This window comes from Oncorhynchus keta, chromosome 34, assembly GCF_023373465.1.
Source record: "Oncorhynchus keta strain PuntledgeMale-10-30-2019 chromosome 34, Oket_V2, whole genome shotgun sequence".
In the NCBI taxonomy this organism is placed as follows: Eukaryota; Metazoa; Chordata; class Actinopteri; order Salmoniformes; family Salmonidae; genus Oncorhynchus; species Oncorhynchus keta.
In genome coordinates this window covers 35,335,179-35,467,457 of record NC_068454.1, presented here as the reverse complement: position 1 = coordinate 35,467,457, position 132,279 = coordinate 35,335,179, and the positions used below count along the sequence as shown (strand labels likewise).

At 41.6% G+C, this 132,279-nt stretch overlaps 1 protein-coding gene across 1 annotated transcript; it reads right to left on the bottom strand.

Annotated features, from left to right (window-relative positions):
• Positions 1–16,647: 16,647 nt before the first annotated feature.
• On the bottom strand, positions 16,648–131,810 carry LOC118367004 (contactin-associated protein-like 5). Its single transcript, XM_035749919.2, has 24 exons — positions 131,369–131,810; positions 105,796–105,906; positions 102,228–102,421; positions 94,872–95,019; positions 88,308–88,511; positions 61,463–61,647; positions 61,093–61,236; positions 59,759–60,026; positions 53,191–53,334; positions 45,520–45,694; positions 42,842–42,948; positions 39,720–39,839; positions 38,930–39,130; positions 32,670–32,826; positions 32,301–32,428; positions 31,924–32,094; positions 30,969–31,187; positions 29,791–30,030; positions 25,991–26,215; positions 22,430–22,563; positions 22,136–22,223; positions 19,061–19,264; positions 18,594–18,668; positions 16,648–18,428 (listed from the first exon to the last, which is right to left on the bottom strand). Exons 1-24 carry the CDS (start codon positions 131,439–131,441, stop codon positions 18,175–18,177), a joined length of 3,969 nt encoding a protein of 1,322 aa, XP_035605812.1. The 5' UTR covers positions 131,442–131,810; the 3' UTR covers positions 16,648–18,174.
• Positions 131,811–132,279: the final 469 nt, after the last annotated feature.

The following is a 132,279-nucleotide window of genomic DNA, read 5'->3' as shown; positions in this document are numbered from 1 at the left end:
ATGGTTTGGGATCAGTTGGTGTGCAGAGTGAAGGAAAAACTCCTTTAAGGCTGTTGGAAAAGCATTCCAGGTGAAGCTGGTTGAGAGAATGCCAAGAGTGTGCAAAGCTGTTATCAAGGCAAAGGGTGGCTACTTTGAAGAATCTCAAATATAACATATATTTAAATGTTTTGGTTACTACGGGATTCCATATGTGTTATTTCATAGTTTTGATGTCTTCACTATTATTCTACAATGTAGAAAATAGTAAAAATAAAGAAAAACTTGATTGAGTAGGTGTGTCCAAACTGTTGACTGGTACTGTATAATTAAACAATTGATGTAAAAAAAAGAAGAAAATCTGTGTTGAAATATACATCTACCCCCTATAAATGTCTATGTGTTATAATCTACATACACTATACATTCAAAAGTATGTGCTGAAGTGCTGAAGCGCGAAGCACGTAAAAATGATCTGTCCTCGGTTGCAACACTCACTACAGAGTTCCAAACTGCCTCTGGAAGCAACGTCAGCACAAGAACTGTTCGGAGCTTCATGAAATGGGTTTGCACGACTGAGCAACCGCACACAAGCCTGAGATTACCATGCGCAATGCCGAGGGTCTGCTGGAGTGGTGTACATCTCATCGCCTTTGGACTCTTGAGCAGTGGAAACGCTTTCTCTGGAGTGATTAATCACCTTTCACCATCTGGCAGTTCGTCAGATGAATCTGGGTTTTGCGGATGCCAGTACCTGCCCCAATACATAGTGCCAACTGTAAAGTTTGGTGGAGGAGGAATAATGGTCTGGTGCTGTTTTTAATGATTCGGGCTAGGCCCCTTAGTTCCAGTGAAGGGAAATCTTAATTATACAGCATACAATGACATTCTAGGCGATTCTGTGCTTCCAACTTTGTGGCAACATTTTGGGGAAGGCCCTTTCCTGTTTCAGCATGACAATGCCCCCGTGCCCAAAGAGAGGTCCATACAGAAATGGTTTGTTGAGATCGGTGTGGAAGAACGTGACTGGCCTGCACAGAACCCTGACCTCAACCCCATCGAACACCTTTGGGATGAATTGAAATGCTGACTGCGAGCCAGGCCTAATTGCCTAACATCAGTGCCCGACATCACTAATACTCTTGTGTCCCCGCAGAAATGTTCCACCATCTAGTGGAATGCCTTCCAAGAAGAGAGGAGGCTGTTAAAGCAGCAAAGGAGGGACCAACTCCATTTTAATGCCCATGATTTTGGAATGAGATGTTCAACGAGCAGGTGTCCACATACTTTTGGTCATATAGCATAATAATTAACATGAGACACGCTGTAGCCTCCACATAGCCTACATAAAGTACAATGTAGTTAGGGTGTGCATTGTATACAAACACTGCCTCTAGCTTCCCCCTAGATTCTAAATATTTATCCAGAAATTCTAATTTTCCTGCTGCAGGAAAGATATTATTTAATATAAAATTACGCTATGTGTACTATTGTACGTCCAAACATATGGTATTCTTTTTTAAATCCAGCTCATTAACTGATGTCAAACTCAACCTTAATGTGATTCGAGTACAGATCCAGACAAACCCCATTTTAACCTTTTTCAAAATATCAATTGCTTTCTCCCAGAACAGAGGTTGGCCAAACCTCATATTGACAGCGGTACAAATCAAAAGAGCAAAGCAATCACATCATAAGTCATTTTTATTATAGTAATTTTGTTGGTGTCAAGTATGTCTATGATGAGCTTACAAGCAACAATCCAGAGTGAACTAAAAAAGGTAAAGAATGATCTGAACAATGCTGATGGTAGCAACCCTCATGTGGCTCTGATGTTGGGGCTGGAGAAAGAGCTGCTGCTTCCCTCCTTCCTCTTTGTGTGCCTGTGCAGGTAGACAAGTGTGGCTCCCAATGACCCTGCCGTCTTCACAATTAAACTTAGCAAATGTGCATAATGGATGTTTCGAAATGCTCCATGGATGGGAGTGCACATGTTCATATCTCTACTGAGAGTGTCATTGTCACCAGAGCACTAATGGTTGAAATGAACCTCAGTCACAGGGTGTCTGGATGTCCCTATCATGTAAGTATCAAATGCAAAACAAAGATCCAATCGGCTGTGAAGGCACAGTAGATAACGACGTTGGTGTTCCTTCTCAACCAGATGAAGAGTGGTCTCTGGTTTGGGACAATCTTGGTGTAATAGAACATGCCGAGCCATAAACATGAAGACATGCTCAACAATGTTGGGTACATTAAAGTGCAAGTGAGGGCATTATTGATTGTTGTGTTTGGTGGCAAAAAGCTGAAGCCTGAAGAACACACTTGATGCAGAAATGATAATAATGTCAATAAATTACTGGTAGCTCAAATCAAATCAAATCTTATTTGTCACATACACATGGTTAGCAGATGTTAATGCGAGTGTAGCGAAATGCTTGTGCTTCTAGTTCCGACAATGCAGTAATAACCAACGAGTAATCTAACCTATCAATTTCACAACAACTACCTTATACACACAAGTGTAAAGGAATGAAGAATATGTACATATTGATGCAGTAGAAGGTATAGAGTACAGTATATACATATGAGATGTGTAATGTAGGTTATGTAAACATTATATGAAGTGGCATTCTTTAAAGTGGTTAGTGATTTTTCCATATATTTTTCCATTGTTAAAGTGTCTGAAGTTGAGTCAGTATGTTGGCAGCAGCCAACATACCAGAACATGTTAAAAAATATACCAACAAATGAAACCAACCCCATTATTATTGTATGTACTATACTCATCGCAGATCTCTCTTGGAAGGCTCTGAAGTTGAGTAGAGAATATTTCCACTCATTTCTCCCCTGTTGCAGTTTCAATATAGTTGGCCCATGAAGCTTGTTTTTTTTATGCTGATGATGCTAACAGGCTATAGGGAAGGAAGACTCAACAACATGAAGACCAAAATAAACAGTGACCTATAGGGATATTTAGTTATTGGATTCAAGCAAACCGCAATGCACCGACAGGGTACAGGCACAGAGTCAATGTGCGGGTCACCGGTTAGTGGAGGTAATTGAGATAATATGTACATGTAGGTAGAGTTATTAAAGTGACTATGCATAGATAATAACAGAGAGTAGCAGCAGAGTAAAAGAGGGGGTGGGGGTCAGTGCAAATAGTCTGGGTAGCCATTTGGTTAGATGTTCAGGAGTCTTGTGGCTTGGGGGTAGAAGCTGTTTAGAAGCATCTTGGACCTAGACTTGGTGCTCCAGTACCGCTTGCCATGCGGTAGCAGAGAGAACAGTTTATGACAAGGGTGGCTGGAGTCTTTGACAATGTCTTATGTGGGCAAAAGACCTGCCCATCTAGATGTGTGAAGGTTAGTGTCTTTTCTGTAGGGAAGCTAATGATCCATCATGTATGACATTCCTGGGAGTGAGTAAACTTACATTCTTTGTTACCATAGCATTTTTATATGTTCTCTATAGTTTATGTACTTGAACATGTATAAATGGACCAATTCGGCACATTTGGGCTAACTCCTAGCAAACATGAAACCAAATGTTGTGTAGTGTTGTAATTCTTCACTGGATCAGTCTGAAACGTTGCACACACACAGCTGTAATTTTGTGGACAACATCGAAATTACACCTAAATTCCTTTCTGAATGTATGGCCTTTCTCTTGCATTTCAAAGTTGATGGGAAAAAAACTATAGAAATTGCATGTTATTTTGGTTTGTATTATCTTTTACCAGATCTAATATGTTATATTCTCCTACATTAATTTTACATTTCCCCAAACTTCAACGTATTTCCTTTCAAATCGTATCAAGCATATGCATATCCTTGCTTCAGGTCCCGAGTGACAGGCAGTTAGTTAGATTTGGGTAAGTCATTTTAGGCAAAAATTGAAAAAAGGGTCTGATCCTTACTTCACTTAAAAAATGTAACATTGACCTAATAAAAACAGTTCTGTAGGATTAAGGTTTTTCCGTAAGACTATTACATTATCACAGCATATTGGTTATATGCCTGCCAATATTGCTCTTCTCAGACCATATCATATTTCAAAACTCAATCTTTGATTACAAAATAGATCAGTTGGTGTAGTACTTGCAAGGCACAGCTGATCATAAATTGAAATAATTAGCTCTTTTCTTTGTCTTACTGGACTGATGGTACCTGCATCTGATGATCATGGTGGTTTCAGGACAATTGTGAACTCAGCAAAAAAACAAGGTAATCATGACATCAGTGATCTTCAGGTCAGAAAGTTGGAACTCATAAAACATACCGGAGTTTCCGACTTTGAATTCCGAGATGGATGACCGCTCAAAACAGTCGGATCTCATTTTTTTCAGTTCCCAGTTGTCTTGAACGCGCTGAAGACAGAAGTCTGAGATTTCCAAGTTTCCAGTTGTTTTGAACACGACATTACTCTCAGCGGAGGGAGGGAGAGAGCAGCATATCGTCCGCCTCTCACAGCCCCTGCTCATAAAAACAGCAGCTCTTTGCTGTATTCTTTGACAGTCACTCTCTGGTCATGGTTTTATAAAAGTCATGAAATCTTATGTAGGCTAGTTTCAAACTCTGGTGGAAGCTATAGGCAAGGTGATTGGAGTTATTGGCCAGCACAGTAGACACACTCGATATAGCCACAGAGCTCCCAGTCCGCCAGATACATGGAGTTAGTTTTTTCAGACAAATGAATGGTTCAATATGGGAACACTTTGTCTACCTGGTGCACAGGTCCTCTGAATCAATTCGGCCTACCGCCAACAGCGCAACACAAATAAAATGAGGGAGCGCAAGCCTTCATCGTTGGCTTTTCTACAGAAATGTTTGGTGATCGACTAGGAATGCCTTGATGACCCCGATTGACCTGTTGGTGACCACTGCCTTACATGATACATCATACATTATAACCAAACCATACTAAAGACCTTATATTATACATGACCAAAACAAACTGAAGACTTTAAACATTATACACTCAACCCCTTATTTAAAATTTGGAAATGTTGCTCTCAACTCCAACATTTTTGATTTGAGATCAAATGTTTCATTTGAGGCGACAGTACTGAATGTCACCTTTTATTTGAGTGTATTGTCATACATACAGTGTCTGTTTAACTGTTTGGAAATGAAAGCACTTAATGTGTAAACAAAGGCCTTCATTGTAAAATAAGAATTTGTTCTTAATTGACTTGTCTAGTTAAATAAAGGTAAAACATTTTTTCATAAAGATTTGGACAAATTCACTTATAGTGTATTAAAGTAGTCAAAAGTGTAGTATTTGGTTCTATATTCCTAGCACACGATGACTACATCAAGCTTCTAGTCTACATTGTTTACTACATTGTATGCAATCTATTGACTTAGCCATCAACAACTGTTATGCATATCTTTTGCAAAAGGATCACAGTGTGTTGCTTCTAAACTGATAAAAGGCTGCAAAATAACATATCTAACAAACTTTTTTTCAGAATGAAAATGAATTAATCCAATTAACAAACTACAAATACCAGTATATGTAAATACAACCATTGTGTAAAATGTACAAATACAAGAACAATCCATTCTGATTTACTTAGATGTAGAAACCCAAGTGCCAGTGATGATTTCTCAAGGAGAGCAGTAAACCTTTCCCTGAATACATACTGAGAGAACCCCAGACACATATAGTTACAGAAGCTAATGACAGGGGCAACTGTGTAAAGTACTAACCCATCTTTATTTAGTTGTTAGTTGAAGTCCAATTGAAATATGGAGGTGAATGTTACTGTCCATATGCAGCCTAGTAGGTATAGTGCAGCCTGTACTGTGGATGTTACTGTGACCCTCAACTGGCTCTGTAGCTGGGGCTGGGAGAAAGGGCTGCTGCTATCCGACATCCTCTTCATGTTCTTTCGTACTGTAAGTGCTGCCGGAGGAAAACATGATTGAAACAGTGGCGAACCGACATTTAGGGCTGGTGGGTCTAGAAAAAATATATACAGTACCAGTCAAAAGTTTGGACACACATACTCATTCAAGGATATTTCTTTATATTTACATTGTAGAAAAATAGTGAAGACATCAAAACTATGAAATAACACATATGAAATCATGTATTAACCAAAAATGTGTACTATTTTAGATTCTTCAAAGTAGCCACCGTTTGCCTTGATGACAGCTTTGCACACTCTTGGCCTTCTCTCAACCACCTTATTAATGAGGAATGCTTTTCCAACAGTCTTGAAAGAGTTCCCACATATGCTGAGCACTTGTTGGCTGCTTTTCCTTCACTTTGCGGTCCAACACATCCCAAACCATCTCAATTGGGTTGAGGTTGGGTGATTGTGGAGACCAGGTCATCTGTTGCAGCACTCCATCACTCTCCTTCTTGATCAAACGGCCCTTACACAGCCTGGAGGTGTTTTGGGTCATTGTCCTGTTGAAAATCAAATGATAGTCCCACTAAGCACAAACCAGACGGGATGGCGTTTAAGTGCAGAATGCTGTGGTAGCCATGCTGGTTGAGTGTGCCTTAAATTCTAAATAAAACACTGACAGTGTCACCAGCAAAGCACCCCCACACCATTACACCTTCTCCTTTAGGCTTCATGGTGGGATCCACACATGGGGAGATCATCCATTCACTTACTCTGCGTCTCATAAAGACACAGCAGTTGGAACAAAAAATCTCAAATTTGGACTCATCAGACCAAAGGACAGATTTCCACCGGTCTAATGTCCATTGCTCGTGTTTCTGGACCCAAGCAAGTCTCTTCTTATTATTTGGTGTCCTTTAGTAGTGGTTTATTTGCAGCAATTTGACAATGAAGGCCTGATTCACGCAATCTCCTCTGACCAGTTGATGTTGAGATGTTTCTGTTACTTGAACTCTGTGAAGCATTTATTTGGGCTGCAATCTGATGTGCAGTTAACTCTAATGAACTTATCCTCTGCAGCAGAGGTAAGTCTGGGTCTTCCTTTCCTGTGGTCGTCCTCATGAGATCCAGTTTCATCATAGCGCTAGAAGGTTATTGCGACTACGCTTGAAGAAATGTTTAAAGTTCTGGAAATTTTCACAACACAACGGATTGGCTCAAATGCATTCAGAAGGAAATACATTCCACAAATGAACTTTTAACAAGGTACACCTGTTAATTGAAATGCATTCCAGGTGACTACCTCATGTGACTACCTCACGCTGGTTGAGAGAATGTCAAGAGTGTGCAAAGCTTTCATCAAGGCAAAGGGTGGCTACTCTGAAGAATCTCAAATATGAAATCTATTTTGATTTGTTAAACACATTTTTTGGTTACTACATGATTCCATATGTGTTATTTCATAGTGTTGATGTCTTCACTATTATTCTACAATATAGAAAATAGTACAAAAAAAACCTTGAATGAGAAGGTGTGTCCAAACTTTTGACTGGTACTGTAGCTTTCATTAAATATGGAATTAATCACAAAAACAGAGCTGTATTAGGATTCCCATTTTCGACAGTTTCCCTTTAACAATAGAAAAGCCGGGCCTCGATATACCCCTAGGCTACCTAAGCCAATGACAAATCTTCTTGACGTTAACATTCTAACAGTCTAATAATTAATGTATTAATACAGGCCTTTGCCTATCGCAAAAATAATCATTTGGTTGTGTTGATGAAGATCTTAGGAGAAGAAAATGTATTTAGTTTTGACGTCTTCACTATTATTCTACAATGTAGAAAATAGTCAAATAAAGAAAAACCCTTGAATGAGTAGGTATGTCCAAACTTTTGACTGGTACTGTATATATATTTATAGTTTTGTTTTTTGTGTTTGTTGCCTGTTTTGCATGTGGTGGTGGGGCAGACAGCAGAAAATACAGAGCGTAGGGATTGGTCATGTTCTCTAGTAGCACTGTGATTGGCTCAGTGTTCTGTCACTCATGGGGACACCACGTCACTGCAAGAACTACAGGGAGAGCTTGAAAATTCAAACCCCTTGGGTGCTGCCATTGATTTATATTAGAAGTGCATATTCAGGAAGGCTCAAGGTCATAGGACACAGAGAAAATTACATAAAATCAGGCTATATCTACCATAGCTTTGATTGGAATGATCATGTCAACATTATATTTCCAAAATCTTAGCTAGTAAGCAGTCATCATAATGACGAGTGGTTTCGGCGCGCTGAGGAGATCTGGAACACTGGGTATACTCGTCTCCAGCAGGCCGTACGTCGGTACAAGGAACAGGCCGACCGCCACGGCAGTGAGGCGCCTGTTTTCTCTCCGGGCGACCAGGTCTGGCTCTCCACCCAGAACCTGCCCCTCCGCGTGCCCTGCTGGAAGCTGAGCTAGTGGTTTGTGGGGCCGTTTAAAGTCCTGAGAAGGGTTAATGAAGTAACGTACTGTTTGCAGCTCCCTGTTGATTACAACATTAACCCGACTTTTCATGAGTCTCTCCTCAGGCCAGTGGTGCCTGGGCCCCTCACTGAGGCTGGACCCAGTGATGCCCCTCCACCTCCTCTGGACATCGAGGGAGGTCCGGCCTCCTCGGTGCGTGAAGTCCTGGATTCGAGGCGTCGGGCGTGGGTCTCCAGTGACTGTTTTGGGCTTTGTCCCCGTCATGTTCATGACATAATCTTTTTTGGGTAGAGAAATAAAACCCTCTATTTCATATTCCTGTGCCTGTCTCCTATCATTATACAATTTGACAACAACAATGACTTGTGATAGCCAATGTCATTCCAAACTGGATTTTGCGACGAGGGAAGGCCCATACCATACCCAGTGAGCGTGGACCATACCCAGTGTGCATATATCATGCAAACCATAGAGTGAGTCAGCAGGAACTCTGCACATTAGAAAACAATAACATTGTTCCATTGCTGCGAAGATTTGGTTGTAGAAAATGTAGACATTGTACATATTTACTATTTCAATGACAGTACAAATTATATTTTGTTCACAATAATGTCATTGTATTTGTAATCAGATTTGTCTATGGGGACTTATGTCAAAATTAAGTGATTCGCAAAAAAATATATACAATAAACATTCATAAAAGTACAGTCTCAGAGCTTTAAAATGGTATATCATACTATAGGAAACATGCTGCTTTGAACGTTGATAAACTTGTTATCCCAATATGAGACAACTCGAAGAAAATGGTCTTTGTAAGATTGTTATGAGATTTTCACACGTGCTAGTGAGCTCTTCTTTGTTTAACCAGGTAGGCCAGTTGAAAACAAGTTCTCATTTACAACTGCGACCTGGCCAAGATAAAGCAAAGCAGTGCGACACAAACAACAACACAGAGTTACACATGGAATAAACAAACGTACAGTCAATAACACATGGCTTGCCAGGAAGGATCCTGTCTTTCTACAGTGCCGAGCAAATGTCTCCACACCCCTTTTCTTATTTTGCTGCCTTAAAATTAAATCGAAAAAGGGATAAAATTGGATTTGTTTCTTACTTATATCCACTACTTGCTCCACATTTTCAAAGTGAAAGAAACACGTGAAAGAAAAAACTAAGATGTCTTGATTATGTAAGTCTTCACACCCCAGAAGTAATACTTGGTGGAAAGAATTTTGGCAGCAATTACAGCTGTGAATAATTTTGAATAGGATTCTACCAACTCTGTACAACTCTTAAGGCAACATATATGGACGGTTCCACCAATTCGGTGCCTTTTGAGATGTGTCAATTGGTGAAAAAAAAACATTTGGCAGTCATGAAAAAAATGTTTTATTTTACCAGGCAAGTTAAGAGTCAGTCAATGACAGCCTAGGAACAGTGGGTTGGTTATCTGCCTGTTCAGGGTCAGAATAACAGATTAGTACCTTGTCAGCTCAGGGATTTGAACTTGCAACATTTCAGTTATTAGTCCAACACTCTAACCACTAGGCTATCCTGCCGCCCTGGAAGGGGCAAACGACCAGGTAATTTGTTTGATTAGTTTGATATTTACAGACGTGACCCAGTTGTTCGCCCTTAATGTTACGTTGCCATGCTCATTTGTAACGATCTTTTCCCTTGCTTGCTGCTATCTAGCCAACTAGCTACAGCTAAACAGTCACAACCTTTGCAGCCAGAATAACAGCAACATCTATTGCTTTTACATCTGTTTAAGCTTTTTGTCCCGCTTATACAACAGTTGCAAAAGAAAACAATACTAAGCACACATTTACCAGTAGAAATAAAAAACTAATCTTGATATTTTCATTTATTTGAGCAAATACATACTAGCTCATCTTTGGTTGATAGAGATGCAACCCAGTCATTCGTTCAATTAGTTTGAAATCTATGGACTTGACCCAGTCGTTCGTTTTTTATGTTCTGTTGCCATGCTCACTGGCAATGTTCTTATCCCTTGCTAGCTACAGTAGCTACAGCTAACACAGTCACGACATAACACAGTCACAAAGTATCTGTTTTCTATTGACATTATTTTGGATAAATCCATAACAATGAACTGATAATGCCCAATTTTGTCTGGCATAGCTAGAAATGTTTGCCTTCTCGTCAGGACACTCGTTAACACTGTTGCTAGCAAACCTTCCAATTTGACAACCGAATTAAAAAATATAAATGGCTGAAAACCGCTGGTCAAACTAGCAACATGTGGGAGGATTTGATAGCTTTAGCGGCGGAGGGGACCGGAGAAATTCATGTTCACTTAACACATTAGGTCATCAGATGCTCCCCAAAAAATATGTCTCTGCAAAAACAAATCAATGCTACCTAGCGAGCTAAGTATCCAATTTCAGTTTGTGTAGTTGTTGGTTTAGCTTTCTGTAACTTTGTAGCAAGTACGGTCTGCATGTGTAGGCGCATATTGCGTCATGATTGCAAGGTGTCCTGATATCTTTTCCAACTGTCCCGTTATCTGGTTTTAATGTTCATTCTAGAATGCCCTTCTAGACAATCAGAAATGAGAATTCAACAATGCTGTGGTATAAGGCTGATTTCAAATTAAATCGTCAACCTTGTTATGGTCAACCTTGTTACTTTATTTGGCACTTAATAGGCACATACTATAGTTATTTTAGTATTTAACCTCTTCAAAAAGGAACATGTTTTTTTATTAAGTTGAACATGTGCTCTTCGGACTGGGGACCCTAGCAACGGGTCCCGAATGGACGAGAGATTCCGGCAGCACTGGACAGGCGGGGGGGACTCGGCAGCTCCGGAGTGACGGGCGGCACTCTGGCAGCTCAGGACAGACTGGCGACTCTGGCAGCTCAGGACAGACGGGCGACTCTGGCAGCTCAGGACAGACGGGAGACTCTGGCAGCTCAGGACAGACGGGAGACTCTGGCAGCTCAGGGCAGAGGGGAGACTCTGGCATCTCAGGACAGACGGGAGACTCTGGCAGCTCAGGACAGGCGGGAGCACCTGCAGGAAGGAGACGGAGAGACAGCCTGGTGCGGGGGGCTGCCACCGGAGGCCTGGTGCGTGGACGAGGCACCGGATAGACCGTGGAGGCGCACTGGAGGTCTCGAGCACTGAGCTTGCACAACCCTACCTGGCTGGATACTCCCCGTAGCCAGGCCAGTGCGGCGAGGTGGAATAGGCCGCACTGGGCTGTGCTGCCGAACCGGGGACACCATGCGTAGGGCTGGTGCCATGTACCCCGGCCCGAGGAGACGCACTGGAGACCAGATGCGCTGAGCCGGCTTCATGGCACCTGGCTCAATGACCACTCTAGACCGGCCGATACGAGGCGCTGCGATGTAACGCACCGCGCTATGCCTGCGCACCGGGGACACCGTGCGCCTCACGGCATAACACGGTGCCTGCACGGGGAGTTGGCTCAGGTCTCCTACCTGACTTAGCCACACTCCCCGTGTGCCCCCAATACATTTTTGGGGCTGCCTCCTCGTGCTGCCTCCTCATACCACCGCCGCTCAGCTTTCGATATTCCCCAGCCTGTGTCCAGGGTCCCTCTCCGTTCAAAATCTCCTCCCATGTCCAGGAGTCTTGAGATTTCTGCCGCTGCCCGTTACATCCCTGCTGGTCCTTGGTTGGTGGGTGATTCTGTAACGTTCATCGTAGGTGGAAGAAGAGGAGGACCAATGCGCAGCGTGGTAAGTGTCCATATTCTTTAATCAAGTAATTGAACACTGAAACAAAACAATAAAACGACAAACGAACAGTCCTGAATGGTGCTGAAAAAACACTGAACAGAAAGTATGGTACCTAAGTATGATTCTCAATCAGAGACAACTAACGACACCTGCCTCTGATTGAGAACCATACCAGGCCAAACACAGAAATGCCACATAGAAAAAGGAACATAGACTACTCACCCAATTCACGCCCTGACCATACTAAAACAAAGACATAACAAAAGATCTAAGGTCATAACGTGACAAATGTCAATACCATTGTAAAGCACAATTTCTCCCCTTTCCAACAAAATCAATGACATGAGCCCCACTCTGCCCGTTTCTGCATAATTTAACAAGTCAATGAGCTCCTTCAGGTCTTTTTAAAAATGGCGGGTGGGGAAGCGAAACCAATGCGTGATAGTAAGAAAGACAGATGTCGTGTGGTAAAACGTATATTTTTCACTCGATCTGTCCAACTTATCACCTTATCGCCTCTAAAATCTAAATAAAACACTATAAAGAGTTTATGAAATGTGTCATTACATACCCATTTGAAGGTTTGTGTCGAATTTGAATCGGGCTTTTAGGGCGGTGCTAAAGTGATCTTCAGAAGTAAACAACGGCTTTGAGAGTGATGCTCGCTTGCAGTGATGACGCAAAAAATTACTAGGTATCCCCCCTTACCCCTGTCACTGTCCATTTCTGGTTTTTAAACGATGAGAGAAGTGCTACACCTGGTGGAGAGAGATTGTAAGACAGAAATAGTTGCTTTATGCGTGCTGTACGTTACAGCATGACACGTCACGATGTAACGGAGGGTCAGTTTTTCAACTTTTCTCCAATACTATAGAGCCATTACCATGTCGGTCAATGCTTGAATAGAAACGTAGTTCACACCCCAGATTTTGAAGTCAGCACTGTCGCTACAGTCCCATTAGTTTTCTTAGCAGCCTCGTTTGAAAGTCGCAATTGCGCACATTTGTACGGAATGGGGTGAGGTTACGTTAAATGTGTTGTTTCACACTATGCTTTACACTATGATTTGACTAGATGTTCAGTTCACAAAACATGGTTGACCTTTTAAACTTAAAATGAATCATTCAATAATTAATAATATTCAGAAATGAGTTTGTCAAAGCAGCTAAATACTGTAACTAGGGTTCTACAATGATGGTGAAAACTTGGAGACATGTTGGGGTTTAGTGGGTTAAAATGTTCCTTGAAGTCACAAAGGGTGACCAGAGGGAAATGTCAAAATGCAGAATGTTGGCACTTTAGCAAGTCTTTATTCATATACAAAATAGTATTTAATGAATTATCCATGTGCTCTATATTAAAGGTCACTTCATTGAATATAACATCTTTTTAAAATTCAATATTGGTGCACAATGTCTAAATAACAATTCCTCATTTTGTGGCACTCCCCATACTGCCACCACAATACAGTTTATTTTTCAAACGACCATACTGTGAAGTAGGAACTAGCTTTAAACGCCCTCGATCCTGTAACCAGTCACATTTGTTTGCCTAACATTAAAGAATGCTTTGTGTACACCAGTGGCGGTCAGTGCAGTTTAAGATGAGGGGGTACTTTTTTTTCATGAGCATGGCCTTATTTCTATTACAGCATATTGGATGACTCTCATTCAAATTCCATTCGCCCAGTTCAATGTGACAGCAATAGGTTCAGGCTACTACATGATGCTCAAATTTGCCCTATACCCATCATGAGGCTGCTAGAACCGAGCCTATGAATGAAAGTTTACAATGTAGGTGCACACAGTTTGAGAGACACATTTGAGGTGACAGACAGTGACACATGGACAGACAGTGACATTCAACACCGCCTTGCACAATCGTGCCTGCATCTAGCTGATATAGAGTGTAATAATTAGTCCTACTGTCGCAAACTATAATTTCTATTGGACAAATTCTGGTTTGTTTATCCCTGTTTTGTTACGTTTGCTTCTGTTTAAGAAATGTTTTTCAACAAAATCGGTGGAATGAGTACACCCCTGATCATGAGTAAAAACAGTTCACTTTCTTAGGAGCCACGTTGTATTCCTTCTATGCGCTCTCCTCTCACGTTGTCCCTTTGCTTGTGGCCTTCAATACAACACATCAGCTGCATGTGACCAGGTGAAAAACTATTTCCAAGCCAAACCACTACACACAGCCTACATCATTGTCACCATATTAGCTAAAGTAAAGTCATAGTCAGCTTAACTAATAGAACTAATGCGTTAGTAAACCCGCTACAATCATGCAGTAATGTTAGTTTAGTCAGTAAGCAGTTACACCGGGGACCCGGTGGCAATAAATTAGTAATACCAACAGCTTACCTTGACTTGGAAGAGTTCCAGTGTTGTGTTGGATAGTCAGAGCCACCTAGCTAACTTAGCATCCCTCTGTTTGAGCAGGGTTTTTCAGTAGGCTAAACTAGCTAGCTGCATTTGCTAGCTAAGGAAGTGAAACCCAAAAGTGAAAAAAAGATAACATCTCTCTCCATATTTCTCTCTTGCTTCTCCTTCATTTTGGAAAAAATAATTTGTTCAAAACTGTTCAACTATTGTCTTTCTCTCTCTTTGAGTCAACTACTCACCTCATTTTACACACTGCAGTGATAGCTACTGTAGCTGGTGCTTATGCTTTCAGTACTATAGTCATTCTCTGATCCTTTGATTGGGTGGACAACATGTCATTTCATGCTGCAAGAGCTCTGATAGATTGGAGGACGTCCTCCGGAAGATGTCATAATTACTGTGTAAGTCTATGGAAGGGGGTCAGAACCATGAGCTTCCTAGGTTTGTATTGAAGTTAATATACCCAGAGGAGGATGGAAGCTAGCTGTCCTCTGGCTACACCATGGTACTAACCTACAGAGTACTATTGAGGCTACTGTAGACCTTCTTTGCAAAATTGTTTTAAACAATTGTTTGGTGACGTGATTATAGTCAGTATAGTTGTATCTAAAAAGGATAACTTTTCAAATGTTTTAGAATTGACATTTTTAGGAAATTCACTGAGGATGGTTCTCCCCTTCCTCCTCTGAGGAGCCTCCACTGGTGTACACAGTATACTAACACAAAGTAGCTCCATGCTGGCTGTAAACAGAATGAGAGAAGCTGAAGCACAGGGAGATACAGAGGGAGAACTGGTCCTGCATGGCTCACTTGGTAGCGCATGGCACTTGTACCACCAGGGTTGGCGAGTCATCCATACTTAAAATGTATGCCCGCATAACTGTATTTCGGTTTGGATAAAAGTGTCTGCTGAATGGCATATATTATTATTAACTGATAAATCACAGTGTGTGTCCACAGGGATCCATGTATTTTATATAGATGCATATTACAGTGATCTACAGTGTCTTCATCATGTATGTCACAGTAACCCTCATCTGGCTCTACAGTGCTTGGGTCTGGGAGAAAGGCCTGCTGCATTCTTCCATCTTCTTCATGTGCCTTCACAGGTACACAAAGGTCCTTCCCCAGGACAATATCATGATGTCGAAACCCAGGAATAGATATACCAAGTGAATTGGTGCTACAGTACACCGTGTTCTGGATATGAGGGGGAATCTCAAATAAACACAACAATTATGTTAAACACAGTGGTGGTAAAAATAAATGTCTCCCCAAAGACCAGTAAACACAGCATTATCCATCTTTGAAAATACTCCCTTTCACTGGACACATATTTTACAACCATACCTTGAGCAACCGTAATAGATCTGGAGCAATCCAGTTTGCATGAACGCAAAAGGGCTTTTCTCAAGTGGCTTTCCACTCATTTACGCTTTGAGAAGAAAACACACCGAGCAATATGCAAAGTATTTTAGCTGAAATGAAACTTCCTTGGCCTTGCCCATTGCCACACTACTAAAGCCACTCATGGAGACACCATGTGATCTTATGATTGACAGATCCTTGGGTTAGACCAGGGTATAATAGAAAAAGGGGAATATAAATGGTTACTCCACGGTAATACATTTATGATGCAATTAATTAAATAAAATAGCAGGAATTCATTTTTTAATTGGACACTTAATTGGATGAATAAGAATATATCCCGGTGTTGTAATATTTGACTAGACTCGTCAGGATAAAATACTGCAGAAAGCACAATTAATTTAGAGACAACACAATTTCCCACCCATTAAAGTAATTAAATACTGTGGCTTTGTGATTGAATTAGGTCAGATTCCATTTTGCACATTTACCATAACAACATTTGTAGGAAGGAGGATGTAGTTTCACAGCACATAATGAATGTTTCTACTATATCAGAATACAAAGGACCACCTCTTGGCATTTGCCATCCTTGGTCTATGTATGCTTCTACACGCATGTAAAAAACAACACAATCACTCATATAAAGACAATAAGAAAGTTAAAGATTGAGATACAGGTTATGTAGCATAAAACTTCTTCATTATTTTTCAAAAAGAATGTTTGGTTTTATTAAACATATATTCATAATATACCTGTACAATTATAGCCATACAAAATGGGCCCTCAAAATAACCACAATATCAACATGAGTACAAAAAGGATTTCAGAGTCTCAGAGGTTAACCATAACTTGCTGTCAAGGACACTTTAATATGAAAGAAAAAAATATTTTCAGGCAATACTTCCGCCAATTTCATTATTTTGGTGATGGTGTGTTTCTGAACTGTTGCTCATCAAAGATGTTTGCGTATACGATTTTCATTCTCATTCTCTGTTTTAGTATTGATAAACTGTCAAACTGTGTTATTTTGCACTTAGTGCCGATTATCCTTTCCCACTTCATTTTCAGAGAAAAATTACACTAAACTAAGCATCAATATCCAGCATTAAATACCAGTATATACTAATCACTTTATACTGTAGATCTAACACAGGGATACTGTTGACGTCAAGCAGTAGCAATGAATTAAAAACTTTTAATAAAAAATACAATATAAAATGGTAGCAAATGCGTGAACAGATCAAACGTGTGACAGAACAAAATGTTTACTGAAGGAAACAAACAAAACAAAACAAAAATACCACAAAATAAATCTAAAAAGCTTGGGTGAACAACTTAAGCTATGTATATGGCAGCTCTTTGAAGACTCCTCTAACCCTTGGCCGGCAGCCATTTCTGTGGTATATGATGGTTAGGTTTTCTTGCTAGGGGACCGCTAGCAGATGTTCCAGTTAGCTGGGTTATTTTTACATTCCTTTTCTTGCAGCAATTACAATCCAGCCCAGAATGTGTCTTAGAAACCTCAAGAACATTGTGGAGAAAGAAGAATTTTAAATCAAACTTTCAAATAATTATAATGTAGGAAACCGGTCCGGGGCACCTCATTTTTAATGGCTCTATTTAAGGATATATTGAGATGGAGATTTAATTTTAATATCAGTTCTTTGTGGAATTCACTTAATCTTAATTAATCACTGCATTATCAAGATCAGTAAAACAATACTTATCTTACTCTGTGTTTTTCAATAGTATATTTTCTAAGATGGCCTTTGCGTTTAGTCTTTTCAAACATTCCATTCTGTTAAACCTTTAACCATTTTCTTAGGAATTTGAAATAGATTCATTGCATGTGTGCGTAGATTCTCTGAGTCAGAACATGAGATTTCTGCCCCACATGACAGTGGGAGAGTTTAATCTTCGCAATCTACATACATTGAGCCACCAAAACAGTGCCACTGTCCATGTTTTCCTCTATGTGGCTTTATACCATAACATTGCCTACACTTCCTATTACATTGCCTGCCTATTCTAACCCTTCCAGGCTCTTTGTATTCCTATCATTGGATAAATCTGTTGCACCATACCCAAATGCTTCAATCTCTTATGGCACCATTTTCCTGTCCCATCACAAGCATTCGTAAGCCGACCGGTCAACATCTTTGCAGCTACAAGTCCTGTCCTACGAAATATCTAGACAGAAATGGGAAGACGTTCCCCACCAGGATATTCCCACAGTTCCCTAAAGGAGAATGAATTCTTCATTTCTACCGCAGAGGAGCAAGGAAAAAGTCTGGATGTCTCCTCCCGTGCAGACAGCTGGACAAAACAGAATAAAGGTAAGCAGCGATGGCTAAAAGGCTTGGCTGGATGCTGTGGTCAGATGTAGTACTCCCTGTTGTCCCTGAGGGTGGCGCTGTCGTGGAGGTGGAGCTCTGTCCGGTAGGCTGATTCGGCCCGGTAGACCGGTTCGGCCTGGTAGGCTGCTTCTCTCCGGTAGGCTGTTTCCAGGTTGTGTCGGTGCTCCTTCTCCTTGATGCTGGCATCTCTCTGGGCTTGCCGGTGTTGGTAAAGGAAACGGGTCATCACCACCACCACACACAGAGTGATGAAGACCACTGCTGTCACCACTCCTGTAGACGAGCAAGGGTTAGTTATGACATCACAGGTTAGGTTATCAAGGAGACAACCACAACAATTAGTGTAACGTAAGAAAGCGAGAGAAAGGAAGAAAGAAAAATAGGCTAATTTCATATTAAGACAGGACCGATACATTAAGACAAAATAGAGAAACAAACCTCCAATTACTGCTGAATCATGCCGGGTGTCATTGCCTTGCTGCTCCTTATCTTTGTTTGCTTTCGCAGCTTGATCTGGCAGAGAAGAAAAGAGAAGCCGGCTAATTAATTAACTTTCAGTAATGAGTGAATGAGCTGTGCAGCCAACGGATGTTCCTCAACCGGGTGTATGTGGCAGAAGATAACGTATTTTTGTAACTGTGTAAACAATGATAACAAAACTTCCATTAGGCTGTCAGGCATCCGCTCATTGTGGTGTCGATTCGTTCCTGATTTATCCCTAAAATGTAATAATGTTGCTTTAAGCCAGAGACAAAACTGGACATCCACAGTTGATTCCACACACCTTCAAATGGTTTCCAGAATGAAAGCTGAACAGCTGTGGCATAGTAAACAAACAAATATATTTGTTCGACCTGAGTTTTATCCAGTTAGCTAAGTGGAGACTGTGTTTTACAATAGCTTACCTGAGAGTGGGTGTGAGGTTGTTGAGTCAGCCAGCACCCCACAGTTAGACTCCACCAGGTGACCCCGTACGCTGACCAATGAGCTGCCACGGTTTAGTAGAGCTGCCTTGAGTGGAGCCACGTGATTGAACTGGACTGATGAGAGGCAGCCAATGAAGCCCTTAGATCCTGCCTGCATCACCTCCTCATCAAAATTTTCTCCTCCTGTAATTCAGTATTAACATTGAGCTGTTAAAGCAGTATAGTCTCTCACGGGAAATAAAGTTATCCCACAAGGGAACAAGTTTCTTGTGAGCTAAAACAAACTAAACATATATCAAATCAAATCCAATTTTTATTTGTCACATGCGCTGAAAACAACAGGTGTTGCTTACTTACAAGCCCTTAACCAACAATGCTTTAAGAAGTTTAAAAAAGTGTTAAGTAAAAAATAGATAATAAAAAAATAACAAATAATAACATTTAATTAAACAGCAGCAGTACAATAACAAGCGAGGCTATGTACAGGGGGTACCGGTACAGAGTCAATTGTGCGGGGGCACCGGTTAGTTGAGGTAATTGAGGTAATATGTAGGTAGAGTTAAAGTGATTGCATAGATTATAAACCGAGAGTAGCAGCAGCGTAAAAGAGGGGTCTGGGTAGCCCTTTGATTAGCTGTTCAGGAGTCTTATGGCTTGGGCGTAGAAGCTGTTAAGAAGCCTTTTGGAACTAGACTTGGCGCTCTGGTACCACTTGCCGTGCGGTAGCATAGAGAACAGTCTATGACTAGGGTGACTGGAGTCTTTGACAATTTTTAGGGACTTCCTCTGACACCGCCTGATATAGATGTCCTGGATGGCAGGAAGCTTATCCCCAGTGATGTACTGGGCCGGACGCACTACCCCCATAGTTCTTGCGGTCGGAGGCCGAGCAGTTGCCATACCAGGCAGTGATGCAACCAGGTCTCTGACCTCCTCCCTATAGGCTGTCTCATCGTTGTTGGTGATCAGGCCTACCACTGTTGTGTCGTGGGCAAAACTTGATGATGGTGTTGGAGTCGTGCTATGTTATGCAGTCATGAGTGAACAGGGAGTACAGGAGGGGACTGAGCACGCACCCCTGAGGGGCCCCCGTGTTGAGGATCAGCGTGGGGGATGTGTTGTTCCCTACCCTTACCACCTGGGGACGGCCCGTCAGGAAGTCCAGGATCCAGTTGCAGAGGGAGATGTTTAGTTCCAGGGTCCTTAGCTTAGTGATGAGCTTTGTGGGCACTATGGTGTTGAACGCTGAGCTGTAGTCAATGGATAGCATTCTCACATAGTTGTTCCTTTTGTCCAGGTGGGAAAGGGCAGTGTTGAGTGCAATAGAGATTGCATCATCTGTGGAGCTGTTGGGGTGGTATACAAATTGGAGTGGGTCTAGGGTTTCTGGGATAATGGTGATGATGTGAGCCATGACCAGCCTTTCAATGCTCTTCATGGCTACAGACGTGAGTGCTATGGGTCGGTAGTCATTTAGAAAGGTTACCTTAGTGTTGTTGGGCACAGGGACTATGGTGGTCTGCTTGAAACATGTTGGTATTACAGACTCAGTCAAGGACTGGTTGAAAATGTCAGTGAAGACACTTGCCAGTTGGTCAGCGCATGCTCGCAGTACACGTCCTGGAAATACATCTGACCCTGCGGCCATGTGAATGTTGACCTGTTTAAAGGTCTTACTCACATGGGCTATGGAGATCGTGATCACACAGTCATCCGGGAAACAGCTGGTGCTCTCATGCATGTTTCAGTGTTACTTGCCTCGAAGCGAGCAAAGAAGTAATTTAGCTTGTCTGGTAGGTTCTTGTCACTGGGCAGCTCGTGGCTGTGCTTCCCTTTGTAGTCTGTAATAGTTTGCAAGCCCTGGCACATCCGACGAGCGTTGGTGCCAGTGTAGTACGATTCAATCTTAGTCCTCTATTGACGCGTTGCCTGTTTGATGGTTCGTCGGAGGGCATAGCGAAATATCTTATAGGCTTCTGGGTTAGAGTCCCACTCCTTGAAAGCGGCAGCTCAACCCTTTAGCTCAGTACAGATGTTGCCTGTAATCCATGGCTTCTGGTTGGGATATGTACGTACGGTCACTGCTACTATGGCCTATTAATTGCCTTACCTCCTCACGCCATTTGCACACTTTCTTTTTTTTGTTTTTCTATTGTGTTATTGACTGTACGCTTGTTTATTCCATGTGTAACTGTGTTGTTGTTTGTGTCGCACTGCTTTGCTTTATCTTGGCCAGGTCACAGTTGTAAATGAGAACTTGTTCTCAACCAGCTTACCTGGTTAAATAAAGGTTAATTTTTTTGTTTGTTGATGAAGCCAGTGACTAATGTGGTGTACTCCTCAATGCCATCAGAATAATCCCAGAACATATTCCAGTCTGTGCTAGCAATTTGTGCTTTTATGATGTACAAATTAGTCATCGTGGAAGATATGTATGTAGAGCATATTTAGTAGATCTTCATTTGTATGCTTTTAATTAGAGGAGTGAGTGAGTAGGAGAGAGAGAGAGAGAGAGAGAGAGAGAGAGAGAGAGAGAGAGAGAGAGAGAGAGAGAGAGAGAGAGAGAGAGAGAGAGAGAGAGAGAGAGAGAGAGAGAGAGAGAGAGAGAGAGAGAGAGAGAGAGAGAGAGAGAGATTTGGCTTTCTGCTTAGGTTATCGTATTCAACTTTTATTTGCTCTCTGTCAGAACCCTTTTAGTCCCCATCAATGAATCTTTATTCAGCCTATATTAGATTCAGCCTCCCCATCAATTAATCTTTATACAGCCTTTATTAGATTCAGCCTCCTTTGCCTCCTGAATTGAAGATAAGGTTTCTATGGCAACAGCAGTGAGGGATAAACAAATAATTATGCTACAGCATTGATGGTAAAATCTTTAAATCTGCATGTCCGGTTTTACAAAAGCTATTCTGAGAACGGGATTGAAAATGTGGAGAAATAGGTATGAACAGCCTCACATAAAGTAATGAAACAACACACGTGTGCGCGTGGTCCTCATTTCATTATTCAAAATAGCACCATGCAATGGCAGTATCATTTCATAGGCGGGCTTACCGATGACTTTGCCCAAAGTCAATGATCTGATTAAGATCAACTCCGCATCAGATGACAGGGTGTACTTTCTGTGGATGTCCTGATCGATCTGGGGGAATGTGGAAAGCAATCAAGTAATAAAAACGAGGATTACAGGAAATACTGATTCATCTAAATGGCTGCAAATTGCTGAAGTCCAGCTAAATTGATTGGGAACAAAAGCACTTTCTTAACAGTATACAATATTGCCCAGATGCTGCGAAGGAATTACACTGCACAGTATCTACACCTCTTGTACATGTATCCATTGCTCACCTGTAGGTAGACATCTTTCCCCTGACGGTGGATTCTGATACGGTGGAGGCGTCCGTCTGCCAGGCTGCTGGGGCTGGGGCTGAACACATCTGGCTTCCTGTACACATGGAGACGATACCAGATCTGGAGACTCCCTGCAGAACACAGCACAAACTGGGTGAAAACCATGCATTGAAAGATCTAAAACTCACAGTGCCTTCGGAAAGTATTCAGACTACTTGACTTTTTACACATTTTGTTCCGTTGCAGCCTTATTCTAAAATCGATTAAATTACATTTAAAAAAATCTGCAATCTACACAAAATATGCCCATAATGAGAAAGCGAAAACAGTTTTTTATTTTTTATTTGCAAATGTGTTATTTAGACCCTTTGCTATGAGACTCAAATTTAAACTCAGGTGCATCCTGTTTCCGTTGATCATCCATGAAGTGTTTCTACAACTTGATTGGAGTCCACCTGTGGTAAATTCAGATGATTGGACATGATTTGGAAAGGCACACTGTCTATATAAGGTCCCACAGTTGACAGTGCATGTCAGAGCAAAAACCAAGCCATGAGGTCGAAGGAATTGTCCCTTTGAGCTCCGAGACAGGATTGTGTTGAGGCACAGATCTGGGGAAGGGTGGCCTCCATCATTCTTTAATGGAAGAAGTTTGGAACCATCAAGGCTCTTGCTAGACCAGGCTGCCCGGCCAAACTGAGCAATCGGGGGAGAAGGGCCTTGGTCAGGGACCAAGAACTTGATGGTCACTCTGACAGAGCTCCAGAGTTCCTCTCTGGAGATGGGAGAAACTTCCAGAAGGTCAACAATCTATGCAGCACTCCACCAATCAGGCCTTTATGGTAGAGTGGCCAGATGGAAGTCACTCCTCAGTAAAAGGCACATGACAGCCTGCTTGGAGTTTTCCAAACGGCATCTAAAGACTCTCAGACCACAAGAAACAAGATTCTCTGGTCTGACGAAACCGAGATTGAACTCTTTGGGCTGAATGCCAAGCGTCACGTCTGAAGGAAACTTGGTACCATCCCTACGGTGAAGTATTGTGGTGGCAGCATCGTGCTGTGTGGATGTTTTACAGCGGCAGGGACTGGGAGACTAGTCAGGATTGAGGCAAAGCTGAACGGAGCAATGTACAGAGAGATCCTTGATGAAAACCTGCTCTAGAGCACTCAGGACCTCAGACTGGGGCAAGGTGCACCTTCCTACAGTACAACAACCGTAAGCACACAGCCAAGACAACACATGAGTGGCTTTGGGACAAGCCTCTGAATAGTGGCCCGAACAAGAACCCGATCGAACATATCTGGAGAGACCTGAAAATAGCTGTGCAGCAAAGCTCCCCATCCAACCTGACAGAGCTTGAGAGGATCTGCAGAGAAGTATGGGAGAAACTCCTCAAATACAGGTGTGTTAAGTGTGTAGCATCATACCCAAGAAGACTCAATGCTGTAATCACCGCCAAAGGGTCTGAATACTTATGCAAATGTGATATTTCATCTTTTATATGTAATACATTCACAAACATTTATATAAACCTATTTTGCTCTGTCATGGGGTATTGTATGTAGAATGATGATAATTATTATTTTTGTTTTAATACATTTTAGAATTAGGCTGTGATGTAACAAAATGTGGAAATTCAAGGGGTCTGAATACTTTCTGAAGGCACTGTACCTTGATGCGTGGGACTATTGGACTTGTTTAAATCATGCATCGAAGTCAATGTGGAGACTATGCAAATATCTCTAATTTTCATTCGGGCTAAAGTATGCACGAAAATGAAAACGAATTTTGAAATATCCATTAAATGCCCTTTTGGTGCTTTGGTAATGTTATTGCCTTTGTTTCTTTGAATTTGGCAATTTTCCATGAGCTGTGCCGACGAGATTGTCCCGAGAGTTGTTTATTCATTAAAACGCCAGAGGCTTGACAATAACCTTTAATTTAAATAGATAAACTTATCTCATGAGGATCACCTCATCTTAACCTATTCAATGCCCCACGCACATCTATCAATCTAAATTAGTTTGGAATGCCAACAACCATATAAATGAAAATAGCATTCTGACTGAATGAAAGAGAGGAGACCGGTTAAAGAAGGATTTTAAGCCTTGAGACAATTGAGACATGGATTGTGTATGTGTGCCATTCAGAGGGTGAATGGGTAAGACAAAATATTTAAGTGCCTTTGAACGGGGTATGGTAGTAGATGCCAGTCGCACCGCTTTGAGTGTGTCAAGAACTGCAACGCTGCTGGGATTTTCACGCTCAACAGTTTCCCGTGTGTATCTAGAATGGTCCACCACCCAAAGGACATCCGACCAACTTGACACAACTGTGGGAAGCATTGGAGTCAACTTGGGCCAGCATCCCTATGGAATACTTTCAAAACCTTATAGAGTCCATGCACTGACAAATTGAGGCTGTTCTGAGGGCAAAAGGAGATGAACTCAATATTAGGAAGGTGTTCCTAATGTTTTATACACTCCAGTGTGCTTCTCTATTGATGCCCCTCAACAAAAGAGTGATGAAATTAAGATCCTACATCTGTAGATGTACAAATAGTTATCCTCAAACAGCCTCAATGTTCCTCCCACACACACACACGACACTAGATCTGAGAGGCAGAGAGCTTTGCATTATCAAGTGAAGATGGGTCAATACTACAATTCCAGCTCAGTTCGGCGAATGGTTTTATGATATGTTTGAGAAACCCCGGACAGTGCCCGGGTGCGCGGAGATTACCGTGGATGAAATGTCCTCCTGATCCTCCAATATTTACTCTTCCACATGCACCGATGAACACAAACGAGCATAAAGGAGCGACGACTTAAAGATAAACGGTGTAACTCAACACGATGCTGGTGGGCTTTCTGTTCTACTTGGAAGGATGTCAGATTAGAGGTCTGAAGTGCGTGATCTGGAGTGTTTATGGCGTCGTTATGGATGAGGCTGAATAGGCTGAGACGCATTGCTAAACCTGGATCTGTCAAAGATAATTTTTATATTTTTTATTCCTGTCCGTTATGTAATGGATGGAAATATTCTCAACATGACATATTACTTCTTCCATATTTGTGAAGGGACTATAATACCATCATTCTATAAAAAAAAACAGATTGCATTTTTTGTGTTGAAAGTTGTGCAAGGCAACTTGGTTCTTTCAGCCTTTTGCTGTGAGGTACAATGGGAGAAAACACTCCATATAATGACATTAAATTCGGAATTTAGAGTTGCACTCTGCTAGCTAATTGAGCCATTACAACCCCCTTTGCTAAAGCCTTGGTGGAGCGCCAACTTTTTCCAGAAATCTGGAAATATGTTCAAAGCATAGACAGGACACATTAGAAATGATTCAATTATTGTACGTACTGCAGACCAGTGGAGGCTCCTGAGGGAAGGACGGCTTATAATAATGGCTGGACTGGAGTAAATGGAATGGTATCAAACACGTGTTTCATACCATTCCCTTCACTCCATTCCAGCCATTATTATAAGCCATCATCCCCTCAGCAGCCTCCACTGTTACAAACAAATGAATGGTAGAGGTGTCCCTACCATTGAGTGCCAGGATGACTGCTATGTACTGCTGGCTGAAGGTGCTGACAGTGAGCAGCATGGCAGGGCTTTGTGTGGTCATGAAGCTGAAAGCTATGTTCTCTCTGGCCCTAGTGCTCTCTCTGTAGACTCTGGACGCCTGGGAGCTCCTGTTCTGCATCACAGAGAAAGGCTCCTGGAAGGTGTAGGTCACCGATGACTCACTGTCAAATGACACAGACACCTCTGCATGGACACAGAGAGAGAGGATGGATCATTAGGGGAGTCATGCTATTATACACTGAATTCATTACATCAATTGTTGATTACATTTTATAAGTTGTAGCTGCACTTAATCTGAACTTAAGCTGAACCTAATCACCAGTCAGAGTTTTAAAAATCACCAACTCTCCTGACAAATACACGTTCCGTCAATGTCATCGGATGAACGACATGTACCTCCTATAAGAAACAGAACACCCTTTGTTAAAGAAGTGTCTACTCCATGATAATGGAGGCCTAGATTAGTGTGAATGTGAGAGCCAGATCCTCTCAGACAGACCAGAGACAGCAGAGCAGCAAGGATCTGTCATCTCATCTTCTCCCTCTTTGATGTCTTTTTCAGATGGACTCCAATCTGCACTCTGAATGCCACTGATCTCAACACCTCCACTTTAAGAGCAAAGTGAACACCTCTCAAAACATTCCGTTCTTTTCTCTTCCCCCGTTCTCTTCAAAATTATTCATGGACAAAGGAAGATATTGCATAATTATAGCTTTGTCTAAGCACATTCTCAGCGAGTTTTATGTTTTCATAACTAAGTTTCATAACAAGTCATGACTTTGTGGAAAGAGAATGAAAAGCGCTCCACCCACACAAGAGCAGACAGTGGAAATAAAGAAGAATCTACAAAGACAGAACAGGGTTATGATAAGTCAATATTGCTTTCTTTCTTAAACATGATTGAAGGCAAGGATTGCTTAACTGGAAAGAGGCTCAGGAACAAGTATATCCAGTGCTTCAGAGAAAAACAAAGCTATCTCAAAATATGCAAGAATCCCGGCGGTCGCTACATCCTGCTTTTTGCTTAAAACTGCTCTTTCTAGCCTCGTTTATACCTGTGGCTAACATGTCTGTGTTTACACAGGCAGCCGGATTCAGGTCTTTTTTTTCACTAATTAGTATTTTGACCAATCACATCAGATGTTTTCTCATAATTTTTCAGAGATGATCTGATTGCCAAAAGACCAATGAGTGAAAAACAATGCAGAATTGGGCTGCCTGTGTAAACGCATCCAATGTGTCCTTTGTCCTGATCTTATTTACTTTCTGATTGTGCCCACATTGTAACTGTTGCATCAACACATGGTAGCAAAAGGTGTCTCTTATCCATCCACTGTCTCTGCATTGTGATCAGATATCCTGGTCCCTGCCTCTATGCTAATTACTTGACAGATATTCTTTCAAAATAATATTTATTCATTTTAAGACACACATTGATGCCATAAGTCAATGGCATCAATATGTGTCAATGATTTTATAGGGCGGGATGACGATTTAAATGGTTTCACTGTGGAGATCCGTGTACAATTGTAAGACAGACACAATGCATCTGACTACCTCGGTAGGTGTTGAGGAAGATCAGATCACAGTCAGATCTTTAATCATTTACACTTGTCAAAAAAAATGTGGGCATAATCAGAATGTGGAAAAGATCAGGACAAAGGACGCATGTTAGAACCAAGTATTAACAGGGCTTCTGTTGTAAAGTTCAAAACCTGGCAAGGTAAAAAAGAGTTTCCACAGGGGGGTGGAGAAGTGTACATATGAGTGTAATGGTTCACCAAACCCATGGTTCGTTACCTATTGTGGTTTTGGGGTTCAGTTTGGTACATCGGGAAAATGAAATGCCATTCACAATGTTCCTGTCTGTTGTGACAGGGTTGTTATGTTGGGCATCTCAAGTCTCCACTCTGATGCTACGTATGTAACCATGTGGCAGGTGGAGTGCCAGGTAGACTAGTGGTTAGAGTGTTGGGCCAGTAACTGATAGATTGCTGGATCAATTCCCTGAGCTGACAAGGTAAAAAAAAAAGATATAATAATTATGCTGTTCTACCCCTGAACAAGGCTGATAACGCACTGTTCCTAGGCAGTCATTGTAAATAAGAATTTCTTCATGACTAACTTGCCTAGTTTAGCAAATAAAAAAAGGTGGACGTGTATCAGTTGTGATGTTGTAAATATCAGTTAGATATGTTTTAATGTGATTTGTACTTTGAACTGCATAGAGTACAGCTATCATGCTTACAAGTAAATAATAAGAGATTGCTTTTTATAAATAATGTTTTGATGTTGCATTTGACTGCAGGAAATGCTGTTCTATAGTCTGTTTCCTTAGTAGGTGACGTCAGAGGTCACCGTGTGGGAGAAGTGGGAGCTCAGGATGATAGATGAGTTTCCCACTAGTAATTACCAGTTGGAGGGCCGTTCAAGTGGATTTCTCCCAGTCGTATGTGGTAAATTCCCACTTAGTTAGGAACGCACCATCATACGGACTCCTTGAGTGCCAGATGCGCAGTTGTGACTCTCATAAAGGGGGCATGTCTGTAGCACCGTACCTTTCCCACGCTGGGGTAATGTGATGGGCTGTCACTGTTAAGTAAGCGCAACACAGGGTGAATTGGCCAATTCATTGAACATTTTGGCTTTGGCTTGTTTATATAGCTGGGTTAGCTGACAACGTCACTAACACAATGGGGCAGAAGTCCGTGAGTTGTTGTGACTCTGGGTGGCCAGATGGCGAGCAACAATGACAAGACTGCCATGTGGGGAATCGTGAGTGTCTAGTTTCAGCTAATTTAATTTGGTTCTTGATACCATGTCTAGTTTGAGGTGTTTTGACTGATTTCATGTCAATGCTAATATGGTTAGATGGCTAACCAACAAGTGTAACAATGTATTTAACAGACAACAAGTGCTCATAGTGCACATTTATTTATGTTTTCAATAAACACTGAAGACTAAATATTGTTTACATGTTGTCAAGAATCTAAGCCAACCCCGTATGTTTTGCCCCATATTTGCGCATGTCTTGGTATTTGTTGCAAAACAACAAACTCGTCTATAGAGCGGGTATTAACTGTTTGCTGAAATGGGAAGGTCATAACGTGGCTCGAGCACTTTCACGAGGTGCTGAAACCCCCCATTCTCAACCACAATGAATGTCGCATATCCGTGTCTATAAAGCAAACACTACAAAATATAAACACAGCCTACCAATCGCTCTCTTTTTTTTTGGCCCGGTCAGAATCAGCTTGCAAGGGCTGCTTGAATGCAGAGGGGAGAAGATGTTGTGTTGTTTTTTCTTTGCGTTTCCGTCTTGCTCCGGCTGCATAGGCTATTCTCATTGAGTGTGGCGACATACTGTTAACGTTTCATCCACAACTCCCTGTCCATCATCGTTGTAATCTACTGGGAAGCTAAAATATTCCCAAATTGTAGATTTAAACGATGACGCAGGATCGGCCATCGAACCGTTCGGCATGAATATGTGTACTGTTACACCCCTAGCTGTACAGTACCAGTTGCATATGGATGTCATCACTCTATTGTATAATACATGCAGTGTGATGAGGACCTGGAGAATGTTCCAAGTACCAACTGTATTAGATAAATTATTAATAATTTCAAAGTGTAAGCCTACTCTTATGTCTTAATCATTGTGTTTTAAGTGTTTTTCCATTTAATAATTCATCATAGACAATCTCATGAGTGATCCCATTTACATCTAGTTTTTTGGGGGCATATCCTGACAGACCTTCCTTGCAGGAGGGTCCCCCGTAAGCAGACTGGGAGCAGTCACAGACATAGCCGCTGTTCTTTTCGATGCACCTCCCTCTGTTGTGGCAGAGACTGCTGGAGCCGCTGCAGTGGCCGGGGCAGCCTGCACTTACGCCCGGGGTCATCTTAGCCCGCTCCTCCAGGTTAAAGGTCATGCCGTTTATATTCAGAGTTCTGATGCAGCCCATGAAGCCCCTCTGCCTGGCCGCTGTTCCCCCTGTAGGAGGGACCACAGGTTATAATGACTTCATATGGCTTTTACAGTGTTATAACACATTTATAATTAGTATATCATGCATATTATTCCACAGAGTACTATCTGCTGTTCCTCCTAGAGGTGAGACTGCAGGTTATAACTAGTTAATAATGCCTAATAGAATGCTATAACAGATGTATAACTACTCTATATACACAATACAGTCCAGGAAACCCATCTGCCTGGCTGCTGTTCTCCCTAGAGGAGGAGATGACACGTTATATACATTATAAAACATTTCTAACTAGTCTTTATACCTATGAAAGCACCCCACTGATTTACTGCAACCCTTGATTTAATTCCAGTAAGCATCTAAGACATCTCTGGAACTATTCATGTGTGAGAGGCCTCATTAAGACTAACTATATGCAAATATGGAAGAATATCTATAACGATGAAGTGTTGGGCTGACCTTTCAAGCCATTATGAGCAGAAGAAACAGTATAGCCCCCGAATGACAAATCAAGATTTATGGCCAAATAAAGGTTTAATCTCAGGAAAAGCTCATTGGGAATTTCTTATAGGGAACCCATTCATGTGTGTAATGCCTTGGCATAACCAGAAAGTTACAGTGAAATAATGATAATGAATATGAAGAAGAATATCTAATAGCATTATAATTCATACCTTGACCTACTGTCAAATTTGAGGACACTGTAAATCCTGAGATAGAAACTGTACCGAGACAATACAGTATATCTCTGGTGGAACTTGAGGGGGAAAGGCCACAATTAAAGGCTGTCTAATGAAATCAAATATATTATAATTACTGAGGCCAAGGCCAGCCCTACCAACACACAACTGGTTGTTGAGACTGAGACTGAGAGCAGAACAGCCCCATCCACAAACAGCTGGCAGTTGAGACTGAGACTAAGGCTATGAGGACAAGCCAGTCCTACCCACAAACAGTTGGCTGTTGAGCCGGAGGCGGAGGTGTCCATCAGATGGAGCTTCCAGGAAGCGTAAGGGCAGCTGGTCCACCTGCAGAGAGGCCTCCTTCACATTGCGCTCTGCCCTCACATAGTGCCACTGCCTGTCATTCAGGGGCACATGGGACTTGACGGCAAGGACCACCCCCCCGTTTCCCACGTCAAAGGAGAACGTCACCACGGATGGAGCTGAGGGAGCAGAACAGGATGAGAATAGCTGACAGTCAGGTCACAGAGAACTCATCCTTCACATTTTGTACTTCCATTTTCCTGTCAACGGTTTCTCACATTTTCCCTTCAATAGAAGTACATCCGCACAATGAGTTCTGAGAATTTCCTTCCCCACTGCCTGCCACCCCTCCAACCCTCTTTTATGCTCTTTCTGTCTCCAAGCACATGGGTCATTTTCTGCATCTATTCAAAGCTAAGTTGACAGCTTGATGTTAGAGTTGTAATTGTGCTCTATAATACATCTTATAATTTGGATTACATTATGAAGTTTATTATCTGGATGGACAGCTTGGACAGCTTTTTGAGGCACATGTCATCCTATATAACTACTGCTGTACACACCTTTTATACTAATATATTGTCCATAATGTCTATACACACCATTATATACGTAAAGTATATTTATATTACAGACTCAGATATTGCTCAACCAGATATTTCTTAATTCCTTTATTATTTTGGGGGGGATTTGTGTGTATTGTTTTGTATTCTTAGGTATTACTGCACTGTTGGAGCTAGAAACATAAGCATTTCGCTGCACCTGCGATAACATCTGCAAAATATGTGTATGCGACCAATAAAATGAGATTAGATTTGTGATTTTATGTCACATGTAGTGCTCTCATGAAATGAAGTGCAGATTATTTATGCGCGTGTGTGTGTTTGTGTGTGCGTGTGTGGCCCACAAACTCACAGCTAAGCTCCACTCTGATGAAGTGCTTGAGGCCCAGGTTCTCCAGAAAGACTCCTGATGGGACGCTGGTCTTGAAGTAGAAGGAGATGTCAGCACTGAGCTCTGCCTGGAGGGTCGGGAAGTGCAGGTAGGATGACTCCTGGTAGAAGGACGCCGCATTCCACACAGACTCTAGAAAACAGGAAACAGTCATTTCTTTTTAGAGGAAAGTCCTGCCTCACATAAGAAAGATACAGAGATGAGGATGAATATCATGGGACTGAGTGGAGCGTTTGAACATACTCAATATTTCATCAGCATTTGGCCTGGAATAACAAGGATGTTTAAAGGGACCATCTGTAAGATAAAAATGTAACAAAACAGAAGAGTTCACCTACTGTCACCATAACAACGCAGTGGGCCGATTCTGTAGAGTGCCTCAGAGCCTGTTCTGTTGGTGTCTCCAATCACGATCTCACTCACTGGTAAGTGCTCTTTGTAGGAGAGGACTCCTGTGTCATTAGCCCTACAATACAGAGAGGAGAGCATGGTCTCTGTGGAAGGAATCAAACAATGATGGAACCCTCGCCTACCCTGTCGTGACCCACTTAATCTCAATATTTGACAAAAGGTAATATACTGAATAGTGTACAAATGTGGAAATGTAAGATGAGACAAGAAATAGAAGATATGCACACAGATTCATAGCTAAATCATATTGATGGGCAGGGCAGTAGATACATAGAGAGCCATATTTGCATTGTTACCATGAGTCTGTGTCGGCATCACAGTTGCAGAAGTAGTTCATGTCCATGCAGTTTTCCTCCAGGCTGCAGGAGCACTGCTGAACCCCCGGCAGAAAGCCTCCCCAGTAAGTCCGTCTCTCTCCACCCTGGTCCACCCACCAGGACAGGGGGCTGCCATCTGCACCAACCACAGTATTACAATTAGGTCCACATATAGAGTAGCATAATCTGTACAGCATATGTTGGCATCCCATGGCATTGTGTCAATGAACCCTCAGTGATGCCAGTCAAACAGGCAGGGCTCATTTCCTGGAGCATCTGTAAGTGGCCGTGCTACAGCCATCCGTCAGACAATATGACTCTGCATTAGAGACACTCCAGGCCTCTAGGGAGCAGCCCCTTAGCTCTCAGACTCTACTCTTAAGACAGGGAGAGTGGTGGGAGAGTGGGGACCGTATAATAGGAACATTACATTGAGAGTAATTTGATAAGTGTGGGCATGGGGGGTTTGTAACAGCGGTACTGGTCAAGACACACTGACTGACATTGACAGTGTATGTTGTGGGATAACGGATTACAGTGTACCAAAGTGTGTAATCCAATATTCTTCTGCCTTTGGTCATCATGTCAAATTGACATTGTTACTCAATTGAAACAAAGCAGAATAGACCACCGAATACAGAAATGGTTTAGGAATAACAAATTACATGGAAATAAGATGAGTATATACATTTGAAGTCAGAACATACACCTTAGCCAAATACATTTAAACTCAGTTTTTCACAATTCCTGACATTTAATCCTGGTAAAATTCCCTGTTTTAGGTCAGTTAGGATCACCAATTTATTTTAAGAATTTGAAATGTCAGAATAATAGTAGAGAGAATTATGTATTTCAGCTTTTATTTCTTTCATCACATTCCCAGTGGGTCAGAAGTTTACATACACTCAATTAGTATTTGGTAGCTTTGCCTTTAAATTGTTTAACGTGGGTCAAACGTTTCGGGTAGCCTTCCACAAGCTTCCCACAATAAGTTGGGTGAATTTTGTCCCATTCCTCCTGACAGAGCTGGTGTAACTGAGTCAGGTTTGTAGGCCTCCTTGCTCGCATACGCTTTTTCAGTTCTGCCCACAAATCTTCTATGGGATTGAGGTCAGGGCTTTATGATGGCCACTCCAATACCTTGACATTGTTGTCCTGAAGCCATTTTGCCACAACTTTGTAAGTATGCTTGGGGTTATTGTCCATTTGGAAGACCCATTTGCGGCCACGCTTTAACTTCCTGACTCATGTCTTGAGATGTTGTTTCAAAATATCCACATAATTTTCTTCCCTCATGATGCCATCTATTTTATGAAGTGCACCAGTCCCTCCTGCAGCAAAGCACCCCCACAACAGGATGCTGCCACCCCCGTGCTTCACAGTTGGCATGGTGTTCTTCGACTTGCAAGCCTCCCCCTTTTTACCTCCAAACATAACAATGGTCATTATGGCCAAATAGTTCTATATTTGTTTCATCAGACCAAAGGGCATTTCTCCAAAAAGTACGATCTTTGTCCCCATGTGCAGTTGCACACCATAGTCTGGCTTTTATGGTGGTTTTGGAGCAGTGGCTTCTTTCAGGTTATGTCGATATAGGACTCATTTTAATGGGGATACAGATACTTTTGTACTTGTTTCCTCTAGCATCTTCACAAGGTCCTTTGCTGTTGTTCTGGGATTGATTTGCGCTTTTCGCACAAAAGTACGTTCATCTCTAGACAGAACGCTTCTCCTTCCTGAACGGTATGACGGCTGCATGGTCCCATGGTGTTTATACTTGCGTACTACTGTACAGATGAATGTGGTAACTTCAGGCGTTTAGAAATTGTTCCCAAGGATGAACCAGATTTGTGGAGGTCTACAATAGTTTTTCTGTGGTCTTGGTTGATTTATTTTGATATTCCCATGATGTCAAGCCAAGAGGCACTGAGTTTGAAGGTAAAGCCATGAAATACATCCACAAGTACACCTCCAATTGACTCAAATGATATACATTTGCCTATTAGAAGCTTCTAAAGCCATGACATAATTTCTGGAATTTTCCAAGCTGTTTAAAAAGCACAGTCAACTTAGAGTATGTAAACTTCTGACCCACTGGAATTGTGATACAGTGAATTATAAGTGAAATAATCTGTCTGTAAACAATTTTTGGAAAAATTACTTGTGTCATGCACAAAGTACATGTACTAACCAACTTGCCAAAACTATACTTTGTTAACAAGAAATTTGTGGAGTGGTTGAAAAACGATTTTTAATGACTCCAACCTAAATATATGTAAACTTCCGACATCAACTGTACTAGAATTTCTGAGTTAGGAGTGGTGGTAATTCTACACCAGAGGATTTCCCCATATTCATGCATTGATGCTAAAATAATGTTTGATATAGGAGGTAGCAGGTAGCCTAGTGGTTAGAGGGTTGGGCCAGTAACCGGAAGGTTGCTGGATCGAATCCCTGAGCTAACAAGGTAAAAGTCTGTCGTTCTCACTCTGAACAAGGCAGTTAACCCACTGTCCCCTGGTAGGCTGTCATTGTAAATAAGAATTTGTTCTGCAATGCCTAGTAAAAGTTTTTTTTTTAAGTATATACAGTGGGGCAAAAAAGTTTTTAGTCAGCCACCAATTGTGCTTCTTCCTGGCTTCCTTGCAAGTTCTCCCACTTAAAAAGATGAGAGAGGCCTGTAATCTTCATCATAGGTACACTTCAACTATGACAGACAAAATTAGAAAAAAAAATCCAGAAAATAACATTATGGTGGAAAATAAGTATTGGATCACCTACAAACAGGCAAGATTTCTGGCTCTCACAGACCTGTAACTTCTTCTTTAAGAGGTTCCTCTGTCCTCCACTCGTTACCTGTATTAATGGCACCTGTTTGAACTTGTTATCAGTATAAAAGACACCTGTACACAACCTCAAACAGTCACAATCCAAACTCCACTATGGCCAAGACCAAAGAGCTGTCAAAGGACACCAGAAACAAAATTGTAGACCTGCACCAGGCTGAGAAGACTGAATCTGCAATAGGTAAGCAGCTTGGTTTGAAGAAATCAACTGTGGGAGCAATTATTAGGAAATGGAAGACATACAAGACCACTGATAATCTCCCTCGATCTGGGGTTCCACGCAAGATCTCACCCCGTGGGGTCAAAATGATCACAAGAACGGTGAGCGAAAATCCCAGAACCACACGGGGGGACCTAGTGAATGACCTGCAGAGAGCTGGGACCAAAGTAACAAAGCCTACCGTCAGTAGCACACTAAGTAACACACTACGCCGCCAGGGACTCAAATCCTGCAGTGCCAGACGTGTCCCCCTGCTTAAGCCAGTACATGTCCAGGCCCTTCTGAAGTTTGATAGAGAGCATTTGGATGATCCAGAAGAAGATTGGTAGAATATCATATGGTCAGATGAAACCAAAATATAACTTTTTGGGAAAAACTCAACTCGTTGTGTTTGGAGGATAAATGATGCTGAGTTGCATCCAAAGAACACCATACCTACTGTGAAGCAGGGGGGTGGAAACATCATGCTTTGGGGCTGTTTTTCTGCAAAGGGACCAGGACGACTGATCCGTGTAAAGGAAAGAATGAATGGGGCCATGTATCGTGAGATTTTGAGTGAAAACCTCCTTCCATCAGCAAGGGCATTGCATATGAAACGTGGCTGGGTCTTTCAGCATGACAGTGATCCCAAACACACCACCCTGGCAACGATTGAGTGGCTTCGTAAGAAACATTTCAAGGTCCTGGAGTGGCCTAGCCAGTCTCCAGATCTCAACCCATAGAAAATCTTTGGAGGGAGTTGAAAGTCTGTGTTGCCCAGCAACAGCCGCAAAACATCACTGCTCTTGAGGATTTTCTTATTTTCCACCATGATTTGCAAATAAATTCATTAAAAATCCTACAATGTGATTTTCTGGATTTTTTTTCTCATTTTGTCTGTCATAGTTGAAGTGTACCTATGATGAAAATTACAGGCCTCTCTCATCTTTTTACGTGGGAGAACTTGCACAATTGGTGGCTGACTAAATACTTTTTTGCCCCACTGTATAGCCTGATTTTAATATTTGCATAAAGATTCTTTCAAAAACGTTCAACGATCATGATGAATCGCAATAAATCAGTTGTTTGCTTTACATTAGCGTCAGATATAGTTTGAGGATATAATTATGGTTTTGGGGAGTCTGGGATAAGAGCAAGGTTAATAATTCAACAGAATGCAGGGCATACACTTCCATAGATCAGCTTAACGGAAGTGCTGTCCGTGTATTGTTTTCCAGTTAAATCAAAGTAATCACGAGGAAATTGGTTTCCAAACGTGCTCAAACAAAGGGGAAGATCTGATTAAATCTATATTTCCGTATAGGGATATGAGCTACCGTCTCAAGGAGTTAGGAATAACTTATTTATCAAGACCCTTCCAGAGAATAAATTACTTGGAATTTTCAATGACAGGAGAGACAAGGTGATGCTTCCATCTAGATAAATGGTGAGAGTAAATGTTTCCTGTTACTCAAATATGATGTTATGTAAGATCTTCCTGTCATTATCGTGAAAAGGTGAGCAATATAAAGTTTCCCTTTTTCATGCAGATGAAACATGTACATATGAAGTAGAAGTTATCATGTTATGATAATCCGTTTTTTACACATCCCTTCTTGTTTGCTTCAGTTCAACCTCTTTTAGTTTTGCACATTATGCAGATTTTATTTAGCATATGGATCTATTTCTGTCTCTGGCAAATGAAGTGTAGGCCTGGCCATAATGATAACCTTTCTGTAAAGCTTCTTATGATGTAGCATGAAAAAAGCCATCTTTTATACAGCAGGATAGAAAGTGCATCATTAGCTAGGTTTCCATTCAATTGGCGACAGAGTTTCATGCAAATATTCAGGAATCTGCATAAACAAAATATTAACATTTCCCACCAGTGCTATGTTTCCACTAAACTGACTTTTTGAGGATAAAAACCAGTGATGACGTAGTCAAGACCAAATGTAAATTTTCGCATAAGTGTTCATGTACTGAATAAAACCAACAGTTCAATGCGTTTCCATTGCATTTTCAACTTTACCGACAGTTTTGTCACAAAAACTGATGCGTTAAATAGCAAATGTGCCTCCTCTGGTCTTGGCACCTGCGCTCCAGCCAACAGCTCACAGATACAGTGCGGGTAGGCTGTGAGGGTAGGCTCGTCTATATGATGAGATTATTATGGATAAGAGCGGGAATGTTTTTATTTGTCAAACGGTAGTCAAGCATCGATCATGATGTCACCAGAATAAGACCTGCAATATTTATTGGAAATCAGCATCAAGCTCATCACCGTGCACTTTCACCACCCTGTGAAGTTTACCACAACTTATTTTATCTGTAGCCTAATAAACTGAATGGTTTCCCGAGTCGTAGTGGGAGGACCACCATATCATCGCGTGACTCCTGATTTACTTCGATATGATGGTTATTATATCAATATTTGTGCATTAAAGGCGTTTCCACCACCATTTCCTGCATTATACATTTTACCGACACAAAAAGATCCCAACATGTTGAATGAACAAATTATCTGTCTGCATTTATACAATTACACCGAATCTTCCTCTTTCCATTACAGCTGACATTTTGTTTTTGTACTTTATGACTTTACTTGCATAAAAAACTGGATGGAAACATGGTTACAGTGGTAATATAAGGAGCCTCTTTTGTTTGCAAGTCCAATTACAGTGAGCTGTGTTTTTAAATCTCTTCTTTTTGAGACAACAACGGTTTCTCAAGCATTCAAGCAAACAATGAAAGCAATTATGTCTTGTTTCATATCTACTGGGCCTGAAAATAAAAGTATTTTCTTCCTTTAATGATCTTGTTGTTTGGGCATAATAAAGTTGTTTATTGTCTGCGGTGACATTGTATTCACCTCATAGAGATCTGACTACATACATTTTTCATGAATGATTAACCTATAGTTGGGTTCTCCCCAAGCGATGAGAAAACTGAGGGAATAAAGGGGTCTCACTGGCTAGATGAATTCTTCAACTCCCTATGCGACGGCACACAAGCAATGTTCAATAGAATTTATACAGCTGGGAATAGACAAACTCTACATGGACAAACAATGGGTATTAAATGGTTTGTGCTTCGGTTTCCTGCTAAGTGAAATGTGCAAAATATCTGTAACTGAACTGTTTTGAGGAGATAAAGTTTCAGTCATGTTGCAAGCCAATACGGGAAATGCTCACCCCAAGTGTTAAAGAGGCGGGACTTCCTGCAGCTGTATACTACTTCCTGTTGACACTGCTCTGACCCGGCCACAAGGGCCATCAGTTGTTCAGGTGAGGCGCTGTAGTTGAACTTCATAACGTAGGGCTTTTGGAGAGTAGAACCCTGGACCCTGACTGGATCTGTGCTGTTGTGGGTCACCACTGTCCACACCTTGTCCTCTACACACACACAATATGGAGCAAATAAACAGGTTTTTAGTTTAGTTTATTTTGACACTTTTAAAAACAGATGTAAAAAGGCACATGCATAAATAGAATAATTGAGGATGACAAGTCAGAAAGTCAGAGTCAGAATCTGAGAGCACAGTAGTGATTATATGTTAAGTTTCATTTCGAGGAGTGATTTAAATATGATGTATGATTATTCATGATCCTGTACCAAACTGGGAGGTATTTACATATCTGACAGTCCCCCTAATTAACAGTCAGTCTCTGTCATCCTCGCTAGAGTGCATTCTGATTTTACAGATATGAAACGGTCTAATGTGGCTGCTTCCCAAATAAAGGGATAAAGGGAAAAGAAAAATGCATTTAATCCAGAATGTACCTATCTTAAATAAAGCCCATGAAGATCAATGAAATAGACTGAGATTGATCTGAATTATCATAATATTGTTGGATTATGATCAATGTCAATCCGATCTAAAGTATAATTCTGTCTGAAAATCTAGATTAGTCTGACAACAAGATCATAAAGGCCATCAGTCTAAATGTCTATGTGGGGTTGAGGGCCAGGATGGCAGCTCACCTGTCATGTTGCAGAAGACCTGTGTCGCCCCCAGAGGTCCACTGCCATCTGGATCAATGGAGAAGTAGCCTGAGGAGCTGCCAGTCAGCCTGTAGGCCTCACATGATGCCTCATAGATGGCTACAGAGGAATACACATGGGAGTAGAGAATGAAAATACAATTTGAGTAGGGTAAATGTAATAAAATATTGTCACAGGCTGTTACAAAAAGAAAAACGCTTGCAGAAACAGTTGTATTATAGGGTTGTCTATATTTTTTATTTGTTTCCATTTAAAATGTGATGGTGGCCTAACAATATAACAATAAGTATGCAAAACAATCTATGGCTAAACCTTAAAACAACATATTAGATATGGAAATAGTGAGACTAGATTGTTTATTTACACAGTGAAACAGAATGGGAATAGTGGTCAACCCTGTCGCATATAAACTCAGCAAAAAAAGAAACATCATCTCACTGTCAACTGCATTGATTTTCAGGAACCTTAACATGTGTAAATATTTGTATGAACATAACAAGATTCAACAACTGAGACATAAACTGAACAAGTTCCACAGACATGTGACTAACAGAAATGGAATAATGTGTCCCTGAACAAAGGGGGGGTCAAAATCAAAAGTAACAGTCAGTATCTGGTGTGGCCACCAGCTGCATTAAGTACTGCAGTGAATCTCCTCCTCATGGACTGCACCAGATTTGCCAGTTCTTGCTGTGAGATGTTACCCCACTCTTCCACCAAGGCACCTGCAAGTTCCCGGACATTTCTGGGGGGAATGGCCCTAGTCCTCACCCTCCGATCCAACAGGTCCCAGACGTGCTCAATGGGATTGAGATCCGGGCTCTTCGCTGGCCATGGCGAAACACTGACATTCCTGTCTTGCTGGAAATCATGCACAGAACGAGCAGTATGGCTGGTGGCATTGTCATACTGGAAGGTCATGCCAGGATGAGCCTGCAGGAAGGGTACCACATGAGGGAGAAGGATGTCTTCCATGTAACGCACAGCCTTGAGATCGCCTGCAATGACAACAAGCTCAGTCCGATGATGCTGTGACACACCGCCCCAGACCACGACGGACCCTCCACTTCCAAGTCGATCCCGCTCCAGAGTTCAGGCCTCGGTGTAACGCTCATTCCTTCGACGATAAACGCGATTCCGACCATCACCCAAGGTGAGACAAAACCGCGACTCATCAGTTGAAGAGCACTTTTTGCCAGACCTGTCTGGTCCAGCGACGTTGTTGCCGGTGATGTCTGGTGAGGACCTGCCTTACAACAGGCCTACAAGCCCTCAGTCCAGCCTCTCTCAGCCTATTGTGAACAGTCTGAGTACTGATGGAGGGAGAGGGCGTTCCTGGTGTAACTCGGGCAGTTGTTGTTGCCATCCTGTACCTGTCCCGCAGGTGTGATGTTGGGATGTACCGATCCTGTGCAGGTGTTGCTTCACGTGGTCTGCCACTGCGAGGACAATCAGATGTTTGTCCCATCTCCCTGTAGCGCTGTCTTAGGCGTCTCACAGTACGGACATTGCAATTTATTGTCCTGGCCACATTTGCAGTCCTCATGCCTCCTTGCAGCCTGCCTAAGGCACATTCACGCTGATGAGCAGGGACCCTGGGCATCTTTCTTTTGGTGTTTTTCAGAGTCAGTAGAAAGTCCTCTTAAGTGTCCTAAGTTTTCATAATTGACCTTAATTGCCTAGCGTCTGTAAGCTGTTAGTGTCTTAACGACCGTTCCACAGGTGCATGTTCATTAATTGTTTATGGTTCATTGAACAAGCATGGGAAACAGTGTTTAAACCCTACAATGAAGATCTGTGAAGTTATTTGGATTTTTAGAAATTATCTTTGAAAGACAGGGTCCTGAAAAATGGATGTTTCTTTTTTTGCTGAGTAGTATACACTATATATACAAAAGTATGTGGACAACCCTTCAAATTAGTGGATTCGGCTATTTCAACCTCACTCGTTGCTGATAGGTGTAAAGAAATCGAGCACACAACCATGCAATCTCCATAGACATAGATTGGCAGTAGGATAGCCTTACTGAAGAGCTCAGTGACTTTGATCGGATGCCAGCTTTCCAACAAGTCAGTTCGTAAAATGTCTGCCCTGCTAGAGCTACCCTAGTCAACTGTAAGTGCTGTTATTGTGAAGTGGAAATGTCTAGGAAAACAACGTGAAGTGGTAGACCTCACAAGCTCAAAAACAAGGACCACCGAGTGCTGAAGGGCGTAGCGGGTAAAAATCTTCTGTCCTCAGTTGCAACACTCACTACCCGAGTTCCAAGCTGCCTCTGGAAGCAACGTCAGCACAATAACTGTTCTTTGGGAGATTCATGAAATGAGTTTCCAAGGCCGAGCAGCCGCACACAAGCCTAAGATCCCCATGCTCAATGCCAAGCGTTGGCTGGAGTTGTGTAAAGCTCACGCCATTGGACTCTGGAGCAATTGAAACGCTTTCATTTGAATCATGTTTCACCATCTGGCAGTCCGAGGGACGAATATAGGTTTGGCGGATGCCAGGAGAATGCTACCAACCCCAATGCAGAGTGCCAATTGTAAAGTTTGGTGGAGGAGGATTAATGGTCTGGGGCTGTTTTTCATGGTTCGGGCTAGGCTCCTTAGTTCCATTGAAGGGAAATCTTAAAGCTATAGCATACAATGACATTATAGATTACAATGACATTCTAGATTATTCTGTGCTTCCAACTTTGTGGCAACAGTTTTGGGAAGGCCCTTTCCTGCTTCAGCATGACAATGCCCCCAGTGCACAGAGCACTGACCTCAACTCATCGAACACCTTTGGGATGAATTGGAACACCGACTGCGAGCCAGGCCTAATCACCCAACATCACTAATGCTCTTGTAGATGAATAGAAGCAAGTCCCCGCAGCAATGTTCCAACATCTAGTGGAAAGCCTTCCCAGAAGAGTGGAGGCTGTTATTGCAGCAAAAGGGGGACCAACTCCATATTAATGCCCATGAATTTGGAATGAGATGTTTGACAAGCAGGTGTCTACATACTTTTGGTCATCTAGTGTATTTACACAATAAAACACAATGGGTACAGAGGTCAGCCCAGTCATGTCCCATACAGCCGGAGAGCAGGCAGGACTCACAGTTGTGGCAGGTGGCTCCAGCGTATCCTGTTCCAGAGCAGTCACAGTAGAAGGTGTTCCAGGACTGGGAACACTGCCCTCCATGTTCACAGAAGTTGGGCAGACATCTGGAGAGACAGAGAAGATCAGACAGTGAGAAGGAATCCAAGTAACCTGGTACTAGAGAGGCAAAGTCATGGAGACAGCAAAGCTAAAACAATGTGGTTGTTCCCCATCTGACTGAATTGAACTCGCTGGAGATAATGGTTTTGAGGACATTACAAAATGTGCTTGACTGACGATGGCAGGTGTTTTGACATCTTCTTAGTAACAACAAAACGACTGTAAGACTTAATATTGTAATTATTCCTGACACAGTCTAATTTCACAGGGAGCCGTTTAAAGATGAGCATCTGCATACAAAACTCTCCAGTGACAATAGATTTAGCAAACAGAATATTGAGTTTCGATTTTCATAACAATTTTGTTATTGTTGATTTTTGTGTGGGGCTCAAATTCAAGTAAAGCAGGTGTTTGTGTCGGCAGTTGTTTGTAAACATGCATGGCTATGGCAGGTGCAAGCAACCTAACCCAACCCCACTCTCCTCACCCCTCTCCCTCTCCCTCTCCCTCTCCCTCTCCTCACCCCTCTCCCTCTCTACAATGACATTTTTGCAAATCGTCTGAGGTCTCTGTAAATGTTAACAATATGCAGAAAAAGTACCAGTGAAACTGGCTATGGAAAGACACTCTGATTAATAGTGCCTTCCTCATGCCTCTGTACCTTCTAAAATTACCTGACTTTTAAGCTTGCATATATTATTTAATTCCGCTTCAATTGTGAAACCTGTCCCAGGGGAGCTCTGGTTTAGTGGGGGTTGTACATACAACACAGCTATTACAATACCCATTTACCTATTTAGCACTACAAAAGGAGTCAACTGTTCTCCGCATAATGTTCAGGTGATGGTTTAATTATTGCTGTGCTATTTTTATTCATGCACACAGAAAAAGGCTTTCGTGGACCATAAAATTATGCTGCTCAACTTGCAGAACTGTTCCTCCGCAATAAACCGGACAATAAAGTTTTAGTGGTCGGAGTGAATGGCAAGGAAAGCTCTTCAACAAAAGATACTATAATCTCTTCGAGTTTTTTTGTGTTATGTAATTAGTTCCCTCGCTGACAAAGAAATGAATTGCTTTTCTTTAAAGTATGTCACACGCCAAAGTGCTGAGTTAGGTTGGGCATGTCCCTTAATGGCTTTATTGAACATTCCTAGGAACCCATGGCCCCCACCCCCACGGTGGCATGCGGAGGCCGCGGTCTTCCAGTCAACCTGCGCTGGCTGTTAGGGGACTGCCACCCTGAGCCTGGCAGGGTCCTGGAGGATGACAGCTGCTCATGAATGTTTTAAAGCTGGGGAATTGGTGATGGAGAGAGACAGAGGGAGGCCTAGCTTTGCTATGTTATACTATGAATATACAGGCAGTGTTGAGCAGGGGGAAGAATAAATCAACACTTTCTGAAAAGGTAAGACGATGGAAAGAACAACTCCCAGGGTATGTAGTAATCTTGTTTGATTGCAGTGATTTGCCCGTTACAGTGGAGGTTACGCAATTATAAGTAGGTTGTCATTATATTGAAAAGGTTGAAGATGGCAGCCTTTTTTTATTGTGCTGATTATTGGAACCCCACAAGCATAAACACAGTGCTTAATCCTCACCACAGGAACGAAATACAAAGTCATTCAGAAATGGGTGCGGTTTAAATCACCAGTTCTCCAAAAACACTCCATGTTGCACATCCTGAAATAGTGTATAGTTTAATTACAGTATAGCAATGCATGCAGACATCGGATTATTCATATTGTGCTTTGACTAATGTATTGGGCGCTGGTTCTATACATAGAAATAGCAAAAGAATGCTCAAGATTTTAACACTAAGAAACACGTTGCCTCTTTTGAGCTTTGCCACAATTATTTTTGCTTACTCTTTCTCATGCTAGGTTCCCAATTAAAATATGTTCGGTGAGGTGTCATAACATGAGACATTTTGCTCCCGACACTTTTGGAAACACCAAAGAAAAATAAGCTCCTCTCCTCATCATCACTTCTCAGGGGATCTTGTCTCTTAGGTTAACTGGTTCCTTGGTTTCATCCCAGTAAAAATTGTACAGTAGACTGTCAGTCTGGCAATCAGTCAATCGGCGCTCTGACTCCAGTCACAGTTAATTAGAGACACAGTCGAAAGCAGAGTCCCAATCAGCTGTTTTTTTCCATTGGACAACATAGGAACCTACCACGTTTCTATAATTACTCAACCCTCCTCAGTAATTACTGTAGACCCTGTAAAGGCTGCTGACTTCAAAGGTCCCCTGTCTTAAAACGTGTGTAAATGTTCATTTGCTCACACTTCATCTGTGAGAAAAGGATTTCACAAGCTTCAGGTCCAAAATAAACTACAATGTTTTATAGCAGCGCCATAAAATCAAATGAGACAGCAATTATGTGCTTGCACAATCCAAACAGAGTTGCTGGAACATACTATATCAAACAAGGTCTGACAATAATCAAGTGTTAAGTTTTGTGTTAGTTGCATAAGCAAAAAACAAAAGTCCCATGCATATGCTTTGAGTTGAAGGTTGTCACCTTGGCACATCATTTCAAAATTCTAATATTGTATACAGAAATTGTGATACCTGTCATGGATGCCACATGTGTCAAACTGCAGCTCCTTGTAGTTTCCCAGCCGTCCTTGTTGCACCCGGTTCAGGTCCATTGGCTGGCTGTTGATGGAGATGAGACGCATGCAACCCTGGAATGCCAATGTGGGGTTCTCACAGCCAGGGTCAGCTGGGGACAAGGAGGGACAGCCTAATGGAACACACAGCAGAAGGATGTTTACGTAACAAAACGTCTGCCAAACCAGCTTCTATTGTAATAATGCAAAGTATTCAGGCCGCTTGACTTTTCCCACATTTTGTTACGTTACAGACTTAAAACGGATTAAATAAATGAAATCTACACAAAATACCCTATAAGCTATAAAAACGGTTCTGAGCTTATGCCGTGACCGTTAGTGGTAGATGGTGGCATTCTGTCATCACAAGGGGGAGGTAGAACGCGGAACTATTGGTAGTCTAAACTGTGGCACAAATGTACTATCTTTTCGTAAATTAATGGAAGTGTTTTCAGTCTGAGAGTCTCTCTTCTCTGGCACTGGAGTCCTGCATCAGGCAACAACAAAAACTGTCGGTGATCCTGGAGTTAAGAGAGAACTTGGGTAAATACAATTGGGGAATTTCATTTGACATGTGGACTGACGATTTTCGAAAAATAGGCACGGTGGGTTTTCGGTTGGTCTCCCTCTAAAAACAAGAATACATCGTTCAAAATAACAAACTGGCTTTATTTACAAATTAGTAAGAATGTCTCACCCCATGTTCAAGTTTGGCCTTTCCCCCTTTATTCATTACAACCGCTCTCTTTCAGTTATTTGAAAACGAAATCATCTCCAAAATATTGTTATTTTTTAAACAAGCCATTGAAAGTTGGTTTCAATTTCAGTTTAATCTACCAGAAAAGACAGAACAAATAATACAACAAATTATTGTGGTTAAACTCAAATATACTATTTGATTAAAAAAACATTGTCAATTGGAACCTTTATCAAGTGGAAGGGGGGAAAAGTAGTGCAGGGCCGACAGACATAACACATTAAAGAACAAAATTGGTTAAAGAAAATTGTGATAAATAAAAATATATACCATTTTGCAAAATAGTTGGGAAGAGATTTTAGATGTACCGATTCCATGGCACATGGTTTATAAATTGACACGCAATTTTCCATTAATTACAACCTACTGCAGGCCACCTCTGGGTTTGAATTAATGATTATATTGAAGATAGAAGCTGCCTCTTAATGAGTTCTGAGAGATGATCTGTTATCCACTGATTATTATTACTATTATTATTACTGAATGACAGAGCTGGTCTTGATAAATCAATCCGATTTTTATTTGGAAATGTTAGGATTATTTTGCTCTTCATTATCACAATATTAAAAACTTTCAAATGCATTCATGAATTAAATAGCTTTAGCCGACATGTTGCGGTTCATCTGATGAAGGTGCACATGGGCCTATTTATATAATGAATATGAATTCGGAGGGCAGAAATGATTAAATATTAAAGCATTAGACCTCTCACTAAAGGTGTCAGTCATACAAAACTTATAATTAAAACCGTACTGATTTTCTATCAAATTAGTAAGAATGTCTCACCCCATGTTCAAGAATGGCCTTTGTACCTTTATTCAGATTACAACTGCTCACTTGCGATTATTTGAAAATTAAATAATACAATAAATATTGTAGTTTAACTCAAATATACCAATTGATTTAAAAAACATTATTTTTCAAAAAAAATATTAAAAAAGGTAAAACTTTGTAAATGATATCATAAATAGGACTGGTAGAGTTATGTTACACATGCAGCTAACACGGAAATGTCTGCTCTACCCAAGATTACAACCAACTAATTGCAGCATTACTGCAAAAATGGAAGAGGCAAGCAGAAGGGGGAAAAAGTAAGGAACTTGTCTATCGGCCCTGGAGGTATTTGAAAACGTGTTCTCAAACACTTGTTTTTCACAGGGGCTATTAGTAGGACACTATGTGGTCACAAAAACACGTCTCTGACATAGGGTCCTGCATTACTCTTGATGATGTCATTGAATGTCTCGCCAGCTTTGATCCATGCCTGGGCCTGCAGCACGCAAAGTTCTCTGTTTGTCAGACATATTATTGTGACAAAACTACAGAAGTCAGAAGATTACATACACCTTAGCCAAATACATTTAAACTCAGTTTTTCACAATTCCTGACATTTAATCCTGGAAAAGATTCCCTGTTTTCGGTCAGTTAGGTTCACCATTTTAGTATTTGGTAGCATTACCTTTAAATTGTTTAACGTGGGTCAAACGTTTCGGGTAGGCTTCCCCAAGCTTCCCACAATAAGTTGGGTGAATTTTGGCCCATTCCTCCTGACTGAGCTGGTATAACTGAGTCAGGTTTGTAGGCCTCCTTGCTCGCACACGCTTTTTCAGTTCTGCAAACAAATTGTCTATGGGATTGAGGCCAGGGCTTTGTAATGGCCACTTCAATACCTTGACTTTTTTTCCACAACTTTGGAAGTATGCTTGGGGTCATTGTCCATTTGGAAGACCTGTTTGTGACCAAGCTTTAACTTTCTGACTGATGTCTTCAGATGTTGCTTCAATATATCCAAATAATTTACCTTCCTCATAATGCCATCTATTTTCTGAAGTGCACCAGTCCCTCCTGCAGCAAAACACCCCCCACAACATGATGCTGTCACCCCTGTACTTCACGGTTGGGATGGTGTTCTTCGGTTTGCAAGCCTCCCCCTTTTTCCTCCAAACATAACATAATAGTTATATTTTTGTTTCATCAGGCCAAAGGACATTTCGCCAAAAAGTACGGTCTTTGTCCCCATGTGCAGTTGCAAACCGTAGTCTGGCTTTTTATGGCAGTTTTGGAGCAGTGGCTTCTTCCTTGCTAAGCGGCCTCTCAGGTTATATTGGTATGGGACTTGTTTTACTGTGGATATAGATACTTTTGTACCTGTTTCCTCAGGAATCTTCACAAGGTCTTTTGCTGTTGGTCTGGGATTTATTTGCACTTTTCGCACCAAAGTACGTTCAACTCTAGGAGACAGTATGCGTCTCCTTCCTGAGCAGTATCACGGCTGCGTGGTCCAAGGTGTTTATACTTGCGTACTATTGTTTGTACAGATGAACGTGGTACAGTCAGGCATTTGGAAATTGCTCCCAAGGATGAACCAGGTCAATTTTTGTTTTATGAGGTCTTGGCTGATTTCTTTTGATTTTCCCATGATGTCAAGCAAAGAGGCACTGAGTTTGAAGGTAGGCCTTGAATTACAGCCACAGGTACACCCCCAATTGACTCAAATTATGTCAATTAGCCTATCAGAAGTTTCTAAAGCCATGACATAATTTTCTGGAATTTTCCAAGCTCTTTAAAGGCACAGTCAACTTAGAGTATGTAAACTTCTGGCCCACTGGAATTGTGATACAGTGAGTTATAAGTGAAATAATCTGTCTGTAAACAAATGTTGGATAAATTACTTGTGTCATGCACAAAGTATATGTCCTAACCGACTTGCCAAAACTATAGTTTGTTAACAAGACATTTGTGGAGTGGTTGAAAAACTAGTTTTAATGACTCCAACCTAAGTGAATGTAAACTTCCAACTTCAACTGTATATAAAATGTATAACAGAGCCTTTCCATAAGTCCACTCCAGTTTCTTCAACTGTCTTCTGACTGTGATTAGAGCGATGTTGATGTTGTGCTGTGATGCCAGCAGATTCCAGATTGCCTTTGCCGATCGCTCATCATCTTCAACCATCAGTTAATTGATGGCTTGAATAGTCTTGTTGGAAATGGAATACAATGGTAAAATGTGTAGCATACAGTAAAGACCAGCAGTCAATTTTTTTAAGCATTATTTTCAGCATTATTAGGCCACCTTTACAGCATTGTAGCCTACTGTACCTGTTCCTTTTCCTGGGCTGTCGCGTTCGGCGTAACACAGGCAAATAGCACTGTCCGTGACCATATTCCCCAAGTCTAACAGCATTTTACTGACATGTTTAATTATTCAAGGCTCCTTTCTCTTCTCTGTGCTGGAGTTCTTTTAAGAATACAAAAGAAGTCATCCACCCTTGATGGGCTATCAGCAAGACAATAGACTCTTACCGGGTCCACCAAATGCATTGTTTTCTAACCACATCTGGATGGAACCATAACGAATTACTATGGGAATAAATATCACCCAAAGGCCAAAATGGGCAAACTTGCAATGTATTCGATGCTTAAGTACTCTAAAACCAGATTTGCCCCCCCAAAAATGCATCAACCCCTACAAATATATTCATTTATTATTAACCCTGCATTATAATTGTACAAAATCCCCTTAGATATTCATTTAGAATCCTCTAAAATGAATTAGATCTACTACTGTACAAGGACATTTTATTGATTTGCCAGTATTTTCGTTTAGAGATTCCGGTAAACTCTTTGATGTTTCCTTTTATGTGTCCTACCAATTACTATTGGATTATTCACCATGGCAACCAACAACATGTATTTCTTAGTTAGGATGGCTTGTGTGGAGATCAGACTGTCATTCATTTGATATTTGTGCGTTTTTGACCAAATGTACGTCAGAACAAATACTTATTTCACTTTTATAATATTCCTGTTGCTATTGTTAGATGTAAACACAAGAAATGTGTATGTAGAGGGGTAGCTTTCTTCAAGAGTTCTCTTACCATTTTGTACAATTGTGTGATCAGCCTACCAGTTGGTGTAACTGTAATGTTAATTCTTTTGAGAGGAATTATGCTGTGTTATTTTTGCCTATTCTCATTGTACTGTTGGTTTTGTCAGACTGCACAGTAGCCTAATAAACATATGCATTTTGAAATAGTTGTGTTTGAAATCTAATTCAAACCACAGTAGATGCTGCGTTTTTGGTTGATGCCCAAAATTAAAAAGAGTCAAAAGCATTTTTGAATTCAATCGCTTTATTGTTGAATTATTTAAGGCTCCTTTCTCTTCTCTGTGCTGGAGTTATTTTAAGAATAAAGTAGGCTAATGAAGGCTACAAATTGTTGCTTACTGAAACTCCCAAAGTCATCCAATTGTTATAATAGGATTTGAAGCAATAGCCTACCCGCGTGTGGTAAACTATGCCAGCACAGTTTCACGCTGCTCTGAGAAAAGCATGGGAACTGGTCTTGATAAATCTATTTGACTTTATTTTCACTGAATCTCCATTTGGGTATTGGTTAGCCTACAATTATGGTGTGGAAATGTTAGGATTATTTTGCTCTTCACTTTGTACAGTGCCTGTCACGACTTCCGCCGAAGTCGGCTCCTCTCCTTGTTCGGGCGGCATTCGGTGGTTGACGTCACCGGCTTTCTAGCCATCGCCGCTCCAGTTTTCATTTATCCATTTGTTTTGTCTTGTTCCCTTGACTCGCTATACTGGTATGCGTTTATTTCCGTGTTTATTTCACGAGGTATGTTTATTTGTTTGTACATATTATTGTGACTGTTTGCGAGTTTTCACTTTTGCCAATTGGCTGGAGGTTTCGACGCAGTGGCGTCCGTCTGTTGGTTTCTCCTGCCTAAATAAAGTGTGCGCCTGTTCACAACTCTCTGCTCTCCTGCACCTGACTCCGCTCCCAGTACGCACATCATTGACAGAGCCATATTTTACTAACGAAAACTCGGAGGGTTTAGTTTTTAGTTTTCCTTGGAATTAGAAACACCATAATATTAATCAAATTAATTAAGTTACATTTCTTAAAATCAATCCCATACACTATGATCTTACAAAAAAGGTTTTAAATTCTCTCGTACAGCCAATATTGAAAACAGTCAAATGCTTCTCAATGATGCCCTTTGGTGGTCAAACTAGGACAAACAAGCATTAATGGCAACAATGGCTGACACTTAAATAACATGCCATAGAATCCTGCGGCAGCCCGCAAGCTGTGCTGCAGTATGATGCAACTTCTAAAGGAAGTAAATTACATTTATTGGACATGATTTAGAAAGGCACACACCTGTCTATATAAGGGCCCACAGTTGACAGTGCATGTCAGAGCAAAAACCAAGCCATGAGGTTGAAGGAATTGTCCATGGAGATACGAGACTGGATTGTGTCGAGGCACAGATCTGGGAAAGGGTACCAAAACATTTCTGCAGCATTGCAAGTCCCCAAGAACACAGTGGCCACCATCATTCTTACATGGAAGAAGATTGGAACCACCAAAACTCTTCCTAGAGCTGTCCACCCAGCCAAACGAAGCAATTGGGGGAGAAGGGCCACGGAGGTGACCAAGAATGCGATGGTCCCTCTGACAGAGCTCTACAGTCCTCAGTGGAGATGGGAGAACCTTCCAGAAGGACAACTATCTCTGCAGCATTACACCAATCAGACTTTTATGATAGAGTAGCAAGACGGAAGTCACTACTCAGTAAAAGGCACATGGCAGCCCACTTGGGAATTCTCTGGTCTGATGAAACCAAGATTAAACTATTTGGCCTGAATGCCAAGCTTCATGTCTGGAGGAAACCTGGCACCATCCCTACGGAGAAGCATGGTGATGGCAGCATCTTGCTGTGGGGAAGTTTTTCAGTGAGATTAGTCTGGATCGAGGCAAAGATAATCTGAGCAAATTACAGAGAGACCCTTGATGAAAGCTTGTTCACCTTCCAATCGGACAATGACCCTAAGCACACAGCAGAGATAACACAGAAGTGGCTTTGGGACAAGTCTCTGAATGACCTTGAGTTGCCCAGCCAGAACCTGGACTTGAACCCGATCGAATATCTATGGAAATACCTGAAAATAGCTGTGCTGCAGCGCTCCCCATTCAACCTCACAGAGCTTGAGAGGATCTGCAGAGAAGAATGGGAGAAACTCCCCAAATACAGGTGTGCCAAGCTTGTAGCGTCATACCCAAGAAGACTCCATGCTGTAATCGCTGCCAAAGGTGATTCAAATCAAATTGTATTTGTCACATACACATGGTTAGCAGATGTTAATGCGAGTGTAGCAAAATGCTTGCTTTAACAAAGTACTGAGTAAAGTGTCTGAATACTTATGCAAATGTCACATTTCAGTTTTTTTTTGTTGGTGAATAAAGCAAAATATTCTAAAAACGAGTTTTTGCTTTGTCATTATTGGGTATTGTGTGTAGATTGATGGGAATAAGGCTGTAAAGTAACAAAATGTTGGAAAAAGTCAAGGGGTCTGAATACTTTCCGAAGGCACTGCATGTTAAGTTGCTAAGAGTGCTGACTGACTTACTGACTGGAGACATGCAAGCAGAAAATACAACATTTGTGATTTAGTGACAATCATGTAAAATTGTTAAACCTCTGTTATGGCAGAGAGAGAAGTCGCCCCCAAAAAAGAGAGCAGAGTTAAACCTGCCAAGACATGCCATTATACAAGTTGAAGCCTTTTAAAAGCAGCTTAGTAAAATGCCAGCTATCAGAAGATTTGAGATGTACAGTACATGGCAAGTTTTGGGAAGCTAAAGTTTGTACAGGGATTTATTAAGTTAATCTCTGTTTACAAGCCAATGTAAATTAAGAGCCACTATGGCACTTGAGTGACGATGCCAAAGAGTGAGGCTATTTAGGTATTACACTCCCCAGTTTCATCAAGTCCTTGCGTTTCTACTGTAAATACCAGAACATATATTCATACCTAATGAAGTATTGGTCATATTATCTGTCCTCTTACCTCCAAAGTAGAGGTTGTCTCCTGCGTCCATGTGGTCCGCCAGTTCGATTGTTGAGGACGGCTCGTTGTCCAGAGTCATGGTGACCTGGAGACTTCGGGAGCCGAGACTCACAGTGTGCCACAGTCCATCATTCACCTTGTGACCTGTGGAGACAGCGGGGTGTAGGTTCTGGGTGGTTTGGAGACTTTAAAATACACTATCAATCTCTGCACATCACTGTTATTTTACCATAGCAACTACACTGTTATAAAAACAATTTACAATTTTTTTTTACAGTTTTATATTTATATATACAATCTGTTTGTCTGCAACAAACCTCTGCATTCACTCTGTTGCTCTCGCAGATGTTGACTTTATGGATCTCCCTCCACACTACACACACATTTCATATAGTTTCCCTTACATTACCAAATAAACAAAGGATCACCAACAATCCCCATCTGTTGTGTTTGTAGTTCCATTCTGAGAAGGAACCAATGGTAAACCTCAGTGGTATAATCTTTGGTTTTTGATTTAATTAAGCTCAGGCCTTTACAGTGAAGGGCATCCAAGCTCTGTGTGTGTCTGCTCTGTCTACAATCCCCTCTGTGCTTGCCATCTGCTTGCAGGGTTGCAGGCTAGGAGAATTACAATGGAATGTAATTAAATGTGCTAGATTTCAGGCAGTAAATTGTTTGAAACAAACAAAAAAGCACACCTGGTTCAAACATTGACTCTGAGAAGCCTCCAACATGCAACAGATGGAGGACGACCTTGGATTGTTACTGATAACATCTTGATTATGTTGCAGTGAGTGAGATCAGTCTCAAATGAGCACACAGACACAGAGACGGGTCAAACATAACTCTGTCTGTGTGCTTGGTCTTGCTAATAAGCATGTAAAAATAACTAAATCCAACAACATGGAATCCCACCTCAATGCATATTTCATCTCCCCATTGTTAAAAAATGGACAAAACCAAATGCTTATCTTTTTGTGTGACAGACCTGGGTTCAAATACTATTTCAGGCATTTCAATTACTTTTCAAAACAAGTATTCTTCGTGCCAGTTATGATTTTCATGGAACAGATTCATTTCATGTGTCATGTGGTTATTCAAAATGATAGCTAAATGAAAACGATACAAATATAAAAGTAACTTCTATTGCCATTGCCATTATGTCAAAAATTGCCCTACATAAAGCCATCAAATAAAAACATTGCAGCCTGCAGGTAGAAAATATGCTGATAAAAATGAATATCCTATAAATCACATTGGATATGCATGGCCTGTCTGCAAGGAACTTGAAACATTGTATCAGCTATTAACTTGGTCCAGCCAAAAGCTCCTGCTAGCAAACTTTCAACATTGTATAAAATATTCTGGGCCCTCAGAGTTTCAGGTGGCAGTGAGCTCCCGGACAGACAGACACAGCTGTAGGCTATTTGCCCAAGGGATAAAAAGTAATTAGGTAGGCCTTTTTTATGATGTTTCACCGGATCAGAGCATTACATTTTTTTCTCCATTCATGCTGAATAGTTATTGAAAGGGAGAGAGCTGGAAAGATTTTTCAAATTAGCTCGGTTGAGGAACTATTCTCACTGGATGTAAAAACAGACTTGTTTACTTGCTGTTTGAGGTGAAGAAAAATGGTGAGTTTAGACAATCAGAAATAGTATCAGATCCCCAAATAGGCACATTTATAAGCCTACATTTGCGTGCAGGCCAGGTAGCCTAGGCCTACTTCTATGCGTAAACAGGTGCGTGTTCTTACTCAAGACTGACAGGAATGCTCCAAACAAAAGACAATTAATACTTGTAAATGGAATGAAATAAACCCAAACTTTTTTCTCACAAGTGTAGCCTAGGTTGCGCGCTACGCAAATAATGTGTCCACTCCTACAAACACAATGGTAAGACTGTAATAATAATACATTGAATGCATTAACAGAAATTACCGTAACCAAACAAACATTGTAGATTATGGTAATTAATGTTAAATGTACCACTGGTAATACTGGTGTGCCATCCCCGCGGCCTCCACAATGGATTAGTCCTCTCAGACAGGCCTGAATCCAAGAGTTGTCTCGTGTGCCATATGTATATAATATAATAATAAAATATGCCATTTAGCAGACGCTTTTATCCAAAGCGACTTACAGTCATGTGTGCATACATTCTACGTATGGGTGGTCCCGGGAATAGAACCCACTACGCTGGCGTTACAAGCGCCATGCTCTACCAACTGAGCTACAGACGGACCGTTTTTATATATATTTTTTACTACTTCACTAAAATAATCTTGGTCGACCAACAGCCTATCGACCAAACAATCGAACAATCGACAAAATGGGGTCAGCCCTAGCAGATTCTGTTGAAATTGTTTTCTTAAAACTTCTTAGGGATCAAATCCCGTTAACGGGATCGATTTGACAACATACGGTGAAATGGCAGAGCGCCAAATTCAAATAACTTACCATAAATATTAAACTTTCATGAAATCACACAAACCATACACCAAATTAAAGCTACATTTGTTAATCCAGCCAACGTGTCAGATTTCAAAAAGGCTTTACGGCGAAAGCAAACCATGAGATTATCTGAGGATAGCACCCCACCAAACAAACACATGACATTCATATTTCAACCCGCCGGGCGCGACACAAAACTCAGAAATAACGATGTAATTTATGTCTTACCTTTGAAGATCTTCTTTTGTTGGCACTCCAAAATGTCCCATAAACATCACAAATGGTCCTTTTGATCGATAAATTCCGTCGTTATATATCCAAAATGTCTATTAATTTGGCACGTTTGATCAAGAAAAACCCAGCTTCCAACTCGTGCGACATGACTACAAAATATCTAGTAAGTTACCTGTAAACTTGTTCCAAACATTTCAAACAACTTTCCTGATACAACTTTAGGTATTTTTTAACGTAAATAGTCAATAAAATTTAAGACGGGATAAACTGTGTTCAATACCGGATGAAAACAAAGTGGAGCCTGCTTTCAGGTCACGTGCCTCTAACAAACAGTACACTTCACTTTACCCTCATTCTGAACTGCCCTACTTGTTCATTTCTCAAAGGAAAAACATCAACCAATTTCTAAAGACTGTTGACATCTAGTGGAAACGATAGGAACTGCAAGCAAGTGTCTTAGAAATCCAGATCCTCATAGAAATCCCATTGAAAAGAGATATAATCACAGACATAATTCAAACAGTTTTAGAAACTTCAGAGTATTTTCTATCCAAATCGACTAATAACATGCATATCCTAGCTTCTGGGCCTGAGTAGCAGGCAGTTTACTTTGGGCACGCTTTTCATCCGGACGTGAAAATACCGCCCCCTAGTCTTAAGAAGTTTTAAGTGGAAGAAAAAGGAATGAAACATGGATAAACATATCTGAATTTGTACAATAGAAACTATAATTTCAAACTGTTGGACGAATGATTACACCCTAGATCAGCTAGATGCAGGCGAGAGTGTGCAAGGCGGTATTGAATGTGCCACTGTCTATCACCTTGATTACTCTCATTTGTCTCTCTACCTGTGCACCTATGTTGTAAATCAGGCTAGGTTGTAGCAATTTCATGGTGGATTTAGCGAAAATGTAAGTATCATGTAGTAGCCAATTTTACACTGAGCTGGGTGGAATATGAACGACAGTCATCCAATATGCTGTAATAGAAATAAGGCTGTAGATGTCCTAACCAACTTGCAAAAACTACAGTTTGTTAACAAATCTCTTGTGGAGTGGTTGAAAAACGAGTTTTAATGACTCCAACCTAAGTGTATGTAAACATCCAACTTCAACTGTACATTTGATATATAATTTTACTGCAAGAAAAATATTAATTCTGCAGGAGTTATGGGAGAGGATATAGACCTACAGTCAGTCTCCAATTTTCAGTTTCCATTTAACCCATCTGAACAGTGCAGTTGGCTACAGTTCCATTGACATGCCAGAGGCGTATTCTAAGTCCCTGTCTTGTGAATGTCAAATGTGTATAGCATGCTACACAATCATCACACATAACTGCAACCATATTCTTTTACCACTTCACAAACTCTCCATTTCGCAGCTTTTTTCTTGAATTAAACTGTCCTTTTTGCCTGAGTGGATGGACTAACTTTTTTTACCAGTTCTCAAAAGTATTTGGCGATTGACGTGTAGGCTATTTGGCACGCATATGGTTAGGCACTAAAGCTTAGGCTTACGCAATAATGCCAGATAGACAACAAAATAATTATAGAAAAACCTCAATGTAGCCTACAGATACACCCATCCTTTAGCCATACAATATTTAATTACCCTAACCTCGCTCACCCTTCGGAAATACAGTGCCTTCGGGAAGTATTCAGAGCTCTTGAGTTTTTCCACATTTTGTTAGGTTACAGCATTACTCTAAAACTGATTCAATCGTTTTTATTTCCTCATCAACCTACACACAATTTCCCATAATGATGAAGGAAAAACATGTTTTATAGACATTTTTGCGATTTCTTTTTTTTTTTTTATGAAAAATTACATTTCATAACTATTCAGACCCTTTACTAAGTATTTTGTTGAAGCACCTTTGGCAGCGAGTACAGCCTTGAGGCTTCTTGGGTATGACACTACACGCTTGGCACACCTGTATTTGGGGCGTTTTTCCCATTCTTCTCTGCAGATCCTCTCAAGCTCTGTCATGTTGGTTCGGGAGCGTTGCTACACAAACGGGTTCAAGTCCAGGATCTGACTGGGCCACTCAAAGACATTCAGAGACTTGTCCCAAAGCCACTCCTGTGTTGTCTTTGCTGTGTGCTTAGGGTCGTTGTTCTGTTGGAAGGTGAACCTTCGCCCCAGTCTGGGGTCCTGAGCGCTCTGGAGCAGGTTGTCATCAAGGATCTCTCTGTAATTTGCTCCATTCATCATTCCCTCGATCTTGACTAGTCTCCCAGTCCCTGTCGCTGAAAAACATCCCCACACCATGATGCTGCAACCACCATGCTTCACCGTAGGGATGGTGCCAGGTTTCCTCCAGACATGACGCTTGGCATTCAAGCCAATCTTGGTTACATCAGATGAGATTATCGTGTTTCTCATGGTCTGAGATTCCTTTAGGTGCCTTTTGGCAAACTCCAAGCAGGCTGTCATGTGCCTTTTACTGAGTTGTGGTTTTCATCTGTCCACTACCAGACAGGTCTGATTGGTGGAATGCTGCAGATATGGTTGTCCTTCTGGAAGGTTATCCTATCTCCACAGAGGAACTCTAGAGATCTGCCAGAGTGACCATCAGGTTCTTGGTCACCTCCCTGACCAAGGCCCTTCTCCCCCGATTGCTCAGTTTGGCCGGGCGGCCAGCTCTAGGAAAAGTCTTGGTGGTTCCAAACTTCTTCCATTTAAGAATGATGGAGGCCACCGTGTTCTTGGGGACCTTCAATGCTGCAGAGATGTTTTGGTACCCTTCCCAAGATCTGTGCCTAGACACAATCCTGTCTCTGAACTCAACAGACAATTTCTTCAACCGTATGGATTGGTTTTTGCTCTGACATGCACTGTCAACTGTGGGACCTTTATATAGACAGGTGTGTGCCTTTCCAAATCATGTCCAATCAATTGAATTTACCACAGGTGGATTATAATCCATTTGTAGAAACATCTCACGGATGATCAATGGAAACAGGATGCACCTGAGCTCAATTTTGAGTCTCATAGCAAAGGGTCTGAATACTTATGTAAATAAGGTATTTCTGTTTTGAATTTTTAATCAATTTGCAAACATTTGTAAATTCATGGGGTATAGTGTGTAGATTGATGAGGGATTTATTTTATTTAATACATTTTAGAATAAGGCTGTAACGTAACAAAATTTGGAAAAAGTTAAGGGGCCTGAATACTTCCCGAAGACTCTGTATCTGTGGGGACATCGGGTTATGAGTCAACCTACACATCACTACCCTGTAACACTCACATTTTACCATTGATGGCAATGTATTGAGAAAAACTTCAGCTACTGTGACATTTTACCTTTTGCAAAAAACGTGACAGGATGACATTTTTCTATGATATCATGAATACAAGAAGTTGAATATTGCAATGAATTTGGAAATACTCAAATACACAGACTTAAATACATTACGTTACATTAACTCAGGTATTTGAGAATTGTATTTTAAATAAGTATTTAAAAAAAAAAACATTCAAATACAATTTGGTCGACTACTTGGTACTTGTTTTGGGCTGTGTATTTGAAAATAAGTAAATACACAGAAAAAATCATTAAAAGATGTAATACTCAAAAACACATGTATTTGAACACAGGTCTGATTTGTGAACTCATAAGAGATAAGCACAGGTCCAACTGAATGGATTCTCTCTTCTTATAAGCTTTACTCATAATCTTTACTATCACTATCAGACTATCTCTGTGTAAAACCACAAACATACTCTGCAGTAATAAAATGGGTTTCTCATTGTCTGCCCTCTTCACTAGAATACAATAGCCTTTTATAATCTGAGTCCCCATAGGCAGAACCACTGATTCCAGCCCATAGTGTGGCTCAGCTAGGCTAGAGGCTGTTGGCCTGGCCCTCACCGGTGGAGACCTCTTCTTTCTGCTGGGCTGACGTGTGATGGGTCAAGCGCAGCCGGCTGTTGCTTATCTGCAGCTCCAGTCTCTGGGGCTCCAGGGACAGCTGGGTGGAGAGCAGTAGCCCATCTGGGTTCCATGTTCTGAACTGGAAACGCACCGTGAAGCCTCCTGAAGCAGACGGCGTGGCCGGGAGCGACAGGAAGCTGCTGCTGGAGCTCAGGAATGTGGTGGACACCAGCTGGGGCTGCGAGCACGAGAAGGTCACGTTGCCCTGGTGACACACATGGAACACATAGTCTTACAGTCACCTTGCTCCGATCAAGATCAACTTTCAACATTTAGGGGTTAATTAAAAATCCTTACTGGCCCCCTTCTAGAAAGAGAGAAAGAAAATGGCGGGTATAGTACGAGACCAACAAAAAAAGAGAGAGAGAGAAAGAACAATAGAGAGAACAGTGGAATGAGATAAAATCAACTCTGTAGGGAGCTGGGTTACATGCCACTGCCAACCCCACTATGACTCCTAGGGACAGGAAGAGCCAGTACAGAAGACATGAGTTTCTGTACACAGGAAAAGGTCAGAGCAGTGTGGGGATGAACACATCATCGATCCTGGTAACATGGAGTGGCAGTGACATGGAGCACGTTCACTAAACCCTCCACAGGGACTCTTCCATCAAATCAACCAAACTTGATTTCAGTATCCTCCTATTTCAATAGGCTGACACTAACTCACACCGAATCATTGATAACTTATTTATGCTAATGCTATTTCAGTGTTAGCGGATTTGTTGTTAGAGGTTAGGTGACACCCGTTGTGTATCACACCTCGTGTTTGGGGCTGTAAGACCACTGAGACAGAAAGTGTCTCAAGGTTAATATCCATTAAGATGTATCTTTTAGGGGCTGCACAAGGCCCTGACATCTCTGAGAGGACTACCTTAAATAATGCAATTTACCTCGGGCTACAGAAGGTAATAATACCGCTATATTGAATGGATCACTGAATACAGCTCCTGCTCCAACTCATCACTGAGCCCTGATCTCTTTCCAAAATAAGAACAAGAGAAGAAAATAGAAGAATATTCTCTCAGCTCTAAGTGGTTCTTGCCATGCACCCTGTATTCACATGGATACCTATCCGCAGTCTGTAATTTGTTATGCAACAACTGTTACGGTTCACTAGTTCTCTAAGGTTAGGTGTTGTTAACCTCCACTTCTAACACAATGGAGCATTATCACTTACATAAGTTAATATATTGGTAATTCAGCGCAAAATAAATGTGGCCTTGGACTACAGTTTATGCATTACAAATGAGTAGCTGAAAAGCTTTTACCACACTGTAGATCTGAGGTTTGCGTCGCTTGGCTAGGTCAATGATGTTGATCCCGTTGTAGTAGAGGTTCTCGATGCAGCCATGGAAGTTCTTCCTCAGGAAGGTGCCAGGCTTACCTGGTAGTGGGATGCCCCCGAAGCTGAGCTTTGATGAGGAAAGAAGGTGAAATATATAAATAAATAGAAGAAAAGTCCCACGAAAGTATAGTGTCAGGTTGAAACGAGATGTCAGGTTCTAACGAGATAGACCAAGTATTATTCTTAATCTCACCCTGGTATTGGGGTGATGTGTTTTTCCTGACTGGATGATAGTGGTGTAATCTACTCAGAGATACTGTAAGGAAATATTATGGATGTTTGGATAGACACACCTCATAGTCCACCTCCAGAGAGTCTCCTTCCCCCTTGGTCCTGAAGTGCAGTGTGTGGGTGTCCACGGTGAGGTTGACTTGCTTGTTGAAGCGCTCGATGAGGACAGAGTGCCAGTGCTGGTCATCCAGAAGACTGCCTAGAGTGACCGCAACACGACCACTGCTGAACCGCAACCGGGTGTCATCTGAAGACAAAAAAAAACAAATTGAAAATATAAGCATGGCCTTTTTAGGATTTAGGACTGGTCGGACACCACAGAGTGTGTTAACAGAGGCAGCTGTTGTCTGTGTGTGTTGTGCTTTTTCTCCAAGTTGTAAAAGCAAGCAGATCAGAAACTGGCTACTCGTTATTTGAGTGATGTTGCTGGCAAGATAACTGCTGTTTGACTCAACATAAATAAATATATATTTATTCCCCCAGTGCTGAGTTAGTAGTGTAACTGACATGTAATGTTAGCCAATGCATTACATGTTTCATCCCCTCTCGATGGAAGTGCTGTCTGAAGTGAATGAACTAGCTAGCTAGCTATTAGCTACCAAAGCCAGTTCAGCTCTCGGGTCTAGCTACAGTATCTGTCAGGTAGCAGTGTTTAACCGTTCTTGTGTGTATGGGAATGTTTTGTAGCCTTTGTTTCAATCTTGAGTTGATGGGTAGGCTACAGTCTGGGATCTGGGAATAATGGTAATTTCAATTATTGAACCATTGACTCTATTATTGGATAATATAATGTATAAATGTACAGCAAGGTACTTCTTTGTCATGCCTCATCTGAGCAGGATCAGATGGCGACAGTGGTCTCAGCAGGATCAGGCAACCAGGGAAGAGCAGTCTGTGATGGCGTGGAGGTGAACTTTTGCAGATGCAATACTTTGTCAGACAGTCTGACAAACCTCTAAAGATGAGTTCCAAATTGTATTAAGGGCTGATATAGAGACCACATAAATTTCTGTAGTTTAATACCATCCATAGAATGCACTATATACCAGTGAACATGAATATAATCGACACAGAAATGTAATTCCACTGCTAGAGGTGTAAAACACAAAAGGGGGCATATCTGAACAAGAAACTGTTTAACCTAGCGTTTATAGCGACTATGAAATGCATTGCCATTAATTAGAAGGTTGATTATCATTCCACAAAGTCACAATGGATGGCAGAAATGTCAAGTTATATATCACTCAATTTGATTTATTACATGATTAAAGGAATTTTGTGCAACTATCATAAGGTCTGGATGCCTTATATGGAATAATGTATGAGAAAAGGAACCTTTGTTAAAAACATGCCCACGTCAGGGGAGATAATTATTTAAGAAATCCCTAGCTGCTGGGTTGCTCAGTCCTGGCCCTGGGGGTCTGCCATACTGTTGGTTGTCACTCTGGCCTTAGACAAACACACCTGAAACCAATAGTGAATGTTTCACGAAAATGATAAAGCTGAGCGGGGTGTGTTGGATTTGGGCGCTGCAGGGCAGTGGACTCTTAGGGACAGGACGGGGAAACCCAGCTATATAGTGCAAGTAAAAACAGCTCTACAGTAGTATTCGGCCTGTGATATGAATTACAGTGTCCTCCATATTTATTGGCTCCATACTCCAAAATTTTGGATTTGAAATCAAACAATGACTATGAAGTTAAAGTGCAAACGGTCAGCTTTAATTTGAGGGTATTTTCATACATAGAATGTAAAAAATGAGCAAACCCTGCCCACCCGGGGCACTGGGTCAAGCAAAATGAACCCACCCAATGGAACCCACCCTCTTCCCCAGATAAGACGTGTGGCTAGTACTTGCCCTTGCTCAGAAAATAGCTGCTGTAATGAAAATGGGCTTCCATAAAGTTGTTCAACAATCTTGAGCAGATGGCCAGGATATGGATTACATCTGACTACTTTCTACTTGGCCTGTCAACCGTCAAACCAGAGACAGGTGTGTTGTTGGTAAGTGGCTCAATTTGGTTTATAGCTATGTCCTTACTTGACAGGCTATTATGCTGTGATGTAACTAGCTAAATTAATAGCCTCTACCTGACGTGTAATGTAAGAGGAAGATTTGCATAGCTAACGTTGCACCTGAAGACAGGTCTGAAGAATGGCGCTGAAAAGTATAGTGGCCGTTTTATGGGCTCCTGACCAATTCTGCTATTATATGTGTTTTTTTTGTACATAATGTTTCCTCCGTTTCCTATGACGAAAAGAGCGTCTGGACCTCAGAACAGCAATCACTACTCTCAATTTGAATGAAGATCTCTACTTCAAAGGGTTGGCGGCGCAGGACATACTGATCACTCCGGACCAGGCCCTAATACCGGACAATCGGAAGAGGAAGAGACGGCAATGTAGAGTCCGAAATGCGGGCACCCTGATGAAACTACCCTCTCTTCTATTGGCAAATGTACAATCACTGGAGAACAAACTGGACGGGTTCCGTTCGAGACTACCCTATCAATGGGACCTGAACAACTGTATTATCCTATGTTTCTCAGAAATTTGTCTGAACAAGGATATTGTTAATATACAACTAGCTGGTTTTTCTATGTATCGGCAGGACAGAATGGCAGTGTAAACTCAAGGGGGGTGGCGTGTGTCTCTTTGTTAACAGCAGCTGGTGCGCAATCTTTAATAGTAAGGAAGTCTCTTGGTTCTGATCGCCTGATATAATATCTCATGACAAGCTGTAAACCATACTATTTAACAAGAGTTTTCATCTATATTATTCGTAGCTTTCTATTACCAGTCTATCTATCACCACAAACCGATGATGGCACTAAGAACCATAAAACAGACAAAGCGACAATACAGAACTATGATCGAATCCCACTACACCGGGCCTGACACTGGATGTGGCAGGGCTTACAAACTATCATGGATTATGAAAAGAAAAGTGAAAGTAAAGTATGATGTGGAGAAAGGAGAGAATGGATGAGTTGATGAGTGAGGGGAAGCAAATGATAATTATGTAATCACCAATTGTGAATGAAGACCAGGTTGGGCTATTCTATTGTATTGATCTATTACTTTATTTAGAACCTTAAAATGGTCAGTGGCATGTATTCATGGATGCCAAGGTATGATATGATCCTTAACTAGCCTCTCAAAGCACTTCATGATGACATAAGTGAGTGCTATGGGGCAATAGTCATTTAGTTCAGTTACATTCACTTTGTTGGGTACATGAACAATGGTGGGCATCTTGAAGCAAGTGGCAACAGCAGACTGGGATAGGTAGAGATTGAATTTGTACTTAAACACTGCAGCCAGCTGGTCTGCGCATGCTCTGAGGACGCGGCCAGGGATTCCGTCTGGGCAAGCGGGTTAACACACTTAAATGTCTTACTCACGTCGGCCACGAAGAACGAGAGCTCACAGTACTCGGGAGAGGCCCACGTCGGCGGCACTGTTATCCTCAAAGTGGGCGAAGAAGGTGTTTAGCTTGTCCGGGAGCAAGACGTCTGTGTTCGCGACATGGCTGATTTTCCCTTTAAAATATGGGATTGTCTGGAGTCTCATATCTGAGCCATTAAATTGTGATTCCACTTAGTTTCTGTATTAACGTTTTGCCTGTTTGATTGCCTTACGGAGGGAGGGCATAACTAGACTGTTTTTAGTCGACCAGATTTCCAATCACCTTGCTGTGGTTAAATGCGGTGGTTCTGTAACATCTGCTTCCAACTCACACCCTCAAATACGTAGATCCCCTGAACACAGCTCACTTTCCAGCCCACTTTCCAGCTCCCACTCTCAAACACCTAGATCCTATACACCTGTATATCATTATCACACACTATTTAGTTCAGTTCTTTGCACCCCATCACTGTGAGGTATTGTTTGTTTTGTGACACACGTCTTTCGGAGCGCTGTCTTTTCCTTTGATTTACTCCTCCCATGTATGATAGTTTTTGCCTGCCTCACTAACGACTCCTTTTTCCTATACCCTACCTGTATTTAGTCCTATCGGATTTCCTGTTATCTACCTATTGCCTGACATCTCGGACTACGTTACTAGCCTTTTCCCTCCCTGTACTGTTTCCCTTTTTGGACCCCTTGTGTATGACCTTCTGCCTGCCCCTGGACTCAGCTACCTGTCTCCTCCTGTGGTCCTTTACATTAAACACCTGTTGCGCCCTGCGCTTGAAACCAGCTCTCTGTCTCCCATTGTGTTCATCATCGTGTTCAGATTCACACTTTCAGTTTTGCGCAAATGCTGCCATCTATGCAGGTTTTTTGGTTTTAATAGGTTTTAATTGTCACAGTGGGAACAATAGTTCCTGGTGAACTCAGTCACTGTGTCAGTGTTTCAGTCAATGTTATTCTCAGAGGAAACCCGGAACATTTTCCTGCCCGTGTGATCAAAACTGTCTTGAAGCATGGATTCCGATTGGTCAGACCAGCGTTAAACAGACCTCAGCACGGGTACTTCCTGTTTGAGTTTCCGCCTATAGGAAGGGAGGCGCAGAATGGAGTCATGATTTGATTTGCAGATGGGAGGGTTGGGGAGGGCCTTGTAGCCATCGTTTACTTTTAGATGTGTGTATTGTTGTGTATTGTTAGATATTACTGCACTGTTGGAGCTAGGAACACAAGCATTTTGCTATATCCGCAAAATCCTAACTATGTGTATGTGACAAGTACAATTTTATTTTATTTTAAGTGTCTGACTCTCATCGGCGAAATCATCTGAGCGAGGGAAACAGAGCCCCTCTGTCTCAGTATGTGAGGCCCTTGTATCTGATGCTGACTGGACCAAAACAGTATAACATGTTGTCACTGTATTATTTGATTGATTGATGCCAGCAAGCACTTGGTCTCCCTTGTTAGAAAATCAAATAATTGGCCAATCAGCGTTGAGCTAAGCTCAACTGTGGGTTGTCCTGGAGCAGCAAAACGTCCACCAAGGGAGGCCAGTTTGAATTTGGCTTCACACCAATCAAATCATTTTCAGAAAAACGTGTCTCTTTCTGGTCTGCTTATGTTGATGTCCTGCAGTAGCTAGCTTGCTAAATCAGCCCTTTCCCAAGCCATGGATGGAGATGGGGATTTAGACTTGTGGTTTTAACTTAATTCTCTGTACAGGCCAATGATTATGTGGACGATTCTGGTCTAACCATAAATTAATATGTTGTGCCACAGGCCTGAGACAATTAAAGTTCAATATGTGATCGACTGCCTTGATTCAGTCTTCGGGCTCCCAAGTGGTGCAGCTGTCTAAGGCACTGCATCTCAGTGCTAGAGGTGTCACTACAGACCCTGGTTTGATTCCAGGCTGTATCACAACTGGCTGTGATTGGGAGTCCCATAAGGTGGTGCACAATTGGTCCAGTGTTGTTAGGGTTTGATCTGAGCATTCTGTACTAAAAAAAGCAGCCAACAAGTGTTCAGCATATGTTGGAACTCCTTTAAGAATGTTGGAAAAGCATTCCTCTTAAAGCTGGTTAAGAGAAGGCCAAGAGTGGGCAAAGCTGTCATCAAGGCAAAGGGTGGCTACTTTGAAGAATCTAAAATATATTTTGTTAAACACTTTTTTGGTTACTACATGATTCCATATGTGTTATTTCATAGTTTTGATGTCTTCACTATAAATCTACAATGTAGAATATAGTAAACATAAAGAATAATCCTTGAATGAGTAGTTGTGTCCAAATGTTTTACTTTCATTTATTACTCCCCTGTGAGACTGGTGTCTTTTTGTTGTCACGGCCTTACTGTATATCACCGTGGCATATGAACGAATGGGTTACAGAGCAAACAATACAATTAGCACAACAGCGGTTGTAAAATGTACTTTTTACTGGCTTTGCATGGCTTCCTCAGAGATTTTACCCACGCACCGCTACTGAAAATGGAAATAAACCTTTTATCAGTCCCAGTGGCGACCTGTCATTCATTCTGTTTTGAGCCCGACCTGTCTGGCTAGTTTGTTTGGCATGTTATGCCATTAATAAGTGTCACATATCAGTTTGCAAACAATTTATTTAAAAAATTAAAAAATAATCTTTAACTTAATAAAGCCGCACACAAACATGGCCTCTTAGTAAGGCAGCACTAAAATGCAGGTGTTTCAGCCTATCTCAGAGCTTCCTGTGGTGGTGAGGCAGCCAGTGGAAAAAACGGAGCATAGGGATTGGTAATGTTCTCTAGTTTTGCCGTGATTGGCTCAGTGTTCTGTCACTCATGGGGACACTACATCATTGCTACAGAGCTCAAAAATTCAAGCCACTTGGGTGCTACCATAGAGTTACATTATAAGTGCCCATCCTAGAAGGCTCAAGGTCATTGCCCACAGATTAAATGATGACAAACCACGTTATATCTACAGTAACTTTGATTGGACTGATCATGACAACATCATACTTTCAAAATCTTAGCTAGAAAGCTAGCAGTCATCATCATGAATCAAGTAGGCAATCTACTGGCAAATCATGTTAAAATTTTGTCATATGAAGAGAAATTATGAAGAGAAGTTATAGATCAAATGTATTGCTTCTCCTCGGCCATTGGACATAAACATTACACAACAGGTTGGAAATCGCAAATTCAACAATGAGTGGCTTGGAAGGAATCATTGGCTAACTAAAAGCATTGCAAAGCAATCACTAGCCTGCTATTCAGTGGAGTGGATGTGTGGTCCAACTCTGGGTTTATGGGTCTCTTTTCCAAGCTTAAAAGGATAAACATTGGCCATGCTGTCAATCCAGCATGACTTCTGCCACTTTCAAAACTGGAAACTGGGAGATCCATATAAAAGATTTTACTGAGTCACACAAAAGGAAATCAGTCAATTGAAATAAATAAATTATGCCCTAATCTATGGATTTCACATGACTGGGAATACAGATATACATCTGATAGTCACAGATACTGTACCTTACAAAAAAGGTAGGGGCGCGGATCAGAAAACCAGTGGGTATCTGGTGTGACCACCATTTCCCTCATGCAGCGCGACACATTTTCTGTGCATAATCAGGCTGTGTTGATCAGGCTGTTGATTGTGGTCTGTGGAATGTTGTCTCACTCCTCTTCAATGGCTGTGCGAAGTTTCTGGATATTGGCGGGAACTGGAATATGCTGTGGTACACGTCGATCCAGAACATCCCAAACATGCTCAGTGGGTGATATGTCTGGTGATTATGCGGACCATGGAGGAACTGGGAAATTTCCAGCTTCCAGGAATTGTGTACAGATTCCTGCGACATGGGGCCATTATCATGCTGAAACATGAGGTGATGGTGGCAGATAAATGGCCCGACAATGGGCCTCAGGATCTCGTCACAGTACCTCTGTGCATTCAAATTGCCATCAATACAATGCACTTGTGTTTGTTGTCAGTAGCTTATGTCTGCCCATACCATAACGCCACCGCCACCATGGGGCACTCTGTTCACAATGTTGACATCAGCAAACCACTCGCCCACACGATGCCATACACGTGGTCTGTGGTTGTGAGGCCAGACTGCCAAAGAATCTAAAATGACATTGGAGGAGGGGGCTTATGGTAGAGTAATGAACATTCAATTCCATGGCAACATTCCTGCAGTGAGCATGCCAATTGCACGCTTCCTCAAAACTTGAGACATATGTGGCATTGTTATGTTGTGTGACAAAACTGCACATTCTTGAGTGGCCTTTTATTGTCCCTAGCACAAGGTGCACCTGTGTAAACATCATGTTGTTTAATTAGCCTCTTTTTTAATGTTTAATTTACCTTTATTTAACTAGGCCTGTCAGTTAAGAACAAATTCTTATTTTCAATGACGGCCTAGGAACAGTGGGTTAACTGCCCGTTCAGGGACAGAACGACAGATTTGTACCATGTCAGCTCGGGGTTACTAGTCCAATGCTCTAACCACTAGGCTACCCTGCCGCCCCTTTATATGCCACACCTGTCAGGTGGATGGATTATCTAGGCAAAGGAGAAGTGCTCACTAACAGGGATGTAAACAAATTTGCACAAAAACATTGAGAGAAAATTGGCTTTTTGTGCATATGGAACATTTTTGGGATCTTATATTTCAGCTCATGGAACATGCGACCTACACTTTACATGATCATAATATGTGTAACTACATTTTAAGTAAATACCTGCAGTCAACTTGTGCAATACATTAGGAGATTAAGCAGATTGTGTTCTTCATTTCACCTACAGTTTGACATTCGACATTTGAAGATGGAAGTTTACATACACCTTAGCCAAATACATTTAAACGCAGTTTTTCACAATTACTGACATTTAATCCTAGTAAATATTCCCTGTTTTAGGTCAGTTAGGATCACCACTTTATTTTAAGAATGTGAAATGTCAGAATAATGGTAGAGAGAATGATTGGTAGAGAGACTTCTTCCAAGATGGCGTAGCAGTCAGACGTCTTTGTCTTCGTCTTGTCGTGTCCCGTGTATATATCTTTTTATATTTTTTTTCTTTGCATGTATTTTTAAAGTATTTTTCTTAACCTCAACTTCAACATACTCTCCTGCAATCCGCCTCACCCAAAGTGGTATGGATTTGCTATTTTCTTTATTTTTTAACCGGAACCCCCAACAGAAGCCAGCAAGCTAACTAGCTACTAGCTAGTAGTCAACTAGCCACTACTAGCAGTCATCAGCTAACCTTTAGCCCGGACAACTCTTGCCAGTCTGCACAGTGCGATTCAAACCAGAGCATATCGGACGTATTTTTCTCCATATCTCCGGATTCCTACCGCAAATTCTGAACCTTTTTACCTGGATCATCGCAGCTAGCTAGCAAAGTACCCTGAATGCCCATCTGCTAGCCTGCTATCCGCAGCCCGCTAGCTATCTAGAGCATATCGGACTGTTAGCTGAAGAGGCCCATCGCACAATTTATTTGGCCAATATACCTATTTTGCCAATTGGCCTGGACCCTTTTACCACACGGAGCTCTGCTGATCACGACTGGTCTGCCGACGTAACAGCACAAGGGGGCTTCAACAGACTTCTTCCATCGTGGCGTCCCTCTAAGGCCCTTCTGCTGGCTTGCTAGTCGCGGCCCGCTAGCTGTCCGAATCGCCGTGCCTCCAGCCTGCCGAGCTACTCATTGGACACCTATGATCACCCTGCTACGCATGCCTCTCCCTAATGTCAATATGCCTTGTCCATTGCCGTTTTACTTAGTGATTATTGCCTTATCTCACTGTAGAGCCTCTAGCCCTGCACAATATGCCTTAGCTAACCCCTCCCACACATGCGGTGACCTCACCTGGTTTAAATGATGTTTCTACAGACAATGTCTCTCTCATCGTCACACAATGCATAGGTTTACCACCACTCTATTCATATCCTACCATACCTTTGTCTGTACATTATGCCTTGAATCTATTCTACCGTGCCCAGAAACCTGCTCCTTATACTCTCTGTTCCGAATGTAATAGACGACCAGTTCTTATAGCCTTTAGCCATACCCTTCTCCTCCTCTGTTCCTCTGGTGATGTAGAGGTTAATCCAGGCCCTGCAGTGCCTAGCTCCACTCCCATTCCCCAGGCACTCTCAATTGTTGACTTCTGTAACCATAAAAACCTTGGTTTCATGCATGTTAACATGCATGAAGTTTATTTTATTCACTGCTTTAGCACACTCTGCCAAGCCGGATGTCCTAGCTGTGTCTGAATCCTGGCTTAAGAAGACCACCAAAAACCCTGAAATTTCCATCCCTAACTATAACATTTACAACTGCCAAAGGGGGCGGAGTTGCTATCTACTGCAGAGATAGCATGCAAAGTTCTGACTTACTATACAGGTCTGTGCCCAAACAATTTGAGCTTCTACTTTTAAAAATCCACCTTTCCAGAAACAAGTCTCTCACAGTCGACGCTTGCTATAGACCCCCTTCTGCCCCCAGCTGTGCCCTGGACACCATATGTGAATTGATTGCCTCCCATCTATCTTCAGAGCTCATTCTGTTAGGTGACCTAAACTGGGACATGCTTAACACCCCAGCCATCCTACAATCTAAGCTTGATGCCCTCAATCTCATCCAAATTATCAATGAACCTACCAGGTACAACCCCAAATCCGTAAACATGGGCACCCTCATAGATATCATCCTAACCAGCCTGCTCTACAAATACACATCTGTGGTCTTCAACCAGGATCTCATTGATCACTGCCTCATTGCCTGCGTTCGTAATGGGTCTGCGGTCAAACGACCACAACTCAACACTGTCAAATGCTCAGAGAGCAGACCATTCTAAACGACCTGGCCCGGGTGTCCTGGAAGGATATTGACCTTATTAAGTCAGTAAAGGACACCTGGTTATTCTTTAAAAGTGCTTTCCTCACCATCTTGAATAAGTATGCCCCATTCAAAAAATGTAGAACCAGGAAACCAGAACCAGAAATGTGCATCCTGTTGCACAAACTCCCAAAAGTTCTGGGACACTGTAAAGTCCATGGAAAATAAGAGCACCTCCTGCCCCATTGCACTGAGGCTAGGAAACACTGTCACCACCGATAAATCTACGATAATTGAGAATTTCAATAAGCATTTTTCTACGGCTGGCCATGCTTTCCACCTGGCTACCCCTACCCCGGTCAACAGCCCTGTACCCCCCACAGCAACATGCCCAAACCTCCCACATTTCTCCTTCACCCAAATCCAGATAGCTGATGTTCTGAAAGAGCTGAAAATACTATACCCCTACAAATCAGGCGGGCTAGACAATCTGGACCCTCTCTTTCTAAAATTATCCTCCGAAATGGTTTCAACCCCTATTACTATCCTGTTCAACTTCTCTTTCGTATCATCTGAGATCCCCAAAGATTGAAAAGCAGCCGCGGTCATCCCCATCTTCAAAAGGGGAGACACTCTAGACCAGGGGTGTCAAACATACGGCCCGCGGGCCGGAACCGGCCCCCAAGGAGGTTCGATCAGGCCCGCAGGATAATTTGAAAGTGGAAAAAAATATTTTTAATTCGCTGCAATTCATGGATTATCCGCTAAGGGGCGCACTCTTTCCATCAGAGTAGAAGACAAGCCGCATCACTGAGACAGACTGAAAACAGCAGACGGTATCAATGCGCCATCTGCTGCTTGTTACGACGTTGTTAATACCTTGGTCTCTACCTCTCCGCTACACCCTCATTAGCCAAAATGTCGTTATCCAAACGGAGAAAAGTAGATAAGGAATGTAGAATTTTCAAAGAAAAATGGACCACGTCCTATTTATTTACAGAGATGCACGGAAAACCTTTGTGCTTGGTGTCTTTGCAACAAGTTTCGGTATTGAAGGAATATAATATTCGACGCCACTACGAGACTCATCAGAGCGAAAAACTAGACTAACACCTTTAAAATGCTGCCTTAGATACTGTTTGCATTGAAATAATACAGCTCTGTGAAGATGAATCCTTACTGTGGTGATTTAAAAAATGTGCACTTTAATGTTAGTCAGCAGCTTCAAAACAAAAGTTGTGTGATGGAATTCTACTGTTCATACAACTCCATAAATTTTCAGTATGTATTGTATGTGTATGTATGTTTCATGTATGAAGTTTACAGATTTACAGGACAGGCGAACACTTTCTTCATTACACATTTAAAATCACTCTCCTTAGTTTGTAAGGTGTACGCAGGGATTACATTTAGATTTTATATGCGTATGTGTAAGTGGTTTAAAAATTCCTTTCTTTAAAAGTCTCATTTAATCTTAAAGTGCATTACTATATTTTTCAGTACCAATTAAAGTTTTGTGCCTTTGTACAATCAGTGGGATCAGTTGCAATGCATATTTGTGAATGATAAAAGTAAATTGCACATTTGTCTAAGGAAATATGAGGTGTTTCATGAAATGTTTTGTAAAAGGATAGTTCATTAAATTTCAATATTTTCCTAATGTTCTTGTGCTTCTTTACACCAAAACAAAGGAAAGACATGATATTTTGGTTATTTATAGCAGAGTATGGTATAATTTTAATGGTCCGGCCCACTTGACATCTCCCTAGGCCGTATGTGGCCCACGATGCGAAATGAGTTTGACACCCCTGCTCTAGACCCATATCTATCCTACCCTGCCTTTCTAAGGTATTCGAAAGCCAAGTTAACAAACAGATCACCGACCATATAGAACCCCACCGTACCTTCTCCACTATGCAATCTGGTTTCCGAGCTGGTCATGGGTGCACCTCAGCCACGCTCAAGGTCCTCAACGATATCATAACCGCCATCAATACGAGACAATACTGTGCAGCTGTATTCATCGACCTGGCCAAGGCTTTTGACTCTGTCAATCACCACATTCTTATCGGCTGACTCAAAAGCCTTGGTTTCTCAAATGACTGCCATCCTTGACTTCGGCGATGTCATTTACAAAATAGCTTCCAACACTCTACTCAGCAAATTGGATGCAGTCTATCACAGTGCCATCCATTTTGTCACCAAAGCTCCATATACTACCGACCACTGCGAAATGTATGCTCTTGTTGGCTGGCCCTCGCTTCATATTCGTCGCCAAACTCACTGGCTCCAGGTCATCTATAAGTCTTTCCTAGGTAAAGCCCTGGCCTTACCTAAAGCTCACTGGTCACCCACCCATAGCACATGCTCCAGAAGGTATATTTCACTGGTCACCCCCAAAGCCAATTCCTCGTTTGGCCGCCTTTCCTTCCAGTTCTCTGCTGCCAATGACTGGAACGAACTGCAAAAATCACTGAAGCTGGAGACTCATATCTCCCTCACTAGCTTTAAGCACCAGCTGTCAGAGCAGCTCACAGATCACCGCACCTGTACATAGCCCATCGCTAAATAGCCCATCCAATTACATCATCCCCATTCTGGTATTTATTTATTTTGCTCCTTTTTACTCCAGTATCTCTACTTGCACACTCATCTTTAGCACATGTATCACTCCAGTGCTTAATTGCTATATTGGATTCCTTACCTCCCTTATCCACCTCATTTGCACACACTATAAATATTTTTCTATTGTATTATTGACTGTATGTTTGTTTATGCCATGTGTAACTGTGTTGTTGTTTGTGTCGCACTGCTTTGCTTTATCTTGGCCAGGTCGCAGTTGTGAATGAGAACTTGTTCTCAACTAGCCTACCTGGTTCAAGAAAGGTCATATAAAAAATGTAATAACATTTCTTTCAGATTTTATATTTTTCATCACATTCCCAGTGGGTTAGAAGTTTACATACACTCAATTAGTATTTGGTAGCATTGCCATTAAATTGTTTAACTTGGGTCAAACGTTTCAGGTAGCCTTTCACAAGCTTCCCACAATAAGTGGAAAGAGCTGGTGTAACTGAGTCAGATTTGTAGGCCTTCTTGCTCACACACACTTTTTCAGTTCTGCCCACAAATGTTCTATAGGATTGAGGTCAGGGCTTTGTGATGCCCATCCAATACCTTAATTTTGCTATCCTTAAGTAATTTTGGGAGCTTTGGGAGTATGCTTGAGTTCATTGTCCATTTGGAAGACCCATTGCGACCAAGCTTTAACTTTAACTCATGTCTTGAGATGTTACTTTAATATATCCACATAATTTAAAAGATCCACATAATTTTCCTGCCCATTTTCATGCCATCTATTTTCTGACGTGCACCATCGTTGGGATGGTGACCCCGTGCTTCATCGTTGGGATGGTGTTCTTCAGATTGCAAGCCTCCCCCTTTATCCTCCAAATATAACGATGGTCATTATGGCCAAACAGTTCTATTTTTGTTTCGTGAGACCAGAGGACATTTCTCCAAAAAGTACGATATTTGTCCCCATGTACAGTTACAAACATTAGTCTGCCTTTTTATGGCGGTTTTGGAGTAGTGGCATTTTCCTTGCTGAGCAACCTTTCAGGTTATGTCGATATAGGACTTGTTTTACTGTGGATATAGATACATTTGTACCTGTTTCCTCCAGCATCTTCACAAGGTCCATTGCTGTTGTTCTGGGATTGATTTGCACTTTTCGCACCAAAGTACGTACATCTCTAGGAGACAGAATAATCTCCTTCCTGAGCGGTATGATGGCTGCTTGGTCCCATGGTGTTTATACTTGCATTTGGCTGGTAGTCACACAGGTAAATGAGCTTACAAAAATGATGCATAGCCACCATATTTCTCATGTTTATCTTAGAAAGAATGTAGGCAGCTTCAGTCAATTTAGCATTTTACCAGAGAAAAGTAGGCTGGCTACACCAAGAAAAAAAGTAGAAAATTATCTACACATCAGTCAGAGCCAGGTCTGCTGATAGAATGCCTGTTATTGAATTATCATCTGAGTTGAGAAGTGCAACTGAAGCATGAAATGTGTTTGATGCCATGCAGAAATTACAATAAGAAGCTATTTACATCTGTGTTTACAAAATGCAGCAAGTATTTCTTATGTGTTTTATACTTAACCCTACGTGAAAAACGCAGAATTTTATATTAGCCCGACCCCTAAATTTAACTTGCTAGTTAATCTAAGTAAGTTGCTGAATTAATAAGGTGACAGGGAATCATATTGTGTTTGTTTTCTGCCATGTTTGAGAAGTCAAAGCCCTTTGGATTAGTTATTTGTACAGCTGCCAATGCTATCTTGAATTTCTTGCAGATTTTCTCCTCTCTGTTCTTGGCCCATCTTCTCCTCTCCCCTCTTCTCAGAGCAGGGTCCATCTTCAGCTCTCCCCTCTTCTATATGCAGAGAAGGCAGACCTGTCGCCCTAATGACTGAACACAGATTGAGCGTGTAGCCTACACATGCTGCTCCAGAGCCAGTACTGTTCTTTCAGACAAGCAAGCCTCAAAACTTTGTTCAGTTGCAAATTGTCTCTCTCACATTCACTTGTAAATGTACAAACTCACCAACATGACATTGGGTAGCTCCTATCTATGTCTAAATTCATGAGCTGGATTGCCTATATTTGCAATTTGTTTATTTTCATTTGAGCTCCCTAGCATATTTAGCTAGCAGCCTCCATTGAAATTCGCTATTACTTATGCTCATTTTGTTAGCAGATAATAGAAACACAATGGTTTTTGTGTGTTTTATTTGGCGCCCCCTTGTGTACTAAGCCAGTAATACTGTATATGCTGGTATGAGAGAAGGACGATGTGACGATACGAAAGTCTGAATATCGCCCAACCCTAATTCTAATGTTACCCAAGGCCTTCATAAACACAACCAAGTGATTATTTTTGCATTAGCATAAATTAAATATATTAATTACACTGTGAGAATATAATTAGCTTGAAGGGGGGTCCGTCAAGGCCCAGCGGTTCTACTGTGAAACAGGTTAACATTCACAAGGCAGCAGGGCCACAGGGATTACCAGGACGTGTACTCAGAGCATGCGCTGACCAGCTGGCAAGTGACTTCACTGACATTTTTAAACTCTCCCTGACCCAGATTGTTATACCTACATGTTTCAAGCAGACCACCATAGTCCCTGTGCCCAAGAATGCCAAGGTAACCTGTCTAAATGACTATCGCCCCGTAGCACTCACATCTATAGCCATCAAATACTTTGAAAGGCTGGCCATGGCTCACATCAACACCATCATCCCAGACACACTGGATCCACATACCGCCCCAACAGCTCCACAGATGATGCAATCTCTATTGCACTCCACACTGCCCTTTCCCACAAAAGGAACACCAACAGTATAGTGCTTTAGAAAGTATTCATACTCCTTGTCTTACAGTGGCTTGCGAATGTATTCACCCCCATTGGTATTTTTCCTATGTTGTTGCATTACAACCTATAATTGAAATGGATTTTTATTTGGATTTCATGTAATGGACATACACAAAATTGTCCAAATTGGTCATATGAAAAAAATAACTTGTTTAAAAAATAAATACACATTTTTTTTTACGGAGAATTGGTGCGTGCATATGTATTCACCCCGTTTGCTATGAACCCCCTAAATAAGATCTGGTGCAACCAATTACCTTCAGAAGTCACATAATTAGTTAAAGTCCACCTGTGTGCAATCAAAGTGGCACATGATCTGTCACATGATCTCAGTATATCTACACCTGTTCTGAAAGGCCCCAGAGTCTGCAACACCACTAAGCAAGGGGCACCACCAAAGCAAGCGGCACCATGAAGACAAAGGAGCTCTCCAAACAGGTCAGGGAAAAAGTTGTGGAGAACAGATCAGGGTTGGGTTATAACAGAATATCCGAAACTTTGAACATCTCACGGAGCACCATTCAATCCATTTTTAAAAGATTGAAAGAATATGGCACCACAACAAGCCTGCCAAGAGAGGGCCGCCCACCAAAACCCACAGACCAGGCAAGGAGGGCATTAATCAGAGAGGCAACAAAGAGACCAAAGATAACCCTGAAGGAGCTGCAAAGCTCCACAGCGGAGATTGGAGTATATCAAATCAAATCAAATCAAATGTATTTATATAGCCCTTCGTATCAGCTGATATCTCAAAGTGCTGTATAGAAACCTAGCCTAAAACCCCAAACAGCAAGCAATGCAGATGTAGAAGCACGGTGGCTAGGAAAAACTCCCTAGAAAGGCCAAAACCTAGGAAGAAACCTAGAGAGGAACCAGGCTATGTGGGGTGGCCAGTCCTCTTCTGGCTGTGCCGGGTGGAGATTATAACAGAACATGGCCAAGATGTTCAAATGTTCATAAATTACCAGCATGGTCCAATAATAATAAGTATAAGTCCATAGGTATATGTCCATAGGACCACTTTAGGCCGTTAACTCCACAGAGTTGGGCTTTACGGAAGAGTGGTCATAAAAAATGGGGGCGCTATGTCATTATTGTATAAAAAAACGTGCCCGTTTTAAGCGCAATATTTTGTCACGAAAAGATGCTCGACTATGTATATAAGTGGCAGCTTTGGAAAGAAAACACTCTGACGTTTTCAAAACTGCAAATATATTATCTGTGAGTGCCACGGAACTCATGCTACAGGCGAAACCAAGAGGAAACTCAAACAGGAAATGAGCAGAATTTTTGAAGCTCTGTTTTTCTATCGTCTCCTTATATGGCTGTGAATGTGCCGTGAACGAGCTTATGCTCTCTGCCGTTCGTCCAAGATGTCTGCAGCATTGTGACATATTTGTAGGCATATCATTGGGAGATTGACCATAAGAGACTACATTTACCAGGGGTCTGCCCGGTGTCCTGTGTCGAAATTATTGCGTAATCTCTAGGTCCATGTGCGTTCCATTTCTTCAGAAGAGAAAGTCAACTGCCATGATGGATTTATCGTCGATAGATATGTGAAAAACACCTTGAGGATTGATTCTAAACATCGGTTTGCCATGTTTCTGTCGATATTATGGAGTTAATTTGGGAAAAAGTTCGCGTTTTAATGACTTAATTTTCGTTTTTTTTCTTACCCAAACGTAATGGAGAAAATTGAGCGATTTGTCAACACAAATAATCTTTTTGTAAAAACTGAACATTTGCAATCTAACTGAGAGTCTCCTCATTGAAAACATCTTCAAAGTTCTTCAAAGGTAAATGATTTTATTTGAATGTTTTTCTGTTTTTTGTGAAAATGTTGCTTGCTGAATGTCAGGCATAATACTATGCTAGGCTATCAATAGTGTTACACAAATGCTTGTTTTGCAATGGTTGAGAAGCATATTTTTGAAAATCTGAGATGACAGTGTTGTTAACAAAAGGCTAAGCTTGAGAGCAAATAGATTTATTTCATTTCATTTGCGATTTTCATGAATGTTAACGTTGCGTTATGCTAATGAGCTTGCAGATAGATTTACACAATCCTGGATACAGGTTTCTTTCGTAGCTAAACGTGACGCAGAAAACAGAGCGATTTGTCCTAAACAAATAATCTTTTTGTAAAAACGGAACATTTGCTATCTAACTGAGAGTCTCATTGAAAACATCGGAAGTTCTTCAACGGTAAATTATTTTATTTGAATGTTTTTCTGGTTTTTGTGAAAATGTTGCTTGCTGAATGTCAGGCATAATACTATGCTAGGCTATCAATAGTGTTACACAAATGCTTGTTTTGCAATGGTTGAGAAGCATATTTTTGAAAATCTGAGATGACAGTGTTGTTAACAAAAGGCTAAGCTTGAGAGCAAATAGATTTATTTCATTTCATTTGCGATTTTCATGAATGTTAACGTTGCGTTATGCTAATGAGCTTGCAGATAGATTTACACAATCCTGGATACAGGATTCTTTCGTTACCAAAAAGTGACGCAGAAAACGGAGCGATTTGTCCTGAACAAATAATATTTTAGTAAAAACTGAACATTTGCTATCTAACTGAGAGTCTCCTCATTGAAAACATTTGTTCTTCAAAGGTAAATTTTTTTTAGTTTAATGTTTTTCTGTTTTTTGTGAAAATGTTGCCTGCTGAATGCTAACGCTAAATTCTACGCTAAATGCTACGCTAGCTATCAATAGTGTTACACAAATGCTTGTTTTGCAATGGTTGAGAAGCATATTTTGAAAATCTGAGATGACAGTGTTGTTAACAAAAATCTAAGTTTGAGAGCTAGCATATTGATTTCATTTCATTTGCGATTTTCATGAATAGTTAACATTGCGTTATGGTAATGAGCTTGAGGCTGTATTCACGATCCCGGATCCGGGATGGCTCGTCGCAACAGGTTAAAGAAAAGAATAAGCCAACACGTTTGGTGTTCGCCAAAAAGCATGTGGGAGATGAGATGAGACTAAAATGTAGCTTTTTGGCCATTAAGGAAAATGCTATGTCTGGCGCAAACCCAACGCCTCTCATAACCCCGAGTCACCATCCCCACAGTGAAGCATGGTGGTGGCAGCATCATGCTGTGGGGGTGTTTTTCATCGGCAGGGACTGGGAAACTGGTCAGAATTGAAGGAATGTTGAATGGCGATAAATACAGGGAAATTCGTGAGGAAAACCTGTTTCAGTCTTCCAGAGATTTGAGACTGGGATGGAGGTTCACCTTCCAGCAGGACAATGAGCCTAAGCAGACTGCTAAAGCAACACTCAAGTGGTTTAAGGGGAAACATTTAAATGTCTTGGAATGGCCGAGTCAAAGCCCAGACTTCAATCCAATTGAGAATCTGTGGTATGACTTAATACACCAGCGGAACCCATCCAACTTGAAGGAGCTGGAGCAGTTTTGCCTTGAAGAATGGGCAAAATTCCCAATGGCTAGATGTTCCAAGCTTATAAAGACATACCCCAAGAGACATGCAGCTATACTTCCTGCAAAAGGTGGTTCTACAAAGTATTGCCTTTGGGGGGTGAATAGTTATGCACGCTCAAGTGTTCTGTTTTTTTTGTCTTATTTCTTATTTGTTTCACAATAAAAAAAAAATGTCATCTACAAAGTGGTAGCCATGTTGTGTAAATCAAATGGTACAAACCCCCCAAAAATCTATTTTAATTCCAGGTTGTATGGCAACAAAATAGGAAAAATGCCAAGGGGGGTGAATTATTTCACAAGCCACTGTATTCCACATTTTCCTGTGTTATTGCCTGAATTCAAAATGGATTAAATCATTTTTTCCCCCTCACCCATCTACACTGCCGTTCCAAGCAAAAAGGCAGTAACTGCTCATTTGGTCGAAAATGAATGTCATTTTTGCTACCTTAAATGCATCCTTAATCTTGTGGGCAAGTATCCTGCCTCTATTGTATTTTGGAGAAAATGGGGGTCATGTTAGCTGTAACTGCATAAAGTTACTGTGAAACAAAGGTAAATAAAAGCAATTTTTCCACACTATGTGCAAGCTTTTTTTGCTTGTTAGGGCATGTTTTTAGACATTGTGAAGGAAGCCTGTACAGCATAAAAACATTCCAAAATATGTTGTAACACACAATACCCAATAATGACAAAGTGAAAACATGTTTTGGAAATGTTATCATATGAATTTAAATGGAATACAGAAATATCTAATTTACATAAGTATTCACACCCCTGAGTCAATACTTTGTAGATGCACCTTTGGCAACAATTACAGATGTCTTTGTATGTACACAGTCTTTCTGTGTAAGTCTCTAAGAGCTTTCCAGACCTGCATTGTGCAACATTTGCCCATTATTCTTTTTTAAATTCTTCAAGCTCAGTCAAATTGGTTGTTGACCTTTTCTATACAACCTCTTTCAGTAGTTGCCATACCTTTTTAAGGAGATTTATGTCAAAACTGTAAATTGGCCACTTAGGAACATTCACTGTCTTTTTGGTAGCAACTACAGTGTATATTTGGCATTGTGTTTTAGGTTATTGTACTGCTGAAGGGTGAATTCATCTCCCAGTGTCTGTTGGAAAGCAGACTGAAGACTGAATCCAATAGGATTTTGACTGTGCTTAGCTCCATTCCATGTATTTTTTATTCTGACAAACTCCACCGTCCTTAAGAATTACAAGCATACCCATAACATGATGTAGCCACCATTATGCTTGAAAATATGGAGAGTGGTACTCAGTAATGTGTTGTATTAGATTTGACACAAACATAACACGTCGCGGACAGGGATGTCTTGCTCCCAGACAAGACTAAATAACTTTTTTGCCCTCTTTGAGGACACTACAGTGCCACTGACACGGCCCGCTACCAAAAACCTGCCGACTCTCCTTCACTGCAGCCGACGTGAGTAAAACATTTAATTGTGTTAAGCCTCGCAAGGCTGCAGGCCCAGACGGCATCCCCAGCCACGTCCTCAGAGCATGCGCAGACCAGCTGGCTGGTGTGTTAACGGACATATTCAATCAATCCTTATCCCAGTCTGCTGTTCCCACATGCTTCAACAGGGCCACCATTATCCCTGTTCCCAAGAAAGCTAAGGTAACTGAGCTAAACGACTAACGCCCCGTAGCACTCACTTCCGTGCTTTGAGAGAATAGTCAAGGACCATATCACCTCCACCCTACCTGACACCCTAGACCCACTCCAATTTACTTATCACCCAAATAGGTCCACAGGCGACGCAATCGCAACCACACTGCACACTGCCTTAACCCATCTGGACAAGAGGAATACCTATGTGAGAATGCTGTTCATCGACTACAGCTCAGCATTTAACACCATAGTACCCTCCAACCTCGTCATCATGCTCGAGACCCTGGGTCTCGACACTGCCCTGTGCAACTGGGTACTGGACTTCCTGACGGGCCACCCCCCAGGTGGTGAGGGTAGGTAACAACATCTCCACCCCACTGATCCTCAACACTGAGGCCCCACAAGGGTGCGTTCTGAGCCCTCTCCTGTACTCATTTACATTTACATTTTACATTTAAGTCATTTAGCAGACGCTCTTATCCAGAGCGACTTACAAATTGGTGCATACACCTTATGACATCCAGTGGAACAGCCACTTACAATAGTGCATCTAAATCTTTTTAGGGGGGGTGAGAAGGATTACTTACCCTATCCTAGGTATTCCTTGAAGAGGTGGGGTTTCAGGTGTCTCCGGAAGGTGGTGATTGACTCCGCTGTCCTGGCGTCGTGAGGGAGTTTGTTCCACCATTGGGGGGCCAGAGCAGCGAACAGTTTTGACTGGGCTGAGCGGGAACTGTACTTCCTCAGTGGTAGGGAGGCGAGCAGGCCAGAGGTGGATGAACGCAGTGCCCTTGTTTGGGTGTAGGGCCTGATCAGAGCCTGGAGGTACTGAGGTGCCGTTCCCCTCACAGCTCCGTAGGCAAGCACCATGGTCTTGTAGCGGATGCGAGCTTCAACTGGAAGCCAGTGGAGAGAGCGGAGGAGCGGGGTGACGTGAGACTCCCTGTTCACCCACGATTGTGTGGCCATGCACGCCTCCAACTCAATCATCAAGTTTGCAGACGACACTACAGTGGTAGGCTTGATTACCAATAACGACGAGACGGCCTACAGGGAGGAGGTGAGGGCCCTCGGACTATGGTTTCAGGAAAAAAACCTCACACTCAACGTCAACAAAACAAAGAAGATGACTGTGGACTTAAGGAAACAGCAGAGGGAGCACCCCCCTATCCACATCGACGGGACAGTAGTGGAGAGGGTAATAAGTTTAAAGTTCCTTGGTGTACACATCACGGACAAGCTGAAATGGTCCACCCACACAGACGGCGTCGTGAAGAAGGCGCGGCGGCGCCTCTTCAACCTCAGGAGGCTGAAGAAATCTGGCTTGTCACCAAAAGCACTCACAAACTTCTACAGATGCACAATCGAGAGCATCCTGTCGGGCTGTATCACCGCCTGATACGGCAACTGCTCTGCCCACAATCGTAAGGCTCTCCAGAGGGTAGTGAGGTCTGCACAACGCATCACCGGGGGAAAACTACCTGCCCTCCAGGACACCTACACCACCCGATGTCACAGGAAGGCCATAAAGATCATCAAGGACAACAACCACCCGAGCCACTGCCTGTTCACCTCGCTATCATCCAGAAGGCGAGGTCAGTACAGGTGCATTAAAGCAGGGACCGAGAGACTGAAAAACAGCTTCTATTTCAAGGCCATCAGACTGTAAAATAGCCACCACTAACATTGAGTGGCTGCTGCCAACACACTGACTCAACTCCAGCCACTTTAATAATGGAAATTGATGTATAAAATATATCACTAGCCACTTTAAACAATGCTAGTTAATATAATGTTTACATACCCTACATTACTCATCTCATATGTATATGTATATACTGTTCTCTATCATCTACTGCATCTTTATGTAATACATGTATCACTAGCCACTTTAAATTATGCCACTTTGTTTACATACCCTACATTACTCATCTCATATACTGTACTCGATACCATCGACTGCATCTTGCCTATGCTGTTCTGTACCATCACTCATTCATATATCTTTATGTACATATACTTTATCCCTTTACACTTGTGTGTATAAGGTAGTAGTTTTGGAATTGTTAGATTAGATTACTCGTTGGTTATTACTGCATTGTCGGAACTAGAAGCACAAGCATTTTACTACACTCGCATTAACATCTGCTAACCATGTGTATGTGACAAATATAATTTAATTTGATTGATTTGATTTGTATTCAGTACAAAAAGTACAGGCTTTATTCTGTACAGGCTTCCTTCTTTTCACTATGTCAATTAGATTAGTATTGTGGAGTAACTACAATCTTGATGATCCATCCTCAGTTTCCTCCTATCACAGCCGTTAAACTCTGCAACTTTTTTAAAGTCACTATTGGCTTCATGGTGAAATCTCTGATTTTCCAGTTTCCTTCCTCTCCGGCAACTGAGTTAGGAAGGATGTCTGTATCTTTGTAGTAACTTGGTGTATTGATACACCATTCAAATTGTAATGAATAACTTCACCATGCTCAAAGGGATATTCAATGTCTGCTTTTAGCCATTGGAAACCTCTCTGGTCTTTGTGACTGTATATGTGTTTGAAATTCACTGGCCAACTTACAGATAATTGTATATGTGGATACAGAGATGAGGTAGTCATTCAAAAATCATGTCAAACACTATTATTGCACACTGAGTGAGTTCGTGCAAATATTATGTGACTTGTTAAGCAAATATCTACTCCTGAACTTATTTATGCTTGCCTTAACGAAGGGGTTGAATACTGATTGATTCAAGACTTTTCAGCTTTTCACTTTTAATTAATTTGTAAAAATATCTTAAAACATAATTCCACTTTGACATTATGGGGTATTTTGAATAGGACAGTGACCAAAAATCTGAATGTAATCAATTTTGAATTCAGGCTGTAACACAACAAAATGTCTAGAGGAGTAAATACTTTCAGAAAGAACCTAAGGAAAGACCCAAAGGGAGTGCCAGATATAGGGGAGGTAATAAGTGAGGTAATGGAGTCCAGGTTTGTCTGATGATGACTTGCAGGTGCACGTAATTATGGATACCAGGACCGGTAGATAGTATGCCGGCATCGCCAAACGCCGGAGGGGACGAGTGGGAGTGGAGGTAACACTGCTACCGCATGGCAAGTCTGGAACCAACAGGACCTTGAACAGCTTCTCCCCCCAAGCCATGACCGCTAAATAGTTAGTTCGGGTAGCTATTTGGTTAACAATTTAACTATCTGCATTAAACCTTTTTTTCATCACATACCCTGATGCTACAGTTTGCTATTTGTCACTTTATTCCTAGTTATACAGTACGTATAGTTGAAGTCGGAAGATTACATACCTCTTAGCCAAATACACTTAAACTCAGATTTTCACAATTCCTGATATTTAATCCTAGTAGAATTTCCCTGTCTTAGATCAGATAGGATGACCACTTTATTTTAAGAATGTGAAATGTCAGAATAATAGTAGAGTGATTTATTTCAGCTTTGATTCCTTTAATCACATTCCTTGTGGTTCAGACGTTTACATACACTCAATTATTACTGCATTGTCGGAACTAGAAGCACAAGCATTTCGCTACACTCGCATTAACATCTGCTAACCATGTGTATGTGACAAATAAAATTAGATTTGATTTATTTGGTAGCATTGCCTTTAAATTGTTTAACTTGGGTCAATCATTTCGGGTACCCTTCCACAAACTTTCCACAAAAAGGAATTTTGGCACATTCCTCCTGACAGAGCTGGTGTAACTGTGTCAGGTTTATAGGCCTCCTTGGCCTTGTGATGGCCACTGAAATACCTGGACGTATTTGTCCTTAAGCCATTTTGCCACAACTTTGGAAGTATGCTTGGGGTCATTGTCCATTTGGAAGACCCATTTGTGACCAAGCTTTAACTTCCTGACTGATGTCTTGAGATTAGCTTCAATATATGCAGATAATTGTTCTTCCTCATGAAGCCATCCATTTTGTGAAGTGCACCAGTCCCTCCTGCAGCAAAACACCCCCACAACATGATTCTGCCACCCCCGTGCTTCACGGTTGGGATGGTGTTCTTCGGCTTGCAAGCCTCCCCCTTCTTCCTCCAAACATAACGAAAGTCATTATGACCAAACAGTTCTATTTTTTGTTTCATCAGACCAGAGGACATTTCTCCAAAAAGTACAATCTTTGTCCCCATGTGCAGTTGCAATAGTCTGGCTATTTTATGGCGGTTTTGGAGCAGTGGCTTCTTCCTTGCTGAGCGGCCTTTCAATGTATGTCGATATAGGACTCGTTTTACTGTGGATATAGATACTTTGTACCTGTTTCCACCAGCATCTCCACATGGTCCTTTGCTGTTGTTCTGGGATTGATTTGCACTTTTCACACCAAAGTACGCTCATTTCTAGGAGACAGAACGCATCTCCTTCCTGAGCGGAATGATGGCTGCATGGTCCCATGGTGTTTATAGTTGCGTACTATTGGTTGTACAGATGAATGCGGTACCTTCAGGCATTTTGAAATTGCTCCCAAGGATGAACCAGACTTGTGGAGGTCTTTTTTTCTGAGGACTTGGCTGATTTCTTTTGATTTTCCCATGATGTCAAGCAGAGGCACTGAGTTTGAAGGTAGGCCTTGAAATACAGTCACAGGTTCACCTCCAATTGACTCAAATGATGTCAGAAGCTTCTAAAGTCATGACATAATTTTCTGGAAACTTCCAAGCTGTTTGAAGACAGTCAACTTAGTGTATGTAAACTTCTGACCCACTGGAATTGTGATAGATTATTTCACTTATAATTAATGTGTCTGTAAACAATTGCTGGAAAAATGACTTGTGTCATGCACAAAGTAGATGTCCTAACTGACTTGCCAAACTATAGTTTGTTAACAAGACATTTGTGGAGTGGTTGAAAACCGTGTTTTAATGACTCCAACCTAAGTGTATGTAAACTTCCGACTTCAACTGAACTTATCTACCTCAATTACCTAGGACATATGCACATCGACTCGGTCCTGTTACCCCTTGTATATAGCAAAGTTAGCGTTACTCATTGTGTATTTATAAATACTTATATTGTTATTACTTTTATTGTTATGTTGGGCTCCTGAGTGGCATAGCAGTCTAAGGCACTGCATCTCAGTGCAAGAGGTGTCACTTACATCCGGCCATGATTGGGAGTCCCATAGGGCGGTGTACAATTGGCCCGGGTTTAGCCGGGGTAGGCAGTCATTGTAAATAAGAATTTGTTCTTAACTGACTTGCCTAGTTAAATAAAAAATATTTAACTTTTCTATTATTTCTCTATTTTCTTTCTATCTGCATTGTGGGAAAGGGCCCTGACAAAGATCCATTTCAGATGGAAACGTTGTCAATAAAGCGGTGAATTGGGAGCTTTAACAGTGTGCGGGACTTCTTGTTCTATATAAGGGCCCGTAATTAAGCATTTCATTGTTAGTCCACACCTGTTGTTTACGAAGCATCTGACGAATTACATTTATTTTATTTTATCCCTGCTAGCTAATGTTTTTGCTTGATTATGACAAGCTCATAATCAAGTAAACCTGACAACATTTTTGATGAATGTTGCCAGCTTGCTTTCAGTGATATTTCAACTAGAACTGGCTAGCTACTGTCCTTGTTTGTTCTGATAGAATGGCAAAGACACACCCACATCAAACCACACCCCTTAAGATAACTCTCATTTGCATTAAGTGATGGCAGCAAGCTTTTCTTAATGAGCATTGACGAAAATGAGGCCAAATCAGGAAGTGCAGTTGTCCTTTAAGAATTATCTTTCCCAGCTCAACTGCTCACAATGTGAATCCTTAACAGTCTGAGTCCAGCTAGTAAATGGAGCTCAGGTGCAGTGGTAATTGGAAGGGGAGTAGAATACCAACATCCAGACTGCTTCCCTGACTCCTTTTAAGGTTCAAAGGACTCCTCCATACTTACCCAGAGTGCCGTTTGTCCTGTTACCCATGATCTCTAATCTCTGACCTCTAACCCCTAACCTATGTGAGCAAGGTTGAGGTGCAGGGCCAGCAACTTACGTAGGTTGAGGTAGAGAGCCAGCATGCCTTAGTGTGACAAACTCACTCAGGTTGAGGTAGAGGGCCAGCTTGCCCCGGTGTGACAAACTCACCCAGGTTGAGGTAGAGGGCCAGCCTGCCCCGGTGCAGCTCCAGAGTGATGTAGTCACCCCTCTGACCCTCTCCGTGGAGCAGCACCCCCTCAGCCTGGCGGCTCTTGAATCGCAGTGAGATCACATCTTTCACCGTGCTCATGGACTTCTGGTTAAACCGGTAGAGCAGGGAGCTTCTGCCATCGAAGTCTGCCACGTACGATTCTAGATGAGGAATGAAAGAAGATCAAAGAATCATTGCTTTTTAGAAAATGGCCTCAGTTATGGCACTGTGTCACGTCTGAGCTGTGAGTTTTCTGTTGCCAGTACTTTTGAGAGGAATTGAAGTGGCAAGTTACATTTATTTTTACAGAATTGACTTTTCACCACAAATTCTGATTGGAAGTATATGTCAAACTTCTTCTATTTATTCTGAGGTACTTTTATCACAACTCTCTAGCTCTGTCTAATACATTATCTAACACTGCGCCTCTGCTCCATGCTCAGTTCATGTGGATGGGCCTGAACTGAAGATATACTGTAGTGAGCTTCAGCAGCAGGAGAAATGTTGAATTCCTGTTTTTAAAGCCTGAATACATTATATTTTCTGATGGGATTCAGTTTCTGTAGGCAAAGCTGTCTGAATAAATAATGCAATCTCTAACATGCACCTGCTATTCCAACACAGAACTGAGGGAGGGTGATGTGCCTAGAGAAACAAGGGAATCAGCAATGAGTAGGAGAAAACTTGACGTGTTTGGGCAAGCTGTTCAACTAACATTTACATTACATTGTATCAAAGACTTGACTTTGCTATCGTGTATTTAAAGAATGTTTAACACGTTCGTAAACACACAAACACAATTCTAGAATCGCTTACTCAATCGAATAAGTAAAAATAATAACAAAATCTATGTTTATTGGTAACGTATACAGATTTGCAGATGTTATCTCAGGTGCAGCAAAATGCTTGTGTTTCAAGCTCCAAAAGTGCAGTAATACCTAGCAATAAAAAACATGACACACATAATCAACATAATAATAATAATCAACAGCTAGCCAACGTCTACTGAATAGAACTTCCGCACTCAACAACCCGGTCGCATTCCGCTTCGCTCCACAGGTAGTATCACATTTTCATTTCATTTCATTACAGCACAACGGTTTGATTTGCTTGATCGTAGCTAGCTACATAGCTAGCTACATAGCCGTCTGTGTATCAAAGATAATTGTGTAGTCTAGAGCGATTTTCTAGGTTAGCTAGCCAGCTATTGTCGTTCTTTTAACGCAACGTAACGTAATCAACACTGCTAGCTAGCCAGCTAGCCCCCAAATAGCAGCACTGTAGAAACTATTACACTCAACGGAACGACTTGATTAGTGTAGTGTCAACAACGCAGCCACTGCCAGCTAGCCTACAAAGTCAACAACGCAGCCACTGCCAGCTAGCCTACTTCAGCAGTACTGTATCATTTTAATCATTTTAGTCAATAAGATTCTTGCTACGTAAGCTTAACTTTCTGAACATTCGAGACGTGTAGTCCACTTGTCATTCCAATCTCCTTGCATTAGCATAGCCTCTTCTGTAGCCTGTCAACTATGTGTCTGTCTATCCCTGTTATCTCCTCTCTGCACAGACCATACAAACGCTCCACACCGCGTGGCCGCGGCCACCCTAATCTGGTGGTCCCAGCGCGCACGACCCACGTGGAGTTCCAGGTCTCCGGTAGCCCCTGGAACTGCCAATCTGCGGCCAACAAGGCAGAGTTCATCTCAGCCTATGCCTCCCTCCAGTCCCTCGACTTCTTGGCACTGACGGAAACATGGATCACCACAGATAACACTGCTACTCCTACTGCTCTCTCTTCGTCCGCCCACGTGTTCTCGCACACCCCGAGAGCTTCTGGTCAGCGGGGTGGTGGCACCGGGATCCTCATCTCTCCCAAGTGGTCATTCTCTCTTTCTCCCCTTACCCATCTGTCTATCGCCTCCTTTGAATTTCATGCTGTCACAGTTACCAGCCCTTTCAAGCTTAACATCCTTATCATTTATCGCCCTCCAGGTCCCCTCGGAGAGTTCATCAATGAGCTTGATGTCTTGATAAGCTCCTTTCCTGAGGATGGCTCACCTCTCACAGTTCTGGGCGACTTTAACCTCCCCACGTCTACCTTTGACTCATTCCTCTCTGCCTCCTTCTTTCCACTCCTTTCCTCTTTTGACCTCACCCTCTCACCTTCCCCCTACTCACAAGGCAGGCAATACGCTCGACCTCATCTTTACTAGATGCTGTTCTTCCACTAACCTCATTGCAACTCCTCCAAGTCTCCGACCACTACCTTGTATCCTTTTCCCTCTCGCTCTCATCCAACACTTCCCACACTGCCCCTACTCGGATGGTATCGCGCCGTCCCAACCTTCGCTCTCTCTCCCCCGCTACTCTCTCCTCTTCCATCCTATCATCTCTTCCCTCTGCTCAAACCTTCTCCAACCTATCTCCTGATTCTGCCTCCTCAACCCTCCTCTCCTCCCTTTCTGCATCCTTTGACTCTCTATGTCCCCTATCTTCCAGGCCGGCTCGGTCCTCCCCTCCCGCTCCGTGGCTCGACGACTCATTGCGAGCTCACAGAACAGGGCTCCGGGCAGCCGAGCGGAAATGGAGGAAAACTCGCCTCCCTGCGGACCTGGCATCCTTTCGCTCCCTCCTCTCTACATTTTCCTCCTCTGTCTCTGCTGCTAAAGCCACTTTCTACCACTCTAAATTCCAAGCATCTGCTTCTAACCCTAGGAAGCTTTTTGCCACCTTCTCCTCCCTCCTGAATCCTCCCCCCCCCCCCCCCTCCTCCCTCTCTGCAGATGACTTCGTCAACCATTTTGAAAAGAAGGTCGACGACATCCGATCCTCGTTTGCTAAGTCAAACGACACCGCTGGTTCTGCTCACACTGCCCTACCCTGTGCTCTGACCTCTTTCTCCCCTCTCTCTCCAGATGAAATCTCGCGTCTTGTGACGGCCGGCCGCCCAACAACCTGCCCGCTCGACCCTATCCTCTCTTCTCCAGACCATTTCCGGAGACCTTCTCCCTTACCTCACCTCGCTCATCAACTCATCCCTGACCGCTGGCTACGTCCCTTCCGTCTTCAAGAGAGCGAGAGTTGCACCCCTTCTGAAAAAACCTACACTCGATCCCTCCGATGTCAACAACTACAGACCAGTATCCCTTCTTTCTTTTCTCTCCAAAACTCTTGAACGTGCCGTCCTTGGCCAGCTCTCCCGCTATCTCTCTCAGAATGACCTTCTTGATCCAAATCAGTCAGGTTTCAAGACCAGTCATTCAACTGAGACTGCTCTTCTCTGTATCACGGAGGCGCTCCGCACTGCTAAAGCTAACTCTCTCTCCTCTGCTCTCATCCTTCTAGACCTATCGGCTGCCTTCGATACTGTGAACCATCAGATCCTCCTCTCCACCCTCTCCGAGTTGGGCATCTCCGGCGCGGCCCACGCTTGATTGCGTCCTACCTGACAGGTCGCTCCTACCAGGTGGCGTGGCGAGAATCTGTCTCCTCACCACGCGCTCTCACCACTGGTGTCCCCCAGGGCTCTGTTCTAGGCCCTCTACTATTCTCGCTATACACCAAGTCACTTGGCTCTGTCATAACCTCACATGGTCTCTCCTATCATTGCTATGCAGACGACACACAATTAATCTTCTCCTTTCCCCCTTCTGATGACCAGGTGGCGAATCGCATCTCTGCATGTCTGGCAGACATATCAGTGTGGATGACGGATCACCACCTCAAGCTGAACCTCGGCAAGACGGAGCTGCTCTGGATTACTGCAACTCGCTGTTGGCTGGGCTCCCTGCCTGTGCCATTAAACCCCTACAACTCATCCAGAACGCCGCAGCCCGTCTGGTGTTCAACCTTCCCAAGTTCTCTCACGTCACCCCGCTCCTCCGCTCTCTCCACTGGCTTCCAGTTGAAGCTCGCATCCGCTACAAGACCATGGTGCTTGCCTACGGAGCTGTGAGGGGAACGGCACCTCAGTACCTCCAGGCTCTGATCAGGCCCTACACCCAAACAAGGGCACTGCGTTCATCCACCTCTGGCCTGCTCGCCTCCCTACCACTGAGGAAGTACAGTTCCCGCTCAGCCCAGTCAAAACTGTTCGCTGCTCTGGCTCCCCAATGGTGGAACAAACTCCCTCACGACGCCAGGACAGCGGAGTCAATCACCACCTTCCGGAGACACCTGAAACCCCACCTCTTTAAGGAATACCTAGGATAGGATAAAGTAATCCTTCTCACCCCCCCCCCTTAAAAGATTTAGATGCACTATTGTAAAGTGGCTGTTCCACTGGATGTCATAAGGTGAATGCACCAATTTGTAAGTCGCTCTGGATAAGAGCGTCTGCTAAATGACTTAAATGTAATGTAATGTAAATGTAATCACACTGTTGCTCTCTCATTTAGCTATTTGCGCCTTACGTGGTTGTTGTGGATGGCTGTTCACAAATCTAAATGTGTATTTGAATATATATAATTGAATCGTATTATTATATGTAGTAGTGTAAAGGTTTTCCTCCTCTTCCTCTGAAGATGTGTAGCAAGGATCGGACCAAGATGCGGCGTGCTAAGTGTCCATGGTTGTTTATTTAAAAACATAAACTGAACACTCAATGACTACAAAACAATAAACGTGAACAAAACCGAAACAGTACCGTGTAGCGAACAAACACAGCCACGGAAACAATCACCCACAAAAACAACAGTGAAACCCAGGCTACCTAAGTATGATTCTCAATCAGAGACAACTAACGACACCTGCCTCTGATTGAGAACCATACTAGGCCGAACACAGAAAACAACCTAGAAACACAAAACATAGAATGCCCACCCAACTCACGTCCTGACCAACTAAAACAAACAAATAACACAAGAACTAGGGTCAGAACGTGACAAGTAGAAAGCAATGGGTTAGAAGAAGTCTACATTACCAACCCATGAAGTAAAATGTAACATCCATATATGGCCAGCTATGTAAACTTTAAAAATGATTTATCCTGCAATAGATGTCATTAAATTGGTAACATACATCTTTGTCTTTTTCTAATGCCTCTTAACTGAATGTAATACGATTACATTGCTGAGTTTATGTAATCCAAAAGTTACGTTACTGATTACAATTTTGGACAGGTAACTAGTAACTGTAACAGATTTCATTTAGAAAGTAACCTACCCAACCTTGTCAATTACAATAAGGCATTATGGCAATTATGGGGAATATTCAGAACAAAAGTAAGATTTGTTCACGTGATTAGCTGTGGAAATAAGTTAAATAATTTTATCCTTCATTGATCTGAAGTCTGAGGGTCTAGTGAATGAAAACCAAAATGAGATGGAGAGACATGGGCGTGACTCAGTCTCCAGGCAAAGGACAGCCCTTCAGTTGACATTAACAAGATTTGCAATAAGTGTGTGAACATCAAGAAATTAAATCTGCATTCTAATGTTGAAATATTTCTTCTGTTGGTGTAATTAAAGTAAACATGTTATGTTTGAATAATGCTAATTTGGGCAGTACCGACCACAGTTAAGCAAATGACAGCTAACTTCAAAATGTTTCATTGATTGTGCCCGGATCCTATGCATGTCTGTAAATCATTTTAGAGGATGTATAAAAGTCAGACCTTCCTATCAGCAAGATTTCCATAATGATTATGATGAGCCGAATACAGATTCCAAGGGCTTACCTATAAGTGCAACTTTGTCATCTATGACATGTCCAATGGTACTGCGTGGCTCCAACATTTTTCACTTCCCCTCTGTATTTGCTCGTTGTTAGAGCACTCCGGAGTTTCATTTTAACATTGAGGTGCATGTCACGCAGCATTTATTAGCAGAGCACACATTCATCCAACATTAATACAGGGATCATGCTGTGGAACAGTTCGGCATTATGAAAGTGCTCACTCAGGGTTAATTGTAAGTGTCTTTCACAAAGCAGTAATTCACTGGCTGATCCAGTTAATGCTGCTTCAGAATGTGTGTGAGAGGCGTCCCAGTTACTCCCCTTTATTTATTTAGCATTACCCAGGCAGAGACTGGCTCTCAACTGGCATGCCTGGCTGGCTGTCACTGTCTGCCTCTATTAACTGGTGAGGACTGTGTTCCGTCAGTATTTGCTTTGATCTTGTATGAAGGAAGGCATGCCAGAAGGAAATGTCTCTTCAGTTAGCACATACTGTATATCTTATTAAATAGTGGGCAACAATGTAAATGATGGTTACAATGACATTACTGGCTAGCATAATGCTATTTTCTCATGGATTCCACCGTCAACATGGGGATTACAATCAGCCACATGATAGATGACAAGCCCCAATGACAAGTGTTAGAGTCTGGACAGGTCTGAACATGCTCTTGTTAGAGCAATGTCCAATGCAGTCCAGGAGTCCCACAGAGTGAATACCAAATGGGTTAGAATCACAGACGCCAGAACATTATGATATTAGCTCAATGTGTATGGAGTTATTATGATATTAGCTGAACACGTTTGTTTTCTGTAAGGTTGGTGGTCTGGTCACTCACTGTAGGCACAGCCGTACACCTCCACTCTGAGTCCCACCCAGCCACTGGGGTTCCAGTCCAGCGGGACGAAGCGCAGGAAGCGGCTTCTGATAGAGTGGGACAACTTGTGGTGGACGACGCCTTCAGCGTTCACGTTCCCCACGAACCTCTGGAGACACACAGAGAGGAAGGAGAACAGGCAGAAGGGTTACATAAGATGCATTAAGTGTCTTTCATCGTTCATGCAGCGTCACTACAGTAACCTTAAGCGCACCCTGAGAGGTGGAAAAGTCAAATGCAAATGTAATGAAGATACTCATCATATGTATCCTCTTAATCACATCATCGACTCTACTGTGTAAGCCATGACTGAACATTCATCCATTCTCAAAGGAAATATTGAGGGCAACACAAATGGACAAACTCTCTTTGTTCTCCATCCATTGTACAGATGGTAGTTCTCAACTGTACAATACATGTTTTGTTACATATTTTGTTAACAAGTCCCAGTACATATCAACACCTTCCAAGCACGTGTCATAGTGTCTTTAGACACATAGGCCTACACCCACGCGCACACAGTATACAAAATATCATGGTCACTAGATACGGACTAAGGACACCCATACAGTGAAATCATAATCATGCAGATTCTGTCCTGCATTTTGCGTTGTTGTACTGTGGCTTCTGTGCACACTATTTTACTTAATGAAAACACTTTGATACCACAATATGAATAACAACATGGCAAAAGCTATTTACAATTCAATTTGCATGAAGTCATTAGTATTCTGTTTGAATTAGAATGGCCTGGAAACATATACTATACCCTGCATGGTGCAATTTCATCATTGTTTTCCTTTTTCTGTTTTCCAAGTGTCAGCTTTCATAATATTGGATCCCCCCTTTCATTAGGATTTATATAGCAGGATATGTTTATTAATATATATTTTTTTCAAGGCACCCCCCAAAAATGTTTTCCCCCCTAATGACTATAATATACAAATGCCATTTAATTTCTTGATATTAAAATCTCTCCTATATGTCCAGGATATCTTAGCATTTCATAATCATCTCACAAGAAAATGCCTTACCTAGAACGTAGACGATAATTCAATAGAATGTATCTATCAGCGTTATCTAGTGTCAGCACTGAAATGACTTATAATGATTCAATCATACTGTCAAGCCCAAAGGTTTGTGTTGAACTGAGTAAGACCCAGAGGCAGTATCTGCATGTCTCCCTGTTGGCTACAAGAATCATGGTTTAACTCTATTCAGTTAGAGAAAGTGAGTTTAGTGAGTGAGTACACATACGTACAGGCCCTCGAAGGTAATACAAATCGTCATGAGTGTCATCTCTTTCTTTCAAATTAGTCATATACAGCAGACCTAAGACACATTTTTTGTTTGATGTTTGGACCGAAATGGATGAGTGCATGGTGTGTGTGACCTTGGAAACACATGTACAACAAGTGATTCAGCAGGGACAGTGACTTTAAGCTTTGCAGCTTGCTTTACAAAAGTCCCAGCAGTCATCTTGCGTCATATCAGGAACATCAGTCTCCCGCAAGAGTGATCTATTTTAAAGCACAATGGAAACTAAACCCTGTCCCAGAACAACCCTTGTTATTCCAGATCTGAAAAAATGGCGACAACACATCCGCCCAATTACCGTGCAGATGTGAACCAGAGTCTTTGGCTAGAACCCTGAGGGGACAGAATACCTCCCATTGGACCACAGGGCTTTAGGTTTGTCACTGTCCACATAAACAGCTACTAACCCCACAGTGACTTCATTATTTCTATTCCTGTATCGACTCTTGAACCAAGGGCCTCCCTCCCATTCATTAGGACTCTTTACTCTTCCTCTACTGTGATGAGGTCCCTAATGTCATGCACGTCAGCTGAATGCACACTAGCTCTAGGCTAAAATATTCACTCCCCTGCTATACGAAAATGTAGGATAATACAATTCTAAAGACAATATATTGTAACAACATAGGCAAATGGCATGTCTCCTCGTGTCATGTAGACATTTGAAAGGATATGAAAGCTCTCTGAGGATAGTTCCTACTATTTTGAGGCATTGTTCACTCGATGCAAAACAAACATACAAACAGTACATTAAACAAAGGAAGATGTATTGAGTTGTAGAAAAGAATGCCCCAGTGTTTCTTTTAGCTACAGTACAAGCTTTTTAACGTATCTTCCTTCCCCTTGCAGAAAGATGCTTTATATGGTCCCTTGAGCCGGGCGGACTTAGCTATGTGTCAAACACAAAGAGCACCTGAGTGCCATGGTTACCGGGCTTACAGGGGAGGCAAAGGCAGCCAAGTTCTCCCAAGGGGTTACGCCAAGCGCTTTCTTCATTCCACTGTCTCTGATGCTCTGCTACACTTGCACATAGGCAAACATCAGAGACAATCTATTATTTACTCTGTTCAATGAGGAAGAAAACACAGAATAGCACCTGGGACAGAAACTTTTGAGAAAAGATGAGTTCATTATTCATCACAGTGCGTCTACATGTTGCATCGCTTCTGTCTGAGGCATCAGAAACTGAAGATAAAATGTAACAAAAACATACTTGTAAATACTGATATATGATTAGCCATTCTCTGATATGGAATAAATATGAGTTAATAGTCACAGATTCTGTGATCGGATGAGAGGTTGGTATACTTTGTTTAAGTAAGTCAATATTTATTTATTTGAAAGGATGCTGTCTCCCATATTGATATCTACGGAATCAAGCTCTTGCTGTCCTCAGAACCGCCATTGAAACAATATTGACTCACAACAACAATGGAGACAGAAAACACATTGATGCATTAACCAAACATGTACAACTGCTACTCAAGAAAAGCACATTTCTTAGGATCTAAGGAAAAACCGATGAAGCTCCTTAAAAGATACCCCGTGAAAGCAATTACAATTTCCTGACCACATAATTTGAAAATGAGAAAACTAGTCAAATTCAGGGAAGTAACTAGCCTGGTTGACTCACGTGGTACACGGCAAGGGAGAGATGTGACACACTAGTCTGGACAGGAGTCCGTTGTAAATGGAGTATTCGTGCAGAAATGTGCTGTTGTTTGATTGGTTCTTTCTCAATATATATATATATATATATTTCCTGGGGGTTGAGGCCTCAGGTTGTTTGGATTTGAAAATCAAACAGTTGTATTGTAAAGGGGCGGAGCTCGAGGGCTGTGTGTGGTTGTACATGCGGGTGTTTGAGTCAGAAAGACGCAGAGGTAAAAAAAATCCCAGACCCCATTATCGATTGCATTGTGCCTACAACATCACGCAGCCTTCCCAGACTCTAAAGTCAGAAAGACTTTGAGTTTGTTGTTAGCTAAACTAGAAAGCTACTATGTTGCAGAGACTATGGACCACAATGATTGCTAATTCTGCTGCTGAAAAATATTCTGCATGTGTGAAATGGGACCAACTAATTCCTGTTTGAGGACAAATAATAGGCCAGTATGTGACTTTATGGGTCTAGTTAAAGTACCAGATAGGGAGCAATATCATTATGTCTACTTCTTCACAAATACTTGCCAGATGTTGATATGGGGTGTGTTTGTAAATTAATTCTGGCTACTCCGATTTGAGTATGCCAGAGCACAGAGTAATTGATTAATTTATGAACTCGGCAAAAAACAGAATGAAATAGTCGCCAGCAGCACAGTTACAGTAACTAACCCTCTTGATAACATGAAACAGTCTAACCAGCTCTGCTAGGGCGAGTAAAATGATCAGAGTTAGGAGTTCTCTCATTTGATTCTGGAAGTAGCTAGTAAGCTAGCCAACTTTAGCAAGTTTTTGGTGCTTGACTGACATTGTGAGGTCAGAAGGCTCGGATCAACCCTAATACTTGGCCAGAGCGTCCAGTGCGCTCTGAACGCTCCAGAGCGAAACACTTTGAATTCACAAACGGCTCAGAGCGCACTTTGACACACTGGAGGCAATTTATGAACACATCCTTGGACAAACAGCTGCAGATGGAATTCCCACCTCAACTGCACTAAGTAGCAGAACATTCTGTTTCATTTCCTGGATTTTTTTATGCACTATAAAAAAAAACAATACATTTACGATGTAGTACAAAAACAAATGAATAAGGCAGCGTAGCCTAGTGGTTAGAGCGTTGGACTAGTAACCAGAAGGTTGCGAGTTCAAACCCTCGAGCTGAGAAGGTACAAATCTGTCGTTCTGCCCCTGAACAGGCAATTAACCCACTGTTCCCAGGCCGTCATTGAAAATAAGAATGTGTTCTTAACTGACTTGCCTGGTTAAATAAAGGTAAAATAAAATACATTTAAAAAAATTACCAAAACCAAAAAATTGATTTTTTTTAAATATTCATGCTCATAGTTTTCTAAAATGTATGTGTACGTTGTCATTCAAATGTAATCCAAGCTAACCGTTAACCTCTGTTTCTTGGAAGTTAACTGACACTCATCATCAACATCACCAATCTTTGTTTAATATTAAGCTATGTGTTAAACAAGTGAGATGTAGATATCCACCCATGGAGATAAATGTGTCTTCTTCTCGCCAATTACTCAGCATCAGTTTGGAGCTTCCGATCCCCTCGACAATCCCAACGAACCTTCCATCAATTAGACCCGGAGAAGATCTACACTGACCACCAGACCATGCTCTTGCACCCAATCTTCACATGGTAATAGACTCCATATTGATTGGCCTGTGGGCTGCTCAAGCCTCCCTGTAATGGAAGACTTGAGAGCTGGATATTAGAAATGAACCGAAAGTATGGAGAGCACATGATCTGATGTATCTGGTCATGTGGTCAATCAGGGGTTATGAGAGCCTGGGAGCAGCACTCAGCACTAATGGGAGGTCTGTTAATCTGTTTATCGGTCACACTTTGAATGTTTAATGAAGCCTCCATAAGCCCTTTATAATGCCTACATAACTGCATGACAAATCATCTATGCAAATGTCCTTATGTGACCCCTTTCTCAAGGTTCAAAACATACATGAGACATAAAATGTAAGATGGCTTCAAGATGCATAGGTTTAAACAAAGCACAACCTGTTTATATCGAAGGCTCCGTTTTCTCCACATTTGTATGCAGAAAGGCCAATGTTGTAGCTGCTCTGGTCTTTCACAGTCTTTGATCTTGGAAACCTGGTGAAAATTACCAGCAGCACGTCAATGAATACCATTTTCTAAAAAAGGTGCCCCTGTCAATTGAAAAAAAAAAAAAAAAATGTTTCTGAAAAGTGCTGTGCTCCTACATCAAAAGAATCACTGAAACCCGTCATGGAAAATGAAGTGTGGGTTGAACCTGGGAAACCTTTTCAGCACAATGGTTTGAATGAGTGACATCCACTGCTTCTTTATCAAGGGCAAAGTCTCTCGGAGAAGAGAAGAACAAACCTAATGAGATTTGCTGGTGGAATAAAGGTTCAATGAAAAAGACATGTTCATTCTTATGGTTACCAGCACCTTTTAGAACATTATGGTGTGCAACATAATTCATGTTGTGTTAACCCTTTCATACATGCCCTGGAGGCAGAATTAGCTCATGACCTCTGCTGTAAGATTATCATTTAGAGACAAAGTTCATCATTTATCATCTCAAATCTCAAATACGTAACCATCAAATAATTACGATGTAACTTGAATAGCAGAATTGTAGTTCATTTTGTGAGAAATATTTCATTTTCAACTGCTATGTAATGGTTAACCAAAAATAACCATCATTACCTTGGTCTATTTTTTTTAAATTTGTTAATCTGTCAGAAAAATATGATGCCCTCTCAAAGTTATAGCTTTTCTTTTTATTAACAAGGCTGTTGACATTATTTTGGCAATTTCCATTCCTTTCTTTGAATGGCAATACTTTCATGACAGACAAAGTACATGCATTTATGTCAAGCAAAGTACCACTGAGTATAGACTATGCCCTTGAAAACTATTATTGAGATGACAACCTATGAGGCATGAAAGCGTCTAAAATGCATGTCTTTGGGGAAGACATGCGATGACAGTAATAACTGTGTAGCAACAAGCACTCAGAAAGCCCCTGCACTCAGCACTTTCCACTACGAGGAATCAAGGTTCACCTGCCGTTAAGTGACAAAGGCTAGGAGATGAAGAGAGATGAGGGTGTGGAGAGATATGTGTCAATGTCAGCTCTATAAGAGCCCTAAGCTGGCTTGTCAGCACAAGCACAGTTATGGCTACTACTCTGAATCTAATGGATCCTACACCTCTCACACCAACAACAATACTACAAGGTTTATGACTGCTTGGTTTCGAGTGACACCAACTAATAGAGAGGTCACTGAAATTGCCGTGGCACCATCTGCAACGCCTCTATGATATAGGAGTGTCGTTGGTCTATAGCTAGACCTACCCTATTTGACTGCTACATGAGCAGCAGTTGAGCTCATTCATACTGTACCAGAAGAAGAAAAGGTGTTCCTTCATCCATGCGTTTCGGAGCATGTGAGTGATGAAAAGTTCACACCTCCAGGTCGAGACGCTGCATCCATTTTGATGAGGCCAAAAGAAAATGGACATGATAAGTCAATCCATCTTTTCTCCTGTAATGTGACTTTGCATTGGCCATGTTTCCTCTACTCTCTGCTCACACACTGAACGAGAGGGGAAAAAAATAGAGCCAAGTGCAATATTTATAAATCATCAGTGGACATGGATAACAATTCTTATTCCACACTCTGGAAGCGTGTGATAGAGGAACCTGTGTGCATGTTTGTCCATGGGGTGTAGTTGCCTGATGAGTACGTGCATCTGCAAAAGCCCTCCTTTGTTAGGATTTCAAATCCAAGTTGGGATTTCAAACCACAGGAACAAAAAACAGTCAAGACTCAAAAAATCTTGATCAACCGTTACTCTGTCCCTCATGGCAACGCTAAAATGAAGTAAAGACTTGAAAGAGTGGATTAAAACTCCCTTGTATCTGGCAGAGTGAAGATAGAGAGAGCTCAGACACTGAGTCATATGTTTCTTATCCAACAGTCTTATTTAGCAGTGTCACTCTTCCATAGACTTTTTGTCATTCTTTCATACTTTTAGTCTGACTCAAATCCACTTCAGCAAACCCAAACATTGCAGTCAGCATGTACTGCTTCTGAGTTGACAGGTAGGAGGCAAACTAGCTAGCTATGTATCTTCCCAAGGAAGTCTGACGTTACTGTCAGATACAGCTTTATTTGACGCCTTCTTCCGGGCGTTGTCAAGGGGAATGAGAACGACATTTATAGATCTGAAGCTCTCACATATTATTGAACACAGCCTGCAAAAATGTTTAAAGGATTCAAATGGAGAACAGAGCCTTTCATGGTACAGAAATCATTAGCGAGGAGACTCACCCCAACCCCATCCTCCTGTCGGTATTGCTTCCAGGCTAGGCCGGTGTCACTGAAGAGCAGCAGGTAGCCGCTGACCCAGTCTGAGCTGCCGTAGCACCCCTGTGTGGCGACGGCCGTCACCTCCATCCTGTCCCTGAGGTCCAGCTGCAGCCACGGCTGTCTGTCTGTCACCTGGGGAGACCAGCCTCCCGCTCCTGAGACCAGAGAAAGAAAAAACATTTCAGGACAGGAAGGTGCAAAGAGTGACCTAGCATGGCTAGGTGTGACACAGCATGAGTAGATAGACAGACAGACACGCACACAACCCCAAACAGATAGGTAGTCCAGACAGCTATCTCCAGTGAGAAAGATTATTTTCCTTAAAGCTCCAGCCAGAGAGAATATAGAGTGTGTGGGAGAGAGTGGGATTGTGTTTGGTCACTGGTCACTCGTTGCAGTTATTATGTCTGTAGGGCTGTGAGTCAGACAGAAATAATAGAGAATTTTTCAGATTTGGCATTTGGGTTAACTCATACAGACTCACTGGCTGTACTCTACTATATGTGTTCATGAGCACGATTGTCTAAACCCTGTCTAAAAGCAGTTTAATGTGGCATTATTGGGGGTGATTCAGACAGTTTTGGCAGTGCCTTTGCACCCTTAGACTAGTCAGTCCTTTGAGCCGGATCGGAAACAATTTGAACCAAGTGTTTTTCTTTCTCATCTTTGTAGTCGTGAACCATTAATGGCTTCAATCATGTAGTTGTGCCTTAGAAAAAATAAAATAAAAACAAAAGCAACTAACTTTGATTCTGGTCTGGTATTCAGCATTCTATTACACATAGCCGTTACTCTAAAATATGGACACGGTCTTGATATCCCTTAGCCTGTGGACCTAGTCTCCCAGAGAAACTAACAGAGAAACAGACATGCTAGCAGAGATGTATTAATAGCCTATCCTCCAACTGCATTGAGATTCTGATACAGTAGCATGTTTTTCCCAAAGCCTGAAAGGACGTACAGTATAGAAAGTATATTAAGTATATCTTTAAGCTATGTATTTCCAGTATACAGTCGTGGCCAAAAGTTTGGAGAATGACACATATTCATTTTCACAAAGTTTGCTGCTTCAGTGTCTTTAGATATTTTTGTCAGATGTTACTATGGAATACTGAAGTATAATTACAAGCATTTCAAAAGTGTCAAAGGCTTTTATTAACAATTACATGAAGTTGATGAATATTTGCAGTGTTGACCCTACTTTTTCAAGACCTCTGCAATCCGCCCTGGCATGCTGTCAATTAACTTCTGGGCCACATGGTGGCAGCCCACTGGTGGCTGCCCATTCTTGTATAATCAATGCTTGGAGTTTGTCAAAATATGTGGGTTTTTGTTTGTCCACTCGCCTCTTGAGGATTGACCACAAGTTCTCAATGGGATTAAGGTCTGGGGAGTTTCCTGGCCATGGACCCAAAATGTCGATGTTTTGTTCCCCGAGCCACTTAGTTATCCCTTTTGCCTTATGGCAAGGTGCTCCATCATGCTGGAAAAGGCATTGCTCGTCACCAAACTGTTCCTGGTTGGTTGGGAGAAGTTGCTCTCGGAGGATGTGTTGGTACCATTCTTTATTCATGGCTGTGTTCTTAGGAAAAATTGTGAGTGAGCCCACTACCTTGGCTGAGAAGCAACCCCACACATGAATGGTCTCAGGATGCTTTAGTGTTGGCATGACACAGGACTGATGGTAGCGCTCATCTTGTCTTCTCTGGACAAGCGTTTTCCAGATGCCCCAAACAATCGGAAAGGGGATTCATCAGAGAAAATGAATTTATCCCAGTCCTCGGCAGTCCAATCCCTATACCTTTTGCAGAATATCAGTCTGTCCCTGATGTTTTTCCTGGAGAGAAGTGGCTTCTTTGCTGCCCTTCTTGACACCAGGCCATCCTCCATGATGACGGCATGTGTTTCCTTGCTGGTAACCATGGCTGACAGAGGAAGAACAATGATTCCAAGCACCACCCTCCTTTTGAAGCTTCCAGTCTGTTTTTTCGAAATCAATCAGCATGACAGAGTGATCTCCAGCCTTGCCCTCGTCAACAACGAGAGAATCACTGACATGATGTCAGCTGGTCCTTTTGTGGCAGGGCTGAAATGCAGTGGAAATATTTTTGGGTGGATTCAGTTCATTTGCATGGCAAAGAAGGACTTCGCAATTAATTGCAATTCATCTGATCACTCCTTATAACATTCTGAGGTATATACAAATTGCCATCATACAAAATGAGGCAACAGACTGTGAAAATTTACATTTGTGTCATTCTCCAAACTTTTGGCCAGGACTGTACAGTATGAGAAGCTTGTCAAAGTGTGAGATGAGTAGTAGATTTTGTCATTGTGTGTGTGTGTGTGTGTGTGTGTGTGTGTGTGTGTGTGTGTGTGTGTGTGTGTGTGTGTGTGTGTGTGTGTGTGTGTGTGTGTGTGTGTGTGTGTGTGTGTGTGTGTGTGTGTGTGTGTGTGTGTGTGTGTGTGTGTGTGTGTGTGTGTGTGTGTGTGTGTGTGTGAGAGAGAAAGAGACATTGCACACACACACACACACACAGTGCGTCTGTGTGTGTGTGTGCGTGTTTGTGTGTGTGTGTTAAACTACTTCAACATTGGGAGCATTAATGTTGCAGTGACTTTTGTGTTGTTTATAGTGAAAATGCTATTAAAACATTCTGATGTAGCCTAAAAAATCTGACAATCAAAGCAAAGTATACATGTTACTCAATGAACTGCTTTTTTTCTATAGGGACAAATTTGAGCAAATTCAACAACAAAAAATGAACTAATGCCATTAACTTGATTCATTTATGTTAATCGTTTGAGTAGTCCTAATTGTAATGTATGTTATGTTCCTTAAAGATGTGTTTAAGCCCCACAGCTACTCAGCTATCAAGAAGAAGAAACAGGTCAGCTCAGGCAGAGATTCATTACTCAGCTGCTGTGGGCTGGGACACAACACCATGGGAGTAGATGAGCTCTGAATATCAAACCAGAGTCTCAGTCACAGAGGACGCATCGTTTACGGAGCCCCCAGAGAGAAGGATCATTCAGGTTCTTACAGACTCACAAAGGCTGTGGCTAAAAATAACCTGGGGTACAGTCAGTGTTTGATGGACAGGGTGTGAAAAATATATGTGTATATACAGTATGTTTCCCTGGAAGGCCTCTGTTAGATATATTATATATATATATATATATATATGGAGTTCATCAATACTTTGACATGTTCTCATTTACGTGGGTTAAAGCCATTGATGTATCGTGATCAAATGCAGATGGCGGACTCTAAAGGAAACAGCTGGCAATTAACTGCTCACAACCATATAATTAAATGACAAGCAATTGTTGTTTACAATCCATCGATCAAATCAATTACAGCTATACACAGATAATTTGTGTTTATTATGCTACACGCGGAAATGAAATGTTACAGCAACATGCTCTGCACAGGATGTTCATGGGAAGTTGACTCTGCGTCAAGAGGTTATTACTGATGGATAGGTACTTATACACAGCGTTGAGCGTGGCCTTAATCTTTACTCACCATCTCTTCTGTTGAGCTTGGAGAAGTGTGGAACGTTGCTGGTGGAGGACTGCGAGGAACACTGAAATGAGGCCTGGGGCAGATTTGATACCAAAGGGCCATCACAGTTATCTAAAGAGATCAAAACCAGAGCAATCAGGTTAGCGCGATAATACAGTAAGTAGCCTTGATACACCTCTGAGAACTGTGGCAAATATGCTTTCAACATACATTTTGTAACATTGAATGATCCTGTTTCCTGTGATCTCCTTGAGCATGTCTTTTACTGTCTCTAGTGATTGATTGATGAAATTCAAGTGATGTTCACTGCCCCCAATGTATGACAAATGACAGTGTATTGTATATGCAGACAAATGTGACAACCAACTCATTAAGTTCTGATTGCATTAAACACAAAAGATGGGAAAGACAAACGGTTCTGAGAAGGGTTATGCCTAGTGCTTCATTTCAAAGTCATGCACAGGCTGGTGAAATATGAGTCCTGGTAACCTTTTCTCTTCGTTTAACCAGGCTCTGCTGTTCTATGTTGACTGGGAGATGTAACTAATTACATGCTTCATAATCAGTCAAATATTTGCCATGTGATGGAGCACTACAGTGGAAGTTAATTTACCCCACGAGACAAGAATCATGGGAAATAACAGTATTCTCATTAGAAATGATCAGTCAGTCATATGTGTCATGTATCATTGATTCGTATTGGCTAATACATGGTTTCCAACATGTTGAAGCTAGCTCCCGTCACCTCGGACTGTGTACCATTTTGTTCAGGTGTGTCTTTAGAAGATTTGGATGCTTTGAGGTTTGGTTATGCAGAAAGTAACAGAGCCCCTTCAAATGACCGACAACGTACTGCCTAGAAAGTGTTTGACGCGATCTGTCCTGGTTCAAAGGGGATACAAGTCTCTTTAATCTCTCATTGTAGGGACAGAGTCATTTTCAGTTCAGAGGAAATCAACAAGCAATCGCCTCCTTGTTCACATAAAAGACCACAAGCGCTTTTTCTTCTTTTGTCTGCTTGCTGCTTGCCCTTCCTCCAGCAATTGACACATTAATTTATCTGTTTAGAATAATGTCAAGAAAACCCAAGAGACAATCCATTATTGTTCTTGTTTTCAATTGTGGCTTCTATTGAAGCATCTGCGCTGAATTTGATTGTGTCGCTGCAGGGCTTTTATCTCGCATACCAGGCAAATATCACTCCGTTCTCTCTTCTCACATTCTTCTTTTCCCTCCATTCCTATCTCTATCTCTCAGACTTTCTCTCTTTCCTTGAGGCCAATTAGTATTCCGAGGTTTCATTACATCACTGATTCAGTAGTACCTCATTGACCTGCTGAGACCTGCTGCTTTCTATTGCACCTTATTGGCCTTCACCATGGGTACGCCGAGAGCGGTTTGTTTACAGACGAGTGAATGCCAGCATGCGATTCAGCTCCACAGAGAAGCGTGGTATACAGTATATCTATAATACATCATCTCCTATTCTCTCTAGCTCTCTTTTCTTGTTTCCACTCCCTCTTCTATTTCCTAGTTGTTTTCCCTTTCTTACTCCTCTTCTCTCCTCTCTGCACACTTGCCTGCCCCCAGCTCTACTGTCTATCTCTCTTTCTCATTAGAGCATATTTCCTCTCATCTCCTCTCCTCTGTGATTGCTGGGGACAGCTTTTTTCCTCGTCATCTTGATGAGACTTTGCCCTCAGACTGCAGTCTGGGACCTGTCACTGACCCCCTCCCTCCCTCCCTCCCTCCCTCCGCTGTCAGTCAAGCCCTCTCTACCATATCCCATGCCATGAGGCATCTGCAGGTGAGCTGAGCAGGCTCCAACATCAACGAAGACAGTGACAGGCTTTTTGGGGGGGCTCACCCGTGCCTCACCCCCATATGCATGATTACTGATTTATTTGACATGTAATAGCATGGGACGGGGAGTACTCTGAGCAAAACCCAATGTTCGTCCCAGGTGACCATTCATGGGATCGGCTATAGCTGTACTAGCAGTATGGTTAAACACAGAGGAAGAGCCCCTAACCATGTCTGATACACTCCATAGAGGCCAACAGTTTAAGCTGCCAAGCAGTAGCTAAGCTGATTATTCAGCTAATTAACCTTTTCACAGGTCTGCTCAATGAGCCCCACATCAAAAATGATGGCTCCAGATTTTATTAATTGATTTCCAACATCATCATGAGAGAGAAAGAGAGGCGAGGGTGACAGCGGGAAGAAACACATGATGGAAGAGCATGGAGAAAGAGTGCAGGGTGGCGAGGGGCCCGGGAGTGTGTGGAGGCCCTCTTGTTATCTCTCAGTGTGCTGCATTTCCACTAAACATCCGAGCTAAGATACTTCAGAGACTGATAGGGTTTTAAGCCCCAAAGTAGGCTTGACATTCAGTTATAAAACAAGAAGAAGAAATGCTGGAAGATGTGGTTGTGGAGTTCTAAGCTGTGAGGCTGTAGTGGCCAGAGAATTATATGATACCCAATGGTAATCTCTCAATGAGGGCTCTAAGTACCAATGAGGGCTCTAAGTACCTAAAGAAATGGAGAGCAAGGAGGCTCAAATCTGCTCAGAGACATACAGGGTGTAGAGTAGAATCACTGGGATATATCCCAAAGCCTCACCCTCCACGATTTGGAGAGAAAAACATTCAGAACTTCACACCGACCACACATATTTTGTGGTGTTACTTTCTGTGCTAAAATGCCCCAAAAAATAAAAGATGTGAGAATGAGGTAGGTGTCCCTCGCCTTCTCTGTCTTTCTCTCTTTCCAATTCTCTTTGTTGAAAGACCTCAAGCAGTTTGCCTACCATGTCCTCACACACTCTTATTAAAAAGGGTTCCAAAAGGTTTCTTCGGCTGTCCCCATAGGAATTTTTTCTTGAGCATATGGTTAAGGGGCCGGAACATAATAAAATGACATATTTGTAGACTGCAAATTGACCACAAGAAGCCTAAACGGATATAATATTTGAATAAAACGTAACAATTTCAAACCTTGGTTATATTTGGGAGCATTGATAAGCATAGGGTGCCGTCTTTCGGATGGGATGTTAAAACGGGCGTCCTAACTCTCTGTGGTCATTCAAAATCCCACTTATTGTAAGAGTAGGGATGTTCACCCCGGTGTCATGGCTAAATTCCCAACCTGGCCACATTCCATCATGGCCACCTAATCATCCTCCTCATTCCTAATTGGCATATATCACTGCTCATCTCATCAACTGACAGCTGATGTGTGGTGAGAGTTCTTGCACAAAAATGATTGCTGTGCATCACTGAGGTGGGTGCTACACATTGACGGTGGCTGAGGTGAGTTTCCTACTATGTAAAACACTTTGGTAGAAAAATGTTATATGATTCCAATCCATTATTATTAATTACTATTATTTGTATACAATCACATATGTCTCTCTATTATGCGTGGGAATATTTGGGGACAGATTTCCAAAATGAAAATCACTTGGAGCTGATTTCCTGGTCTTTTTACAGTCTTTTATTTCCAACAATGAAAATTCAACAACAACAAAAATATATTTGTTTTATTATTAGTTTTTGCCCAGAAAACTCAGAAAACCACCAGAGGGCCAAATTCGGCACACAGTTGGGAAACCCTGCCATAGGAGAACCCCTTTTTGGCTCCAGATTAAATCCTTTTTGGTTCTATGTAGAACCGTCTGTGGGTTCTACAAGGGTTCTACAAGGAACCCAAAAGGGTTCTACCTGGAACAAAAAAAGGGTTCTTCAAAGGGTTCTCCTATTGGGATAGCCGATGAACCCTTTTAGGTTCTAGATAGTGCCTTTTCTCTAAGAGTGCACCGTCCTTGGTGGTGGTCACATCTGCAATAAGTCTTAAGGTTGGCGTCAACAGTATTGGACTACACAGTCTTTGAAAGTAAGGAGGGCCTTGAGTGCAATTCAATAAACTCCTCTTATCGATCTGCATATTGCACTGTTGTAATATCTTGTTTATATAAGCACTTTCTCTCTCTCTCTCTCACGCTCTCTCTCGTGCACTGTGATAATAAAAGTGAGTAATTGTTTCCACTTCCGAGATGTCAGGTTTAGTCATGCAAAGTAATTAAAACAGGACCACCTGCTTTGTGTTTGGCATATGCCAAACTGCATTACATTGATCAGCGTTTTAATTTATGCATTACCTCCCATACATTGTCAAAAACAAGTTTTAAACTAAATCAATTCTCACAATATTGTACCTAACATGCAAATGTCTATTTCATTTAAATGAACAATCTAAAAAACTCTTGAAACTGGTATATTATACTGTTGGGTCCCGGGCAACAGTTGCTCGTCCATCGTGTTGTTGCACGGTATGCCAAAACGTAGATAATTTTTCTATACAAAAAAACATTTGGCACTAAACTTTTTGTTATGTTCGGTACTTCTGTCAAATGTGTCTCACGTGACTGAGAGGATCAAGTCTGTCTATCAGCGCAGCCCCTTTACAGTGCGAAGAGCAAAGTGCATAGTCCACTTACTCATTAATTGCTAGAGCTGTTGGGGCTGCATTGGTTGATCCCCACTCATGATGCACAAAGGTTAACACACTTGAATACTGCAACATGGCATGCAGAGATGTTGAAACTGTTCATTACTGTTCACAAAACAGTAATAAACAGACAATACTGGTAGCTTCCAGCTTTAATTGTTGGCAACATTTCCTTGCAACATCAATTCAATACCCTAGTACATGTTTGTAATAATATGCTAACCATAACGCAGAATATGCTGATTTCAAAGCTCATTGTGACCAAAAACGTTACTAATTCACTTCGTCTCCTGCCACCAAAAACTAATTTACTTCTTTGTCTCCTCCTGAATGACATTATTTTCTTAAAGAGACAACGCACACTTTTATAAAAGAAAAGACTGCTTCTTCTATGCAATGTTGTTGATTAGTACAATAAAAGAATAGTTCCACAAGCTTCCCATAATAAGTTGGGTGAAATTTGGCCCATTCCTCTTGACAGAGCTGGTGTAACTGAGTCAGGTTTGTAGAACTCCTTGCTCGTACACACTTTTTCAGTCCTGCCCACATATTTTCTATGGGATTGAGGTCAGGGCTTTGTGATGGCCACTCCGATACCTGGACTTTGTTATCCTTAAGCCATTTTTCCACAACTTTGAACGTATGCTTCATTGTCCATTTGGAAGACCGATTTGCGACCAAGCTTTAACTTCCTGACTGATGTCTTGAGATGTTGCTTCAGTATATGCACATCATTTTCCTGGCTCATGATGCCATCTATTTTGTGAAGTGCACCAGTCCCTCCTGCAGCAAAGCATCCCCACAACATGATGCTGCCACCCCCATACTTCACGGTTGGGAAGTTGTTCTTCAGCTTGTAAGTGTCCCCCTTTTTCCTCCAAACATAACAAAAGTCATTTTGGCCTAACAGTTCTATTTTTGTTTCACCAAACCAGAGGACATTTATCCAAAACGTACAATCTTGTTTTTCTGGGGTCTTTCTTGGCTGATCTCTTTTGATTATCCCATGATGTCAAGCAAAGAGGCACTGAGTATGAAGGTAAGCCTTGAAATACATCCACAGCTACACCTCCAATTGACTCAAATGATGTCAATTAGCCTATCAGAAGCTTCTAAAGCCTTGACATCTTTTCTGGAATCTCCCAAGCTGTTTGAAGGCACAGTCAACTTAATGTATATAAACTTCTGACCCAATGGAATTGTGATACAGTGACTTATTGTCATGCCCTGACCTTAGAGAGCTTTTTAGGTCTCTATTTTGGATTGGTCAGGGTGTGATTTGGGTGGGCATTCTATGTTAATTTTTCTATGTTTTGTATTTCTTTGTTTTGGCCGGGTATGGTTCTCAATCAGGGACAGCTGTCTATCGTTGTCTCTGATTGGGAACCATACTTAGGTAGCTTTTTCCCACCTGTGTTTTGTGGGTAGTTGTTTACTGTTTAGTGTTCTGCACCTGACAGGAGTGTTTAGTTCTCACTTTGTTATTTTGTTTTCTAGTGTTCAGTTTTCAATAAAAATCATGAACACTTACCACGCTGCGCTTTGGTCCGATCCTTCTTCACCAGACGGCCGTTACACTTATAAGTGAAATAATCTGTCTGTAAACAATTGTTGGAAAAATTACTTGTGTCATGCACAAAGTAGATGTCTTAACTGACTTGCCAAAACGATGGTTTGTTAACAAGAAATGTGTGGAGTGGTTGAAAAACTAGTTTTAATGACTATAACCTCAGTGTATGTAAACTTCCGACATTAACTGTATGTTTTGCCAATAAAACAAGTCCTAAATGGAAGGGGTTGTTTGTCATCTGCAGCCCCATGAAATCAGCTCAAACCAACTCAATAACACAATGCATGCACGCACTATTGAATAATATGCATTCACCTGTATTGTGAATAGACCTAGGCTACATCTTCAGTTACCCAGATTAACAATAGAGATTTACCTTTCAACTAAAAGTTTACCATTATGTTGTTTTGTAGTCCCATTTAAAGTTAGATTGTTAAAAACAAAGTCAAATTGATTGTATGATTGTCTTATTGAGTTCTTCATGCATACAAAAAAAAAAAGATGGCCAGCGATTGAACAGAGCAGTAGCTGAGTTTATGTCTGGAGCTCGTGCCATTCTGTAACTTTGGCTTAAACGCCTCAGTTTCTGTTGTTGTGGTATTTTTTTTTTATTGAGTATTGTGATGGTATCATGTATCGTGACACTAACCCTGGTAGTGGTATCGAAGTCAAAAATTCGGGAATCGTGACAACACTAGTCTATCGTCACTTGTGTGGGATCCATTAGAAATGCCTGGGCTGCAGAAGAGGATATACAACCATATTCTCAACCGTGACCTTCAATGCTGTGCAGTCCACAAATGTAACTGCAGCCATGTCTATCCAATGTAATATTGTACAGTACTTCAGGGGAACATAAACACACATCCTGTAGATGGGTTAGCTGACAACGTCACAAAAGTGATGTAGGCACTTCCATGGAGCAGAGGTCACCGTGTTGTTGTGATTGCTAGCAAGAATGACAAGAAACTGCCATGTGGGGAATCGTAAGTGGCTCGTTTCATCTTGTACTTGATACCATGTCTTATTTTTGGTGTTTGGACTGATTTCATGTCTATGTCCCAAATATGCCAAAAATGTGCAATCCAGCTAAGCAACAACTGTAATGTTGTATTTGAGAGACAACAAGTGCTCATTGTGCAGATGCAGTCACATTTTCATTAACATTGGAGTTGAAAGATGGCTCACATGTTGTCAACAATCTAAGCCAACCCTGTCAGTTTTGCCCCCGCAGTTGTGCACGGGTCAGTTTTGTTGCTAAACAACCAACCTGTCTGTACAACATAAAATTGGGTTCCTAGAGCAATATTAGCAGAGGTCAAGGTCATTTCCATGGCAACAGCCTTTAGGGCATAAATGTCCCAAATATCTGTTGTGCACCTCTCCTCTACACCTTGACAGGTCATGTATAGGATATTTGAGGATTGGATTGGCATGTGAATATTGTAGTCATCAAAAACATTCCACAACTTGGAATATAACCGTTAGTTATAAAACACCATCCCTGTCAGTGTATGAGACTGACCTGTGGACCCAAAAGACTTGGGGCAAGCTGCACAGCATGGCTTTGCAGGCTCTGACACACTGTGGATCATCAGCTATCTTTAAAAATGAGGCCTAACCTGGTACTGGCAACCAGGCACTTCTCTCTCAAGGTCTCAGACCCTTGTGAACAAAGGTTGTGGGGAGGAAGAAAACAAACAGGGATTCAGTGATCCATTGCTTTTTCAGAAGAAACAACTAAACTGCTTCAGAATTCTTACAGTATTCTTTAGAATCTTTCTTCTGAGTTGTGTAATACTCCATACCTCGGTCACTTTCAGTTCTCTGTCTTAGCATATTACTATTGTATCATAGATGAAAGGCAGATGTAGCTAGTGACGTTAACTACTGCAGGGTTTGACGTTTCTTGACCTTTCTGGGGAATTTGCATGTAATTGCAAACACATTTCCACTAAGCTTTCAGCAGCTCACAGCGGCAGCTACCTCTGCATCTACGACTCTCACAGGAGCCAATGGCCTTGAGAGGGAAAAATAAAATGATAGAAGGAATAGAATATCAATATTTACTCAAGGGAATTCTTAGTCAACCCAGCCCACTGCTGATGCAGGACATGAAACCCATTTTCATTTTAATATAGTCAAATGTTTCCTTTCACACATTAGTTTCTATAGCAAAGCTCCACAAATGGTTACATCCTCAGATGGTTACATTTGCAACAATTACTTTTATGACAAAATAACATCTCCTGGACCCTTAGGTGGCTTATTATTGCCAGAAAGCATTGTTATATCTTCCTGTCTGCACAGATTTAAGACAAAGGGGAAAAAATGGCTGCTGCTACCACACAGTCCAACCAAGGTGCATGACTTGGAGATACAAATAGATTTTAAATAATAAATCAATAATCTTTTGCTGAACTTCCACTGTTCTTCAGGAGTAGCTGAATATCTCCAGCATGTATTTAAAGAAAAAAAAACAGAAATATGCGACTGAATACAAATGTTCTAGTACACGGCAACCAGGTAACGTTACAGTAGTTTGTGGATTCATGGATAACAACATCTAACCTTTTAAATCAATGAGTGGTTATATGAAATCAAACTATTTTCTACACCCATTAAATCCTGAGATTGATTTTCTCCGCTGGTTCTACAAATCACCCACCGGCTTTGATTAGCCTATTACCTGCTTTCTGAGGCCTGAAAACCATCTAGAGATTAACACCTGAAGCAGGGCCTGATTAAAAGTGCTCATTAAAACTGAAATAAAACTCCTATCATCATGGCCGATTAGATAACGACAATATCAGCCAAAGATAAACCTGATAACATGACATTCATTGTACCATTCAGTCAGATTGTGGCGTGCACGTTAACTGAATCATAAATCCAAATTGAGTTGAGTTATAGACGGAACCGGCGAGTTCCTGCACGAACACTTGTAGTGTTCCCCTAATCCATCAGTGTGAGATTCGATCACTTCCACCAGGCAGAAGGACATTAAGAGTCCAGTGATCTGAACTTGTCGGACACATCTCCACTGATCCAGCCCTGCCTGCCAGGCCCCAATAAGAGCAGTGAGTGGGGTGGAGCTCATTCACTTAGCTAGTTACTGCACCACAACTCTCCTTTGTTGTTTCCACTGAGCAGTGTGGCTTCTGGAGCATCACTGTGTGGCTGCTAAAGAGGATCCCAGGACATAAAAATAACTGGCAACAGCTTGATTACAATGATCACTGTACTCTCTCCATCAGTGACTCATTCATCGATTTCTCTCTTGTTTTGGATGCTGTCTCCATGTTGGAGCTCTCCTCCTGGAAACACCTGCATTGGCTAGTGACCACTCATCTAGTAGACAACAATGCCATGTTAAAAAACAGACAGCATTAAGTCTGTTTGCATGCTTTGGCCCACTGGATCTCATCTGACCTGATTTGGCGGCACTCAGATCACTCGCCAGCAGATGCCTCTGATGCTGAGTGGATCAAGCCATTTTTTAAGACCCAGATACAGCCGGGCAGTGAGATATCTGCCAATGTACATTACGCACATCACTACAGCAAGTGCCAACGTGCTCTGAAGGGATTTTGATGTTGACGCTCTCCTTTTTATTCTGTGGTATGCTGCAGGCTACCGTGCATGTTGGCTGTTTGCTTTCTCTCCCTGCCTATCGCACTCTCTGCCCCTCCATCTCCCTCTGCTCCTCTCTGAGCTGAGATGCATGCCATAGCTCTGCAGGGTTTACATCTTCACATCAACATCATGTAAGAGGATCAAGGTTTAGTGATTTAGGATCAGGAGTACATCATATTTTACTTTCAATAGATAAGTACTTGTTTTTCTCACCGGTCAAGTTCCAAGTAAACATGGCACATATAGTTAATCTACAGTATAGACGCATGTTCCGTCAGATTACCTCATTTACATCTTTGGTAACACTACCTTTATTATTAAACAACTGAAATAAGGTACAGTTTCTATTGCACTTCCACAACAACAAAAAACAGCTGTTTATAACATGTTGTTAGAATAATTAAATTTTGACTACACGGGTATTACAGTAACTTAACAAGTCACTTGTGCAGTGTCAACAATACAATCCCCGTCATCACTACAGCGCAACATGTGTCCAAGCACACGGTTAAACTCTCTATCCCGCCCCTGTGGCTTAAGTCGTTAGGCAGGACGAGAAGAGAGCCCCAACTGCAGCAGTGACTCAGCTCAAACGGTCGGTGGTCGCATAATTACATTTCCCTGCAGTCAGCACATTGAGGCTGATGGAGGAAGGCTGGAGCATTGTACTGTAATAGAAGGCAGCAGCGTTGGACTGGGCAGGACTGGGATGTACTATTCTCGTCTGCCTGTTAGACCTGAACAAAAGGGCTGGTATTAATTCAAATCCAAAATGACCACCCCTTCTCTGGATAAAGGCTAATGAAGGGATTCGCCTGTTGGATTTTAGTCAGAAAGAGATGTGTTGAGTTGACACAATACTAAAAGCAAACAGATTAAATGGGTTGATACCTGAAGGGGAATTTGATGGATTATTTAGGAATTACCAACTTCAGATGTAAACCGTCTACTTCTCCACCTGAGATGTGAGCTTACAGAAGGTGCATACTCAAATTAAGTGCTTCTTCTGTCTGAATCCATGACAAGTTCTGACGCAGTCAAACAAATCCCTGAAGACATCATCCCAAATTCAGTCTGTTTGCTTGGAGAGGACTGTCTGAAGTATAGTATACATATTCCTGAGGGCACGACATGGTTTCATATGAACTCACCAGTAATGAACCAAACACAGACTGAAGGGCATAGAGGCTGCTGGTAGTTTGTGAGCTGAATACTAAATATATATATACAGTCAGCAACAACTACAGTACGTGAATCATTGAGATACACAAGCATAACATTACAAACACCTTCCTTATATTGAGTTGTAGCCCCATTTGCCCTCAGAACTGCTTCAATTCGTCGGAGCATGGACTCTACAAGGTGTCGAAAGCGTTCCACAGGGATGCTGGCCCATGCTTCCCACAGTTCTGTCAAGTTGGCTGAATGTCCTTTGGGTGGTAGAGCGTTCTTGATATACACGGAAAACTGTTGAGCATGAAAAATCCAACAGCGCTGCAGTTCTTGACACACTCAAACCGGTCTGCCTGGCATCCTTTGTCTTGCCCATTCACCCTCTGAATGGTGCTGATGACATGGGCGTCAATTAAGGCAGCCCCCCGCACCTCTCTGATTTATAGGGGTTGGATAAAATGCAGAAGGCACATTTCGGTTGAATGCATTCAGTTGTGCAACTGACTAGGTATCCCCCTTTCCCTTTCTCACATACACAATCCACGTCTCAATTGTCTCAAGGCTTAAACATCCTGTCTCCTCCCCTTCATCTACACTGATTGAAGTGGATTTAAGACGTGACATCAACAAGGGATCATAACTTTCACCTGGATTCACCTGGTGAGTCTATGTCATGGAATGAGTTCCTAATGTTTTGTGCACAGTGTATCTTCTGCAGTTGAATCCTGAATCCCCTCCCTAACAATATGTATTTATAACCATGTTACATAAGATTGCTAACATGGAGAGAAACTAGTTGTGTTTTTATCACTAGAGCTCTCAAAATCATGTTCTAGCCCCAGCATATTGGTTCCATTGGGATATTTCAGGTGGTATAAAATGTACATACTGGGACATTAGAAAAGGGACACAGTCTCATATATACAGATGACTAAGAATGATATGCCAACTAAACTGGGTTTAATACTAGTAGGCCTAAATTCAAACAGGAGAAAGGTACTAAGTACTTTTAGAGGCTGAAATAAATATTGTTTACGACCTATTTTTTAACCAGTGGTGCCAATTTTTGCCTTTGGCTCCAAATTCTTTGTCTGTCCTGATGACGGCTTTGATCTCCTCCTGATATCATGGGCCCATTTGTCTGTTTGACAGTGCTTATCAACAGATCTCTCAACTCTCTTTGCTCATTAGCAAGCTTCTCAGACACCAAACAAACATTGCCCTACAATGAAACCAGACTAATTTACGGTAACAAATTGCCCTATTTTCACAAGATAGCTAAGGTACTTTCTCTAGTTAGTCAGATGTTCAAACTGTTATTTCTTTCTTCCACAGACGATATGCCAACATTTTCTTGGGTTTTGATACTAAATGTTAACATCAGTTCACCTAAACTCAGACCTGCCTCAGATATCCATGAGGAGTTGACAGGATGGGAGAACCAATATCACAAAATATCACACAGGTTATATTTTTACCATTCAATTTAGCAAACCTTCTCAACCATAGCCAATGATTCCAGGGTGGTAATTCCAATCATATTTGACACTCCAGGTGATCCTGCCTCGCCTCCACTGAATAGCCCCAGTGCTGGGAAAAAATATGGATCTTAGTTGGTCCCAAGTGACCCCACACATTAGCCCCCACTGGAAGTCAGCAACCAGGGGTTATTGGCTGATTAGCCCCACTGAATACTAGACTGAAGGAGAGGGACTCCCATTCAAATAGAATCATGTAGCCCGGCAGCCCCAGATGGTGGGTCTGACACGACAGCACTCTTTTTCCTGTAAAAAATGTCTGCCAGCACACTCAGATTTAAATACACTGGAATAATATCACATATATTGGAATACATGGTGCTAATATCGTGTGGCAACCCCAAAATCTAAATAGGTATACTGTAAACCATGTATAGAATGTACACTATATGAAGCTGTGAAAGCCCACAGAAAATACAGTGTTTCTATGTCAAATGGTTTTGTTACATTTCAGACTTCTGTGAGGTACACTACCGTTCAAAGGTTATAGGTCACTTAGAAATGTCCTTGTTTTTGAAAGAAAAGCACATTTTTTGTCCATTAAAATAACATCAAATTGATCAGAAATGCAGTGTAGACATTGTTAGTTTTGTAAATGACAATTGTAGCTGGAAACTGCAGATTTTTTTCATGGGATATCTACATAGGCGTACAGAGGCCCATTATCAGCAACCATCACTCCTGTGTTCCAATGGCACGTTGTGTTAGCTAATCCAAGTGTATCATTTTAAAAGGCTAATTCATCATTAGAAAACCCTTTTCAATTATGTTAGCACAGCTGAAAACTCTTGTCCTGGTTAAATAAGCAACAAAACTGGCCTTCGTTAGACTAGTTGAGTGTCTCTAGCATCAGCATTTGTGGGTTCGATTGCAGGCTCAAAATGGCCAGAAACAAAGAACGTTCTTCTGAAACTCATCAGTCTATTCATGTTCTGAGAAATTAAGGTTATTCCATGTGAGAAATTGCCAAGAAACTGAAGATCTCGTACAACGCCGTGTACATCTCCTTTCACAGAACAGAACAAACTGTCTCTAACCAGAATAGAAAGAGGAATGAGAGGCCCCGGTGCACAACTGAGCAAGTACATTATAGTGTCTAGTTTGAGAACAGATGCCTCACAAGTCCTCACATGGCAGCTTCATTATTAAATAGTACGTGCAAAACACCAGTCTCAACGTCAACAGTGAAGAGGCGACTCCGGGATGCTGGCCTGCTAGGCAGAGGTGCAAAGAAAAAGCCATATCTCAGACTGGCCAATAAAAAGAAAAGATTAAGATGGGCAAAAGAACACAGACACTGGACAGAGGAACTCCCGGAGTCGCCTCTTCACTGTTGACGTTGAGAGCATGGAGGGCTTAAGTTACAGTGGAGGGCACGGTGTGGATTTATACGGTGAAAAGTGTACTTTACAGTAGGCTTGAGCGATATGCCATATACTGGGTTATTCCGAAATACCGACAGTAAGATTTTCAATACTGTAAAAAAAAATGTAGCATTTATAAAGCAGTGGCATAGCACGCAACCCCGCAGCAACATTCAATTCCCTCCTGGATCAAGATCCCTGTTGCCTAAATAGTTTTCTGGGTACATTTTATTTTTAATTTTTATATCATAATAAATATTTTTTTATTAATGGCTCACCTTTTGTGCACTTCCGGTAATACCGTATACCCCAGTTTGGTACAGAAACGGTATGATGGCATGAAAATGTGAATACGGCCCAACCCTACTTTATGGTACTTGATTAAGTCTCCCGAATTGAAGATCAAAGGATACAGAAGGAGCATCTGGGACCGCCTGGCCAGTTGGGATGACAACACCGCTGCAGTATCATCTTGACTGCCAAAATGTCCCCAAATATGTTCAAACAAAAATGGATTAATGGATCAAATATAAACTCTGACTATGTTGGGGATTTACAAAGTCTAAAAACAGATTTTGTGGGAATTTTTACTTTGTGGTTAGTTACTGTATGCCATGAATTAATTGAGATTTTAAAGGAAATGAAGAGACTCATATTTACAGCTAATGTATAGGACTCAATAGATGGAGAGTGGTGTTCCATCAGTGTAGGAGTGATTTGTTTGTAAATACAAAGACCTCCACTGGCACCACATTTGTCAAATAGATAGTGTGTGTATGTTTGTGTCTGCACAAGTGTGTCTGCACAGTGTGTGTGAGTTTGAGCACACTCAGAAGTGGTGTAACTGAGACCCTATTATAGCTAAATTGAACTGTAATTCTGTAGTATTAATTAATTTGGGCACCCTCAAAAAGAGAGAAACGTATCTCATGCGTGCTGATTGCAGTCAATGCATGCAAATTGCTCAAGTTGATGCAAGTGGATCATTTATTTTCAGGCTGCCATAATTTGTAGCGATTCATCATTTCACGTTATCACATGAAACACCAGCTTAATGAGAAAACACAACCGTGGGGTGAGATGCCCTCAGCTGACTAGAGCTGTCCTACAGCGTCAGCTTCCACACACTGGAAGATGAAAAAAGCTTGTCATATATGGGTAATAATTTAACTGGAAACAGCTCATCTCCCCAACTCACTCTCTGTGTATTACTCAGACTGGAAATGTGAAGACACGGCTATTTCATAAAAAAGAAACTAGTTTTAACAAAACTATTCTAATTACAAACGAGCTCATAGCAATGAACATGTAAATGCTCTTTTGTGAGTGCGGGTCGTTAGGTTACAGACACATTTAGTTTAGTCTTAACACTTCATCAAGTGTGATAAATCAGAACAGAACAGCAATAACAGTCTGCCCTGCAGACCTATTGAAAAGAAAGCACAATTTACTTGAATTGTCATGTGACACAATATAAAACCATAATCCAAAGCCTAGGGTAATACAAAGCGGACCAGGCACTAGCAAAAACATATCAAAGAAAAGAGAACTCTAATTTGATCGTGAGCTCTGTGAGAGGAAGAAAAAGATTTTCTCTCTGCCTCTCTTTGCTTTGGTACTCAATTCGCCCAGAACAGCTGCAATAAGTCAAACTCAAGAAAAAGAATAGCCACGTTCTCATTAATACAAAAAGCAATGAATTCGAACAGTGGGGGCTGAACCGATCAAACAGAATAAGTCTGGTAGAGGAAGACATGAACTCTAGTCAGTGAGAATGAGGCAGTTACGGCCGTGGGTTTATCCAGAACAGTTGTGTTTGTAATGGATTTAGATAGAAACCCCTTTAGGATAAAGCCAGCTCTATTTTCCCTGTGCCAACTGTATCACTGTCCTGTTCTTTGTGTCTTGCCAACACAAACATTTTAATGCCCCCCGAGGCATATCATAATCTGCATTATCTGTGATCCTAGCAGAGGGCTAGCCATGGTGAGGCAGACGATCAGGATCCTGATGATGATAACAGTTTATCACAATGCCTTTTTCAGCACCAGGTCAACAGCTGATTATCATTTTGGAAATATAGCACATCAGCTGATAGGGTTGTCCCCATCGTAATTAAACAACACCACAACAACATCCCTCTGCATAATTTATAGTGACATTTTGTCCTCCTCCTAACTCCCTGATCACTTAATGGATCCTCATCTATCTTGGAGATCTGGAGAAGGGGAGAATGGGTGAAGTGATGGGGCATTTTAGAGGGCAATTCAGAACACGGCTATCTCTCAAAGTTGTTTCATTCATCTCTAGAGTGACCACTCACTCACTAATTTAAATTACCCCTATAGAAACACCTGGAATAAATTATCATGGGGTAAAGAGAGAATTACGGCCACATACCACTGCTATTGTATTTGTCTTCCCTCGCAAGGTCATTCATACTGTAACTTCCCCCGCTGTGTGTGGTGATATGGTCTATCTACGATAAGAGGTATTCATTTACATTTTAGAGGGTTTCAAAGGTTGGAAGGCTCGCTATGTCTGACAGTCTTTGTGTGTCCACATGCACACGCTTGTGTGCATGGCTGTAGGTGTGTGCATGTTTAGGAGTATGTGTGCGTGTGTGCATGTGTAGGTGTGTGTCTAATGTGCTCTTGTATAAATCCCTTTGACTTTGTGTGGGTTGTCAAGACCCATTTCCCCATGGTATTGACAGGATCTGGAGCAATATGCTGGAGCCAGACCCTAGGGAAGTATGTCATAAGTTATACTATCAGTATGAGTTTTTGAAATGGAAACTCCCCCCGCTGTTCCTTGCCCAAGGCAACCTTCACAACCGTACTCTCCCTCCCAGCAGGGTGACTCCATTTAAAACACCTAACATGTTTGACCTCATAATAAAATTGAGGTAAAGACTCTATTACACTAATGCTTTGGTCAAAATTCCACAATCCCCCACAGAGAGTGGGGATGTATTGGGAAATGTGAAATTAGCCACTGCTTTCACAAATATAGTGACATATTAAATGATTATACTGTTTTAACCTTTTGAGTACTCACTTACAGTATAATATCAGAATAAAATCCTCTCCTGGTTTTAACTCTTTAGCTATACTTTGTAATAGCCTACACCATTTGCAATCAGACAGTACAAGTTCTAGCATAAAGAAGTTCATACGAGAGGATTGTTTACTCTATTGCTAGTGTGGCGGCCCTCAACAAGATTGGCTCAATATTAATATTGGCCTAGTCAACCCAACACAGCTTATGTTGAGCCTCTATTAATCCCATTACACACAATTATAAACTTGCTTCTATCACAGCTACTGTAGGAGAGACACTTCCCTCTCTCAATTTCAATTCAATTCAGTTCAAATGGCTTTATTGGCGTGGGAAACATATGTTTACATTGCCAAAGCAAGTGAAATGTGAAAAAAAAACATCAGAAATGAACAGTAAACATTTCAGCCACTAAGGTTTCAAAATAATAAAGACGTTTCAAATGTTATATTATGGCTGTCTAACAGTGTTGTTACAATCTGCAAAATAGTTGTCGAAGTACAAAATTGAATATAAATTAAACATACTGTAAATATGGGTTGTATTTACAATGGGCTTTGTTCTTCACTGGTTAACCTTTTCTTGCGGCAACAGGTCACAAATCTCTCTCTCTCTCTGCGAGGAGTGCATGAGGACATGCTCCTCTGAGAGGATGTGGCTGCCATTATCTCTGTCACCAGACACAGGGGCTACACAAACCACCCATGATGGATATCTGGCTTCTCCTTTTGTTTCTCAAAGGTAAATATGAGAACAGTCATTTGCTTGTCCTCTAGGAGAATCTATATGTTTTATCTCTGAGCAGCTTGTCAATCCTGATCACGGAGGGAATTTGACATGAATGCAGAATGTTCATGAATGATTGTTCAGACTTGTGCTTAGATTCACCCCGTATAGACGAAGCAAAACTATAATACATGTCTATTTATGTCCATTGCCCATACCTGTTTTGGTCACCTTTTTTTTACTTGACCAAACATTACACAAACTGGATGCACTGAAACATTTTGGATGGCTAAGCTAAACAATGTTTTGTTTTGATCTGCGGCATGAAATCCTTGCTAAAATACCCAACCAAATATCTACATCAGGAAACCGGTCAGGTTTTGCACGTGTTTATTACCATCTGAAATACCACGTGTGCAAGAGCGGCTATCAACATTGTTTTTATAGATTAGCCAAAAATTGTGTTTGAAAAGTAAGAACTGTCACGCCCTGACCTTAGTTATCTTTGTTTTCTTTACTATTTTGGTTAGGTCAGGGTGGTTGGTTTAGTTTTTGTATTGTCTGGGTGTTTTTTGCCTGTCTAGGGTTTCTTGTATATCTATGGGGTTTTAGTATGTCTAGGTATATGTAGGTCTATGGTGGCCTGAATTGGTTCCCAATCAGAGACAGCTGTTTATCGTTGTTTCTGATTGGGGATCCTATTTAAGTTGCCATTTTCCATTTTGGTTTTGTGGGTTATTGTCTATGTGTAGTTGCCTGTCAGCACTTGTGGCGTATAGCCGCGCAGGCAGTTTGTTAGTTTGTTTAGTGTTCCTCGTGTAAATAAAGAAGAATGTATTCTTATCACGCTGCGTCTTGGTCTCCTCGTTATGACGAACGTGACAAGAACAAAAGTAAGAATTTACCTCTCGAGGAGATTGAATTAGTTCATGGACATTGGATGAAACAATTCACAGATGACCAGGAGGATGGAAATTAAATCTCCAAAACACATTAATTGTAGCAGTGGGCCAAATGATGGTATGTGTGTGGTGCCGTTGTGAAGTTTGTAGGTGCTTTTGAACCGTACCGTGTTGAATGGTTAATTGTGAACGAAGGGTAGCACTTCATAATAATACCGCGTCATAAAGCATTTATAATGGATTAGTAAATAGTTTATTTCTGAATCATTACTCCAATCATAAGATGTTTAATATAGGTCCTTAAAACCATTTAATAATCATTATGTAAGTATTTTTGTAATATATATATATATGTATATACAGTCAAAAGGGATGCAATTTCTGAGGCTGGTAACTCTAATGAACTTATCCTCTGCAGCAGATGTAACTCTGGGTCTTCCTTTCCTGTGGCCGATCTCAAATCAAATCAAATTGTATTGGTCACATACACAAGGTTAGCAGATGTTAATGTGAGTGCAGTGAAATACTTGTGCTTCTAGTTCCAGCAGCGCAGTAATGTCTAACAATTCCTAACAACTACCTAATACACACAAATCCAAAAAGTAGTCTAAAAATTCCTCAACAACTACCTAAAACAACACAAATCTAATGGGGTGAATGAGAATATGTGCATATAAATATATGGATGAGCGATGGCCGAGCGGCATAGGCAAGGTGCAGTAGATGGTATAAAATACATGTGATATGAGTAAGATTTGTAAACATGATAAAAGTGGCATTATTTAAAGTGGCATTGTTTAAAGTGACTAGTGATCCATTTATTAGTGTCCACTGATTGGGTCTCAATACAGTATATACAGGTGATATTTGTAATGTAAGATATGTAGACATTATTAAAGTGGCATTATTTAGAGTAGAATTGAGAGCCAGTTTCATCATAGCACTTGAAGGTTGCAACTGCCCTTGAAGAAATGTTCAAATGTTCCGTATTAACTGACCTTCAAGTCTTAAAATAATGATGGACTGTCATTTTGCTTTGCTTATTTGAGCTGTTCTTGCCATAATATAGAGTTGATATTTTACCAAATAGGGTTATCTTCTATATCACCACTAACCTTGTCACAACACAACTGATTGGCACAAACGGGTTCATTTGTGGAATTTCTCTCATTCTTGACTTCTAACAAGGCACAGTTTTTTGGTTACTACATTTACATTTACATTACATTTAAGTCATTTAGCAGACGCTCTTATCCAGAGCGACTTACAAATTGGTGCATTCACCTTATGACATCCAGTGGAACAGCCACTTTACAATAGTGCATCTAAATCTTTTAAGGGGGGTGAGAAGGATTACTTTACCCTATCCTAGGTATTCCTTAAAGAGGTGGGGTTTCAGGTGTCTCCGGAAGGTGGTGATTGACTCCGCTGTCCTGGCGTCGTGAGGGAGTTTGTTCCACCATTGGGGGGCCAGAGCAGCGAACAGTTTTGACTGGGCTGAGCGGGAACTGTACTTCCTCAGTGGTAGGGAGGCGAGCAGGCCAGAGGTGGATGAACACAGTGCCCTTGTTTGGGTGTAGGGCCTGATCAGAGCCTGGAGGTACTGAGGTGCCGTTCCCCTCACATGATCCCATATGTGTTATTTCATAGTTTTGATGTCTTCACTATTATTCTACAATGTAAAAAAATTAAGTAAAACCCTGGAATGAGTTGGTGTGTCCAAACATTTGACTGGTACTGTATAAATGTTTATATATTTTCCTTTATTATTTTCCCCTAACACTACCACCACTCCCCTAATTGGAGTAAACTAATGGACAACAACACTTAGGATTAATACTATATACATTTTACGGACACAGACATTTTACAATAGTTATCTTTTGTTTGTTTTTAGACACATGCTTCAACTTCACTCAAACTCTCCCATCTGTCTCTGAACACCATCCCGTTTTCAATTTGCCATTTGTTTTTCAGCTGTGCTCTGTTTCACGAAAGTACAGAACCTTTCTTTTTTTCATAGTTTCTACAGATTGTCATCTTAAAGACAAACATTTTTTGCTAAAAGTATCATTGCATTATTGATCGATTGAGTATGACTTTTTAAATCGCCCAGCAGTGCTATTCGCAGGGTTAGCTCCAGGAAAATGTTGAAATTCATTAGCCATACAAGCTACATATGGACAGCACCAAAACAATTGATCTCGTGATTGTCTCTTCATAGCAAAATCTGCAGAGCTGGGATGATTGTATCACCCATATAAACTCAGCAAAAAAGAAAAGTCCTCTCACTGTCAACTGCGTTTACTTTCAGCAAACTTAACATGTGTAAATATTTGTATGAACATAATAAGATTCAACAACTGAGACATAAACTGAACAAGTTCCACAGATGTGACTAACAGAAATGAAATAATGTGTCCCTGAACAAAGGGGGGTCAAAATCCAAAGTAACAGGCAGCATCATGCATTAAGTACTGCAGTGCACCTCCTCCTCATGGACTGCACCAGATTTGCCAGTTCTTGCTGTGAGATGTTACCCCACTCTTCCACCAAGGCACCTGCAAGTTCCCGGACATTTCTGGGGTGAATAGCCCTAGCCCTCACCCTCCGATCCAACAGGTCCCAGACGTGCTCAATGGGATTAAGATTCGGGCTCTTCGCTGGCCATGGCAGAACACTGACATTGCTGTCTTGCAGGAAATCACGCACAGAACGAGCAGTATGGCTGGTGGCATTGTCATGCTGGAGGGTCATGTCAGGATTAGAGGTCGACCGATTAATCGGAATGGCCGATTAATTAGGGCCGATTTCAAGTTTTCGTAACAATCGGAAATCTGTATTTTTGGGCGCCGATTTGTATACATATATATATATATATATATATACATATATATATATATATATATATATACATTTAACTAGGCAAGACAGTTAAGAACACATTCTTATTTTTCAATGACGGCCTAGTCATTCAAACAGCACTTTCGTGCGTTTTGCGTTTTGCCAGCAGCTCTTCGCCAGCTCAGCACTGTTTATCGGTCGACCTCTAGTCAGGATGAGCCTGCAGGAAGGTTACCACATGAAGGAGGAGGATGTCTTCCCTGTAACGCAAAGCGTTGAGATTGCCTGCAATGACAACAAGCTCAGTCTGATGATGCTGTGACACACCGCCCCAGACCACGACGGACCCTCCACCTCCAAATCGTGAGGTGAGGACCTGCCTTACAACAGGCCTACAAGCCCTCAGTCCAGCCTCTCTTAGCCTATTGTGGACAGTCTGAACACTGATGGAGGGATTGAGCGTTCCTGGTGTAACTCGGGCAGTTGTTGTTGCCATCCTGTACCTGTCCCGCAGGTGTGATGTTCGGATGTACCGATCCTGTGCAGGTGTTACACGTGGTCTGCCACTGCGAGGACGATCAGCTATCCGCCCTGTCTCCCTGTAGAGCTGTCTTAGGCGTCTCACAGTACAGACATTGCAATTTATTGCACTGGCCACATCTGCAGTCCTCATGCCTCCTTGCAGCATGCCTAAAGGCACGTTCACGCAGATGAGCAGGGACCCTGGGCATCTTTCTTTTCGTGTTTCTCAGTCAGTAGAAAGGCCTCTTTAGTGTCCTAAGTTTTCATAACTGTGACCTTAATTGCCTAGCGTCTGCAAGCTGTTAGTGTCTTAACGACCGTTCCACAGGTGCATTTTTATTTGATTTTATTTCACCTTTATTTAACCAGGTAGGCAAGTTGAGAACAAGTTCTCATTTACAATTGCGACCTGGCCAAGATAAAGCAAAGCAGTTCGACAGATACAACAACGACACAGAGTTGCACATGGAGTAAAACAAACATACAGTCAATAATACAGTATAAACAAGTCTATATACAATGTGAGCAAATGAGGTGAGAAGGGAGGTAAAGGCAAAAAAGGCCATGGTGGCAAAGTAAATACAATATAGCACAATAAAACACTGGAATGGTAGTTTTGCAATGGATGCATTTTCATGCATGTTCATTAATTGTTTATGGTTCATTGAACAAACATGGGAAACAGTGTTTAAACCCTTTACAATGATGGTCTGAAGTTATTTGGATTTTTACAAATTATCTTTGAAAGACAGGGTCCTGAAAAAGGAATGTTTCTTTTTTGCTGAGTTTATATATAACATTCTATTGGTTGCATAAATGTTGTATAATAGTTTAAATTGAAAAACTACGTTTTGAATCCAGCATAGGTTTTTTTTCTCTTTTTTTCTTTAAACATAATGAGATAGTTAAGTGAAATAATGTATTCACATATTAGACTCTACGGAGTGACTGCTGCAATTCACACTTTGGTTTTGGTAGAAATGGAACACTTATGTTATTTTACTCAGCATAGAGTCTGTCTGAAGTTACACATCCCACTAGTACAACATTGTGACTGTTTTGGAATAAAATGTTCAATATATTTTCTTAAACATCCTCCATATTGCGTGCTTATTATTTAACCATTGATATGTTCTAGGGCACATTTTGAGACCTTAATGAGCATCAAGTAGAGCTGGAATTTTCTACCAAATGGCATGTCCATCTTTTTGCGATAAATTACATTTCTAATGTATAAAGTAGAAATAGCTCATCAAAAAGGGACCATATAAATAGCCCACACTTTATATGACGCCACGCAAAAAAGACTTAACTAACTCAACCTCTTTTGCGTAATAATATTAATTATTTTTAAAATACTTTACAAGTTGTTTATACATGTGTGAATAACTAGGTTACTAACATTTAAAAATGTGTGAGTAATGATGGATAAATAATGAATAAAACATTTACTAATCCATTATGAATGTTATATTACATTGAGTCATTGTAAAGCGCTACCAAAAGGATTGCTTGGTTGTAAAGCACCATTTTTTTAATGTCCTTTTGATGTTTGTTATAACTTTTACTTATTTACAAACAAAATATATAAACTAATAGTAAACAATGAATTGCTTGAACAAAGGGGACATGTAACATTTGATGTTTCATGCATCAGGTCAATGCACACTGTTGACTCAAGTCCATATCCTTTGAATAAATACAGGATGAGGTGACGAGCAGCTATCACGACTGATGGATGAGGTCATTGAACCGTTAGGCCATGAAATGAAATGAGCCACACACATGCACACCACCAGTACTCATGCATGCAACCAGTTAGTTACACACACACACACACACACACACACACACACACACACACACACACACACACACACACACACACACACACACACACACACACACACACACACACACACACACACACACACACACACACACACACACACACACACACACACACACACACACACACACACAGAGGAAAGGGTAAACCGCCAAGTGAAAGTTTGCTATTTTTAGTCATCTTTAATCATCCGTTAGACACCGTGTCAAGATAAAATACTGATATGCATGTTAATGTCATCAACCACTCTTCTATGCATCCTGTGCTGAGTACATTTATTTCCTCGAGTTGAAATTGAAGCTTTAAAAATAGGGGGAGGGATGGGGAGAATGAACCATGATGATCAGAGCACTGTCTGGGAGGACCATTGAACAGAAGCCTCACTTGATGAGACTCTGATCCAAATAGAGAAGAGCAGCAGGCTGTTCAAACTGTGAGGCACAAACACACTATAGTGTTTCCCCCTGCTTTCTCTCTCTCGGCCAGGCTGCCTGCCAGGCTTGCCTGCCAGGTTGCCTTCCAGCACCAGGTAGAGCTACGGCAAAGCAATGCCTGTCCGACGGGAGACATTGAGCTGCCACAAACCATATTAATACATTACTGTAGGTGAAAAGGGGTACCAAGTCACAGACTAAATGGGTCCCAGGCACTAACATTAGCAGCAAAGCCCCCAATGCACAGCTTTTGCCTCAACCTTAAACAAGGTTGCATACAGTAATGCCATTTAGACAACTCCCTGTTTGAAACAAGGTTTCAAAGAATTATAAGAACAGTAAATGGATTCAGAACGACAGTGCTACCAAATCAATATCAGAGACTGATTGCTAATTCCTTTGTGTTTATTTAAGTTTGAAAAAAAGCTTTGGCTTATGAATGTATATTATTTCTACTGATTACTGAACCTTTATGCTGATAATCATGGGTGACATCTGGCATCTACTGTTCAGATGAGGAACCATGTCATATTTGTCTTAGCTTTGAGAATATAGTGTTCAGAACTGTCTCATTCCACTTGAAATTGAGCAGTTATATTCTCTGATCGGAGAGCTTCCTGCACCTAAGTAGAATAATTCTGACCTCTAGTGACAGTGCACGGATAGCCTAAGCATTTGCACTTGAGAATGTCATTCCTCTTAGTAAGTTTGATGACCATGGTAGGATGTGCTTCTAGGCATAGGCCTCTAGTCGAATTGGGTTCACATAGGTAGTAGGTATAATGCACATGCATTGTGTTTGAGTGTGGTCTCTGAAAGAAACAGTAGCCTAATAGCAATTAAATTAAACAAAAACAGATTATCCAATTGGGCAAAACACTGGTTGAATCAACGTTGTTTCCATATAATTTTTATGAAATTACGCCGGAACAAACGTGTAATAGAAGTTGAATTGACGTCTCTGCCCAGTGGGATGTAACCCTACACAGCTCTAGGTTTTCGCAAGGACTTCACAAATCCCGAGATAGGAAAGTGATGTTGAAAACTTATATATATATAAAACTTCATTTCGAATTTTGCTCCTACTGTTAATACAGAACACTGCAATGTGAGAAAGATGGATCTATGCGACACATGTTGACTCAAATGACATGTGCTAAAACGTGTATCCCAAGTACAGGAAGTTAGTTGATTGATCTGAGTATTATAAACAATCGATTAGATCCGTTTACATCCATTGCAATTGTAGAGACAAAGACAGGTTTTGCAAAACCGCTCTGTAGTTTATCTGACTGAATTGGGGTTATCATATGCATGCATGGAACTCCATGCTCAAATTTCTGCTGGTTTAGGATTGCGAGAGAGAACAAATGCCATACAAACTTAGAAAACAGAACCAACAATCTAAATACGTTGTATGTTGTATTATTATCAAGTTACTTACAGTGACTGGCCGCCAGCGCAGCACTGACAACGCCAAGCACCGTGAGAATAAAGGCGATGGCCAGAGATGACATTTCCACCTTGCTTGCCACAGATATCCAGGCTTCTGTATATCCTCCGTGAAAATACCTCCGATGACCGTACTTCCGAGCAGTGTGTTATAATTCCAGCTGCTTCGACTTCACCTATTCACTGCAGAACCATCACGAGGCAGGTCTTCTCGCGCGCGCACAACACCCTCTACTCTGCTGCTGCTCCCAAATCTCCGTCACATCGGTGCGTCTCTCTCTTTCTCTCTCCTCTCTCTCTCTCTCTCGCTCTTTCGCCCTCTCACACAAAAACGCCTTTAATCATTTCGAGTTTATTTTTGGACATTCTGCACGATTAAGCAATGGTATAGCAATATTGACATATGTTGCATTAGTTATGGAAGTTTTTGAAGGTTATATGGCTTATTTCAGAGGAATGGGCACTGAGGAGAGCTTCGGTGGATGCTAACGTGAGCTCCAGTCGCGCTCTCAACTGCCGCTCACACTATTTCAGCTTCACAGCAATAGACAGATCCGCATGCTGCATTCTTCACAAAGCACAGAGCACAGCCAGCAGTCAAAACAATACCAAGCTGCTTGCAGGCCTGGCTCAAATTAATACTTCATATATACCTCTCTCAACTTGTTTGGCTTAATTTAGCAGTTTCTCTAAGTTTCCCTCCAGACATTGTGCCACAGGCTGTATGTTTTAGATGTCGAGACTGCATAGACTACAGAGACGGTACAAAGAAACACGCGTTCTTTTCCTTCTGTCTCTTTATTTACTTCTGCCCACAGGCGGTAACCGAGCGGTGGATAACCTCCAGTCTCGCCGCGATTACCGTCTATTTCGACTTCTACTGTCTCAAATATTTTATCTGAA

Bases quoted from the DNA above. Each gene is read 5' to 3' on its own strand.
- LOC118367004 (XM_035749919.2), bottom strand. From the start codon at position 131,441: ATGTCATCTCTGGCCATCGCCTTTATTCTCACGGTGCTTGGCGTTGTC. The intron at 61,237-61,462 runs GTGTGTCTATCC...TCCTCATCAAAG, and splicing joins CTCTGGAGGTGGACTATGAG to CTCAGCTTCGGGGGCATCCC. The intron at 22,564-25,990 runs GTAGGGACACCT...TGTGTTCTGCAG, and splicing joins AGTCATCCTGGCACTCAATG to GGAGTCTCCAGATCTGGTAT.